Source organism: Rhizophagus irregularis, chromosome 10 (genome assembly GCF_026210795.1).
Source record: "Rhizophagus irregularis chromosome 10, complete sequence".
NCBI lineage: Eukaryota > Fungi > Glomeromycota > Glomeromycetes > Glomerales > Glomeraceae > Rhizophagus > Rhizophagus irregularis.
In genome coordinates this window covers 453,912-575,807 of record NC_089438.1, presented here as the reverse complement: position 1 = coordinate 575,807, position 121,896 = coordinate 453,912, and the positions used below count along the sequence as shown (strand labels likewise).

At 25.6% G+C, this 121,896-nt stretch overlaps 17 protein-coding genes across 17 annotated transcripts; 5 read left to right on the top strand and 12 right to left on the bottom strand.

Annotated features, from left to right (window-relative positions):
* Positions 1–268: 268 nt before the first annotated feature.
* On the top strand, positions 269–2,416 carry OCT59_001682 (uncharacterized protein; the record flags this gene model as incomplete). Its single annotated transcript, XM_066143997.1, has 1 exon — positions 269–2,416. The coding sequence occupies one exon, from the start codon at positions 269–271 to the stop codon at positions 2,414–2,416; it is 2,148 nt and encodes a 715-aa protein (XP_065995203.1).
* A 5,019-nt stretch (positions 2,417–7,435) lies between these two features.
* Positions 7,436–10,843, top strand: OCT59_001681 (uncharacterized protein; the record flags this gene model as incomplete). Its single annotated transcript, XM_025330246.2, has 7 exons — positions 7,436–7,770; positions 7,894–8,509; positions 8,592–9,077; positions 9,152–9,226; positions 9,312–9,731; positions 9,813–10,061; positions 10,158–10,843. 7 exons carry the CDS (start codon positions 7,436–7,438, stop codon positions 10,686–10,688), a joined length of 2,712 nt encoding a protein of 903 aa, XP_025181504.1. The 3' UTR covers positions 10,689–10,843.
* Positions 10,844–17,182: 6,339 nt separating this feature from the next.
* OCT59_001680 (uncharacterized protein) lies at positions 17,183–17,860 on the bottom strand (the record flags this gene model as incomplete). Its single annotated transcript, XM_066143996.1, has 4 exons — positions 17,183–17,226; positions 17,292–17,327; positions 17,394–17,414; positions 17,485–17,860. 4 exons carry the CDS (start codon positions 17,858–17,860, stop codon positions 17,183–17,185), a joined length of 477 nt encoding a protein of 158 aa, XP_065995202.1.
* A 767-nt stretch (positions 17,861–18,627) lies between these two features.
* OCT59_001679 (uncharacterized protein) lies at positions 18,628–18,978 on the bottom strand (the record flags this gene model as incomplete). The annotated part of the gene is made up of 3 exons (XM_066143995.1): positions 18,628–18,636; positions 18,696–18,839; positions 18,922–18,978. The coding sequence occupies 3 exons, from the start codon at positions 18,976–18,978 to the stop codon at positions 18,628–18,630; spliced, it is 210 nt and encodes a 69-aa protein (XP_065995201.1).
* Positions 18,979–22,344: 3,366 nt separating this feature from the next.
* OCT59_001678 (uncharacterized protein) lies at positions 22,345–23,275 on the bottom strand (the record flags this gene model as incomplete). The annotated part of the gene is made up of 2 exons (XM_066143994.1): positions 22,345–22,791; positions 22,874–23,275. 2 exons carry the CDS (start codon positions 23,273–23,275, stop codon positions 22,345–22,347), a joined length of 849 nt encoding a protein of 282 aa, XP_065995200.1.
* A 5,754-nt stretch (positions 23,276–29,029) lies between these two features.
* On the top strand, positions 29,030–31,156 carry OCT59_001677 (uncharacterized protein; the record flags this gene model as incomplete). Its single annotated transcript, XM_066143993.1, has 1 exon — positions 29,030–31,156. One exon carries the CDS (start codon positions 29,030–29,032, stop codon positions 31,154–31,156), a length of 2,127 nt encoding a protein of 708 aa, XP_065995199.1.
* A 10,878-nt stretch (positions 31,157–42,034) lies between these two features.
* On the bottom strand, positions 42,035–44,306 carry OCT59_001676 (uncharacterized protein; the record flags this gene model as incomplete). Its single annotated transcript, XM_066143992.1, has 11 exons — positions 42,035–42,059; positions 42,191–42,297; positions 42,386–42,394; positions 42,953–43,048; positions 43,144–43,346; positions 43,442–43,537; positions 43,620–43,661; positions 43,743–43,848; positions 43,911–43,988; positions 44,073–44,168; positions 44,271–44,306. The coding sequence occupies 11 exons, from the start codon at positions 44,304–44,306 to the stop codon at positions 42,035–42,037; spliced, it is 894 nt and encodes a 297-aa protein (XP_065995198.1).
* A 6,937-nt stretch (positions 44,307–51,243) lies between these two features.
* OCT59_001675 (Ubiquitin-conjugating enzyme E2 1) lies at positions 51,244–53,338 on the bottom strand (the record flags this gene model as incomplete). Its single annotated transcript, XM_066143991.1, has 6 exons — positions 51,244–51,545; positions 51,635–51,730; positions 52,793–52,892; positions 52,954–53,031; positions 53,104–53,199; positions 53,315–53,338. The coding sequence occupies 6 exons, from the start codon at positions 53,336–53,338 to the stop codon at positions 51,244–51,246; spliced, it is 696 nt and encodes a 231-aa protein (XP_065995197.1).
* Positions 53,339–56,940: 3,602 nt separating this feature from the next.
* Positions 56,941–57,399, bottom strand: OCT59_001674 (uncharacterized protein; the record flags this gene model as incomplete). Its single annotated transcript, XM_066143990.1, has 3 exons — positions 56,941–56,974; positions 57,145–57,227; positions 57,307–57,399. The coding sequence occupies 3 exons, from the start codon at positions 57,397–57,399 to the stop codon at positions 56,941–56,943; spliced, it is 210 nt and encodes a 69-aa protein (XP_065995196.1).
* A 621-nt stretch (positions 57,400–58,020) lies between these two features.
* OCT59_001673 (Ubiquitin-conjugating enzyme E2 1) lies at positions 58,021–59,198 on the bottom strand (the record flags this gene model as incomplete). The annotated part of the gene is made up of 8 exons (XM_025308568.2): positions 58,021–58,036; positions 58,273–58,282; positions 58,378–58,473; positions 58,549–58,590; positions 58,677–58,782; positions 58,847–58,924; positions 59,000–59,095; positions 59,175–59,198. 8 exons carry the CDS (start codon positions 59,196–59,198, stop codon positions 58,021–58,023), a joined length of 468 nt encoding a protein of 155 aa, XP_025181508.2.
* Positions 59,199–69,293: 10,095 nt separating this feature from the next.
* OCT59_001672 (uncharacterized protein) lies at positions 69,294–70,032 on the bottom strand (the record flags this gene model as incomplete). Its single annotated transcript, XM_025325369.2, has 2 exons — positions 69,294–69,755; positions 69,826–70,032. 2 exons carry the CDS (start codon positions 70,030–70,032, stop codon positions 69,294–69,296), a joined length of 669 nt encoding a protein of 222 aa, XP_025181510.2.
* Positions 70,033–80,919: 10,887 nt separating this feature from the next.
* Positions 80,920–83,311, bottom strand: OCT59_001671 (uncharacterized protein; the record flags this gene model as incomplete). The annotated part of the gene is made up of 11 exons (XM_066143989.1): positions 80,920–80,934; positions 81,036–81,347; positions 81,423–81,518; positions 81,906–82,085; positions 82,186–82,385; positions 82,465–82,560; positions 82,646–82,687; positions 82,756–82,861; positions 82,926–83,003; positions 83,090–83,185; positions 83,288–83,311. 11 exons carry the CDS (start codon positions 83,309–83,311, stop codon positions 80,920–80,922), a joined length of 1,245 nt encoding a protein of 414 aa, XP_065995195.1.
* A 4,802-nt stretch (positions 83,312–88,113) lies between these two features.
* On the bottom strand, positions 88,114–89,022 carry OCT59_001670 (Ubiquitin-conjugating enzyme E2 1; the record flags this gene model as incomplete). The annotated part of the gene is made up of 7 exons (XM_066143988.1): positions 88,114–88,118; positions 88,208–88,300; positions 88,386–88,427; positions 88,492–88,597; positions 88,667–88,744; positions 88,812–88,907; positions 88,999–89,022. The coding sequence occupies 7 exons, from the start codon at positions 89,020–89,022 to the stop codon at positions 88,114–88,116; spliced, it is 444 nt and encodes a 147-aa protein (XP_065995194.1).
* A 3,092-nt stretch (positions 89,023–92,114) lies between these two features.
* Positions 92,115–92,952, bottom strand: OCT59_001669 (Ubiquitin-conjugating enzyme E2 1; the record flags this gene model as incomplete). Its single annotated transcript, XM_025323265.1, has 6 exons — positions 92,115–92,212; positions 92,303–92,344; positions 92,408–92,513; positions 92,577–92,654; positions 92,733–92,828; positions 92,929–92,952. The coding sequence occupies 6 exons, from the start codon at positions 92,950–92,952 to the stop codon at positions 92,115–92,117; spliced, it is 444 nt and encodes a 147-aa protein (XP_025181513.1).
* A 2,263-nt stretch (positions 92,953–95,215) lies between these two features.
* OCT59_001668 (uncharacterized protein) lies at positions 95,216–95,887 on the top strand (the record flags this gene model as incomplete). Its single annotated transcript, XM_025330249.2, has 4 exons — positions 95,216–95,567; positions 95,638–95,658; positions 95,729–95,764; positions 95,844–95,887. The coding sequence occupies 4 exons, from the start codon at positions 95,216–95,218 to the stop codon at positions 95,885–95,887; spliced, it is 453 nt and encodes a 150-aa protein (XP_025181514.2).
* Positions 95,888–96,282: 395 nt separating this feature from the next.
* OCT59_001667 (uncharacterized protein) lies at positions 96,283–97,784 on the bottom strand (the record flags this gene model as incomplete). The annotated part of the gene is made up of 5 exons (XM_066143986.1): positions 96,283–96,857; positions 96,930–97,130; positions 97,200–97,251; positions 97,329–97,370; positions 97,635–97,784. 5 exons carry the CDS (start codon positions 97,782–97,784, stop codon positions 96,283–96,285), a joined length of 1,020 nt encoding a protein of 339 aa, XP_065995193.1.
* Positions 97,785–108,060: 10,276 nt separating this feature from the next.
* OCT59_001666 (uncharacterized protein) lies at positions 108,061–114,851 on the top strand (the record flags this gene model as incomplete). Its single annotated transcript, XM_066143985.1, has 6 exons — positions 108,061–113,340; positions 113,413–113,615; positions 114,007–114,320; positions 114,464–114,509; positions 114,582–114,724; positions 114,802–114,851. 6 exons carry the CDS (start codon positions 108,061–108,063, stop codon positions 114,849–114,851), a joined length of 6,036 nt encoding a protein of 2,011 aa, XP_065995192.1.
* Between the last annotated feature and the right edge of the window lie 7,045 nt (positions 114,852–121,896).

The window sequence follows — 121,896 nt, the reverse complement described above, 5'->3', positions numbered from 1 at the left end:
TTGTTTATATCAAATTATTAAGGGTCTTTATATTATTCATGAAAAAGATCTTATTCATTATAACATTCATAATGGTAATATTTTATGTAACGAATATGAAGGAAATATATATGGGATTTTTATTAGTGATTATTTAGGATTATATCAACTTGCAAAATCTTTTTTAAAAGAAAATGATATCTATGGAGTTCTACCATTCATAGCACCTGAAATTTTAAGAGGTCAACCTTACACTCAAGCTAGTGATATATATAGTTTTTCTATAATTATGTGGGAATTTACATCTAAAATATCACCATTTAATGATAAAGCACATGATCTTCAACTTGCTTTAAGTATTTGTAAAGGTGAACGTCCTAAAATTATTGAAAATACTCCACAATTTTATGTAGATTTAATGAAAAAATGCTGGGATGAAGATCCATTAAAAAGACCATCTTCTAAAGAAGTTTTAGATATTATTAAAAATTGGATTTTTTATCCTCGGGATAAGAAAATTGAAGATATTAATGAAGAATTAAAAAGCAATATTATGGAATTTATAAATGCACCAATTGAGAACAATAACCTTATTGTTGTAGAATCTCATCCAAAAGCATGCTATACAAGTCATTTACTTGATTTTACTAGTAAAGAATTAAATGAAACTCTAATTCTAGAAGGTTCTCAAGGATTTCTTGAACCAAAACAAAAATATCAAAGTTCTCAAAACGAATTACAAAATATTCAAATGGAATTAGTTAATTTACAACAAAACTCACCTTTACAAAATGAAGAATTGGCAAAAAAAGAAAGTACTTTACAAATCCAAATTACAAACCTGAAAAGTGAAAAACAAGCTTTAGATGGCAAGTTGACTGAACAGTTAAAACAAAACAGTCAGTTAAATCAAGAAAAAAATATTCTGCAAGATAAATTAGTCCAAACAGAAACCATTATTCAAGAATTAAAATCTCAGCAAAATCAATTTAAAAATCAATTAATTCAAATAGAAGAAGAAAATTTTAAATTAGAAAAAATTGCTGAAACTTATTATCAAAGTTCTCAAAATGAGTTAATTAATTTACAACAAAGAAATTCTCAATTTAAAAAACAATTAATTCAAACAGAAGAAGAAAATTTTAAGTTAAAGAATGAATTATTTGATTTACAACAAAGGAATTTTACATTTGAACAAAATAATAATCAAAATCTGAGACTTAATTTAGCTAAACAGATTAAAAAATTTGCAGAAAAAGAAAATATTTTACAAACCCAAATTATTGACATGCAAAATGAAAAGCAAAACTTAGCTGGCAATTTAATCAATTTAACTGAACAGTTAGAACAAAATGAACTCATTAACCAGCAAGTTCAAGGCCAAATCAGCCAGTTAAAGCAAGATGAAACTAAATTGCAAGAAAAATTAGCTCAAATAGAAGCTAATATTCAAGAATCAAAATCTCACAAAGAAAGTTTAATTGAACAAAAAAAGCAATTAGAAAATAGTTTAAATCAGTTTCAAGTTAATTATAAACAAACAAAACAAGAAAGAATCAAGTTGCAAAATATGGTGAGTGATCTTTTACAAGATCAAAAGCTTACTACTGAATTGAAAGCCAAGTTAGAAAAGGAAATTGCTCAATTGGAACAAAAATTAATCATTGAAGAACAAATCAAAATGCAATTAACTCAAGCTTTACAGATTAAAGAAGATAAAATAAATGAATTGGAACAAAGACTGATTAACCTTGATCAAGAGCGTATTAAAAAGTTACAAGATAAAAAAAAAGAAATTGAAAAAGAATCATTAAATAAATTAACTAGTGGAAAAAATACTGAGGAAGTTCATAAAGAAAAAGAAGCTAAACTTAAAGAGATGGATGAACTTCAACAAGAATTATCAAGAACTTCAGCTTCTTATAATGCCAATAGAAAAAAACAGGTTCTCAATCAAGTCAATAATTTTCTGAAAGTTAAAGGTGATTTCCTAACTTTACGAGAAGAAGCCATTAAAAAACTACAAAATTGCTGTAATCATTTAGAAAGTTCTATTAATAAGGAAAGAAATATTATTGGTTCTATCAGAGATATGAAAACCTCTAAATTGACTGACAAATATACTAAAGAATTTCAAAGTATTCTTGTAAAATATAATGATGGATTATTAGAGTTGAACAAAAATTATTATTCCTTAAAGAAAATTGTTCAAGAAAATAAAAAGTTGGAAGTTTGCCTTATGATTGAAAATATTCTTAAGCTGAATTCTTTTAATCTTGATAAATACAAAATTTTTAAATTTGCTACTAATTCTCAGGAAGGAACCAGAATTCAATTAAATTCTAATATGATGGCAGAAGATATAAATTCATTGAGAAAAAATTTGAATGAATTGAAATTAGAATTAGACCAAGAAAAAAAAGAACTAAAAATTTAGCAACAGTTTAGATTTAATCATATTGATGGATTATAGTAAAGTTTATAAATAGCTATTGATTCATCATTGAAATGAAATTAAGTATTGTATTTAGCAAAATATATGAATTTATATTCTAGAATTTATTGAACATTATAACATAGTTATAGGAATTTTGAGATTTTTTTATTAAATTATAACTGTATTTTTATATATTTTTTTTGTTTCGTTTATTCAATAAAGGATCATTAAACTTTTTTGAAAGTTCTTTATATAAGTCATTTAAATAACCATTTATATTGTAAATGTATTATACTTATATTTAAATTAATTTCTGAAAAGTCAATTTAAAAAAAATAATCAATATCAATCCACCAATGTAAAATTAGTTAATATGTTTATTTAAAAGTATTATTATAAAGATATACTTGATAAGAAAGTTTTACATATGGCTTTAATAATATTTTTAAATTAAAGTGCAATAGATTTTTTGATAAATAATTTTCTTGTTGAATCTTGTCAAAAACTATAATTGATTTTCCATAAAAGCCTTCCTTGCATTTGGCCTAAAATTTTCATACTTGTTTAATAATAATGTAAATAAAAAGTATAGTTTGTACTAGGGATGATAACGGTCAGTTATGGTCAGTTATGGTTGGTCATAATCGGTTATAGCAATTTAAACGCTAAGTTATGGTCGACTAAAAATTGGTTAAATGGTAGGTTATACCATTTTACTTAAATAATTGGTTAAATAGTCGGTTAAATGGTTAAAAATGGTTGGTCAAATGTTAAATGGTCAGTTAAATGGTTATGATCATAACCGTTGCCATCCCCATTTCGCCAAAGCTATTTCTCCGAATGGACATTTGCTGAAACATTATTGTTTTTATACTAAATACATGAAAAAATCTTTTCTAAAAAAATTTGTGAATTAGCTAATTTTTATTAAATTTATCTTGTTGTTTATAATATATTACAGCAAATTTCAAAATATACGGGACACTTGAGAAATTTGATTGTCGGGTTGTCAGGTAGCTGGGTTACTCGGCAGTAGGTTATTATATAATCTGATATAATACTATTCATTATACTCGTCACGTGTTATTTATACTTTTCTAATAAACAACCTACTGCCGAGTAACCCGGCTACCCGACAACCTGACAATCAAATTTCTCAAGTATCCCGTATATTTTGAAATTTGCTGTAATCATTTTTTACTGAATAAATGTTTTCAGAAAAATAAAGTTATTTATTTATTGCTTAACAATTAATATCAGCACTCGGCAGTTACTTAAATTTTAAAGTAATAATACCATAGAAGAAAAGATACTTAAAAATAAAAAGAATTTTTTGTTTGAACATTTATTTACTTTTTATTTTTATTGCAAAAATAGGATAATGGTGTAGTTAGCCAAAAAATTCAGCCGAAGGCGCAGTAAATTTTCGGCTAACAACATCCAGCCGAAAAAAATTCATGTTGATTTAGAATATTTTATTGGTTCAACATCTAACTATTTTCGGCTGAATATTTTCGGCTAAATACACTTTTTTTAAATAATAGTGTAGTTAGCCGAAATATCAAAATAGCAAACAATATGAAATAATGACAAAATTTTATTTATTATAGAAAACAAGAAGTACATAACATTTACTATACTTATTTTTGGACAGTGCATTATTATTTTTTATTAAATAAAACTACAAAATATTTATTATTTTAACTCATTTATTTCTGTCCAATCATACTTTAATATTAGATTTTTAGTAATTTAATTGTAAAAAAGAAATATTTTTAATATTTAATTGTTCTTTAAATTAATGAATAGTTTATTTAACCATTAAAACTATAACAATACAATTATACAAATAAAATAAAAAAGGGACATTTTTTTAAGGGATTTGAATTGTATTTGAAAATATACATACATTATTTTATTTTTTTAAAATATTTTTTGTTTTAATTTAAAGTCTTATATTATTCACTATCTTTGACAAATTATAAGTTTTTTGCATTATTTTTTATTTTTGATATACTAATTTTTAGCTAAGATCCAACTCAAAAAACAAAAGACATTTGAAAAAATATTTCAAAAAACACTTAGAGACTGACAAGAAGTTATATATTTCATATTTAGTTTGGAGATTATTTTGTATATATACGATGTTACATTTTACCTGAAATTTTCAATTTAACAAATTTTAGGCCAGAATTAAGAAAATTTCGGCCAGAATTATGGATTCGAAAATCATTAATTTAGCCAATTAAACAATTTTAAATTGATTTTAAACTTTGCAAATGTATTATATATTTGAAGAGGGTGCTATTGCCATAATAAAGTGAATTAGGAGGTTACATGAGCAATGACTGCTATTTGGATATTTCGGCTAACTACACTATTATTTAAAAAAAGTGTATTTAGCCGAAAATATTCAGCCGAAAATAGTAGATGTTGAATCAATCATAAAATATTCAAAATCAACATGAATTTTTTTCGGCTGGGTGTTGTTAGCCGAAAATTTACTGCGCCTTCGGCTGAATTTTTCGGCTAACTACACCATTATAAAAATTAGGTGTCGGGGCAAAAGAATGTAAAATAGAAACTATAAAATGAAAATATTAAAGTACACAAGTAAGAATCGAAGATATTATTCAACGTCTAAGTTTTATTTTACACATTTGTCATTTGCCGGGTCAGGATGATCTGCAATCAGGAATTCAGCTCCGTTTTTCAGCTAACTACACCATTATAGGTTTACAACTGGTTTACAGCTGATTTCATAATATACGGGACACCCATCATTTTTACTCCATGCCGAGAGAAACTCGGTAAGATTCGGTATAACTCAGAATAAAATAAAAACTACACCACTGTTCTCGGACCAGTGCTCCAAATCTAACGATATGGTTTTACCTTATTCTGAACTTTACCAAGTTTTACCGAATGTACCGAGTTGTCTCTCGGTAAACTATTAGGTGTCCCGTACAGCTGTAATAATCAGATGTAATTTAATAAATAAATAAAAAAAAAAAATTTTATTTTAATTGCGCGATTAATATTTTTATAAAAGTGATAATCGCTATCATTTCTATCATTTTCGGCGAAATGGCTTTGGCGAAACGCCCCTTTGGCGAAACGTCCCTTCGGTGAAATGGCTTCTACCGTAACCCTTTTAAACTACTTATTTGGTCATAATATTTACTATATATATATATATTTTTGATCGGCTTTCAGTTAACGAAAAAGGTTTAACGGCCAGTAAAAACAGAATTTTTTTTTTTTTGAAACAGATTATTTTATATTTTAATAAAATGCATAAATGATTGATGAGAGGATACACCGTTAAACCAATTTTCTTGTAACATTCTGCAATGATGATATGCTAACAGCCCTGTAAAAAATCTGATCCGTGTTTTACCTTTCCATGTTTTTTTCCGTGAATGTATCATTTTAATGGAATTTATAGCCTTAAATCATGGAAATTTTCATCTCGCTAACACGGATATCCGTGAATGTATCATTTTCACAGAATTTTACGGAAGACACGGAGAAATAATGGAAATATTTGGATAAAATTTTTTATAGGGCAGACCCGAGAAATAACGTTATTTCTATCGCCTTTCCGATATCATACCTATTGATACTTCAAGATTTTTAATCCTATCAGCCCAAATTTTATTTGAATAGATTATATAAAATTTGTTAAAAGTTATGAACTTATGGTTTTTTGATCATATCATTTTCATTAGTGAATGTTACACTGATAAACCCGGATTTTCGTTAATTCTGGCCAAATTGGCCAAATTGGGATTAAGATTTTGTCAGGATCTTGAGTATCGGAATTAGAATGTCGGAATATTGTACCATGAACTTCTGGATTTCCGCTGGAAAACGGAATACAACTAAATTAATATATTTCAGGGGCTTGTATTAAATAAGGAAATAGATAATGGGTAAATGATTGACAAAGATCATCAAATTGTTGCGTCAATTTTAATGACAATCTCACGGCATAAATATTATTATTTATGTGAATTTATGAATTTTTATTATTTTACTTTATACAGTATATTTTAAATGTTTACAAGGTTGATTTTTGACATATTTTACTAATGGAACGGATGGTTCCATTATATCGAATTTCACTGTGTATTTGCCGAAAATACAATATATTTTATATGATCTACATTATCACGTACTAATTATTTCTTCTATTCTTTATTAAAAAAAAATAAATAAATAAATAAAATAAAAATAACTGGTTTTAAAAACACTAAAAATAATGAAATAATAAATTTTTAAACAATATGACGTAAAAAATGAGAATTCCGATCCGGGCAGGGCCGGGACTTGGGCTCGGCATATATTCATAATTAGTTCCGGGCCGAGCCGGGTTTCAAGTAATTATGGCCAAATGCCCAATTTAGGAATGTGTTTCTATTTGGCTGAAAATCACAAACATTTTAACCTTAATAGTGTTAACCTTTTTTGTCAGTAATGACAATTATTATTATCAAGATAATTTTGGATTTTGAATGTTCTAAGAATTAGGTAGAAATGTTATAATGTATTTGTTTGTTTTCGTCATTTTAACGTTATTTGGGCATAATTGGTGTATTTATTTATTGTTTTATTTCCTATTCTGAAGATAAATTAATGACGTTATACAAGAGTCACGTGACTCAACGTGCCAAGTGTGCCAAATGCGCCATTTTTGATTTGTACGATTTTCTACGATTTGTACGAATTGTAGGGGCGTCAGACTTTCGTCACATGCAGATCATAAGCATTTTTTCTGAATATAGCAATTTTGCCAATTGTCGGCATTGAATATGATGTAATAATTTCTGTTACACATCCCTTTAATATTGTTCGAATCCATTAAATGCATAAGCTTGATTTTTCTTGAATACTATTACTCTCTCTCCCTAAATTTTCCCATTATTTTTTTTTTTTTTATTTTATTAATTTATTTTAATATAATTCAACTTTTCTCTTTAAAATTATTTTAATCATCCATTACATTGTGAAAAAAAAATGGCCACAGACTCTGGTTACGTCGGTAGCAGTACCGGTTTTAAAAATCGAAACTCTTATATTCAATGGACTCCACAACATTCATTATCGTTGAATGATTCTTTTATTTCCAAATCAATGTCGAAACATCTTCACTCTACAACACGTAGGATTTTCATAGGTCCGACTCCCACAAATTGGTCGTACAAAAAAAGTTCTTTTTGGTTTTCTAAAAGTGAACAAGCTACTCACCATAAAGGTCCTAATAGACAAAGAACGTTTAGAGCCGAACCTGAAGTTAAAGGTCCTACAAATATGTCTTCGTTGGATTTCTATGAAATTCCCGATAATCAAAAGTATTTATATTTTTTTTTTAATTAATTTGAATTTTTTAAGTGAGATAGCGTGAGAAAAAAAAAAATTATGTATATAATAATATTTTAATAATTAAAATTTTATTATTTTTTTTTTCTTCCAAGTTCTGAAGCTTTACCTCAAATTACGGATGCGCCTTTCTTAGTTTCCGAACCTGAAGAAATTCTGGCTGATCATGATAATGGGTGTAATGGTTCTTTGTTCAGTAATGAAATATTTTATACACCAAATGAAGAGTTACGTTCATATCCTAATACACCTTCACATCGTCACTTTATGAAAGATTCTGAATTTTTTGGTACAAATTATATGTTAGATGTTTTTAAGCAACAATCTCATGATACTCCAAGGTCAAATGAAAATGTTAACGAAGAAACAGATCCAAATCATGTTCATGATAGTAATATTGAAATCAATGATGTTCGTGAAAATGATGTAGAGAATGCTAAATCCCTTAACGATGATAATGCAATTTCTAGTAATATGGGTAATTTAGAAGCTAAATCTATATCACATCCTATATGTGAACCTGAAATGATTATTAAAGAAGATCGCATGTTAATTAGAGTAGAGCGCTTGAATAATCATGAAACAATACGGCGGTACGGTGGTCCTTTTTTAAGGAGACATCCTCCTAGAAAATATTTAACTCATTCATCAGGTTGGAGAGAATACATTGTTAAACTACGTTCAGGAATAATAGAACTATACGAAGATGATGTATGATGCTTTAATTTTTTTTTTTAATAAGAAATGATTTATTTTATTATTCTGTTAAATTTATTAAATTTTATTTATTTAGAAAACTCGAGTTGATAAAATGAGGTTCAACAAACCAATACGGTTGACGCTTTTTTCAGCAGTTGATTGTACCATTGCACTTAAGCAAAAATCTAAATCTAAAACAAAACTTTTTTTAATAAACCCAAAGACTGTAGAACAAAGTATTGAATGGTATCGTTCATTATATGTTACACTCGGCGAGCCATCAGTCAAACCAATGCCTTCATCGTGTGAAGTATATATACCAGATCTGGATGTTCACGTAAAAATTCCATTAGAGAATTTTCAAGCTTATCAAATCACGGCAGAGGAAGTTACTAAATTAGTTTTAGATGAATTGAGCGGCGAACCGGAATGGGAAGATATATTAAATGAATGGCTAAAATCTTGTGATTTGAGATTATGTTGGAAGAGATATGATCAATTAGAGTGGATTGTTTGGGAGAAAAACGAGGAAGGGAAGGTTAGAAATGATTTATTGGCTTGTCCACAATTTATTGAAGGGGTAAATATAGAAAGTGTAATTAAAAAAAAAAATTATTTTATTAAAAAAGAAAATTAACTATTATTAATTTTTAGACTCATCAGCTTCAATTACGTCCAACTGAACATTATCCGACTTTTGTTTATTTACGTGATGGAACGAAATTATTTGTTTGTATTAAGATTTTTTTTTTATTTTCTTCGTTTACGTGAATGAAAAAGTTATAACTGTTGAACATTATGTGTTAATCCATAGGAACCTCCACCAGTAGAAGGATACCTTATTCGAGTTACAAATAATAAGGGAAAATGGAAACCAAAAAGATTATATTTTACTTCTCATGATAATTATCTTTTTTTTCTAAAACCATTCGCAACAAGTCCTCCACCACAACCAACTTCTTCAATTTCAAATGATGAAGGAAGTCAAATTGTTCAACCATTGATATATGCTGTCGCACCACAATCTCAAGAACAATGTGCACAAACTGATGCTTTCATGAGAGCCGATACAAAAAGACGTATAAAGCAAATCATAAATGCTATTGCATTTATAAATCTGGTTGATGTGGCGGAGGTGAAGAGTGTTGAAGAAATTTATGGAGTTACGGAAATGGAGAATCACGGATGTCCTTTCCAATTAGTTTTAAATAATGGTAGAAGTGTTGTTTTACAGGTGAGGAAAGAGACTTTGAATAAAAATTTATGGCCTAAATATTTTATTTTTTGATTTAATATTATTTAATTTTATAAATAGGCTTATAATAGACAAACCATGCTTGAATGGATTAAACGATTGAAAGAACTCATAAAATATTGGAAAGCCCGAAAAGTATCAGATGTCCAATTACGAATTAATATGGCCAAAGTGAATGAGAATAATGATTATGAAGATGATGATAGTCACAGTCTAAATGAATTACATAGTCATTGGAATAATTTTCAAACTTATGTAAATCCAACAATATGGCATTGGTGTATTCTAAATGGATGTCGTGGAATTACTGTAAGACAAAATTTTATTTGTATTATAAAGTGGAGAAAGATATGTAATAACTCTTTAATTAACTATTTAACTTGAACGTATTTCTTTTTTTTATAGAAAGGAGGTTTATTATATCGAAAATCACATCTTCATGGCACATTCCGAAATTATCATTATATTCTCACAAGAGGACGTTTAATATGCTATAATTTATATACGCGTAATTTAATAAATGGTGTATCAAAACAACGATGCTATCATAAACGTTATGAAAATATTAATTTAGCGGATTGTTACGTATATTCTGGAAAGGTAACAGAAAATGATTTACTTTATTCGAGTACATCAAAATTTAATGCCAGAAGTAACGGAATACATAGACTACCGAGAATATATCCCGATGGTATGCATTGTTTTGATAATGATGAAGATTGCACTTTTGTTATATGGCAAGGAGAACAATCACTTTATATTGGGAAGGATAAAAAAGAAAAGGGAAATGTTATTTGTTTTAAAAAGAAGACAAGGTTAAATAATCCTGGAAAAATTCGGGTTTTTAGAACTAGAAGTAAAATTGAGAGAGAGGAATGGGTTTGGGCTATTAATGTGGAAATTGAAAGGGCTTGTAAAGAAAGGGAAATGAAATGATAAATTTATTAAATTTTTTTTTGGACATTAGTAACTTTTTAAAATTATGGGAAAAAAAATGTATTCGACTTTGTATTACGGTAAAGAATCGTTATTACGTAATTAAGCAAAATTATTTGTAATAAAGTAATATTTTTTTAAGCTATACGGGAAACATATATGAATTATGTGAAGTTAACTTTAAAATGATTGATCAATACAAAACTGTAAAAATGAATTTACCTCTGATTTTGATATATTGGATATATGTAAATTTTTTCGAGAGAATAAATATATCGTGTATAATTCTCGTAAATATTTTAGTAATAAAAATTTACGTATATTTATATATCTTAAACGTTAAAACAAAAAAAAAAATTCTGTAGTTTTATTTAAAAATCTAGTTTTGCTGGATATTTTTTTCATTTTTTTCTTTCTTCTAATTCGGTAAAAATATTGCTTCGTTCTTTCTTTTTTTTTAAAAAAAAAATAAAAATAAAAAATAAAAAATAAAAAAAATATATAATACAGTATTTAAAGATACGATCACTAGTCTAATTTTTCATCAATAATCAAATAATCAAATTAAAATAATTATTAAAGCCATACGTAACATGTAATTCATTTCTTCATCTTCGATTGCGTTAGATATAAAAAATTCGGTTCTTCATATAAAAAGAAAAAATCTGTACCCGATAAATCTAATTTAATAAATATTATTATAAATTTTCATCTTACTAATTTCTTAAATCAAAAATGCATTATTTGACATTCTAATCTTAGATATCAATAATAATTTAATCTCATAATATTGTGATTACGTTAAATAAAGAAAAAAAAGTTTTAGCGGGATCTAAAATTTTATGCCGTGAAACATTATATATCATAAATTTTAGATAAATTCGTCAATTATCAGTTCTCTGACACGTGAAATGTCATTAAGGCATGTTTATTTTTAAAAGTATCGAAGTCTAACATTTTATATTTGAAAAAAATAGAAATATACGCTAATAAGTTAAGTTCCTTCAAAAGTTTGAATTATCAATCACGTGATTCTTCTATCTAAAACCTGTCCAAATTATCCTCGAATATTCCAATTTAGTTTGATTTGAGTTTGGGTTACATTAATATCAATTCATAATTCAATTACTGCTAATTAATATCAATTAATTTCTGTATCATTAAGTAAAAAAGATAGTGAAAATATATTATATTTTGAATAATACTGTAATTATTCAAATTAAAATAAAACAAAAATAAAACGAAAAATAAAAATATTAATTCGGTTGTTCAACGAATGATTTTTTTTACGCCGAATATTATACATAACAACTAAACTAGGACAAGAACCTAATCGAAATCGTTCCTTATCAAAAAAAAACTAGTATAACTCTATTTCGACGCGATATTTTTGACCATTATAAAAACGAATTTATAAGCTTAAAAAAAAAATGTCAGAAATTCAAGCGAAGTTAAAAGTTAATTATGTATAATGATTATGAAGATGAAAAGAATATATGAATTGCGTATACAGTACCAATCTATAATTGAATTACCGGTTCTTTTTTCTTTATGTGTTCATAGTGAATAATATTAATATAAACTGATTGAATCGTTCGATTATCCAGATATATCGAAAAACTTAATAGCAGAATATGCAATTTTAATAATACCACTAGCAGCTTATTTGAGTGCGATCAGTCTTATACACATGTACAATTTCAACAAATGATAGTATGATATTATGACGATTGTGATGATTTTCGTTGTCACGCGTAATACCAGTCAAATGTTCTTAATTCAACTAGAATATGCGATTTGCTGGGGGACTTCGTCCCCCAAATATAACATTTATAATTAAAAAAATTCTTTGATATAAATAAATTGAATTGTTACTGAATAATAAAATTTTATTATAATTAGACCCTATAAAAAATCATGTTTTAATAAGATTTATACAATTTTTTCTTAAAAATAATGTATCTAAACTATATATAAGGATATAGGAAAATGCACAATTCCATATCACAAAAATGCACCATGTGTATGATTGACCATAATTTATACTGAATTTATATTGATTTGATCAAAGAAATTACATAATTTGAGCATAGAATTTACAAGAATTGGTCAATGAATTTACTGCTTAAATTATAATTATTAATATTAGTTGCATTTATATGAATTTAATTTTAAATAATAATATTTTATTAAATTATTAAATCAAATAGTATCATGTGATTATAATTAGCCAATAATATAAATTAATTTTTATAATTTAAAATAATGACATAAGCTGTAATAAGTGTTCTAAAGTTAATACAGCTACAAAAAAATGAAATCTTATGAAAACTAATATTCAAGTAGTTTCAACTTGCCTGAACAACTTTCAATTAATAAATAAAGTTGATTTCATTTGTCTAAAGTGGAAATATTACGTTCTAAATTAAAAAACAGAAAAGAGAGTTAATATCATCAAGAAATGCAATTTTCTCTAAGCACTATACCTATATTCATGAAAATTAATATTCAAGTGGTTTCAACATGCCTGAACAACTTTCAATTAATAAATAAAGTTGATTTCATTTGCCCAAAGTGGAAATATTACGCTCTAAATTAAAACACAAAAAAGAGAGTTAATATCATCAAGAAAAATGCAATTTTCTCTGAGCACTACACCTACATTCATGAAAATTAATATTCAAGTGGTTTCAACCTGCCTGAACAACTTTCAATTAATAAATAAAGTTGATTTCATTTGTCTAAAGTGGAAATATTACGCTCTAAATTAAAAAACAGAAAAGAGAGTTAATATCATCAAGAAAAATGCAATTTTCTCTAAGCACTACACCTACATTCATGAAAATTAATATTCAAGTTGTTTCAACCTGCCTGAACAACTTTCAATTAATAAATAAAGTTGATTTCATTTGTCTAGAGTGGAAATATTACGCTATAAATTAAAACACAAAAAAGAGAGTTAATATCATCAAGAAAAATGCAATTTTCTCTAAGCACTACATCTACATTCATGAAAATTAATATTCAAATGGTTTCAACCTGCCTGAACAACTTTCAATTAATAAATAAAGTTGATTTCATTTGTCTAAAGTGGAAATATTACGTTCTAAATTAAAAAACAGAAAAGAGAGTTAATATCATCAAGAAATGCAATTTTCTCTAAGCACTATACCTATATTCATGAAAATTAATATTCAAGTGGTTTCAACATGCCTGAACAACTTTTAATTAATAAATGAAGTTGATTTCATTTGGCCAAAGTGGAGATTATAGTATATTTGGAAAAAGAAGTTTAATTTAAAAAAATTTTATATAAAAAATAAATGTAATATAAAAATTAAGAACTGAGATGATAAAAATTTGAAAATGACCTGACATAAATTTTTAATTAATTTTTTCATTAATTATAAATTCAAGTAGTTTAAAAATAAAAATAGTAAGAAAAAATATTTTTTGTGAAATATCACATTATTTTCTAAAAGAAATACACTTAAATACACTTATAAATTTAATTAGTGATTATGTAATATCCAAATATTTAATCTTACAAATAGAAAAAAATGTAAAAAAATTTATAAAAAAAGAAAAATTTTTGAAAAAAAATTTCGTCTAACACTTTTTTATTTTGATTATCACAAGATCTACATGATCATCTACACGTTTCAATTTTTTTAACGAACAAGAAATATATTTGAATCTATTTTTGTTGAAAATCAATAAAGATCAACAAAATCAAATACAAATATAAAACTTATTGCTTGATGCCTCAAGTTAATATGTAGCGAAAGTGGCACAAAAATGAATATTTTGTGATTTTATTCTAATGATATCAAAGAAGCAATATTGCAATAACAACGTCTATAGCTATATAGCTATTGCAATTAGCAATATATATAGCTATATAAAATTGAATCAAAAAAGTTCACATTGAGCATTTCCGAAATTATGAAAAAATGCATGTAGATCGTATGACAAACTACAAATTAAGCGAAAAAGTGAATAAATTTGGAAGATGATCGTCAGAAATTTATCATCCAAAAGCATACTATCGCTAACAATATATACTGTACCTGGTCTGTATCATTCGTAAATAAACAAGTTTTTGCATAGAAAATTGTAACGAATTACATAACAAAATTATTTTTGAAATTTTACTTTTTGAAATGGTAAGCGCTAGTGTTCACATACGATTCCATTACTGTTGATATTTGGATGGTAGATTTTTGTTGTAAAGTCAATCTAGTATGGAGTATGGACATGTATACATAAGTATGTAATTAAAATATCACGAAATCGCATAAATAAAATATATCTTTGATGGTTTAAACGGTAAAATGGGTCTTTTAAGTATTTATATAAATCTAATATATAAGCTGGCTAAAAAGTATTTACGGAACCTAAAGTTTGCCGCTACCGTAGTACTTAAGTCCGTCAATTAATGACGTTGCCATTTTAAGCTACAAAATAATCCTTTATTAAATTCAATAAAATATTAATATATCCTGAGTTCCATAATAAAATAAATCAATACATATAACAAAAGTTTTAACGAAATATTTCTAATTTATTTTCCCCATAACTCAAATTCAAAAAAAAACTAAGATTCGATAGTCTCCCCTATTTAGTAATTCCATTAAAAACCATCAATCAAAATAATTAATATGGCACTTTTTCATCATAAGAAAAAGGTAAAAAGAATCGAATATTTTAAAAAGAAAGTAAATGTTGATTAATAACCATAATTAACGGGATAAACAGCCCCAAATAATTCATAAATAAAATTATAATTCTATTGATATTCAAATATAGTAATAATATTTTAAACGCCTCAAAAATTTCATATACCTAATTTAAATATTATACTGCGCCCACAATTAATAAATTCACTAGGTGATTTCGGCTCATCCGAGGTGGATCACGACCTAAATCACGTAATAAAACTGTGTAATATTCCATAATTCGTAATCGTCTCTTAAAACGTTTATGTTTAAAATTACGTAAAAAAAAATGCGACCGATATACAGAATGTTTATACTGTGTTTAAAAATAATAATATACTGTATGTGTATTATTTCCAGATAATTCGCTGTAATTAAAAAAGTCTGGTATATTTAAAGTTTGTTAAAATAATTTACACTCACATGAATGTTTAACCATTCAAATCCATAAAAATATTCAATTTTAATTAAACTTTGCAGCAAAAAAAGTAAAAATCATGATTATGAACGAGTGCAAACATTATTGTATAGACCAGTAACCATTTTTCGTAGGATATATAATATTTAGGTCTTACAAGCGAGACAGTACCATTTTTTAGTTTCATACAATAAATACTAGCAATAACTTTCTAATTATGGAACGTCATTAGTGAATTAATGAATAATGATGATTAAAAGACAGATTATAATGTATCCTTTATTTTATTATAACTCCAAGCTTTTATTATACTTTTTTCTGATTCATTTTTAATAAATATTAATCTATTTTTTTTTATTAAAATTAGGTGATGGCAATGGTTAACGGAGTATAACCAATGATCAATGTCGGCTGACTACTTGACCAACTGTTTGACCAATTAATATCTTGTATGTGTATATCTTATTGGATAGGAAGTAGCTACTACATCATTCACAGGACCGAGGGCCATGTAGTCTGGGTCATTTTTGACAATCAATGGAGGGCCAGTAACCGGTATAGCCTCGCTTCCAATAAAAGTGTTATCGTTCTGACGGTTTTTGATCATGCATTAATATAACATTATAAATAAGCTTATATTTAACTTTCTATAAATTCATTTTTATATTCATTTTTATGATATTGTTAATCTTTATAAGCTTTATTTAAACTTTTCCTATAAAAATTTTACACCATTTTTTTACTTCATCTTATTACATCAATCGTAATTATTGTTATGCTTAATAAAATATCTTTTTCAATTACATTTTCTTTATCTATCGATTCAACTTTATCATTTGAACCTTTTATTTTTGTTTCGCTTATGATTTCATTCATTTGATCCTTTATCTTTCTTTTTGTTTCGATTTGTTTCATTTGTTGGTCGTTTAATTTAATCATCCTTTCATTTATGTTTTTGTTTCAAGTTTTGAGATAATTTGCTATCAATATTTAATATAATTTCTCCATTTTAGAATTCAATAATTAAAATTCTTAAAAATTTTCGTAAAAACTTTAAAATTATTTTTTCGTTTATACATAGTAAAGTAAAAAAAATAAGTTATTAATAGATTAATTTGGCATTTCAATAGTACGTACTATATGCTAAATATTTTGCGTCAAAATAATGTTACTACTAATTTCCTGGGTAGTTTAGAGATAAAATTAATTTGCGTAAATGAAACAGCTAATAGCTAACCAATTTTTAATTTAATTTATTAAACCAAAATATTACATACAAAACCATAAATAATAACTAATATAAAAGACTAGTAATTTAATCAAATTAAATTCTTCATTCTTATAAAAAAGAAGAAAAATCATTCAATATTAATTTCTTCGTTTTGATTAATTTCATTAAAATCTAAAAATAAATAAATTAATAAGTATTAACAAAATAAAGAGAAAACTAAAGAGTAGATATCTTACCTGATTCGTCTAATTGACAATCAAAACATTCTGAATCTATAAATTAGCATAATATTAGGAATTTATTAATTATATTGGTTGCAAATAGAAATAATTACTTACGTAATGTTGTTTGAGTAGCGTCTATAAAAAAAGTCTATTAGTAATGTAAAACTTTTTTTTTTTGTTGTCAAAGTAAATTAAATTAAATTACCTGAATTTACTGGTTCCGGAAGATTTTTGAAATTTAAAAGTCTACTAGTATATATTGCTTGTGGATGTGTTTTAATGTTGTTAGATCTTTTTTCACTTGTTCGGTTTAATTTGATTTTATCATTATACTCATTTATTTGAGATTCATTATCACTATCATAACCATAATATTTAATTTTCTTAAGTTTTTGATACAATTCTTTAGCAGTCGGTCTATTTTCTGCTTTAGCATCCCAACACTTAGTAATCAAATCTGCAAGTAATTTTGGTGTATATTCAAAAATAATTGGTCTAAATCCTTTACATATGTTAATGGCTAAAGCATGATTATGTGGAATATTGTTATAAGGTGTTTCTTCAGATATATATTCATTCATCATTACTCCAAATGAATAAATATCAGATGCTTTTGTATATTGATATCCTCGTAAAACTTCTGGTGCCATATAAGGTAATACTCCATAAATTCCGTTCTTTTTTACTGATTGTTCATTATACGCTGGTTGACACATTCCTAAATCACTTATATATGGAGTATGAAAATTGTATAGTATATTACCTGAGTGAAAGTCTTTGTGAACCTTTCCAGAATTATGAATATCTAAAAGCCCACTTGCAATTCGCCTTAATACTTCAATTTTTGTAAAATAATTTGATTCATTATTCATATAGTAATTTCTCAAATTTCCATTTTCACAATATGCTAAAACCATTATATAATCCTTAGTATTTGGATCTTGGGTTATTCCATAACATTGAATAATGTCCCAAAGATAAATCTGAAGATGAGTTTTAATCTAAAAAAAAAATATTGAAAAGAAAGGAAATCTTAAAATAAATAAAAATTTTAGATAATTATATTACTATTTTTATAATTACCTCATTTAAAAATTCTGTGCTTATACAAGATGAATTATCCAAGCTTTTTAATGCAACTTTTATGTTATAGTATCTTTTCCATTTTTGATTTACAATATCCCAAGTAAAAATACATCCTTCAGGCCATTCAGCTGAATAAATTTTACCAAATCCACCTCTGGTAATATAAGTAATATCTTTAAACTTTTCAAAAGGTATCCATTCAATATAATTTCTATAATGTACAGCATTAAGTTGTAATTGTTGAATAAATTCATCAATATCTTTATTTCCACTAGTCCAATTTTTAAAGTTATTCTTAAATCTTTTAGCATTACAAGGTTGACACCATACTTCTCCTGTGCCAGGTTCATTACATTCTCCACATATTCCATATACTTGTTTTCTTTTTTCTAAATCTTTCATATAAATTATTTTATCATCTACCTCTTCTGCTGATTCAATATTTGAACCAATAGTAGAAATTGTTACATGTTTCTTTGAGATAAATGATTAAAAAAACAAATTATAAGATACAATAATTTAATCATATTACGATATGATAAAATGAATTGTTTACCTGATATTCATTATGATCAACATATTTCCATAAATTTCTTTTTTCTTTAAGGTTCATTTTTGATATTTCCATGCTAAATTAATTTGAATTATATATATGTAGGTTATAATTTAACTATCAAATTCAAAGATAATGTTACCCATATAATAAAATGAAAAACATAAAAAATTTTTAAAATTGCGAAGTTTATTCACAAATTAACCTTTGTGCAGCATGTGTAACATTCAAAAATTTGATATACCACAAAAATTCTATATATAGTGACGGATAATAAAACTTTGATCGGCAATAAAAGAAAAAGGAAGTTTTCAATAAACAAATCAAAATTGAGTGAAACCAAATAAAAATAATTTCAGCCTGGAATGTCGATCATCCAGGACTGGATGAAATTATTGGATAAAATTAGTAAAAATCATAAAAATTTTGCATAATTATTACAGGATCATTTCTAAAATAATTTAAGCCATTTTTCTCAGTTTTTTTTCTAATACTTTCAATAAAATTAATAAAATTAAATTAATCAAAATTGTTATGATGCAGTCTTTATTGATTTTATTGATATTACTTTCATAATTACTATGTAAGCACTTTGATTAGTCTGCCATACACATAGTGAAATTCGATATAATGAACCATCCGTTTCATTAGTAAAATTTGTCAAAAATCCGTTATATCAAGAATTCCGATATATCGAAGGTAAATAAATTATACGTTATGACCAGACCCTAATTCCGATATATCAAGAATTTACTTATGATCCGTTATATCGAGGTTCCAGTATATCGAATTTCACTGTGTATATAGCTTCAATAATAATTTTATTTTGCTTAATCTACTGTTGTTATATCAGTAAATACTTAAAAAAAAAGATCATTTGAAAATGTAAATTTTTATTAAATATAAAATGGGTATCTAATCAAAAACTTCTGATTTGACCAACCATCTGATTGATCGTTATTAAATAAAAAAATTTTAGATATTCAATTGCTATTATAATTTATAAGAAATAATGATTGTTATATTATTCTAATGAAATAGTACTAGTAAATTTTTAAAGTATAGATTTGAATACGTCTTTTTATATTTTTTAATGAAAAAACGTCAAATTTGACGTTTTTTTATGTTTTTTATTAATGGAAAACGTCAAATTTGACGTCTTTTTATCATTTTTTTAATTAAAAAACGTACAAGTTTATTTTATACTTTAAATGATAAAAATTTATTTTGTCTTTACTGCAGTTTTTTTGATATATTTATTTTTTGGCATTATTTTTAACAATATTTAAGTATTTTAATCCACCAATGTTTCATAAATGTAATTTAATTTTCTGTTATGCTTTTTGCTTGAAGTAAATAATTATTGCTAATTTTTTCAGAAGATAATGTAAGTGTTTATAATTTCAAAGATATCAAAAATGTAGCCTTGGGTCTCGGGTTTACTATACAATTTAAATAATATAAAGTTTGAGTTTATTTTGAGCTAACATGCACGTGAATAATTTTTCTAACACACTGCATATTATAGTATTATTTTCTTTCATTAGTAATTATCACTTTATAATAATTTGTAAGTATTAAAAGTATTTTTTTTTTTACATAAGTAAAAACTATTCCGGATTAATTTTGAGGCGATGTTGATATAGTAAACTATTTTTATCATGGGTGCTCCAAAAATTTCAATGACATGGACAAACAGATTTCGTCAGTCGCCATGTGATCCAATATGCTCATAAACATATATCTGATATAGTCTTTTCACTCCTTCGCTTTGCTTCAGACAATAAATCACATATAGTCTCCACTCTCCACTCTTCGCTCTGGCAAATTAAAATCTAATAACTATAATCTGTAAAAAATAAAAAAAAACACTGAAACTAAAATCTATAAATAATATAGCCCATCCTTGCAGAAAAGTCTCGTAGTTACAACTTACAACAAAAACTCTTTTCCTTTGATCTCTCAGGGTAGGTGTAGTGGAAAAATCTTACCATACTGCGGTGACTACCGCATGATGTCCGAGGTGTTGTGACAAATAGAGATCAGGCTAGTAAAAAAAAAACCGTCCCTCGGATAACTCGGATAAATATAAAAAAACGTGAACGCGGATATCACGTGACAATGTGATGCTAAATGTCACTGTGTAACTGAGGGTGGTGGTAAGATTTACCCATTGGGTATTACATGTGTCACCATAAACGTATATAGTGCGCCATTCCGCCACCCGCAGCCGTCTTCAAAGGTCGAAAATTACTCAGACTTTTTTATATGCCCACCTTCTTACTTCATAACAAAATTTGCAAAGAACACTATTGTACTGGCGCTTGATACTTTTAAAAGAAATGTGAAATTTTAAAAAAGTAACTAGAACTGTACCACTATGGCCGCCTGGCGGCGGCCTTCAAAATAGAATTAGGTGTAACATGAGCATAAATGCATAGTCAAATAAACACTTTTTTTAAAGAACCCCTAATTGCTTTATTACACTTATATGATAACAATCTAGGTTTGTTTATGAAATAGGAAGCGGTTGTGATGCTACTTGTTCCAAGCGAGAATATTCTTTAATCACATTTGGATCTACTTTAAATGCATCTCTATTTAAATTCATTGTTTGAATTTGATCCCATTTAGGACATCTGATTCAGTTTTATTATTAATTATGATTTAATGTTAGTAATATATTAAAAAAATTATTAGCAATCAAATTATTATGAAAGTTTTAATAGTTCGTATATATATATATGATCAGTGATCTATAACATATATTTGTAATATTATTATTAAGGATCAACAATTAAATTTTACAATAACTTCAATTTTTTTTTTAATAAAAAATAAATAAATATAATGTTTATTACATATAAGATATAAAAAATACAGATAATAAAAATGAATTTTAAAAACAGTTCGTATTTGTCAGGTGATCTATGACATGCATAATAGTACGATCAGCAATTAAATTTTACGTTGACTTCGTTGACTTCAAATTTTTTTTTTTTGAACTAATTATACTTTGATATAAAAATAAAATAAATGCAACTTCTTTTATTTCATTTATTTCATTGAAAAATAAATAAAGTACTTATTACATATAAAATATAAAAAACAATAGATAATAAAAAAAGAATTTTAAAAACAGTTCGTATTTGTCAGGTGATCTATGACATGTGTAACATGATCAGCAATTAAATTTTACGTAGACTTCAAATTTTCTTTTAAACCACTTTTCTTTGACATAAAAAATAAAATATGTTTTTTATTTCATTAAAAAAAATAAATATAGCACTTATTACATATAAAATATAAAGAACAGATAATAAAAAAAATTAAAGAAAAGATTATTACTGGGTTACGTTAGTTCATAAACATTATTTAGTTTTTTGTTTTTTTCTACCTCTTGTTGAATTTGAAATTTTTGGTGTATTATTTTTTTTTAATATTTTCGTTTCTCTCTTCATTTTCTTCAATATTTTCATTAATTCTTTCTTCATTTTCTTCATTTGTAATAGAAGTTTCACAATCATGAATTTCATCACTTTGTTGATTTTGTAATAGCAAAGATCTTGAAATATCTGCTATTTTAGTCATATTTGTTTTACATTTATTTTTAGTTGGTGTCATTGACAATGATGGTTGTGTTGTTGAATTTTGTTGTATGAGAGAAATTCTTTGTTCTATAACAGATTTTGAAGATCCTTCATTACGTGAATCAGATTTTGATTTCCATGGAACTACAATACTGTTATCTGATTCTATTTTTGCTGATACAAACTGAAATTCCAAAATTTCACAGTATAATTGATCTTTTGCAAAAAAAAATACTCCTGTTGTATGAACTGTTGAATTTTTTCTGGCTTTTGTTAACGCGTTCTTAAATCGCCCATTTGGTGGGTGAGTTAAATTTACAGTAAATGGAGTAAATTGATCCTTAGATATATAAATATGGCTTTACTTGTATTTGTAAAGTATATCCACTTTCTGTTAATTCTGCATACCCCAAAGTCTTTCCAAGAAGATGTACAGTTGGTTTTATTATAGGAATATCTTCCTTATCAATAAGGAGTTGTACATTAGTTGTAATAGAGACGTTTATTGAACCATCTTGAGTTGTTGAAAATTTTCCTGTAATTAAGTATACATTTTCTGCCTTAAGTGGCGAAGTTACTTTAGATCCATCATCTGAATCAAGGTCTGTGTTATTTATTAAGGTCATATAATTGTAAAATTTATATATTTGAAATGCATCTTCATTATCAATTCGGGAAATAGCCATGCCTTTCTGCAAGACACCATTATTAATAGTTTCATCAGTCACAGAGAGTATATACACGATGGTTGTAATGTTTGCAATCATATTTCGAAATTTTTTTTGAATCTGATTATTATTAAAATGAAAAATGAATAAAAGTAAAAAAAAGTAAATGAATTACTTATATTTATAAAAAAAATTATGACTTTAATATATTTATAATATATTTTATTTTTTAAAAAAAGTAATAATATTACAATTATTTATTATTATTTATGATTTATGATTATTAAAAAAATAAAAATGTGATTTTATTACAATTTATTACAAAATTATGATACATTTTATTTAAAACTTAAAAAAGTGGTTCATTGAAAAAATTACGATTTTATTATTTATTAATATATGAAAAATTTTGATTTTTATCAAATTTATTTAAAAAAATGCAATTTTATTGAAAAAATTACGATTTTATTACAATTTATTGCAAAATTATGATGATTTTATTATTTTATTACATTTATTTAAATTTAAAAAAAAGTAGTTTTCATTGAAAAATTGCGATTTTATTATTTATTTACATTGAAAAAAAATTGATTTTATCAAAAATTTATTACAATTTATATAATAAAATTAATTTATTAATTTATATAATAGTTTATGATTGAAATAACATAATCTCATTAACTGTTAAATATTACTTTATTAATTAAATAAATGATAAAAAAAAGGGTAATTTTATTAGAACTAATTTGTTTATAGTTACTATATGTGGCTTTAAATTTTCTAACCTGTGAATTCAATTTTAGTTTATTTTCATTGTAACGTAAATGATGATCATCTTTCAATTTTTCAATTTGTAAATTTATTTATTTTTTATTATTAAAAAAGTGTAATAATCTGTTGAAAAAAACCACACTTTTATAATTATAGCTATAAAAAAAGGGTGGTTTCATTGTAACTAATTTATTTATAGTTATTAATTGCGGCTTTAGTTCTTTTAACTAATATTAACATGTGAATTTAATTGTAGATTATTTTCATTGTGACGTAAATGATGATCATCTTTCAATTTTCAATTTGTAAATTTATTTTTTTTATTATTAATTAAAAAAACAAATAAAAAAATACAATTTTATTAATAAAAAAAGGTAGCTTCATTATAACTAATTTATTTATAGTCATTAATTGCGGGCTTTAGTTCTTTTAACTAATATTAACATGTGAATTTAATTGTAGATTATTTTCATTGTGACGTAAATGATGATCATCTTTCGATTTTCAATTTGTAAATTTATTTATTATTAATTAAAAAAAGATAATTTCTTAATATACACTAGTGTGCGAAACACGGATCACGTGACTATAATTTGTCACCCATGTCACACCCCTATAGTTTTCCATTTTTACTATTTATTCTAGGGACTTAGAATTTTTTCAGTAGGAAAAACCTTATTTGTCACATATTATATGTCACGTTTACTAATTTCAGCCAAATTTTATAATTCCAGCCAAAAATTACCATAATTTCCAATTTTGGAAATTAGAGTAACGTTACACAACCCAAAAAGGCAATTTTGTTTCTCCGTAAAAATGAAAATTCGTTACACAAATTTCCAAAATAGGAAATTATTTATGCAGATCACCGAAATGATAATAATCACGTGACCAGTGTTCACACACACGTAGTGTACAAATAGAAATAGTCTTAAAAAAATGTGTAATTTATGGGAAAAATCACAATTTTTAATTTAATTAACAAACAAATAAAAAAATACAATTTTATTAATAAAAAAAAGTACCTTCATTATAACTAATTTATTTATAGTTATTATATACAAGTTTCAATTTTTATAACATGTGAATCCAATTTTAGATTATTTTTACTTACTGTGACGTAAATGATGATCAACTTCAATTCACGAAATTTATTTAAACAACTGCTGTCCAAAAAACAATCAATTGATATATTGAAATTGAAATTGAAATTGAAATTCATTGCAATGAAACGAAATTTCAATTATGTTTATATATATTTTATATAAAAACGGACCCTGTTTTGCCATATTTGCTAACCAAATTAGGACCTACTTCCTTCCTTTTTTGGAATACAACTTATTATTACAGCGGCCAATCACAATAAACAACACTATGAAATTTAGATCATCTGATTGTTAACAACTTTGTATCGTGATCTGTATATATTGATAAATATTAACTCTTTTATAGCTAATGATCGACAAGAAAGATGTATTTTATTTAGTGATACCTGAAAATTGGTATCTGCATTTTGCATTAATATTACACAAACAACTATATATAATCGAATAAAGGAGTTTATTTACCTTATTTTTTAGGAAGAATTCCAATAAAATAATTTAGTAATGGCTCAAAGTAACGATAAAGGTAAAAGCATATAACATGAGTATAGATATCTAATACAAATTGAAATTGCTCTAAAATTTTTTTCAAACCAAATTTGCAACATAATGAAACTAGTTTCAAAAATTGAGAAAGATAAAGGTAAGAAAATTATTTAACAGCTTGTAAATTATAAACGTATAATTTGAATTTTTTAAACTATTTCTAAAAATTATTTTACTGTATTAGCTCGTAAGTAGTAGATTATCTTATAATCTGAATGATAATTACTTACTTCTATAATTTATATAACCAAATAATTTATTTTATTGTTTAATAATATTATAGTAGTTGGTAAGTTAATAGCTATTTTTTTTTTTATCGTATTTTACATGATATTTTAAATAACTAAATTTTCTATTAATTAATTGTTTAATAATTACGGTACTAATATTATAGAAAGTAAGTAATTAATTTTATATTAATGTAAAAGTATTTATATATAATTTAAACTAATAATAATATTTATTTAAATAATTAGATTGTAAGTTATTATATATACTTAATTTTTATATACAATTATAATATTTTATCTAATTGATTATAATTACTTTATTATTAATTAATAATGCTACAGGGTGTAAGTTATTTAATTAATCTATTATATTTATATAATATTTACATAAAATTTAAACTAACTAAATTCTTTATCTAAAAATTATTTTGTAATTTCTTTTAGTTAGTAAGTTATAAGTTATTAATTTAATTTTATTATATTTATATAATATTTACATATAATTTAAACTAACTAAATTCTTTATTTAAAAAATTATTCAAATATTTTAGATCGTAAGTAATACTTAATATTTATATAATACTTACATATAATTTAAACTAACTAAATTCTTTATTTAAAAAATTATTCATTTAATAATATAGGGAGTATGTTATTTATTTAATTCTATTATATTTTATAATATTTACATATAATTTAAACTAACTAAATTCCTTATCTAAAAAATTATTTTGTAATTTCTTTTAGTTGGTAACTGAAGTTATAAATTATTTATTTAATTCTATTATATTTATATAATATTTACATATAATTTAAACTAACTAAATTCTTTATTTAAAAAATTATTCAAATATTTTAGATCGTAAGTAATTTATTACATTTATATAATATTTACATATAATTTAAACTAATTAAATTCTTTATTTAAAAAATTATTCAAATATTTTAGAACGTAAGTAATTCTATTATATTTATATAATATTTACATATAATTTAAACTAACTAAATTCTTTATTTAAAAAATTATTCAAATATTTTAGAACGTAAATAATCCTATTATATTTATATAATATTTACATATAATTTAAACTGACTAAATTCTTTATTTAAAAAATTCTTTATTAATAATATAGGGAGTATGTATTCTATTGTATTTATATAATATTTACATATAATTTAAACTAACTAAATTCTTTATCTAAAAAATTATTTTGTAATTTCTTTAGTTGGTAAGTTATAAGTTATTTATTTAATTCTATTATATTTACATAATATTTACATATAATTTAAACTAACTAAATTCTTTATTTAAAAAATTATTCAAATATTTTAGGATGTAAGTAATTCTATTGTATTTATATAATCTTTACATATAATTTAAACTAACTAAATTCTTTATTTAAAAAAATTATTTTGTAATTTCTTTTAGTTGGTAAGTTATAAGTTATTTATTTAATTCTATTATATTTATATAATATTTACATATATAATTTAAACTAACTAAATTCTTTATTTAAAAAATTATTCAAATATTTTAGAGCGTAAGTCATTCTATTATATTTATATAATATATACATATAATCTAAACTAACTAAATTCTTTATTTAAAAAATTATTCAAATATTTTAGAGCGTAAGTCATTCTATTATATTTATATAATATTTACATATAATTTAAGCTAACTAAATTCTTTATTTAAAAAATTATTCAAATATTTTAGAACGTAAGTAATTTTATTATATTTATATAATATTTACATATAATTTAAACTAACTAAATTCTTTATTTAAAAAATTATTCAAATATTTTAGAACGTAAGCAATTTATTATATTTATATAATATTTACATATAATTTAAACTTAACTAAATTCTTTATCTAAAAAATTATTTTGTAATTTCTTTTAGTTAGTAAGTTATAAGTTATTTATTTAATTCTATTATATTTATATAATATTTACATATAATTTAAGCTAACTAAATTCTTTATTTAAAAAATTATTTTGTAATTTCTTTTAGTTGGTAAGTTATAAGTTATTGATTTAATTCTATTATATTGATATAATTACATATAATTTAAACTAACTGAATTCTTTATTTAAAAATTATTTATTTAATAATATAGGAAGTATGTTATTTATTTAATTCTGTTATACTTATATAATATTTACATATAATTTAGGCTAATTAAATTATTTGTTTAAAATATTTTAGCTTGTAAGTATTGCATTTTTTTTTTAACTATAATAATCCTATATTTTTTATAATTAATTTATTATAATTATATAATATTTACTAAATTTTTTTAGTTGGTAAGTTATAAGTTATTTTATACTATTTATTTAAAATTTAAATTAATTAATATTATATTAAATTTTTATAATTTTATTTAGAGTAAGTATAATTAATATTGTTTAATATTTAAATTTTTAATTGTAATTTTATTTTAAATTTTAATTTTTAATATCATTTCATTTTATATTTAAAGATTTGGTACTAGTGGAAATGAAATTGTGGATCAATTTATTTCCAAAAATAAATTAAAATGGATACCTTATGATAAATTTGAAAATATTGAATATCTTGATAAAGGAGGATTTGGTACTATATATAAAGCTAAATATAATAGTGTTGAAGTAATTTTTAAATATTTTGATTATCTTAATAATTCAGATGAAAGTTTAAATGAATTTTTAAATGAAGTATGATTAAATATTATCTTTTTTTTAATATTATAATTTATTTATACTAATTTACTAATAAATATTATTTTTTATAGTGGGAAATTATCGAATATTCAAATCAAATTATTGGAATATATGGATTTACAAAAGATCCAGATACTTTGAATTATGTATTAATAATGGAGTATACAAATAAGAATAGTTTAAAAAGATGTTTAACAGAAATAACAAAAAATTGGGAACAAAAATTATTTTGTTTATATCAAATTATTAGGGGTCTTGATAATATTCATGGAGAAGATCTTATCCATTATAACTTCCATGATGGTAATATTTTATGTAACAAATATAAAGAAAATATATATGGAATTTTTATTAGTGATTATTTAGGATTGTATCAACTTACAAAATCTTTTTTAAAAGAAAATGATATCTATGGAATTTTACCATTTATAGCACCTGAAATTTTAAGAGGTCAACCTTATACACAAGCTAGTGATATATATAGTTTTTCTATAATTATGTGGGAATTTACATCTGAAATATCACCATTTAATGATAAAGCACATGATCTTCAACTTGCTTTAAGTATTTGTAAAGGTAAACGTCCTGAAATCATTGAAAATACTCCACAATGTTATATAGATTTAATGAAAAAATGCTGGGATGAAGATCCATTAAAAAGGCCATCTTCTGAAGAAGTTTTAAATATTATTGGTGATTGGATTTTTCTTCCTTGGCATAAGGAAATTGAAGATATTAATGAAGAATTAAAAAATAATATTATGGAATTTATAAATGCACCAATTGAGCATAATAACCTTATTGTAGAATCTCATCCAAAAGCATGCTATACAAGTCATTTACTTGATTTTACTAGTAAAGAATTAAATGAAATTCTAGAAGGTTCTCAAGGATTTCTAGTCAATTTACAACAAAACTCAACTTTACAAAATGAAGAATTTGCAAAAAAAGAAAGTACTTTACAAATCCAAATTACAAACCTGCAAAGTGAAAAACAAGCTTTAGTTGACAAGCTGAGTGAACAATTAAAACAAAACAGTCAGTTAAATCAAGAAAAAAATAATCTGCAAAATGAATTAGTCCAAACAGAAACCATTATTCAAGAATTAAAATCAAAGCAAGATCAATTTAAAAATCAATTAAATCAATTTCAAATTGGTTATAAGCAAATAGAGGAAGAAAATCTTAAGTTAGAAAAGATTGCTGAAACTTATTATCAAAGTTCTCAAAATGAGTTAGTTAATTTACAACAAAGAAATTCTCAAACAGAAAAAGTCATTCTTAAGTTAGAAAATGAATTATTTGATTTACAACAAAGGAATCTTAAATTTGAGCAAAATAATCAAAACCTGAAGCAAAGGAATTTTGAATTTGAACAAAATAATCAAAATCTGAGGCTTAACTTAGCTAAACAGATTAACAAATTTGCAGAAAAAGAAAATATTTTACAAACCCAAATTATTGACCTGCAAAATGAAAAGCAAAACTTAGCTGGCATTTTAATCAATTTAACTGAACAGTTGAAACAAAATAAACTAACTAACCAGAAAGTTCAAGATCAAATCAGCCAGTTAAAACAAGATGAAATTAAATTGCAAGAAAAATTAGCTCAAACAGAAGCTAATATTCAAGAATTAAAATCTCACAAAGAAAGTTTAATTGAACAAAAAGAGCAATTAGAAGTTAATTATGAACAAATAAAACAAGAAAAAATCAGATTGCAAAATATGGTGAGTGATCTTTTACAAGATCAAAAGTTTACTACTGAATTGAAAGCCAAGTTAGCCAAGTTAGAAAAAGAAATTGCTCAATTGGAACAAAAATTAATTATTGAAGAACAAATCAAAATACAATTAACTCAAGCCTTACAGATTAAAGAAGATAGAATAAATGAATTAGAACAAGAGCTGATTAACCTTGATCAAGAGCGCATTAAAAAGTTACAAGATAAAAGAAAAGAATTGAGTGAAATTGAAAAGGAATTATTAAATAAATTAACTATTGGAAAAAATACTAAAGAAATTCATAAAGAAAAAGATGCTAAACAAAAAGAGATGAATGAACTTCAACAAGAATTATTAAGAACCTCAGCTTCTTATGATGCCAATAGAAAAAAACTGATTTTCAATCAAGTCAATAATTTTCTGAAAGTTAAGGGTGGATTCTTAACTTTACGAGAAGAAGCTATTAAAAAACTACAAAATTGCTGTAATAATCTAGAAAGTTCTATTAATAAGAAAAGAAATACTATTGGTTCTATTAGAGATATGAAAACCTCTAAATTGACTGATAAATATACTAAAGAATTTCAAAGTATTCTTGTAAAATATAATGATGGATTGTTAGAGTTGAACAAAAATTATTATTCCTTAAAGAAAATTGTTCAGGAAAATAAAGAGTTGGAAGTTAGCCTCATAACTGAAAATATTCTTAAGTTGAATTCTTTTGATCTTGATAAATACAAAATTTTTAAATTTGCTACTAATTCTCAGGAAGGAACTAGAATTCAATTAAATACTAATATGATGTCAGAAGATATAAATTCATTAAGAAAGAATTTGAATGAATTGAAATTAGAATTAAACCAAGAAAAAAAAGAATTAAAAAATTTAGCAACAGTTTAGATTTAACCATATTGATGGATTATAGTACAGTTCATAAAATAGCTATTGATTCATTGTAATAAAACTAAGTGTAATATTTACTAAAATATATGAATATATGAATATATATTCTAGAATTTATTGAACATTAATAGTTCTAGGAATTTCGAGATTTTTTTTTATTAAATTATAACTGTATTTTTATTTTATTTTTTTTTGTTTTTTTTATCAATAAAGGATAATTAAACTTTTGAAAGTTCTTTATATAAGTCATTTAAATAACTGTTTTATACTTATATTTAAATTAAAAATAAATAAAACGTATATAATATATAAGAACCATTTTATCTTCAATATTAATTCACCAATGTAAAAAGCCAATTTTGTTTACATAGATGTACTTGATAAAAAAAATTATACTGTATATATGTATGTCTATACTAATATTTTTGCATTAGATTCTTTCAGATTTTAACAATCGTTAACAACTAAAATTGATTTTCCATAAAAGCCTTCCTTGCATTTTGAACAAATTCTTATGCTTGTTTATATTTAAATTTTTTTACTTATTAGTATTAGTGTAGTGTTATTGTGAACTAAAAAAAAAATTTTAATCATCAATTACTTTTTTTAGTAACAATAAATTACGATTAATGAGATTTTTAATTAATAAAAAAAAATTTTTTGGAATAATAATAGATCGATATATTAAATTTTTTTTTGAATTTTTTTAATAACAATAGTTTTTTTATAGATAACTTAGGACCCAGAAATATATATATAGGGGTCAGGTGATGAAAAAAAATTTGCTGTACACATTTTTTCAGGGCTGGAATTGTGATAATGCCAGTCTGTTACTATAATAGGAAATAAAATTCTGACTGGCATTATCAAAAATTATCTAAAAAAGGAAAGATTTTCATGATTTTTTTTAGTTCAAAATACGCTGACCTTGTGACACGCTGCCCATAGGATAATAAATTATCGTATGTTGCCACTGACGTGTTGAGTTCAAATAATATCTATGCTTGGTTTAAAATAAAAATTAGTTACAAAAATTACAAAAACATTATTTCTTACCCAAATATTAATTTTGCGATAGTTTCCCCAAATTTAATATTTACAATATACATTAAATTAATAATGTCTTCTTTTCTCATAAGAAAAGGCTAAACAGTGTATTAGTTTTTATTAAGGGCGAACTAAAATTTTTATTTTCTAAAAATTGAACTAACGAAATCCACCCCTTTTTGTACATTTTAAGAAAATCATTTCTAATATCTACTATCTTTTTCTAATAAAAATTTAAGAAAATTTAAGAAAATAAAAGATCTATTATCATATGACTATCTTGTTACACTAAACTAAACTATAAATATAATTTTATCGGCTAATTATTTACCCATCGGTTAATTATTTATCCATCAGCTAATTATTTATCCTTATTCTATTTTATTATATTTTCAGTTATTACATTTATCCTCCCCTTGAAAATTTATGTCCCATAAATTAAGAATCAAACTTGGGTCTCAACCATATTATATTATTATATATGGTTCAAATATTTCCCTATCAAAATATTCTTTTAATAATTCTCCATTTACAGGTCTTCTTAAAATCCTCCCATTTAATTCTTTAATTTTGTATGATCCATTTATTATTACTTCATGTATATAATATGGTCCCTTCCATTTTTCTTCTAGCTTTCCTGTATGTGTTTTGTATTTTGCTGCGTCAAAGTATAATACTTTATCTCCTATTTGAAAATTTTGTTTTCATTTTCCAATTTTATCATGATATTTCTTTTGTTGTTCTTGTGCTTTTTCAATATTCTTCTTTGCTTCATATCTTTTTATTGGTAATTCTTCTATTATATGTTCTATCCTTTTAATCATTGTAATTCTTTTAACTTCTTCATTGTCTGGTAATATTACTTTTCTTCCATAAGTCAAATAAAATGGTGTCATTTTACTTGATTTTTGTATTTTACTCCTATATGCAAACAATATTGGTGCTATTCTTTGATCCCAATTTTTATCTTCATATTCTCTATTTCTGTATATCGTTAATTTTTCTTTTACTAATTTCGCCAATGATTCTATTAATGTTTTATTAAATCGTTCTACTAATCCATTTGTTTTAGGGTGATAAGGAGTTGAGAATTTATGTTGAACATTAAATTTTTCTGTAAGATTTTTAGTTAATTGATTATTAAATTCTGATCCATTATCTGTAAATATTTTCTTTGGACATCCATGTTGACAAATTATTTCTTCATAAATGAATTTTGATATTTCTTTTGCATTTGCTTCTTTTATTGCTTTTGCTTCTGGCCATTTTGTAAAGAAATCTATTGCTACTACTATGTATTTATTTCCTTCTTCTGTTCTTGTGATAATTGTCAAAGAAGAAATAATCCACAAGGACTACATGAATTACATCCAATAGAAGTAAAAGAACCTTTTTATATGATTGGGATAGATGTAATAGGACCATTACCAACTTTTTACATATTTTTTTACATCTTGTTTCATATTCTTCCACCAATATTTTTCTTTTACTTTTTCATATGTAGCTTGAATTCCAAAATGTGCTGATTCTGAAGTATAAGGAGGTTTAAATAAGCAATATCAGCAATATCTAAGGTAATTTCATGTAATTCGAACTTTTGATCCAAAACTGAGCAATTGATCATGACGATTTTTAGCCTTCCGGGTATCTACTGCAAGAGAAATAGATGTAGCTCATTTTGATAAATTGTTGAAGTTGTAAGAATGAGGAGTTATAGGATGCATGAATAATGGAATTTAAAGTTTCCTGGCATGGCATAATGAAAAAAGGATTAAAGTTTATGAATAAATTGACGGAATTTTTATCTTGTAATAACGTTTATAGATTGAGAATCTTCTATTACCAATTCAGTGAGCATTTTACATAATTCTTCCTGTTTTATTTCAGAATGTCTATTTGCTTGTTGTTCTTTGAAAATTTTGCGTTATGAAATTAAAAATTAAAATCAATATGCTATAATTATAATTTTTTTTAGATGAATAATTAATAAAAAAAAAGTAGATTTACTTTTCCGTATTCGTTAACGTAAATGTCATGACAGTTTATTAAATGAATTATTTCATGATTTGTATCATTACTTGGTTGGCTATGACCCATAACGTAAGATTTTCCACATGGTGTATTATCAGAATCTTTTAATAATTTACAGACCATTGCTTTGTAACGTATACCTTTTATTTCTTTGATTTCTTCGTTGAAATAATCCCAATACCATCGATTACCTTATTTGAAATGAGAATATTACAAAATAAATAATTCTTGAAAACAGTACTTATACATATAAATCTTTAATTAAAGATCGTATTAATTAATTATACTTACTATCAGCATATTTGCAAGACTTAATCATGAGCAATAGTTTCAAAATGATTACGGTCAGCTTGACACACATAAGCAGTATCAGGCATTAGTTCTTCTATTAATAATGATCGGTTTATTGGTAAGAATCAACTAAATCAGTCAATAAAATGACGAATGTAATGATAGCCAGTATAATAATATACCTGGGTTTGGATCGGCCAACATTGAACAAATTACCGATAGTACTTGAATTATAAAAAGTTGATTAAATTTTTTATATAAAAGAATTGCAACAGTCTTGTAGTAAATATACCTTTTGAAATAGTAAGCGCTGGTGACCAATACATTAGAATATCCGACATTATAAGTCTACTAAAGCTGATATTTGGATGGTAGATTTTTGTTATAAAACGAAACTGTAGAATACGTGAGTAAATACGTAATTAAAATAAATTTACAACTGTATAACTAGAGTAACTTGGTAATTATTAGTGAGTTATAATCATTATACTGTCAGATTGACTTGAAAATTTTGGGTCGGGTCATCAAACGTTTTTATAATTAAATATAAAAAAAATTGATTTTTTTATTAAAAACGTCAGACTTGACGTTTTTATGATTAAAAAATCATTTTTTACGTTAGATTTGATTAAAAATCAAAAAAATTGATTTCTTTGGTTAAAAACGTAAGACTTGGCGTTTTTGTAATTAAAAAATCAAAAAAAAAATGATTTTATTAATTAAAAACGTCAGACTCGACGTTTTTGTAATTAAAAAATCAAAAAAATGTTTTTTTCAGTTAAAAATGTCAGACATGACATTTTGGTGATTAAAAATAAAAAAAAATGACTTTTTTAGTTAAAAAACGTCAGGCTTGACGTTTTTGTAATTAAAAAATCAAAAAAAATGACTTTTTTAGTTAAAAAACGTCAGGCTTGACGTTTTTGTAATTAAAAAATCAAAAAAAATGACTTTTTTAGTTAAAAAACGTCAGGCTTGACGTTTTTGTAATTAAAAAATCAAAAAAATGACTTTTTTAGTTAAAAAACGTCAGGCTTGACGTTTTTGTAATTAAAAAATCAAAAAAAATGACTTTTTTAGTTAAAAAACGTCAGGCTTGACGTTTTTGTAATTAAAAAATCAAAAAAATGACTTTTTCAGTTAAAAAACGTCAGGCTTGACGTTTTTGTAATTAAAAATCAAAAAAAATGACTTTTTCAGTTAAAAAACGTCAGACATGACATTTTTGTGATTAAAAATAAAAAAATGATTTTTTTAATTAAAAACGTCAGATTTGACGTTTTTGTAATTAAAAAATCAAAAAAATGACTTTTTTAGTTAAAAAACGTCAGACTTGACGTTTTTTAATTAAAAAATCAAAAAAAAATGATTTTTTTAGTTAAAAACGTCAGACATGACATTTTTGTGATTAAAAATTAAAAAAAATGATTTTTTAATTAAAAACGTCAGATTTGACATTTTTATGATTCAAAAAATCATTTTTTACGTTAGATTTGACAATTTTGTAATTAAAAATCAAAAAAATTGATTTTTTTAGTTAAAAACGTCAGACTTGACGTTTTTGTGATTAAAAATCAAAAAAAATATTGGTTTTTTTTAATTAAAAATGTCAGACTTGATGTTTTTGTGATTAAAAATCAAAAAAAATATTGATTTTTTAATTAAAAACGTCAGACTTGGCATTTTGTAATTAAAAATCAAAAAAATATTGTTTTTTTAATTAAAAACGTCAGACTTTACGTTTTTGTAATTAAAAAATCAAAAAAATGATTTTTTTGATTAAAAATGTCAGACTTGATGTTTTTGTAATTAAAAAATCAAAAAAAAAATGATTTTTTTGATTAAAAACGTTAGACTTGACGTTATTGTAATTAAAAAATCAAAAAAATGATTTTTTTGATTAAAAACGTTAGACTTGACGTTATTGTAATTAAAAAATCAAAAAAATGATTTTTTTGATTAAAAACGTCAGACTTGACGTTTTTGTTATGATTAAAAAATCAAAAAAATGATTTTTTTAATTAAAAAACGTCAGACTTGACATTTTTGTGATTAAAAAATAAAAATCAAAAAAAATATTGGTTTTTTTTAATTAAAAACGTCAGACTTGACGTTTTTGTAATTAAAAAATCAAAAAAAAATGATTTTTTTAATTAAAAACGTCAGACTTGACATTTTTGTTATTAAAAATCAAAAAAATATTGGTTTTTTTTAATTAAAAACGTCAGTCTTGACATTTTTTGTTAAAAAAATAAAAAATGAAGAAAAAACATTTTTGCGTTATTTTTTTTATGAAAAATGCCAAAACGTTTTTTTCTTAATAGTAATGCAAAAAAAAAAGTTTTTGGCATTTTTTTTAATAATATTATATGAAAAAACACTGAAACGTTTTTTTTACAATTTTTTTATTTTTTTGTAATATTTTATGAAATTTTAATGATCAACAAAAAAATGAAATTATGCAAATATTGAATGATGCAACAATTTAACAGGAACTTTTAGTGGCACAGGAAGAGTTTTTGCGAAAAGTTGGCATTAGAAGTTTTTTTCATTGTCATTGTCATTGTCATTGACATTGACATTGACATTGACATTGACATTTACATTTTTTACATAAAGTTATATAAGATTAATCTGAGAGTTTTTTACTAAAAAGGAAATTTTTTTATAAAAAGGGAAATGATTTTCAATTTCGAGGCAATTCAGCAGGTGTTTTAATAACAAATTGAGAAATGATTTCCATAGAAAATCTCGTGACAAAATTTATAATAAATTTAAAATAAATGATCAACAAATGATCAACAAAATCGTTACTAGTTTTATAAAAAACGTCCAATAATATCTTTTTATTGTTTTAAATAAATTTACCTTTGGTGATTTAAACGGATAATCTGTAGGAAAATCAATAAAAAGAGAAAATGTACCACCTGAGTATGGTGAATCAGACTAATCAAAGTTATAGGAAAAGAATTGAATGATTCATCTATATATATGTAAAATTTAATATATAAGCCGAAAAGTACTTACAGAACTCGCTTTTCAATGAAAAAGATCATCTTCGATAGGACCAGCATTACAAGATGACGATGATTCACGTCCTAAGTCGTGCAATTCCTAGTTGAGAAAAATGGTTTGTCTAAGTCGGTAGTTGAAAAAATAAATTTATACTAATAAATATTTTTCTGATTTGTGATAGAGACTCACCTTTTTAATTCTTTTAAGTGCCATTTAGTTCGTTAGTAAAAAAAAAATCTAAATTATGTAAAAAAGTTACTCACTATCACGAGTATATATTTAATTAGTTTTTTTTCTGTATAATAAAAAAATTATTAATAAAGAAATGAAAATGCGGTTACCAAAAAAAAACAGGGTATTACACAATTTATACTATCCAACAGTGACAATTTTTTATTTTAATTATTCTTTAAATTAATTTACTTATTAGTTACATATAATTGTGCCATTCCGAGTATTTTTTTAGAAAAGAATGTCAAAAAGTCTGTGCTATATATCTAAATTATTTGTAGTATCGTCTTAATTAATTTGACGATTGTACTAACCATGAAACTCAATATATGTTTAGACTTTTCATGCTTAAGCTAAAGCTTACGTTTATTTTTAAATTTAGAATATGCTTCAAAGCTTCAAAGGTCAAGCTTTATGCACTGGGTCCGCAGTCAGAACGGTAGGTTAATATATATTGAAAAAAAACATGATGAAAATAATAGGCATGAACGTAATAAATGTACATAATTACTATGGCAAAAATACTTAATTAAGTTAAATACCAAATGTTGTGTTACAATTACCGTTTATAAATAATATGAAATTTTTTTTTTTCCCTAAATAATGAATCTGGAGATTTTACCATTATTACAGTATTACCGTTATGTAAAGCAATAAAAAGATGAAAAATCTTGGATATAGCGATCATCATTTGATCACAAAGTTTTCCCATTTAATTGTTTAAAAAAAAAAAAATTGGACGGGTAAATATATAAAAAGTTCGTAATTGTTTATTAATAATTTATTGATAATAAATAATTGATGCATCTATAAAATTGTCGTATAATAATAATTATATCAAAGATTTCACTTTTTTTTAATAACGCCTCATACAAATAAATCATAAAAAAAGTATAGATATTTATTTTAAAATATAGTATCATGCTGGCAAAACTTACCTTAATTTGTGTAATCCATTCTATTGTTGAATAAGATAAATAAAAGAGACCATTGCTATTATGATAATACAATAGTAGTGAACCTAAAAATAATTACTTTGTTCCCAAAAAATCCTTCAGTCCCAAAATAGATTCCAGATTTTATGTCTGGTGATGTGCTGGTAAATTATCTCTCAATGAAGAACCTCCTCATGATAATATTTTGGAGGCAATTAACAAACTTTTAATTAATTGTAATTCTCACACTATTCTCACAAAAAAATTTTGTCAATATCAATATTACGAAAAAAAATTAAAATCCAAAATTAACTTTAAACAACAAATTTATATATTATCGGTTTGACGAGATCGTTCATGCAATTTTTGTAATAAACTCCCGTTACTATCCAATAATGAGATAACCGATCTATAAAATAACAATTATGTAAAATATGCATGAACTTTTAATTCCCAACTTAATTTAATATATATTTATATATATATATATATAGCAATTTTCAAAAAAAAATTCATATATTTGTGTATAAAAAGAAAAAGTTCTTCAGTGAACTATTCACCGTTCATAGGTGATAGGTACACTGTTCGACGCCTTCCAAGAAAATGTAATCCCTCGAATTTTATGTTATAGGTAGTTTTATTCGTCCAAAAATTTCACACCAAATTAAAATTAAATTTAGATTAAAATTTTAAGATTTTTATTTATTATTTATTTATATTGTTGCAATAATTTATGTAAAGTTCGAAAACCCTAAACTGATTCTCATATTATGTAATATGTATTAATAATCGTTTCATAATTGTTAAGTTCATAAATTAATTACGTTTCGCATATACTGTGTTTTAATTAGGCCTTTCCGCTCATTCAATTAGAAATTCAGTTAAATAATCATTTTATTTCGATATGTTTTTTTATTCGGTTAGAAATATTCGATATTAACATTTAACATTATATAGATAAAAATTTATTATTTCTTACTGTTCGAAGTTATTATAACCTTTTATATAAAATTATTATTTATCCTTGAAGGAAGAATATAATGAGTAAAATATCTCGCTCTTTATAAAAAATCATAAGCGCACACAAAAGAATAAATATTGAGAAAAAACATTATGAAATAAACTCCGTATAAAAAACTTGCAATTTATGTACATTGGCACATTGAAAAACTTATTTAATCAACGATTCGAAATTATGATATAGAGAATTAATAAATGAAATAAAAAAAAAATTAACGAGTAACGACGTATGTAAATAATTTCTAAAATCTTTTCCATAGAATTGATTTATAAAATGTATTTAGTTTTAAAATATAAACTTGATTCGGAACTTGCTTGGGTTTATATTCAAAATCGTGTTTATTTATTGAAATATATCTATTTTCAACGCGATATGACATAATAAATTCTTAGTATATTAGGATTTATTTTGATATATCCGATATATCCGTACTAAATTAATTTGATTTGTACATAAGCAATCGTGACTGGTTGGTTCCAGAGAAAATAGCTGCTTTGTGCTGGTTACAATTGATCGGTAAATATGATATACTTACTATATAGATAGACCACATGACATTATAATTACTGCGTCACAAATGCTTAACGCAGTTGCGCTTTTAACCTAATTTTTAAAACTTGAAATTTGAATATAAAAAAAAATTCATAAATTCATTTCGTTACGGAAGTTGGGAACTATTAAAATATCTATCCGAAAAAATAAAATTTATGCTTTAATAAAAAAGCTTGGACTTTTGCATTTCGGAAAAATAAAAAAAAATTAAGAAAATTAATACGTCTACTCCTTTTGATTAGTGTGTCTCTTTAGGAAAATCATGTCTTCACTTTATTCTCTATTAATAGAAACTAATGAAAAAACATTGTAATCATGTATACAGTCATACCAAAATGATTATGCGCTATAAATTATTTCTATACCGACAATACTGACATTTCAATAATTCTTTTATTATAAATCTATTACACTAATGAGTATCTAGTATTTTTTTTTGCCGTTTAATAAACTATGTGATCAGTATGATAAGCTATAGAAATTATAGTTTAATTGAATAGTTACAATTTATTGATTTTTATTGGTTTGCTATTAATATTATAATACATCTTAATACATTCACGTTCAGTTTTTAACTAATATTTATAGTTACATTACAATTAGTGATATGAACTTTCATTCCCTCCAAATCAAGAGTCAGGAAAGAAGAAAAAAATAGTTTCATCATACACAAATACACAAAAGTCTGAATTATATAGTGAACTAGATGCCCGTGTCTAGGATGATAAAAAGTTATTTACTATATACTATACGTAGTAAACAAATGGGTTATCATCCGAAGAATAATAACCCACCCAATTTATTTACTACTACTCTACTAGAATAGTAAATAACTAATACTTAAATATTATTGTCATAATGTATGTGGGCCAAAAAATACTTAATTCTATTCCAAAGAAACAGAATATATTTCGCTTTCTAGTTTATACATTCCATTCATTCTTTAGAATAATAATGCTTGATAACTATTTAGTAATAACTTATTATCCGAGCAAAAATAAAATAAAAGAACTTTAACATGTTATAAAATAATGTTGTTTAAAGTAACTTTATTTATAAAAACGATTGTTAATAATTTTTTAGACCTATTTATAAGAAATATAATATAAATAATGTAAATACAAATGTTTCTTTTAGGAATTACTGTTAATTAATTCTAAAATCTTATTGTTTTGTTTTAAAAATATCAAATATTTAAATATATCAGAATTTCCTTTATCAGTTAAATTATTCGCCTCAGAAAACAATTTTTCACTTACAGTTGAAGTTGTATAGACAGCTAAATATTTCATAGCCAAAGGGAATAAAACAGGAAATTTTTCTTTTCTTTCTTTCCACCACGTGAATGGATTGCTTTCTAAATCAATTTCTTCTTGATCCCAATACTCAGTAATCTCGGCACACGTAGGTGGAACTGGTTTCTTTAAATTAGCCAATATTGAGCTTGTTCTTTTTTGACTTTGCTTATATTTGTGTATATGATTATCGGCTTCTATAATTGTTTCCATTTCTCTGTACTTTTCATATAATAAATCTTTAACAGCATTTACTTTTGGATCAGATACAAAGGATAATCTTTTTATTCTAGGATCAAAAAGGCTATAAAGAATTAATTTTGGATCTGAAATATCTCTCCAGTAATTGTCTATAGCAGCAGAGAAGGAGAGCTTTATTTTATCAATAAGACCATCACAGTTTACGGGTTCATCAATTTGAATTCTTTTATCGAAAGTTGATTCCTCATCTTCGAAATTAATTTCTACTGTGGTCACGCTTTCTGAACAAAATTTATTCTTAATTTCAAGTAATGCAGGATTTATTAAAGAATAAGTGCAATAGGCCCCTTCTCTTAAAATTTCAGTAATTTCCAAAAAAGGCCCTAAAAGCGATTTAAGATCCTGAATCAACTTCAGTTCATCTTGAGTCAGCCTAATTTTTTCATATTTTTCAGCAAGACTATAAGATTTCCAATATGTTGGAAATTTCATAATAGTGTATAAAAGATTTGCAGAATCCTATAATGAGTAGAGAATTATTACTAAATACAAATACAAGTTTCAAAAGTAATTTGATTATTAATATGAAAATACTTAATGCTCTTACAATATTTTCCTTAAATTCATTTTGATTCAAAAAATTTTCATAACGTTTTGCACGTTCTATTAATATTTCAGCTGGTTTCATTACCTTTTCGATTACTGAATGTAATGTATGTTTAGTGCAACCTAACCAATTTGTTTTTTCCATGTCAAGAATTGCCTTTTTTATATTACTTTTATTAGTAGTTGTAATAGTAAATATTAAATTACGAATTTTCCATCTAGATATCACATCTTCAAGAGCATCCAATATATGTTCTGAAGTATGAGGATATCTAACGAAAGCAACATCTAAGGTAACTTCACGTAATTCACATTTTTGATCCAAAAATGAGCATGTGATACCTAAATAACCTTGACGATTTTTAGCTGTCCAGATATCTACTGCCAGAGAAATAGATAAAGCTTCTTTTTTGATATATTGTTGAAGTTGTGAGAATGAGGAGTTATAGGATTCATGAATAATTGAATTTACAGATTCTGAACTTGGCATAATAAAAGCAGGATTAAGTTTATGAATAAATTGACGAAATTGTTCTCTTGCAATAACACTTATAAATTGAGAATCTACTATCATCAATTCAGTAAGTGATTTCCATGATTCTTCTTGTTCTTTTTCAGAATGTTTATTTGTACCAGATATCTGTTGTTTTTTGAAAATTTTATGCTATGAAACGGAAAGTTGAATCATACAATATCATATCAGATTTTTTTTTTTTTTGGGTAAACACTTTATCAAAAAAGGCAAACTTTAGTACTTACCTTCCCATACCCGTTAACAAAAATGTCATGATAGTTTATCAAATGAATTATTATTGCATCTTTAATTTGTTTATCACTCACGTAAGTTTTTTCACATGGAGAATTACCAGGATTGTCTAATAAATTACAAACCATTTCTTTGCAAAGTGTACCATTTATTTCTTTTGTTACTGTGTTGTAATACTTTTGATACCATGGAGTACCTTATTTGAAACGAGAATATTAAAAATAAACAAATCTTGAAAACAGTGCATCTAAATCTTTAATTAATAAAGGCCGTATAATTAGCTATACTTACTATCAGCATATTTGCAAGCCCATTCATGGGCAGTAGCTTCATAACGAGTACTGTCAGTCTTATACACATGAGCAATTTCAGGTACAAGTGGATTATCTTATATTATTATTAATAATTATGATTAATCAATCAATCAAGACGAATGATAAATATGAATTATGATGTAATATATTATTACCTGTGTCTGGATTAATTACAAATGAATGAATTGACAGGAGTACTTAAAGAATGATGTTGATTAAAATTTTTTAGCATAGAAAATTGTAGATAATTAGGTAACACATTTATTTTTAAATTTTACCTCTTGAAATAGTAAGCGCTGGTGACCAACAATCTTTTAGAATATTCAGGCCTATATTTCCATCACTATTGATATTCGGATGATATATTCTTGTTGTAAAGTTAATCTAACATGAACAATATCTAAGTATATAATTAAAATATACAATACTGCATTAACAAAATGTACCTTTGGTGGTTTAAACGGATAATCTGTAGGAAAATGAATAGCAAGGAAAAACACGCCTCCTGAGTATGGTGAGTCAGGCTAATCAAAGTTACAGTAAGAGAGTGAATATTCTATATATTAATATAAAATTTGGTAAATAAACTAGCCAAAAAAAGTGCTTACAGGGCCTATGATTGTTGCTTGCCAATGAAAAAGATCATCACCGATAGGACCAGCACTACAATACAACGGTGGATCACGTCCTAAGTCGTACAATTCCTAGTAGGAGTAAAGAAAAGAAAATTATTAATTATTTTGTCAAAAGTCTCAGCTGAAAAATTTGTAGTAAAAAAAAATTTACGAAAAATAAATGAAACGCACTTTATTAATTCTTTTTATTGTTTTTGGGTTTGCCATTTTGTTTGTCAGGAAAAAAATAAAAATGGGGTTATCGTTGACAAGCTTATTTACGCTAAACTACTTTATTTGTATCACGAGCATCATTTTTTAATGAATCTTAAAAAAAGAATTTTCCTGATTTCTTATATGTAAATGTATGAATTTTTAACCATTTAGGGAATCGGATAAATGATCGGCCGATAGGCCGATTCTAAAGTAAAATTTTACTATCTGCTATTCCAATATAATTTTAATTATACGCTAATTTTGGAGTTCATCTTATTTTGAGCTTTACCGAATATTTCCGATTTCTTTAAATCAGCTGTAAAATATGAATATACGTGCCGGCAGTTGTGCTGGCCCGGACCCGGACCAGGATTTTTTTGTTTACATTTTTACCGTTTAAAATTTCATTATTTTAGTATTTTAGTGCTTTGAAGTCCAACTTTTTATTATTTTTTTTTAATAAAAACTAGCAGTGAACCGTTGCTTCGCATCGGGTTTAAGGTTTTTTAAGCAATATATTTATATATGATAAATTATGTGCAGATAATATATTGTATAAATGAGCAGAGATATGAATAAAAACAATCTATAGATTATTATAATGAAAAAAATGAATAGTGACTATGTGCTGTAATAGTATTTTTTTTATTTTACAATTAAATTTATTTTATTTTATTCTTATACTGAACGCTTTTATTGTAGTGCATTTATAAAAACAGTAATAGGATAATCTATCGAATCACATAAAATTTTTTTTAATATTTTTATAATAAAATAAGATATAAAAAATTAAAATTATTTTCCAAATTAATTTCTCTCTTTTATGAAGCTGTTTTCTTTGACAACATTTTGAATATCATTCACTATTATTATCTTTTCTGCTTTTTTCTTTAATTTTATTATTTCAGATTCTACATAAATATTTAATGATTTCGAAAAATTTGAGTTCTCTAATTCTTTTTTTGTTATATTCTCTTCAACTTTTTCCATATTTCCAATTTCCTTTAAGATGGAATTTTTCATTCTTTGGTCGATCACTGACCTTTTTCATGAAATCGAAATTTTATTTTTCGTCTCTTCTTATTAAATGTTTTAATAAAAAGTTGTTTCTTAATGGCAATCTGTGTTTTTGTGTAAAAAGACTTCATTTTTAACTTTTATTTTCATACTTTTGTAAATTATACAAACTATATTTTTTCTCTTTAAAAAAAAATTCGGTCAAGTTATCAACTATATGATAAAAAGATTTTGTGCGAATTAAAAAAATCTCATTTGAGAATGAGGGATTTGCTTAAATATAAAAAGAATGAAAAAAAATAAATATTTTATTTAATGTTTGAACCAAATTTTTTTGTTTTTTTTATTAGTGTTAGTTATAAATAAATAAACACGAATAATAAAAAAAAAACAATAAAAAGTCTTTTATTAGTCCTAATTATCATATTAATAATTAATAAGTAAAAAAAAATTCAACTTAAAATAACTGAAAAATAAAAAAATAAAAATAAAGTCAAGTTAAAAAAAAAATAAAAATTTTTAAAAAAATGTTGGCTTATAAAAAAAGAACAAACCGAAAAAAAAATAAGCCGTATAAAAAAATCGGATTAAAAAAAAAAAAGAAAATTGAGAAAAATAAATCATATTATTAATAAAAAAAAAATGATCTAAAAAACTGAAAAAAAAAAGAAAAATTTTTTGAAGTTCGGATACCCACATGATAATCTGATTGCATCGTCTCGAGCGAGCCAGAGGACCGGAAATAAATTTCATAAAAAAACAAATTTTGTATTTTATGTAATACGAAATTCGTGAATTTCAGCAATTCAATTAATATAAAATTCAAAATTTTATTAATCAAAGCTTAAAAGCTTACATGATAAGGTTAGCAATTGAATACAAATTAACTAATTAAGCTAATATCAATATTTAATGAAAAAGTTAATAAAGTTTACATACACTTTTTAATTTGATCATTAGTTCTAGTTGTTATTATGTTCTAGTATATTTATTTTCTATTTATTTTTATTAATAACAAACGAAAATGTTGATTCCGGCCGATATTATAATTTGGCCAGTGTTAAAAACTGCCGACTTCGTCGGGTCAGGCCATACGTGTCACAGGTCATCAAAATTATTTTTTTTTAAACTTTATTAGTATTATGATACTCGTGTAACACGAATAACATAAGATTGACATAAAAATACGTAGTATCAATAAAGTATCTACACTAAATATACGGCTAAAAACTTTGCTAGTCTAAACTAATCTAAAAGATCATTAAAATTATTAATACTGCCCCGATCTAAAAATCAAGTCGAGTCAAATTAACCCGGGTCGACTCGTATCTTTCGGAGCCCTTGATTGGTGACTGATATGCTACCCTTCTATTCAATAATTGTATATTATGCATGCCAACCAAGATTATCCCTAATTTTAACAGATTTTATAAAGTTTAATTTTTTTAAATAATTAACGTGTTATTTTTATACATAACCAATATTTTATCCACCCTTTTTACTGGCAAAAATAATGGCACAAATTTTGTTGGTAGTGATTTCCAGTTAAAATAAATTTTTATGATTTAGTTAAACATTAAAATTTATTCATTCACTATTGAAAATATCAGTATTTACATATAAAATAAATAAAGATAGTTTAGCCCGATTAAAAAAATCCGTGCTTACATTCAAAATAGATTGCCCAACCCATTGCAGACTTGCGGGACTCAAATCCGGGAGGTAATTCGCAGGAAATGATATCAAAGAGAGAAACAGCCTAATTAAAAAAACATTATTTAGAACTCAAAGTAATTAAATACTAGTTAAATTACATCATCGCCTACGTTTAAAAATTATGTAAAAATTACTTATAAGACAAAATAACTGTCTTTTGCCAATGAAAAAAATCATCCTCAAATGCTATTGATAAGTTAAAAGAAGTTCTTTGGAGAACTTGTATGGTGTACCGTTGGGACTTGGCACCAAAATTTCAAAATTTCAATTTTTATAATTTGTGATTTTTGGTCACAATGGTACAGTATACCTTATAACTAGGGATTGGAATCGAAAATCGAATCTTTTCAAGATTTTTCTTATAGACGACCAACCTGACTTTGAATCAGTTTCTAATTTCAGCAAAAATAATCAGCCCTTGGCCGGCATGAAAAATTACTTCGGAGAGGTTAACTTACATGTAAAAAATTGCTGAGAATCGATTCTCGAGAATCGATTTTACTATGTTTTGTCGATTTTCGATTAATCGATTCCAATCCCTACTTATAACTCACGTTTGCAGGTGATAGGTCACTGTATACAAGCCTTTTCGAAAAATTGTAATCCTCGAATTTTTACGTTATTCATAGTTATCATAGTTATCAGAACAATTTTCCAAAATTCCTTGCCAAATTATTTTACTAAAAAAAAAATAAATAAATGGCCTAAAAAAATTTCTTTCCAAAATAAATATCGAGCTGATCACCATAATAGCGAACAAACAAATTTGATAATAGTTAGATTCAAGATTTTATTCAATAATTTCATGTAAAGTTCAAAAAAACCCTAGTCTGATTATTCTCATGTTTATAAATTTATAATCGTTTTATAATTATTAACATTTATATATATCATAAATTTAATTATGTTCATAGTCATGAGCAATTTCAAGTAAAAATGGATCATCTATTAACATTAATGTTTTATACAAGTCCTAATAATATATATGTAAAGAATAAAAAAGGAATAAATTAATTAGTTGCAATTAAAAAAAGCTTATATTGGTAAGAATCAGAGAAATCAGTCAAGGAAATGACCGAATATGATGATAGTATAATCAATTCATCAAAATATTCAAAAAAAAAATATATGGTAACAGTGAAAATTATCATATGAATTTTTTAAATTCGAATGATTTTAAATCTTCACATTATCCGATAGTTTTTGATACTGAGCCGCATTTTTAGTCAAAACATTAAAAAATTCACCCGATGTTTGAGAAAAAATATTACAAAGAAATAATAATAATTAAATTTATAGATGAACCCGATATTTAATTAATAAGCAATATTCCAAATATAAAGTGAGAAGTGAGAATAGCTACAAGAATAAACGAGTGAAATAAATAAGTTTATTAAGTCAATTAGCAATAAGTTAAGGTCGGTTGACAAGTAAAATTGTAAATCATAAATGCGAGAAAATTTGATGATATTATAAAGTCATATGATTAGATTGCTTGTTTTTGGGCAATTTGTGAAGTCACACGTTGAGTTCGCGTAGAGCTATTATAAAAATTCGACCTTTCTTGTTACCTATATTTGTATTGCTCAGGGTTCTAGTATATGTTATCAAAAGTATAATTAAAAAAAAAAGAAATTCTTATTATCTATATTATACATTAAACTTTCTCAATATATTTAAAAATAAACTTGAAATTCATAAAAATTTAAAATTTACCTATATATAAATATGGTTGTAATGTAAAGAGTAAGTTCAAAAAGAAATTATTTAATAGATTAAATGAATAATAATTAATAAGAGTTATCCCTTAAATGATAGCCATTGTTCTAAATTCCGCGGAATTTTCAGGATTTCCGCAGAGGATTCCATGGAATTTCATTGTATTACAGTTTAGATCGGCACATCAGTAGTGGTAAATCGCAGCCAAATTTAGCTGCAAAACACTAAGGGATAAGAAATTGAATGTATCATGTAAATCAAGATAATGTAAATCAAGATATGTAAAGGTAAAGAAAAAAGAGGAGCATAAAAAAAAAATTACAAAAAGCACTTCACTTTTCTCACAATAACTTCATTTGTTGAAAGTTACTTGCTGATCGTTAAGTACGCCTTTTTGATTACATTATGGCCAAAGCCATAATGCCGGTCAAAATAGCCACAAATGCAAAATCAAGAAATTCCTAACATTATTACAATATATATATATATATATCATTTTTAAAGACCAGGAAAAGTCTCATATAGGCAATGTGAAGCCAAAAAAAAAAAAAATTACTATTAGCTCTAATTTAGGCCGTAATTATAAAATGCCGGCCAGTATCTAAAATGGAAATAATTTCCTGTCTAGAATTATCAAAAATTATACATAAAAGGAAAGATCTACGGAATGCGCCTTTTTTACATTTTTTAGAGTAATGCTTAATGACTGCTTGATAATAAAAAAAATACATATGATTTTTCAGAACAAAAATAAAAAAAAAACACACAAAAAATTATAATGATTATCTAAAGATAATATTGTTGTTATAAAGTAACTTTATTTATTAAAAACAAGTGTTAATCAACAATTTTAACCTATCTATTTAAAAATATACAAGGTTCTTTTTAAGATCTACTATTAATTGATTCTAAATTCTTATTGTATTGTTTTAAAAACATCTTATATTTAAATAAATGAGAATTTTCTTTATCAATTAAATTATTTGCATCAGAAAACAATTTTTCATTAACAGTTGAAGTTGTATAAACAGATAAGTATTTCATAGCAAAAGAGTACAAAATAGGAAAATTTTCTTTTCTTTCTTTCCACCACATAAATGGATTGCTTTCCAAATCAATTTCTTCCAAAAGTAAATATTCAGTAACCTCATCAGAATATACTGGAGAAGATGGTTTCTTTAAATTAGCCAGGATTGAACTTGTTATCCTTTGACTTTGCCTATTTCTATCTATATCATTTTCGGTTTCCATAGTTGATTTCATTTCTCTATATTTTTTGCGCAATAAATCCTCAACGGCATATCTTTTTGAAGTGGATACAAATGATAATCTTTTAATTCTAGGATCTAAAAGGCTATAAAGAATTAATTCCGGATCTGAGAGAACTTTCCAGTAATGATCTATAGCAGCAGAGAGGGTGTGATTTATTTTATCAATAAGACCAGCACAATTTACAGGCTCATCAATTTGAATTCTCGTATTAAAATTTAATTCCTTATCTTCAAAATTAATTTCTACCGTATTAACATTTTCTAAGTAAAATTTATTCTTAATTTCAAGTAATGCGGGATTTATTAAAGAATAAGTATAATGGTTGCCTTTTCTTAAAAGTTTAGCAATTTCTAAAAATGGGCATAAAATTGATTTAAGATCCCGAATCAAATTCTGTTCATCTTGAGTTAGCCTGATTTTCTCATACTCTTCAGTGTCAGAGCTAGAATAATCCCAATATGTTGGAAAATCCATAATAGTGTATAGAAGTTTTGAGAAATTCTATAAGTATAAAATTATTAATGTAAGTTTTAAAAGTGGTTTATGTAAATAATTAATGTACTTACAATACTTTTTTTGCCTTTTTCAAAAAATTCTTTTTTTTTTCAAAAAATCATAATAATTTTCTGCACGTGCTATTAATATTTCAGCTGGTTTCAACACCTTTCTAATTATTAAATGTATTGTATGTTCGATACAACCTAACCAGTTTGTTTTTTCCATGTCAAGTATTGCCTTTTTTATATCACTCCTATTGATAGTTGTAATGGTGAATATTAAATCACGAATTTTCCATCTGGATAACACATCGTCAAGAGCATCTAATATATGTTCTGAAGTATAACGAGTTTCAAAATAAGTAATATCAGCAATATCTAAGGTAATTTCATGTAATTCAAACTTTTGATCCAAAAATGAGCAGTTGATGCCTAAATAATCATGACGATTTTTAGCTGTCCAGATATCTACTGCCAAAGAAATAGACGTAGCTTCATTTTTGATAAATTGTTGAAGTTGTAAGAATGAGGACATATAGGATGCATGGATAACTGATTCTTGACATGGCATAATAAAATCAGGATTAAGTTTATGAGTAAATTGACGAAATTTTTCTCTTGCAATAACGTTTATAAATTGAGAATCTTCTATTATCAATTCAGTAAGTATCTTCCATAATTCTTCCTGTTCTATTTCAGAATGTCTATTTGCATCTAATATTTGTTGTTTATCGAAAATTTTGCGCTATCAAATGGAATTTAAAGATTATTAATCGTACAATATGATACATTATAGGTTTGAGATGAATAATTAATAAAAAAGTAATTCTCACTTTTCCATATTTGTTAACATAAATGTCATGACAGTTCATTAAATGAATAATTGCTTGTCCATGGCTTATGGCGTAAGATTTTCCACATGGTGTATTACCAGAATCTTCTAATTTACAGATCATTACATTGCAACGTCTACCATTGATATCTTTTATTTCTTCTTTGTAATATTCCAAATGCCAAGGACCAGCACTTACTTTAGAAATAGAACATTAAAAATAAAATTTTAAAAAGCACGAGTTTCCAAAACCTTCAACTGGAGGTCATAAGATTAGCTATACTTACCCATAGCATATTCGCGAGTCCATGCTCTGCAATTAGCTTCATAACGAGTGCGATCAGTTTTATATACATGAGCAATTTCACATTCATGTGGATAATCTATTAATATTAATAGCTTATATTGGTAAGAATCAGAGAAATAAATCAAGGAAATGACGAATATGATGATAGTATAATAATATATATACCTGGGTTTGGATCAGTCAACAATGAACAAATTGACAGTAGTACTTAAATAATAAAAAGTTTATTAAACTCTTACATAGAAAGCATTACAACAGTCTTGTAACAGATCTACCTTTTGAAATTGTAAGCGCTGGTGACCAATTCTTTTTTAGAATATTTGGGCATACACTTTAAAGATGGTCATCGGTCCTAAAAGACTGCGGTCCTACGGTCCTACACCATAAAAAGACGGACCGGTCCGTCTTAGTGTAGGACCGCGGTCTTTCGGTCCTATATCACATATAATAAGACTGTTGGTCTTTTAAGGACTGAAGTCTTTTTAAGACCGATCAGTCTTTTTTCTTTTTTTTTTACAAATAAAAAAATTTTTTAAATATACAAATTTTTTTTTTACAAATGATCATCACATGCGTCATGCACTTACTATTATTGTATTGGTGATAATAATCGTGATATCTCGCCATCCAGTGATTATAAAAATATGAAACTACCACCATTCGAATCGTCTCAATGAGAAGCGTCGAATGGTATCAAAATCATTATTTTATAATCGATAGAAAAAAAAATTACATCGGCAAAACTATTTGATAACAAATTCAATAATTGCCGGCTATCTATCGATCCTGGAAATATGTTTTAGCCACGTCTCATTGAGACGATTCGAATGGTAGTGGTTTCATCGTTTTATGATCACTGGATGACGAGACATTCCGCTTAAACGCTTTTTTGAAGTTAGCGTTTTGACAGGCAACTCTACAAGTGGGGAGAAGTGATTGTCATTGTTTATTGGTTTATAATTGGTCGGTCTTTATATTATTTTATAAAGACCTTCATCAGATTAATAGATTTATTCAATATAAAAATCATTTATTATATGAAGACCGATATGAGGACTGGTCGGTCCTCGGGACTGGTCCTACTGCGCCACAAAATAATGCAAGACCGCGGTCCGGTCCTACAAGTCCCAGGACCGACCGGTCCAGGACCGAGTAGGACCGGTAGGACCGATGACCATCCTTAATACACTTCCATCACTGTGGGTATTCAGATGATAAATTCTTGTTGTAAAGTTAACCTAATATGAACATCACATAAGTAATAGTTTAAGTATACAAAATTGTATAAATAAAATGCACCTTTGGCGGTTTAAACGGATAATCTGTAGGAAAATCAATAGCGAGGAAAAACACGCCGCCTGAGTATGGCGAGTTAGACTAATCAAAGTTACAGAAAAAGAGTTGAGTAAATCATTTATATATTTGTATAAAGTTTATAAACTAACTTACAGGACCCATGATTGCCGCTTGCCAATGAAAAAGATCATCTCCAATAGGACCAGCATTACAATACGACGGTAAGTCACGTTCTAAGTTGTGCAATTCCTAGTAGGAGATATGTAAGGACAGTAAATTAGTAACTAATTTGTCAAAGTCTCAGCTTAAAAGTTTATAGTAAAAAAAAATTTTTGCGAAAAAATTAATGATGCTATAAACGCACTTTATTAATTCTTCTTAGTGCCATTTCATTCGTCAGAAAAAAAAAGAATAAAATAAAAAATAAAAAATAAGGTTATCCTATTTGCGCCAAAATACTTTATTTGGTGAATATTCCCGTTGTCACGAGTATCGTTTTTTTAAATAATCCTATGGTTTGGGGATCATTTCTTTTTGAGAGTTGGCGTAAGGACCGTAAGGTGATCAGTTTTTGGTCAGGTGAGATTACGTTGAGCACATACGGGTTTTTTACTGCGGTTCAGATTGGCACTATTTCGTTAAAGAAGTTGGCCCTAGCCGCGCAATTGATTTTTATATTTACCGGGATACTATTCTTGGAGCTATTTGGGTCCAGCGACGCTTATCTATTAATTTAGGTGAATTTGGTTCCTTGAGAGGAAGAAAGAAGTTTTCGGTTTTTTTTTACGTTAGTCTTAGGTAGTATATTAACTCTGGTAATATAGTCACTTGTTGAATTTTATTTTTATCGACAGTGTGGGGTATTTACTTTTCAGGGGCTGGCGATATTTGTTTTGTAGTCAACCTGCAAGGTACGGGTTTTGGTTTTCGGACTTTGCGTAGTGGACATATTATGGCTTTTGTGCCATGGTGTTATGTTTTGTTACATTAATTACCCACTTAGTGTCTTCTTCATGGTTTGTTCCACTGATTAGAATAGATTGTTATTTGCATTGGTAGTTTAGTAGTAAATTTTCAATTTTTAATTTTTACGTAATAATCTAATTGCAGTTAGGAGGTTACAAGCTGATACCCGTAAATAAAAATAAAAATAAAAATTAATCCTAAAAATGAATTTTCCTGTTTTTAAATGTGATTATCATATTACGGATTTTAACTCTTTATAATTAGTATCATTTTATTTTTAATTTAGTTATTTTTTTAGCATACAACTCTTTGATGCTGCGCGCATTTTCGATAAAATATTACATACTGATAATTTCACAGATACCATACCGCATTGCACAAGAGTCCAGGGTATTGTACAATATTTAAACCAGATATTTAGTATTATTCGAGGTATCTGCAGTACAGTAATTCGCAAGAAATGGTATCAAGGAAAATAAATCATTTGAGAATAGACAAACAGCATAATTAAAAAATAGTATTCAGGAAATAGAATAATTGTTGAATCATAACGTTTTACGCTAGTATTATGTAAAAAATTACAAGACAAATAAATGTCGCTTGCTAATATTGAAAAAGATCATCCTCAATACATTTAATTTTTTTGATGTTTAATTTTAATAAATCTAAAAGGAATTCTTATGCGCCGTTCGCTGTTGCAGATGAAAGTATAACAAAAAATATCGACGCTTTTTCAAAATATGAATCCCTCAAATTTTATGTTATTCATAATTTTCAAAAAAAATTTAGTTTAATACATCCAAAAATTCCTTGCCAAATTATTTTATTAAATATTCTAAAAAAAAAAATTCCTATATATAAATATTGAGTTGAAACACCAAAATAGCGAATTTTTATATCAAACTAATTTGATGTAAAATTTAGGATTTTTATTTAAATTTCTTGTAAAATTTAAAAGATCCGATTTTGTTTAATCTGTTTATTCTCACATTATAGTCGTTGAAGATTCATAAATTTGCGTTTCAATAATAATGAATTTGTTATTTTTAATCGCTCGAACTTCAAAGTTATTACAATCTTTGAGAGGAAGAATATGATGAGTAAACCATCTTGCTCTTTATCAAAAAAAATTAGAAGTGCGTATAAAAAAAGAATTTTGAGAAAAATAACACAAAATAAACTTCTTTGATAATTTATTTAACCAATGATTCAAATTTATCTCAAATTTAAGATATATCAACCTAACTCGGGACTTGCTTGGGTTTACTAAATTAGAAATTTATTCAAAGCCGTTTTATTTATTGAAATATTGATATTATATATCTGTTTTAAACGCAATATGATATAATAGATTCTTAATATATTATAAAACATCTAAATTTCATTTTAATATATCCGATATTCCGTATTAAATTAATCTGAATTATATACAAGCGATCGCGAAAAATTGGACAAGTATATTCCAGAGAAAATATCCGGTACATCAAGATATCCAAACTCTTCTTATACTGGATTTTAAATAAAATAAAATTTTTTGAAGAGTTCGATGAATTTTAATTTTATGTAACATTTGTAACGTTCATAATTAAAAAAGAAATATGATATAACTTTGTTACAATTGATTGGCAGAAATAAATGACATTATGCTGTAGTTACTGCGTTACAAGTGACAAACCTAAATAAACACGCTCTTAAATATTATCCTTATTCTAAAACTTGAAATTTAAATATAGAAAAAATTCATAAATTCATTTCGTTACAGATGTCTGAAAATATCCACCCGAAAAGATAAATTTAATTTTAATAAGGAAGCTTTGACTTTACATTTCGGAAAAATTAAAAAATTAAGAAAAATCAATATTTGCTCCTTGTCCATTTCTTTGATTAGAAATTCGGCTCTGTGTCCATGTCTTAATGTCTCATGTATCTCTTAGGACAATCATATCTCCATTTTATTCTCAAAGTCTAGTCCTTTATAACATTATACCGAATATCGAGTTTCTGATTATTTGGCCGATATGTCATGACCCGACACCTCATCATTCAACCAGTGTAATTATACGACCCCTATTCCTACTTCATGCTTACTATTATATAACTTCTTTTTAATTATTACTGCCATAGTGTATGTAAACCAGAAAATACTTAATGCTATTATTAAGTATTTCGCTTTCTAATTTATACATTCCATTCATACTTTAAAATAATGCTTGACAACTGCTTGGTAATAAAAAATTCATATTATCTAAGCAATAATAAAAGAAAAATAAAAGAAAAAGAACTATAACATGTTAGTTTAAAGTAATTTTATTTATAAAAGTAATTGTTAATCAATAATTTCTCAAGCTTATTTATTTTTAAGAATAATATAATAAAAAATAATATAAAATACAGAAGGTTCTTTTTTAAGATCTACTGTTAATCAATTCTACATTCTTATCATTTTGTTTTAAAAAAATTAGATATTTAAATATATCAGAATTTCCATTATCAATTAAATTATACGCCTCAGAAAACAGTTTTTCATTAACAGTTGAAGTTGTATAGACAGATAAATATTTCATAGCAAAAGGGTATAAAATAGGAAATTTTTCTTTTCTTTCTTTCCACCACGTAAATGGACTGTTTTCCAAACCAATTTCTTCTTGATCTAAATATTCAATAACCTCAGCACCCATAGAACGAACTGGTTTCTTTAAATTAGCCAATATTGAGCTTGTTCTCTTTTGACTTTGCTTATATTTGTGTATATGATTATCAGCTTCTATATTTGTTTCCATTTCTATGTACTTTTCATACAATAAATCTTTAACAACACTTCTTTCCGGACCAGATATAAAGGATAATCTTTTTATTCTAGGATCTAAAAGGCTAAAAAGAATTAATTTTGGATCTGAGAGATCTTTCCAATAATGGTCTATAGCAGCAGAGAGAAAGAACTTTATTTCGTCAATAAGTTCAGTACAGTTTGCAGACTCAACAATTTGAATTCTCTCATCGAAAGTAAATTCTTCGTCTTCAGAATCAATTTCCATTGTGTTCATTGTGTTCACGTTTTCTGAACAAAATTTTTTATTCTTAATATTAAGTAACGCAGGATTTATTAAAGAATAAGTGCAATGGATGCCTTCTCTTAAAAGTTCAGTAATTTCTAAAAAAGGTTTTAAAATTGATTGAAGATTCTGAATCGATCTCTGTTCATCATGAGACAACATAATTTGTTCACACTTCCTAAAATCTTTTCTGATAAGGATATGAGGATCCCAACATGTTGACAAATTCATAATAGTATGTAAGAGTTCAGAAGGATTCTATAACATATATTATAAAATTATTATACAATTTCATGATTTGATTATTATAATATTTAAATGTACTTAGTATACTTACAATTTTTTCCTTATTCTCCTCAAGAAATTCATTATGTTCCAAACAATCTGCATAATGCTTAGCACGTGCTATTAATATTTCAGCTGGTTTCATTGCCTTTTCGATTACTAATTGTAATGTATGTGCGGTACAACCTAACCAGTTTACTTTTTCCATGTTAAGAATTGCTTTTTTAATATTACTTTCATTATTTGTTGTAATAGTAAATATTAAATCACGAATTTTCCATCTAGATATCACATCTTCAAGAGCATCCAGTATATGTTTTGAAGTATGAGGATATCTGACATAAGCAACATCTAAGGTAACTTCACGTAATTCACATTTTTGATCCAAAAATGAGCAAGTGATACCTAAATAACCCTGATTATTTTTAGCTGTCCAGATATCTACTGCAAGAGAAATAGATGTAGCTTCTTTTTTGATATATTGTTGAAGTTGTGAGAATGATGAGTTATAGGATTCATGAATAATTGAATTTACAGTTTCTGAACTTGGCATAACAAAAGCAGGATTAAGTTTATGAATAAATTGACGAAATTTTCCTCTTGCAATAACACTTATAACTTGAGAATCTTCTATCATCAATTCATTAAGTAATTTCCATAATTCTTGTTCATTTTCAGGATGTCTATTTGTACCTAATATCTGTTGATTTTCGAAAATTTTACGCTATGAGACGGAAAAGTGAAGATTACTAATCATACAAATATGTTATAGTTTTGTTTGACTTGAGATGACAAATTATCATAAGAAAAGCAAGCATTACATACTTTTCCATATCCGTTAACGAAAATGTCATGATAGTTTTTTAAATGGATTATTGCATTTTCAAGTGACCCATCGTCCATAATGTAGGTTTTTCCACATGGAGAACTACCAGAATTTTCTAATAATCTACAGACTATTACTTTGCAAAGAGTACCTTTTATTTCTTTTGTTTCTTCGTTGTAATAATTCAGATACCTCGGATTACCTTATTTGAAATAAGGATATTAAAAAATAAACGGATCTTGAGAATAGTGTCTATCTAAATCTTTAATTAAAGATCGTATGGTTAGTTATACTTACTACCAGCATATTTGCAAGCCCATTCGTGAGCAGTAGCTTCATAACGATCACGGTCAGTCTTATATACATGCGCAATTTCAGGTACAAGTGGATCATCTTATATTATTAATAATTATTATTAATCGAATCAATCAAAACGAAGATAAATATGAATAATGATATAAAATATACCTGGATCTGGATTTGTTATGAATAAATAAATCATCAGGAGCACTTAAATAAAGAGTGATGCTTAGTTAAATTTTATTGCATAGAAAAATTGTAGCAAACTATGAACAAACTTTATTTTTAAATTTTACATTTTGAAGTAGTAAACGCTGGTGACCATTGATCTCTTAAAATATCCACGCTGATATTTCCATGATTGTCAATATTCGGATGGTAAATTCTTGTTATAAATTTAGCCTAGTATGTATAACATGTGAGTAAGTACGCAATTAAAGTATACGAAATATAGAAATAAATATACCTTTGGTGGACTAAATGGATAATCTGTAGAAAAATGTATATCAAGGGAAAATAAACCACCTGAATATGGTGAGTCAGGCTAATCAAAGTTATAAGGTAAGTCTTCTATGCATTTGATAAGATTTGATATATAAGCTAGCTAAAAAGTGCTTACGGGACCCATAATTATCGCTTGCCAATGAAAAAGATCATCCCCAACAAGGCCAACACTACAAATAGATGGTGGGTCACGATGAAGGTCGTGTAATTCCTAGTAGGAGATATGTAAAGAATTAAAAAGGAGAATATATGAAAAATGAAAATTGTAAATGAAGCAACAATCAATATACTTTATTAATTCTTTTGAGTGCCATTTTGTCGTTTGGAAAAAAAATGAATATTGTATTTGATTTTGAAACTTTTAAATATTATTTGTTATAATATTCCCAGCCATGGGAATTTTTTTTTTTCAATTTATTATCAATATAAGGAAATTATGAATAAACTCATAGTCATTATCATATGAATCTTTAAACTTTTATGGTTAATATCATTTCGTTTTACTGTGATCGTTCGTCTTTTAATGCGCCGCATTCCAATTATAAATTCTATTAACAGTTAGCGTCATCTTAAAAATAACTTGGTTACGTTATTCTATAAAGATTTTTACCTTGATATTACGAATTGGATCTAGGAGCGCAGACTTTTGAGTTATTTATACCACGTTCTTGGGCGTAAATAGCGTAAATACAGGATTTGTAGCTGGTTTTGTCGTATGACGTAATTAAATAATAATTACGATCGATATATCTGATATCTATAAAAAAAAGCATTGTGCGACTGAGACGTTGAGACTACCCTGCATAAAAAGGTTGGATTTAAATTAGATCGTCCGGCATCATGTGTCTGCGTCCTGACGTCCTGTGCTACAGATTTTTATATAGGATTCGAAGTGGCGCATCATTTGCCATTAATTAGCTTAATTGGGCAGCCCTAATCCCAATACAATTTTGAATTAGAACAAATTTATAGCAACTAATCCGATTAGTAATTGTGATGTAAAAACATAATATAAAAAATTTATTAAGCTTATTAAGCTACAAAAATAATTTAACTGTGACAATGAAATTCATTTTAGAAGTCGTCATTGTTTTTTTATAAAAAATTTCAGTTTTTTGGATTTTCTCATATGACGAATTTTCTTTTTTTTTTAAAAAAAATATTTTGGATTTTCCCACATGAAAAAAAAAATCCTTTTCTTTTAAAAAAATTTTACATTTAATTTTTAATTTCTAATGCCTCAAAGGTTTAGGAACTGGGATTTTATCAGGGGGAATCAAAAATTTCTAATAACAGAAATTACAGGTATTTAATAACTACGCAAAAAAAGCAAAAAAAAAACAAAAAAAAAATATTTCTTTTTTTAGATTTCAGTAGTTTTCTTGGTTTGTCTTCAGACGCATGGAAATTTGGTATTAAGGAAGGATTTAATACATTTCTTTTAATCAAACATTTCTAATGGTTTGATTTTTCATTTTTTTAGATACTAACTGAATAAGGAATAATTTACATGAACAGAGTTATGGTGAGTATTTTTTCTTTTGAAAAATTTTTTTAATAACATCACATTTCTTCATTTTTTTATACAGTTTATTCATGATTCTGGATGCATGAAATTTTAGTAGGTTCTTTTAAAATGCTTCTTTAACATAATGTTAGTTAACAAAATGTTACTAATGTTTATTTTTACATTCTGTAGGTGGCTCTTTTGGTCTTTCTGGACATGGAATTCATAAGTGTATTTCATTGATTTTTTTATTTATTAATGATACGAAATGTTAACTACCATTTCATGTTTTACATTTTGTAGGTTAGACAGTTTTGTGACACCTTGGATGGATTTAAATTTTGGTAAATGAAATTTTTCTAACATTATTTCTTTAATGAAACATTATTGATGTTTCATTCTTTTCTTTTTTTTAGTATATATGGTCAATTTTTGAGAGTTTGGGTAAGTTCTGAAAAATAAATTTTAAACTTTAAAAAAACATCACTAATTTGGCTTTTTTTTTTTGTAAGGAACAACCCTTTTCTCTTTTTTAGGTTTTAGAAGTACCTTTTAGGGTGAAGGTTAGTTTGAATTATATTTTTGATTTTTTTTAAAAAAATTCTTTTTCATAATTACTAATCATTTTTTCTTTTCTTCTTTTAAAGGTTTTTACTAGACACCGGAATTTTGGATTTATGATTTAGAGGATAGATAAATTTGTAACCATTTTGTTACAAACTTTTTTTTTATTTATTTCTTTACATTAGTGATAATAGAAGTGAAGAACAGTTAATGTAAAAATACATTCAATTAATAAAATAATACTGTGTTTGTATAAAATAATAATACATGATGTTTATTTTGATCAATTTGATGTGTTGTTAACGTTGATCAGCATACGATGCGCTGTTTTACATTTAACTTCCCAGTGAACTACTATAACTATCATTATAACTATTAATGTATTATACAATTTCAGTTATTAAGTGCAATTTTATTTATAATTTATTATTACTTTATTATTCCCTATTTACCACAAACTTCCAAATTAATACTAATAACCATTCTATACTTTATAACTAATTTTCATAATCTTAATTAGCCAGGCCCGCGTTTCACGCGGGCATCCAGCTAGTCAACTCATAAATAACAGATATTTAAGAATCAATAATTAAGATAATTAAGGTAATTAATTATAAAAATAAAAATATTGCCATTCAAAATGTATAAATTACATTTTCATGTGAATAATTTTATGATTGAAGTTAGTTTATTCGTTAGAGACTTACAGTAGCTTCATTACGAGTGCAGTTAGTAATGTCTAACAATCAGGGAAAGAATAAATAATTATTTTGTTGAAATATTTTGAATTATAAATGGATATACTTCTATACCGTCGAAAATTTACCTATATAATTAGAGCATGGTTATGAATAGAGATGCAGATATTTCTTAAAGTTTACATCACTGCATCAACATCGTACCTTTAAGTATTTTTTCCGTATATTCGTAGGGGTATATACGTATGAGGTAGTAAGGTAATAATTTAGCCTTTAACTTTTGGCCCAAATTAAATGTGATGATAATGTTACAACTATACAATGGCGGCGGTGTAATGGTGAAATTTATTACACCAAATTTTTGTTCGAAGATTCATATTAAAATAATATTACGCCGGTGTAATGTCAAATTGGTGTAATGTGCCGTAATATTTCGACATGGCTTGAACTAATTCTCCTCCATATATAGGTACACAGACATATTGACACCTTTCCAAAAATTATAATCTTTATATAGTTATCAAAAAATTTAGTTTTATTCCTTGCAAAATTATTTTATTAAGAGAAACAGATCTTTTTAATAAATATCAAGTTGAAAGACCAAGATAGCGAATTTCTATATTTAATAAATTTGATATAAGTTAAATTAAAATTTAGGGTTTTATTTATATTGTGTAATAATCTATGTAAAGTTTAAAAACCCCACAATCTAATTATAAATTATTCTCGTACTTAACAATTATTTAGATAAAAATTTATTATTTTTAACTGTTCGAAGTTATAATTTTTCATTTAAGATTATTATTTATCTTGGGAAGAATATGATGAGTAAATCAACTCGTCCTTTATAAAAAATAAGAATCGCATACAAAAGAAGAAATATTGAGAAAAAACAGTATAAAATAAACTTCGCATAAAAATCTACTTAAACTTGCAATTTATTCGACGATTCCAAATTTCGATATACGGAAAATTAAACGATTTATGTAAAATGTAATTGGTTTTAAAATGTAAACAATAATTAGTTACCAAATTATGTTTTAATATCTAGTATTAAATATCTATTTTCAATGCAACATGACATAATAAATTCTTAGTATATTAGATTCATTTTGATATATTCGATATATCAATACTAAATTAAATTAATGTAGGAATCCAGTATTCCAGTGTTTCAAGGTTTTATAAAAAAATAAGCTATTTCTAAATTTGATTGAATATAATACTTGTATGAAATTTGTATAAAAGAATTTTGTCTAAATGATTAATTATATGATCGGAATTAGGCTTTTTTTTTAAAAATTGTTAAAGGTATACTTAAAAAAGGATAAATTGACTTTGAATTTAGAAAATCTGATATATCAAAGATTTTTTTTCGATATAATTGACATGAAAACAAAATACGATTTATAAAATTAATATTATTTAATATGCAGTTATAATTACTGCGAACTTCCCAGCATCACCATAAATTATGGCATTAAAAGGAAAGCCATAAGTGAGACTCATGTGGTCACGTCGATAGTGAGACGCTCGTATTAGGTGGGCTTCAAAAGTCTGATCCAATTTCAGCTGGCTTTCGGTTGGCATTCTTCAATAATCCCAAACTATTTGCCGCTGATTATACTTAAAAAAAAATAGTGTAAATGTTGTGTCACAAATGATTTTATTTTACGGAAAAATAGACGTTCTTAACTCTAAACTTGAAATTTGAAATTTGAAATTTTCTTTTATAATGAATAATTTTTTTTAAACAAAGTTTTCGCAATTCGTCTCAGCCAGTTGTTGAAAATCGTCAAACTATTTTGCCAAAATGATAAATTAGATTTTTTTATTCTTTAAATTAAAAAAAAATATTTTTAAAAATTTTAAAAATTTTTAAATTTATATATTTCTTTCTAATACAAGCTTGTCGTTATATAAATAAATAAAAATTTTAAAATAAAAATTACTTGATTCAAGAAATCTGAAATTAATTGCATGTAAAAAATTTTAATTAGAAACATTTGGTTTATCCATATCCGCCGATCAGCACCTATTTAGGAATTATTGTGCGACAAATTTTCAAAATTTATTGGTTAATAGACGTGTTGATCCTCGTTTAAATCCTGTAAGGCTGTGCCCGTGTTTGCCACCACAACCTTGAACGTTAATTTGATAATTTATTTCTTGAGGCTAATTCCATAAACGTAAATGAAAAAGCTGGAGCTGGCATGATTCTAGTTAGCATGTGATAGAACTCTGGTTGGTATTAACATATCTGATATTCATATAAAATATACTCTTTTTTACGTAATGCAGTAGCAGTAATAATTTATTTATTTTGGAAATATCAAACATAACCTTTTCAATTAGTTTGCTTATTTCAGAATTATAATAATTATTTCTTTTCATTCGTGATAAATGATCTCAATAATCAAATTATGTTAGTACATCTAAAACTCTTTTAAATATTAATTTACTTTTTAATATTAGGAACAAAAAAAATCAACTAATTAAAAAAATAGTATCCTAAAAATGATTATAAAAGGAAATAGTAATACAAATAATTAAAAAACAAGAAATTATTGATGTTTATAACTGGTAAAATAAAACAATTTTTTATTATTAATAATATTTTTGATATTGATCTCATAATTATTTTATTATTTACTAAGAAAATAGAGCAATAACTGGATCTTCGTCTATAGTATGCAAAAAAATTCAAAAGACGAAAGTACCAGCACCAGTTTATAGTATTTTTTTTTAAAAAAAATTCTATAAGCATATAATGTAATAAATAAAACATTTCACTTTGTTTTCTTTAAAATTTAGCGAAAAAAAATTAACGTCAAAGTTTAAATCCAAATAATTCATTCATATCTAATATTTAATGCCAAAATGATGTTTCTACTTTTTAGCAAAGTAAAAAAAAAATTCATGGAAACTTTCTATAAAGAAAAATAAAAAATATTTATATTCGAAATTAATCATGATACTTGAGATGGATAAAAATATTTTCGCCCGATTTATTTAAAGGAAAAAATAAATACATTGATAAAAGTACAATATTTTATATTTACGGTGATATTTAAAAAAAAAATGCATCAATGTGAATTAAATCAAAAAATTTAGATAATTTGCCGATCTTTATTATTTCTATTCCCACAATATGTCTCAATTATTTAAAATAATCATGTCGGACAGAAAATTATACTATTTAATCACTAAGCCACTTAATATATAATAAAACCACAACTATTACTAATATACTATACAATCTATACATCGATAATATTGATGGGCGCAATATACAAGCTCCGCACATCAGCACATCATCAATTGCAGAATCACATGAGATATAATCATTTTTTACTCACAACGCGATTTTTTACTTTTACAAGTATATATACTCAATATATATATATACCATCAGTTTTCTCCAAAAAAAAAAAAAAAAAAATACTCCCCTTTTTCAGAACGTTCTTTCCAAAAATGCCCTAGAGTCTGAACATAACAAATAATAAATAATATGGTTATGTTTTACGTTTAACAACCTTTGTGTTTACCTACACCTTTCCTTTTGCAAGAAAATACTCATCGTAATGTCTTCTTTGAATAAAAAAACGTCTCGTGAAGTCTTATTACATTTATAGAATAACAGTATTCATAGTGTAAAAGAATTACATAGGTTAACAAACATCCCAAAGTCCACTATTTACGATACTATAAAAAATATTAAAAGAAAATGGGACTATAAAGCATGCTGGAGACCCAAAAAGATAACCGCAAATGTCTCCCATGCACTTGGTCATATGTAAGGCATGATACCTCTCTTTCCACAAGAACTTTGGCAAGAAAATTAGAAAATATAGGCGTAGAAGTATCGTATAGAACCATTGGAAGGCATCTTTCAAGTATTGGTTATGTAAAAAGACTGCCTAAAGCAACCCCTATACTGACCGAAACACACAAGGTAAAGCATGTGGAGTGGGCAAAAAACATATTAATAACTGATAGGATAAAACTATTTTTACTGATGAAACTGCTTTTCAACTATTTAGAAACACCGTTGAACGATGGTATAAAGGAGAAAGACTGGTTCGGCTTATACCTAAAGATTGTATGAAGATTTATGGCGTGGGGTGGTTTCTGCACGAAAGGGAAAACAAAATATTTTGTTTTGAACAAATTATGAACGCCAAATTTTATGTGAAAATCCTTTGTACACATATTCCTGAGATCTCCCAGATACTTGGTGATCATTGGCGCTTCTAACAAGACAACGATCCCAAGCATACCAGCCATCTTGCAAAAGCCTTTGTAGTGTTAGAGTGGTCCTGACTTAAATCTGATCAAAAATTTATGGGCAATTATTTACCAAGTTACAGCACTATTTTGTATTGAAACACTAGACAACAGACGAAAGCTCTCTGAATGGAGTATTGCCAGTTTTCTAGATGTGTGTAAAATGGCTAGAAGACTTTAAAAGAGGTGTGTATTTTTTTATTTGCAAAGTGGGTAACTTCCTAAGTCAAAATTAGAACGGATAACTCAATGAGTCGGGGAGTTCACAAATTTTACTTAGGAGGGTACTGGATTTATTTGTTTGGGTTGGGTAAGGGTGAGCAAAGTGGGTAATTCCTTTGAAATTACCTGCTTTTTCTTTTTTATTTTAGTTTTATTTTTATTTTTTTTTATTCCCTTTTTCTTTTTTTATTTTTTATTTTTTTATTTCTCTTGTTCACTTGATAACCAACTCAAGCAAATAACATCCTACTTTGTTATTGATAAAGTCTGCTAATTCTAAAGGAGGAATTTGCTATGTCTTCTTTACCATTAAATAAAAATTTAGCACACTATTAATAATTTTTTCTTTCTTATAATAGGTAAATGCAGAGATTTACAATCACTGGTGAAATGAAGAAATTTCCTAGAGGAATTCTTGAAAAAGAGTGCATATCAAGTATTAAAAATGTGAAAAATTTTTTTATGTTTATACTTTATATTTGTTATCTGATTTCTTATTTTTGAATTGTATTCAATTATTTATCAATTACAGTATTATTTTGTATTGAAATACTGGACAACAGATGAAAATTCTCTGAATGGAGCATTACTGATTTTCTAGATGAGTGTAAATGGCTTATTAAGAGAATTTAAAAGAGGTGTGTATTTTTTTATTTGCAAAGTGGGTAACTTCCTAAGTCAAAATTAGAACGGATAACTCAATGAGTCGGGGAGTTCACAAATTTTACTTAGGAGGGTACTGGATTTATTTGTTTGGGTTGGGTAAGGGTGAGCAAAGTGGGTAATTCCTTTGAAATTACCTGCTTTTTCTTTTTTATTTTAGTTTTATTTTTATTTTTTTTATTCCCTTTTTCTTTTTTTCTTTTTTATTTTTTTATTTCTCTTGTTCACTTGATAACCAACTCAAGCAAATAACATCCTACTTTGTTATTGATAAAGTCTGCTAATTCTAAAGGAGGAATTGGCTATGTCTTCTTTACCATTAAATAAAAATTTAGCACACTATTAATAATTTTTTCTTTCTTATAATAGGTAAATGCAGAGATTTACAATCACTGGTGAAATAAAGAAATTTCCTAGAGGAATTCTTGAAAAAGAGTGCATATCAAGTATTAAAAATGTGAAAAATTTTTTTATGTTTATACTTTATATTTGTTATCTGATTTCTTATTATTGAATTGAATTCAATTATTTATCAATTACAGTATTATTTTGTATTGAAATACTGGACAACAGATGAAAATTCTCTGAATGGAGCATTACTGATTTTCTAGATGAGTGTAAATGGCTTATTAAGAGAATTTAAAAGAGGTGTGTATTTTTTTATTTGCAAAGTGGGTAACTTCCTAAGTCAAAATTAGAACGGATAACTCATTGAGTCGGGGAGTTCACAAATTTTACTTAGGAGGGTACTGGATTTATTTGTTTGGGTTGGGTAAGGGTGAGCAAAGTGGGTAATTCCTTTGAAATTACCTGCTTTTTCTTTTTTATTTTATTTTTATTTTTATTTTTTTTATTCCCTTTTTTTTTCTTTTTTTTTTATTTCTCTTGTTCACTTGATAACCAACTCAAGCAGATAACATCCTACTTTGTTATTAGTAAAGTCTGCTAATTCTAAAGGAGGAATTGGCTATGTCTTCTTTATGATTAAATAAAAATTTAGCACACTATTAATAATTTTTCTTTTCATAATAGGTAAATGCAGAGATTTACAATCACTGGTATTTCAATTTTAAAAGGAATAATATTTGGTAAATAATTAATTTGAAAATTAAGAATATTATATATCATGCATTTATCTTTTTTCTTTTTTCTAGTTAATGGTTATACTAGAGATACTAATTATGAATAAACTGAATCATTTACCACTAAGATTAAAATATTATTGCTTTAGGTGGTGATTCCAGTATGTTGTGATTAATATACAATAATTATATTTATTATATTTGAAAATTTATTATTTTTTTTTTTGAAAATAAATTTTATGTTTATTTATATAATTTCAGATCAGTCATATGCATGATATTATTGACTGAAACTTTTATTGACTTATATTTTTACGAATACTATTAATACTATTGATAATTTATAACAAGTTCAGGTTATTTATATTATTTTATAATTGACATTCGGATATACACTATTGGAAACGTAATAAGACATTGTAATTTATGGATGTGTTGTTAATAGTAATGCTGATAATACTGATTTAATGATTTAACAGGCAAATATACTATAGTAAGCTACTGAAAATATATTACCATATACATCACTTATTATTACTGATGACCGAATTTGTCTCAGAACAGATATAGGAATTAATTACACAATTATTTTTTCATTGAAATTTTCGCAGTATAAATAATTCTGCAGGCTTTATTAAAGGAGATGCAAATTTCCTTAGGGAGCCAAAGGAGGTTTCAAATGACATTATTGACTTGGTAACATTTTTTTTCCACTTTTTTATTGGTGAATGTATCATATGTTAAAGGTGCAATTAATAAACATTATCTTTTATACAATAATGATAATTTCATTCTGTAAATTATCCTATCATGTAGCAAAGTAAATAATTTATTATTATTTTTTTTTTTCATCAAATATAAAAGTTATCCCGATGAAAAATAATATAACACTATTCTTACTAATGAAGGGTAAGTGATTAATCATTTCAAATTATTTTATTTTTACGTAACAAAAATGAGTTTTCAATATAAAAAAATTATTGATGCTTGAAACTTACAAAAAAAATATAATACAAATAGGGTATGCTCAGAACAGTGGTTTTAATCTCTAAAGTACAGTACTAAGAGAATACGCGTAATTGTATTAGTTTGTGTTACAAAAAAAAGTACATTTACATTGACCTTCCTTTGAGTTTTTAGATTTCATAAAAAACTAAGTTAGAAAAAAAAATATATTTCACTTTTAACAAGCTACTTTAACATAGATAATCGAATTTTCTCTATTATCATAGTTTTCATGTTTTTTTTATTTTATTTTCATTTTATATTTATATTTATTTTATTTTTTATTGTTTGTCTTTTTTTTTCATTTTTTTTATCATAATATACTAGAAGTTCGACCAACAACTCGCAGATCAATAATATCTAGGGCTGCACGTACTATTATTATTTCCGCAAAGAACATAAAAAATACTTATAAAATTTTTCACTAGTGTACACTGTGAGTATCGAAATTTGTGTGTTAACTATTCTAAGAAAAAATTTTTGAATAAAGGTGACAGTATTTAATTTATTATCACATAAAGTATGAAATTTTTTAGGTGTAAATCCATCTCGACTTCCTCTTAGTAACAATTCAAGTTTATATGGTAAATAAAATTCTCTTAAATGAGAAACTCTATGATTAATATCCACTTTATCGATCCATCTTGAAATAATTGAAACAATATTTGAATTAACAAATTTTGAATCGTTAACTTTAATATTTCTAGGAAGTAAAATGTTTTCGGTTGATACATTATTAGGTTCCAAATAAGAACTTAATAAATCTTCATAAAATTGACGTTTAAATAATTTTTGATATGGGCGAACTTTTTGTAAGAATTCAATAGATGATAAACAAAAAATCTGATAAATGGTAAGAAATGTTGTATAGTATTCTCCGTAGGATACCTCATTTTAATACATGTTCTCAAACTTCAATTTCTTTCATTTGTAAATCACTTTTAATAAGTTGAACTAAAGATTTTTTAGGAATTGGCGTGAAATCAAGTGAGTTAAATATTTTATCCGTAAATTTTGCAATCAAGTTCGTGCAGAATTGTTGAATTACTGTTAGAGAAGTAAATTTGAAAGCTTGTTCTGTGAACAAGTTCAAAATGTTGTTCCATCCATTGAGATTCATTTTCAATTAAATTATTTTGTAAATAATCGATTAGTTCTTGAAGAAGAAATTCAACTGCAGCTAGTAGGAATTTAAGAACATCCCCGAAATGTCTAGTTTATCCAATGAAAGGATACCGCCATAAATATACCTTTATTATAAACGATTATTTTTAAAAATTTAACAGTTTAAGATTATGGTAAATTCATTAAGATGTTATATAATTTTTTTTTACTTTAAAAATAATTTGAAAAATATCAGGTGATATATTCAATAATTTAAAATGAGCTAAAACATTATCTATTCTTTTTATTTGAAGCCAAAACCCTTCATAAATATGGAGAACGGCAATACAAAATATTCATATGTGCACGAAAAAATTTCACATTAGTATCTTCTCCAACTTCAATTTAATATCATAATATTCATTGTCTTCCAATAATTCATTATAATTTTGACTTAATTTTGAAAGAAATTGTGTTGATATGTTTTAATATTTTTTTTTTTTTAAAAAAAAAGTTTTAACGGAAGGAAAATGTATTAAACTCTTTTTAATCCAAAGTAATATGATTTTAATTATGATTAACGGCAAAAAAATTGTTTGAAAAAATAAACGTTTAGAAAAGTTTAAAACTTGTAATTTGAATACTATCTTCTTTGTAAGTTTATAATTATTTCAAAGTTTGTATAGCATTAAAATACCCGGGTCTAAATCAATATACCCGATTTAAGAACATTCCGATCATCGAGTCAAAATCAATGAAAATTGAAAAAAAAAACGATTACGTGAATTTCTCTGTCCGCCATGTGATCGTCACCCAATGAAATTGCAGATTTTAGTTTTTCGCTCCGGACTTACAAAGGTTAGTACTGTATTTATTTAAAATTTTTTTAATTTTTTTTATGAAGAAAATTTGTAAAAAAATTTTTCAAGAGTATTTTTGCTAAATCATATGAACTCGGCTAGGTGATTAATTACCGTCATATGAGTATTATTATCTGTATTAAAAATTATATGTTGTATCATGTTATGCTTTGAATTTTATGACCTGAGGATTTTTACCAATATGGAAAATCATATGAATATAATAATTAGTCAGAGATTTAGTGTTAGTGTTGTCAAAACCCCCTTACGTATAGTTATTATCATCCACCCCTACGTTAGAGACCGGCATTATTGAACAGAGTTTAATTATGATTGCGAACTTTATAATTGATAAGATATAAAAATATTTAAAAAATAAAAAAAATTTCCCTTCTTTTATTTCTTTATTTTCTTTAAAAAAAAATTGCAAAATAACTAGCTATCATAAGTTCCAATTTCTCTGTGTCAGCCATCAGGCCATAAATCAATTAAATCTTGATCTTGATCATAATTATAATTTAAAAAATAAAAAATATTTTAAAAGAAATTTATTTGAAAAATTTATAAAATTTATTTAAAAAACTTTTTAAGAATCTATTTAAATATTTTTAATGGAAAAATATTAAAAGGTTCTACTATGAGCCTCAATAAAAAATTCTTGTTCAAATAATTTTTTATAATGTCTTTTAATTGGAAACACTGCTTCCATCACAGATTTTGTTACATCGCGAAGTTTCTTTTATAAACTTTTGTAATAATATTCACAAGTTTACTTCAATTTCGGTCTTAATTCCAAATTGAATCATTAATCCTCGTGCGTAATCCAAAATCCATATAATCTTTGATCGAAATTTTATAAATTTGAATTAAAACTTTTTGAGATTCATGATTTTTCTTCCATAAAATCTGGGCCGTTTTAGGAAAATCCACGGCATTAGAATATATTTGTGCAATACGTCTATATTATCGTTACATTTGTTGTATTTCAACTATCTTGGTTTTCGAGCCCTGATATTCATAGGCTCATAAGCATTTTTAAAATTAATTTTTGATAGGTTATTAATAAAAAAAAAGAACCCAATTTTTGTAGTTTGTTCAAAAAACGGGTAAATGGACAAATAATTCGTTGGTATTCTTTAAATCTCCCTTTCTAGTTAATTAAAAGAAAGATTTTTTTTATAGAATTACAATTTACAAATACCCTGATTTCAGGTTCCTTTTATATTTGAACAAAAATATTTCATGATCCCATAAACAGGTAAACGACCAAACGATCAACAAAACACTTGTTTGTGATACGCAGATGATGTGGCTGAAATAAACAAAAATTTAGATCTTTTTTATTAAATATCAAATGAAAAAAAATTTTTTTTTATTAAAAATGACAGAAACTTCTTACATTAATTAAAATATTTTTTTTTCGTTAAAATAAATTACAGCCCCAAAAAAATTTTTTTCGGCCCATTGGTAACATTGTGTAATAGAATATACAGTATGTTTTTTTTTAAAAAAAAGAATAACGTTGGCTATGAGCCGCTGATCGGTTATGATTTTTTTAGTAACCGCGTTGTACCATCATATCCTGAAATGCATTGCATTTTTGACAATCATATGAATTGACAAGCCACGTCAGGAAGCCACATCAGGGACACAACTAAGCAACCATTTTTTTATTTATGTCTTTTTAAAAATATAAAACTTATTATAATTTTTTTAATAAAAATTTATTAAATCTACGCTTGAAAGAAACATTGCAATTTTGTAACTATAGCTTTATTTCTTGTTAAATGTGGCAAAATTTCCCAGTAACATAAAAAACAGTTACCGCATTTCACAACATAAAAATTTGTAAATTAATCATACGATAGATACATTTTTTTTTATATGGCTGTACATAAATTCGTCAAATATCTGATAATGACACAAAAAAAAAGGGTTATTTTATCCCTATCTTATTCCTTTTACAGAACTGAATTACTTAAAATGTTCCATTCTACTTGTTTATTGATCGGATATTACATTTTTTAATACGTATCCTGTATCTATGAGTAAAAGGGTCAGTGTCCCCGATTTGTATCCATAGTCAGAATTTTTATCAATCTATTTGCCATAAATGTAGAACAAGATGAGAAAATCATTTTTTGTAAATATTTTTTAAAATATTTTCAATCTTTAATTCTCTTTTTTTTTGTTTTTTTTTGTACCGAAAAATATATATAACATATTTGAACATATGCTTTCGTACTACAAATATATGCAATTACCAAAATTAGAAACAATCAATACTGAAATACTTGGATCGGGTACAAATGCTGTACAAACTTTATCCGTGAAAGAGGCTTATTTGTGTGAATAATTTCAATAGATGATTACTAATTAAGTTTCATTGATGTAACAATTATTATGAAAATATAATCCTAAACTGGTGGGAATATTCCACATCAATTATGGATTGATAAATCTGTCGGCATTACAAACCAAACCATATATGACACATCGATAGACGATCACCAAAGTGAATAAATTTTCATTGATTAAGGATAACCATTATTCTTCTACTACAATAGCCCGAATAGATCATCCTCAAACGTTAATATATTGAAATTTCGAACGTTTCAAACTTTGAACGTGTTCACATGAAAAATCATATTTCCAATTGGAATATAAGCCCCTAAAGCCCTAATAAAATAAATTATTGTTTTGATCACCAGATATTATAAACTAAATCAAACAGAATCAGCATCTTAACAGCCTTACCGTTGGCTGGTTTTTTACACAGAAAAAACAGCAAGCCGCCAAAGCCTCTAAAGTTATTAACTTAGCCACACATTATAAACTTGATCATATGCAAGTTGTTATCATCAGCCTTATCACTAACTGGTTTTTATTTTCAAATTGGAATATGCAAGCCGCCAAGCCCCTAAAGTCCAATTATCATTTTGATAACCAGATATTATAAAATAAATCCATTTTAAATAGGGTTGGATCAGTTGGTTGGATCGGTCCCAGCAAAGATCGGTCCTGTATCGGTCTTGGGACCGGTCTTCACGGTCTGAGATTTGAGGACCGGTCCAGACCGGGACTGATTATATAAAATTTATGATTAATATAAAAATGAGTTTTCAATTTCGAAATATCAAATTTTTCACATTGATGCTTTAAAATGTTAAAGTTACAATATGCAATTATTTTGTGTTACATGATCAGCATCAATTTGATAATTCCCGTTGCAATTTTGAATTTTTTTTTTCATATTTTTGATAGTCGTATAAGGTTTTAAAATTATATCCAGTATTTTTACTCTTAAACTTTGAGATTTTATATATTTGGGTCATACTTAGTTTACAATGACAACAAAGGTAACTGGTAATAAATAATAAATTAATATCATAATTTTTAGTGCGACCTGCATTTCATTATCTCGTTGATTAAATAGAAAATTTTAGTAATACTAAGTAAATTAAAGATGGTTACAGTAGTTTTTTGTTTATATTTAGGAATTTAATATGGTAATAATTAGTTAACAAAAAATAATAAAATAATATGTATTGAATTATGAATTATATAAATTATATTTTACAATAATGTAGCTATTTATATTAATGATTTGACGTTTGAATGTAGAATGAAATTAAGGAATTGTGAAAAAATAATTATCAATAATAATTGATTAATCTTTTTAGAAGTATTTTCGAAAAAAACTTTAATATTATGAAAATGTTACAAATATTTTATAAATTTTATAATTATTTCTTATTATTTATATTATGTCAATCTTAAACTTATAACCAACTTAGGAAAAATATTAAAATATTTGAACAATTAAATTGTATTAGAATCTGTTTCATTTCATTTATTATTATTCTTTTGATACTCATTTTACTCGATAAATTATTAATTTAACTAAATCATTTGAATTAAAATCTTTATTAAAAATCTGGTGATTATTTAGAGAATTTCGGATATGGATTTGGTTATAATAAATTTATTATTAAATCAACAATTTCTTCAATTTATTAATTATCAAATATTGTAAAAATAATAATTTTTTTTGATTTTTATGAATTTTGAAAATCAACTATTTATCCAGCGTTCAATTTAATTGATTTTTTTTTAAAAAAAAACAATTTTGTGATATAATATTTTATTTCTTTATTTAATAATAACAAAAAAATTGAAAGAAAAAGAAAAAAAATAAAAAAAAATAAAAATTTGGGGGAAAGAAATCGAATTAATAATCAAAAAAAAAATTCCGATTAAGGTAAATTTTCATTAACCGAAATTGGATTAGTTGATTGGAATGCACACGGTCGGATCAAATTGTTTTTGACCATAAATAGATCAGGCGGAGGCATGTCACGGGTTTTAATTATATGGCATGGGATTTCAAGTTACACAATTCAAATTAATCCCAAACGTCAAACAAATTTTTTTTAGTAATATAGATATATAATTTCTTAATAGATTTTATATTTACTGATCATGGAATTAATTATTAAAGCTTAAAATGGATTATCTTTTAAGGAACAAAAAATCGAATCTACAAAGATTCGTTAATCGATTCCAATCCCTATTCAAGAGGCTGTTCCTAATAAAATAAAGAAAAAGGAGATATTCGTGAATTTTTGGCTTGAGTCAAAATGTTAGTCGGAAGTCTCTAGTATGTATAATGCAATTATCAAGGATTATTTCTTACCAGAACCAGAAGATGATTCGGAAGAAGATCGAGGTTACATTTTGTTGATCAAAGTCAGATCTTTGGACAACTGCATGACGTTAAATCATATCATTTAGAAGAATTTCAATAGAAGTATTGATCAATGTGTAGACGAAATTCCACAAAAGTTATTATGATGTTGTTCCAGAGTTTTTTCGAACTTAATAAGTTTACTTGCGATATTATTGGACGATGCAAAAATTCCATTAGTCTCTGAAAAAGCGTTACCACGTGCTTTAATTTCCACAATGAAGTTAGAATAAATTTCGTTCTTAATTTTGCTGATCTCTGCAGTGAATATCGTTAACTTCAGATATATGTGCGGAAACTTTGTTGACAATTTTAGTATTGATTTCCGTATCATCTAAAATTGATGATGTTAAAAAAACTGAACTGTGATATTTTTTTCATATGGAATGATAAGAGCTACATGTAATTTTTTGTATATATGTAGATACTGGTTAGGTTTTACTGTATTATTAGGTTATTACATAAATAATGATTCTTATAAAATATTTTTCATGATTTGAAAGAACCAAAATAAAGTTTGCTATCAGTTATATGATAATTTTGACCAAAATATTTTATTGTAGCGTGAAAACAAAATTATTGGCTGATCTGTGTTATTCGTCACGTGGAAATCTGAGCATAACTATCAAATTAAAAATTTCGTTAATTTTGTTAATTTTAATTTAAGTGTTTGATTTTAAAATAAAAAAAATTTCAAAGTGTTGAATTAATAATCAAGTGGTTATTAAGTGTCATTGAATTGAAGCATTAAAGTTAAATTTAATAAAAAATAATTCGAAATGTTAAATTAAAAAAAAAATAATTTGTGTTAATAAAAAATATTTGAAGTATAAATTAATCTTTAAATTAAAAATAAAATTGTTCTTTTAAAATAAGAAAAAAATCTAAATTCGATCTTTTTAAATTTAACTAGAAAGTTTTTTATGAAGTTTCAGAATTTTATTTTCGCTCACATTGAAGCTGATTTCCTACAAAAAAAGGAAAAAAAATCTCCCTTTTTGAAACTTATCTGTGGCTCTAATCTCCAAGTTTGGGCCGATTTTCCTACAAAAAAAAAGAAGTTGAAATATATACATTAGTCGAAATAGGGAAATAGGACAATTCGACCTAAATTTGACTAGGTCGAACATAGGTCTAATGGTGCGGTCGATGTTTTCGGCGCAGCTTGACTGTAATATTCAAACTAGTATTATTTAGATATTATTTGTACTGTACTTTATCCAACCAATAGTAATAATATATTCGATCGACACAAAACTTCAAAGACGAATTGTGATCTAAGATATTTCTGAATTTAGTTTCAATTAATTTAGTTTTAATATTAATTTCAATTTTAAATTTATTAAATTTATTAAACACTTAAATATATACATATAAGCATATAATAATAATAATAAATAAAAAAAGTCAAAGTTTGGTCCACAATTTCGCAATCACGTAATTCGTATCCTGAAAAGAATGAACGTTAAAAATCATCTCTCATATTCATCCATTCCGAAAGATGCTGAAACTTAAAAGTAAAGAGAAAGAAACATTAATGAAATGTTTCTTATAAAAAAGATTATCTTCCCAAAATTATACTTCCAAAAGCAAAGTATCATCAAAACCTATAAATAAAAAATTTCAAATCCAATTTGCTATACCTAAAGAAAAAATCAATCAACACTCATCCAGTAAATATACGGTAAATATACTCGTTATTTATTATAAGAATAAGTGGACGTCCATAGCAAAGTTTATGTTTATAAGCAACTTCTTCCACAATATTCAAAGCTTTCTCAATATCAAGTAACACAAAACCTTTTAAATAAAAGATGTTAATAAATAACTATAATTTTTTTACAGTTCCTAAGAAAGAAAAAAATACAATACCTTAATTGACTTAAATACCTCTTTCAAGAGCTTGAAAACCATCAATGTAATCTTCTCTAAAGTATACTCTATTCAATTTTGTTTTAAAAATTTCAGTATCCGAACGAGCTTCACAAAATATTATGATTTATCGACATACATTGAGTTTTTCCTGTACCATTTTCGCCGACCAGTAAATAATATTTTCCTTCTGTATCACCTACTATTACACCACAAATTTTTGATATTCAAAATAAGCTTCTTTTATTTTTGATTTTAAAAGATAGGCGGGTTTTGAAAATGATTGTAATATCGTGCCGTTCATACCTTCAATAAGAAATAGTAATATTAGAAAGTGGATATTATAATTCAACTGTGATTTTGTATTCTCCAGGTATGGTACACTACACCACTAAATCCAACGGCAGCTATACCCATAATTGTAGTTAATACAGCTTCTTTTACACGAAGAGAAAACAAATCGGAAATACGAATTCTATATTTTTTTACGTCATGGCTGATTACATTTACTTAATGTGGTGATGGTGGTCTTGAGAGTGAGATTTTATACAACAAGTGCAGTTTTTGCGGATTTATCAATTAAAGGATTTGTTGGTACTAAATAAAATTTTTATTAAGAGAAATAATTTTTTAGTAAATTTAAAATTTTTCAAAATACTTTAATTCAAAATTAACCTGGATAAGATCCCAAACAATAGAAGCGTTCGTATCTTCATTATAAAATCTTTTTCTGATGTTGAATAAAATTAATTTTAAATGAATCATTAAACAAGAACGAATCATTTTTTTTTTAGGGTCAGCGTTAATATTCATTCTGAATAGCAAATTGTTTATCAGCTAATTTTTTACAAAATTGATTCTTAAATATTACCGATAAATTTTTATTGAAAAAAAAGATTTTTAGGAAATTTAAATATTTATGATACTGACATATTGTGTACTAAAAGTTTTTAACTAATAACGTTAAATAAAAGAAATTCCTAATAAGAAATAAGAAACAAAAACTTAAATTTCACTTTCACGAAAGAAAAAAAAATGTACATAGTTTTAGTGTTTTACGTCATTACGGACCATCATTGGTTCCCTAAATTACTAATTCTAATAGTTTAACATCTTTGCGGATGCAATAAACAAAATAAAAATAAAATTTCTAAGTAAAATATAATGTATTAAATCCCTTAGAATACGTCAAAACCACCTCAAAACACCTTACCCATTAGATTCGGCAAAAACCCATTAGATTCTGGAGGTGAAGAAAATGACAAAGCTGTGCGATTATAAGCCAAAACTTTTATTGAAAATAACTTACAAATAACTCTTTCACAGAGCAATAAAGAAAATCTGTATTTTTACAAGAGTTGAACGCGTTCTATTTGTAAAGATTTATATAGTCACGGTACTAGCATTTAAAAACTAGCTTTTTCTAATAGTTAATATGAAACTAAATAATTACATGGTCAATTTTATTAATTTTTTTATTCATTCAACAGCCGCTCACGCTTTTACCCATCAGCATGATAATGGTTCCCCATACTCCTCCCCATAATCCTCCACCAAATAACTTCTTTCTGCGCTCCACTTGTGGAAAATAATTCAAAAGTTCGCAAGGCTTAACACAACACATTAGGATAATTAAAAATATAATCAACGCCAAGGTCTTGATGATGTGCCAGCTAATACACTTTCCGAATTTAAAGAAATTTTGGTGATGGAGATACACAAAAAATTGGTTTTAAACTTTAGGTCTATGGGAAAGAAGTTGGTATCTATACGAATATTTTTTTTTCCATTTTTTTCTGGGCATATCATTATTATCCTAAAGCAAAGGGAAATTACAAGTGTATCTTTCGTGGTGATGGTGCATATCAAATTTTAAGTGAAATTTTGAATTCTGATCAATAGAGAATTCTGATTCACATGGTCAATCAGAAGAAATAGATCCTCTTGAGCAATTGATTCATCAACAACAATCTGAAAATCACAAGAAAACTAGGCGGCCAAAATATCTGCAATTAATTAGTAATTAATTATTACATAATAAAATTTGTACAGTATCGTACATACTCTCTCATAATTAAATGCTGCATCAGATGAAGATTTGGTTGAAGAAACAACATATTGAAAGTTGGAACCACATTTAATACGAAATTTTAATATATTCAATTTCACAACGAACAGTCTTCTTTATAGATGCACATCTCCAAGTTGTTTTACAATATAACCATACGGAATTTTATATTGTTGAACTGGTCTTTTTTTTCGTTTGTTATTGCTAGTGCTATTACAAATTACTGATCTTGTAGACTCTTTGGTCCAGTTTGAGTTCCATTAGGATAAACATCTTCTTTTATGATTACATAGTTGAAGCTACGTTTAGTGACTTTATTTACGCATTCATGATAGAAAATATTGTTGTTTAATGGGTAAGTGGAAACTTCTTCAATTTGAAATTTATCACCGTTTTTCTTGGTCAGTAATATTTTCTCTAACTGACATTATTTCCATTGTCAAAAAATAAGATTTTTTTTAAATATTGATAATCTTCACGTGTTTATTTATAACAGTTAATTGTTTAAATTACGTTTTTAATTTCACGAATTATAAACCTTCCATTCCGCCGATCGGCGATATGCTATCACAATATGAAAAAATAAATATTCATTGTCTTGGAGGCAAAGCGAACGAATTGACACAAGTTTCTTAATCTGCCACGTGATCACCAGCCAATAAAATTGTAAATTCGTTTCCTAGTAATAAAGACATTTGTAAGAATAACAAATTAAAAGTTCAATACTTCAATCTCATTTGTTAGTAAAAATCCAGTTTCCGATAATATTTTTTATAAATGAAAATCAATATAATTTCATTAAAAAATTTTAAAATTTTTAATAAATAAATTCTCAAAAACCATAAACCATTTTAATAAATATATATACCTATATAATATAAAATATAAAATAATCTTTTTAAGATTTAATGATGAATTGATTCTAAATTCTTATTATTTTGTCTTAAAAAAATCAGGTATTTAAATAAATCAGAATTCTCTTTATCTGTTAAATTATTTGCATCAGAAAATAATTTTTCATTAACAGTTGAAGTTGTATAGACAGATAAATACTTCATAGCAATACGGTATAAAATGGGAAATTTTTCTTTTCTTTCTTTCCACCATGTAAAGGGATTACTTTCCAAATCAATTTCTTCTAAATTTAAGTATTCGATAAACTCATTAACATGTGTGGGAAAAGTTAGTTTCTTTAAACTAGCGAAGATTGAACTTGTTCTCTGTTGGCTTTGCTCATTATCTCCATTTGTATCAGTTTCAGTTTCCATAGTTGATCTAATTTCTCTATATTTTATATACAAAAAATCTTCAGCTGCATGTCTTATTGAAGAGGATACAAAGGATAAATTTTTTATTCTAGGATCTAAAATGCTAAAATGAGTGAAATTTGGATCCAAAATATCTCTCCAATAATGATTTATAGCAGCAGAAAGATTAAGTTTTATCTTATCAATGAGGCCAGTGCAATCTACAGGTCCATTAAGTTGAATTCTTCTGCCAAAAGTTGATTGAATTTGAACTGTGCTATTGCCTTCTAAACAAAGATTATTTTTAATTTCAAGTAATGCAGGGTTTATTAAAGAATAGGTGCAATAGTTGCCTTCTCTTATAAGTTCAGTAATTTCTAAAAAAGGCTTTAAAATTGATTGAAGATCCCGAATCAATTCTTCTTCACTCTGATGTAGCATGATCCTACTAAACTTCCCATGATTTTTTAGAGGGAGACTGTGCGGATACCATACTGTTGGAAAATTCATAATGGTATGTAAAAGTTCTGCGGGTTTCTATAATATATAAAGTTATTGACGCAATTCATAAAAAAATGGGTTGATTATTATTATAATTGTAAATATACTTACAATTTCCACATTATCCTCTTCAAGAAATTCATTTAGCTTCGAGCAATCTACATAATGCTTAGCACGTGCTATTAATGCTTCAGCTGGTTTCAATGCCTTTCCAATTACTAGTTGTAACGTGTGATCAATACAACCTAGCCAGTTTGGTTTTTTCATGTTAAGAATTGCATATTTTAAATTACTTTTATTAGTGGTTGTAATAGTAAATATTAAATCACGAATTTTCCATCTGGATATCACATCTTCAAGAGCATCCAATATATGTTCTGAAGTATGGGGATATCTAACATAAGCAACATCTAAGGTAACATCGCGTAATTCACATTTTTGATCCAAAAATGAGCATGTGATACCCAAATAACCTTGATGATTTTTAGCTTTCCAGAGATCCACTGCCAAAGAAATAGATGTTGCTTCATTCTTGATAAGCTGCTGAAGTTGTGAAAATGACGAGTTATAGGATGCATGAATAATTGAATCTACTGTTTCTTGACATGGCATAATAAAAGCAGGATCGAGTTTATGAATAAATTGATGAAAATTTGTTCTTGAAATAGTATCCATATATTGAGAATTTTCTATTATCAAATCAGAAAATAATTCCCATAATTCTTTTTGATCTTCATTTGTATCTAATAATTCTTGTTCTTTGAAATTTTTCAACTATGAAAGGATTGAAAGATTAACAACCATTCAGTATATTATTTTATAATAGTTTTATTTTCTTCAGTTAACAATGAATAAAAAACTAAACCAAATTTACCTTTCCATCTTGGGTAACAATAATGTCATGACAGTTTTTCAAATGAATTATTGCATTTTCAATTGGCTTATCGTTCAAATTATAGATTTTTCCACATGGAGAATTGCCAGAATTTTCCATTAATTTACAGACCATATTTTTGCGAAGTCTACAACCGAGATGTTTTATTTCTTTATTGAAATATTCCAAATACCAAGTGCCTTATTTAGAAAGAGAGAATTTAAAAATAAGTGAATCATAAAAAAACAGAGTTTTCCTAATTAGATTAACTATATTTACTTTCAGCATCTTTGCGAATACAATTCCTAGCAATAAATTCATAAAGGTTACGATTATTTTTATACACATGAGCAATTTCAGGTACAGATGGATTATCTATTAATATTAATTGTTTATATTAGTAAGAATAAGAGAAATCAGTCAAGGAAATGACGAGTAAGATGATAGAATAATAATATACCATGGTTTGGATCGGTCAACAATGAATAAATTGACAATAGTACTTAAATAATAAAGAGTTGATTAAATTCTTACATAAAAAGAATTGCAACAATATTGTAGCAAATTTACCTTTTGAAATAGTAAACCCTGGCGACCATTCTTCATGTAGAATATCCATGCATATATGTCCATTACTGTCGATATTCGGATGGTAAATTCTTGTTATAAACTCAATCTAGTATGTATAACATGTGAATAAGTGCCCAATTAAAGTATGCTAAATATAAAAATAAAAATACCGCTGGTGGTTTAAACGGATAATCTAGAGGAAAATGAATATCAAGACTAAACTCACCACCCGAGTATGGTGAGTCAGACTAATTAAAGGTATAGAAACAGAATTGCGTGAGTCTTTTATACATTTGTATAAAGTTTGATACATAAGCTGCTAAAAAGTACTTACAGGGCCCATGATTGTCCCTTCCCAATGAAAAAGATCATCTTCGACAGGACCAACACTACAAAATGACGGTGGGTCATTTTCTAAATCTCTTAATTCCTAATATATAGATTAAAAATTAATAAGTGAAATTATCAAAACCATAGTTGAAAAATCACAATAAAACTAAAGCTGTAAAAAATGAAACAACAATAAATATACTTTATTAATTCTTCTAGTTGCCATCAGTTTCAAATAGAAAAAGTTATAATATTTGACTTTTTAAAGCTTTTAATATTCGAATACTTTGATTTTTTTAATTTTAATTTTAAAAATGTAAAAATTCCCAGTGTCGTGAGAATCTTTTTTATTTGGAAAATTTGTGTTACTGTCAGGCTGAATAAAATTGTGTAATACCCTGCATCAAAACGTCATCCCTAAAAAAAAATCTTGGTATCACGTGATCGTGCATCCTAGTATACTATACTTGTGGGAATTAACAAATACGATGATTAAGATGGTTGTGAAGATAAAAATATTACTAGCCAGAAAGTATGAATTATATATTACTTAATTGAGGTTACCTTAGTTTACACTCGATAACTTGTTCATAACGAGTACAATTTATATTCGAGTTGATAGGTAAGAAATAAACAAATTGATAATTACAATCGATATTCAGACGGTGGATTTTTAATATATCAGATGAAAAGTAATTGGAATATAAATCATTTAATGTAAAAACATAAACAATTAAATGAGTAGCATATACCCTGTTATAAATTGTTCAAGGAGAAAATCATCTAAGTATGAAGAGTCAGCCAAAAAATCAATTGAGAAATTAAATAGTTATATTAGATTAGCGTTTGCGTTTTATGTAGTATCGTGTAAAAATTATAAGACAAATAATTGTCGCTTACCAATGAAAAAACCTCTCATGTTCACTTGCGGTTGCGGGTGATAGGTAAGTGAGTTTACTCAGCTTTGTTTAAAATTTTTTATTATTTTTATTATTATTTATTTAATTTTATTTTTTTTAAAAAAAAAGAAAAAAATTTCTCTAACAAATATCGAGTTCAAAAAAAAAAGAAATATCAAAATAGACGAATTTTTTATATAAAGTACATTATATTATTTTCATTGCGGCGGATTAATGAAATTTGGCAAAAACCCTGGTGCGCCCTCGGGAATTAAAATTGACTTACAGAAACATTAAGCTTTTTTTTCTAAAAAATGTCAAATATGACGCACCTTTAACACTGGAAAAATTGGTTAGGTAACGGAAAAATTGGTTAGACGCAAGATTTGGGGTACAAAAAAATTTTTTAGGGTTAATTTTTGACTGTTTACTAATAAATTTGGGAAATTTGGTGACTAAAAGACTGTCAAATATTTATTTAATTTGACATGACGGACAAATTTAGGGTATTTCATAAATCTGCCGTGATGTAAGTTCATTTGATATCAAAATATTTGATACCAAGATTTTATTTATAATTTATGTAAAATTCAAAAAACTCTTGATGAAAAATTAAAAGCAGAAAATGTTGGATTTATTTAATCTATTATTCTCATATGTAATCGTTTAGATTCACTAAAAATTATTTTAAATCATTCAAAAGTTATTATAGTCTTTACTTTGTATATTTATAAATGTTAGGTTTTTTCAAGGTGGGTTTATAATTAAGTTCGCCAATAATACTTGGATTGTATTAATCATAAATCAATAAATGAATATTTTTAAGTAGCTCTTCAAGAATTTGGAAGAATATAATGAGAAAAACCGGCATCTCGTTCTTTATCAAAAATTAGAAACTCACAAGCAAATATTGAGAAAAGCAATATAAAATGAATTTCTCATAAATATCACTATTAATTTTGTTAATTTGCAATTCATGTACATTGACAATTTATTTAACCGATGATTCAATTTTATCTCGAAATTACGGATTTATGTAAATAATTTCTAAAAAAAATTAAAATATATTTAGTTTTTAAATGCAAATCTGACTACGGACTGACTTAGGTTTATGAATAATAATTAGATCATTTATTTGATGAAGTACTGATATTATAATATTTAGTTCAACACGATTTTGCATAATAAATTCTTGGAATATTGAAAAACATGGAAACTTATAAATAGTAGAACATGTAGTATAATACCTTCCGATCAGTCTTACTGTAATGGTTAATTAAATAATGATAATGATAAATGTGGATGATATTATTTGTATGTTATTGTACGGGCGTGCTTAATAATGATCTGATGTGGCACTCCGTGCCACATCATACCATTATCAAGCACGCCCGTACAATAACATACAATTAAGTCGTAAAATGTGGCCGGAGGTGCAGAAATTTGCATCTCAGCTGTGATCGTGCGGCTGAGTAATATTTACTGCATCTGCAAATTATACATAATTAAAAATTTTTAGAAATAATTTAATAATTTAAGTGGTAGGTCAAACTGGTCAGTAGGCGATCATAACTGACCTAACTGACTATTGTCATTCAAAAAGTGATTAAAAAAAGCGTCTTATAATCCATTTATAAAAAAATTAGTACTTTTAAATCAGAGAATTTTTTTTTATTCAAATAACTCCTATAAGGAAATGATTAAAGTGTAAATTACAAAAATTTAATAACACCTTAGTATATTTTTTAATAATTTTCATATTTTTGTCATGAGTTCATAAATGATTTCTGTCACTAACAATAATCAAGAAAGTTATATTGTGGTACACGATGTTTTCAACTTATAAAAAATGATTCTAACTCCTCTGGAAGTAATTTTGATCATGGATCACATGAATGATAAACTATTTAGGTGAATTTACTAACAATTTCAAACAAATTTTTTTCACTAAATATTAATAAATACTTTGAAAGATTCTAATTCATTATATTATAAAGATTCCTAATATTTGGACAGAACTTAATTAATATCATTACTTAGTGCTCCGAAAGATACGAACTGATTTGACTCGACTCGACTTTAGATCGGTTCGGTATTACAGCTGGTTTCATAATATACGGGACAATCGGGACATCTAGTCACATACCGACGGTACATTCGGTAAAACTCGGTAAAGTTCAGAATAAGGTAAAACTATCAGATCATCTCTCAGCATGGAGTAAAAGTAATGGGTGTCCCGACTGTGTCCCGTCGTATATTATCATTATTATAAAATCAGCTGTAATAATTTTAATGACCCGTGAGTCGTGACCCGCATGACCCGACCCGACGGGTCGGGTCAATAGGGTCATATATTTCCTTGTTACTCTGTATTACAGCTGTTTTCATAAGACCTGGGACAAACTAAATATTTGAACCCGATCCGCCGGATCCGCCGATCCGGTATTTTAGCTGGGCACGTGATCCTGATTTGATGTAAAATAAATAACTGAGTGGGTCGGCGGTCGGGTTCAAAAATTTATTTTGTCCCAGGTCTTATGAAAACAGCTGTAACACGAGCCAAATTATAATATCGGCCGAAATTAACATTGTAGTTGGCTATTAGTAAAAATACATAGTAAAGTAAAGATACTATAACATAACAACTAGAACAAACAATCAAATTAAACTGTGTATTTAAAACTTTATTAACTTCTTCATTAAATGTTGATATTAGCTCAACTAGTTAATTTGTATTCAATTGCTAACCTTATCATGTAAGCTTTTAGATTTGATTAATAAAATTTTGAATTTTATATTAATTGAATTGTTAAAACTCAACGAATTTCGTAAATCTACTCGATGATATTACTAAAAAATTTGAATAATCTGGGTTATTCGAGTTAACTATACTTGGGTCGAGTCAGGGGTCGAGTTATAAGAAATGTGACATACGGGTCTTGATTTTTTTGTTTAGGTCGGGTCGAATATTTTCTTCAAACCCGACCCGATTTGACCTGGTAAGAGCACTAAATTCATTAGCATAAAATTCTTTAAAATTTCTTCAATTATTTTCTAATAATTTTATTAATAATTCATTTCTTGGAATACTTCAAGAGAAAAGTAATTTTTCGAAATCTTCAAAACAATCATTATTAAAAAATCAAAACCTAACATAATTTCTTTTAATTTGTGAGTTTAGCAATAAATAATAGTGATGTATTCTTCCACAAATAAGTATAAAGCTGTCCTCTAGATATCAGGAAATTTTTCTAATAAAAATAAGTCTTTCAAATATTCATTATTAAAATGTAATATTTCCAATTTCTTTAATTTCTTTTAAATTTTTCTGTGCAGAAATTAAATCCATTAATCCATTTGAAATATTTTTTACAAAAGTTAAACTTAATTTTTGTATACTATGACACATTTCTGATAACTGCTATGAATTTAATAGAATGAAAATTCTAATTGTAATTTAAGTTATCATAATAAATCGAAATGTCATTCAAATTTAATCCAGTATATTATTAAATATTTAAAGTTTATTCCAAATATATTAAACTTATCGTACATGTAGTAAAAAAAAATCAGATAATCATATTCTAGTATTTTTTAACTTCAATTTGATGTTTCAAAAACTCGACTCAATCGTCTTTGAATAGTACAAGTCGATCCCTGTGAAGCAACATTAGCAGTTTAACACTAAAAACATTTATTTACTAGGAAACGGAAACCTTAGCGCGATTTGGATGACGTCACGACCGTCACGTGAGGGACAGAATTCACGTGATAGATGATCATTTTCATAAGTGCGTAGACATTCCAGACAATTAATCGAGTGTTTGTAAATTTTTAACTATGAATATAATTATTTTATTTTAAAAGAACGATTTCACGACGGTTCTTGTCAAGTAAAAATTATTATATAGAACATGTATAATATAAAATTTAATTAATTTATAAACCTAAAATACACATACTTAAGTGAGGGAAATACTACCGGGTAGCGAATAATGTCTAATATTCGTATACCCAACATCAATCTGATTTCATAAATTATAATTGAAGTAACCAAATAATCATTAGATTTACAAAATTTACTTATATACTTATATGAATTGTGAATCATAAGTGACCGAATAATTTATTACACTAGTGAAACATGTAATTTAGAATAGTAAAAATTAGACATTAAAATGCAAATAAAATAAATTTTTTTATAATGTAGTTACTATACTCACTAGCATATTTGCGAGTCCATTCTCTGCAAGTAGCTTCATAACGAGTGCGATTAGTTTTATATACATGAGCAATTTCAGGTACAAGTGGATCATCTATTAATATTAATTGATTATATTGGTAAGAATCAGAGAAGAACGTCAAGGAAATGACGAATAGGATGATAGTATAATAATATACCTGGGTTTGGATCGGTTAACAACGCACAAATTGACAATAGTACTTAAATAATAAAAGGTTGATTAAGTTATTACATAAAAAGAATTGCAACAGTTTTGTAGTTTACCTTTTGAAATTGTAAGTGCTGGACACCATTGGTCAGTTAGAATATCCAGGCTTATAATTCCATTACTGTTGATATTCGGATGATATACTCTTGTTGTAAAGGTAACCTAGTTTAAATAACATATGCATGAGTATGTAATTATTAAGATATACAAAACTATATAAATAAAACGTACCTTTGGTGGCTTAAACGGATATTCAATAGGAAAATGAATAACAACGAAAAAAACGCCTCCTGAGTATGGTGAGTCAGACTAATAAAGTAACAGTTAGTATGTATTTGTATAAAATTTAACATATAAACTAGCAAAAAGTACTTACAGGACCCATGATTGTCCCTTCCCAATGAAAAAGATCATTTCCGATAGGGCCAGCACTACAAGATGGCGGTGGGTCAAGTCTTAAGTCGTGAAATTCCTAGCAGGAGATATTAAATTAGTAACTAATTTGCCAAAAGTCTCAGTTTAAAAATTTGTAGTAAAAAAAAAAAATGAAACAATAAACACACTTTATTAATTCTTTTCAGTGCCATTTTGTTCGTTAGAAAAAAAATAAATAAATAAATAAAAAATAAAAATAAAAAATAAGGTTATCTTTAAAAGCCAATTTAAGCTTATTTATGCCATATTTGGTAAAATATTCCCATTATCACGGGTATCATTTTTTAATTAATCCTAAAAAAAATTTTTCTGTTTTTTGAATGTGATTAGTGTAATTATGTAACATGATCGTATGGATTTTTAACCTTTTATAATACTAATTAATTTTTGTTGCATACAACTAAATTATATATCGTCTTTGATACTGCGCCGCATTTTCGATAAAATGTTACGTACTTTAACAGATGGGTACTCCACTTAAACTTCAACATAATTAATAGTTACTATTAGCCAAATTTAAAATTTTTATATATTAATTCTTTATGGTACTTTCAGGATGGAAGTTTTACCCAGGGTATTGTATAATATTTATTTTGTATTACCCGAGTAGTACGGTAATTCGCAAGAAATGATATTAAGGAGAAATAAATCATTTGAGTATAGAGAAACAGCCTAATTAAAAAACAGTATTCAGGAAATAAAGTAATTAAATAGATAAGTTGAACTATCCGTCTACGTTTTACACTAGTATTATGTAAAAAATTACAGACAAATAAATGTCGCTTGCCAATGAAAAGGAGAAAAGGATCATCCTCAAATACATTTTAACTAAAAGAAAGCTCTTCGGCAAACTGTTCGCCGTTCGCTGTTGCAAATGAAGGTAAAACAAGAATATTGACGCCTTTTCAATTTACGTTATTCATAGTTTTCAAAAAATTCATCCAAATTCCAAAAATTCCTTCCCAAATTATTTTTTTTTAAAAAATAAGTGTTCTAAAAAAAATCCCTATCTTATAATAATATCAAATGCCAATTAGATGAATTAGGTAAAATATTTATTCTTTAGTTCTTTATTTGATATATATTTTATTTATTAATTTATCAATTTTATAGAACATTAATCAAGATGGTGATAATAATAGTGAAGGAGATATTTTCCTTTTGTAAGTTTAATTAATTTATTCTTGTTATTATTTATAATTTTTATATGTTATTTCGTATTACAATAATTTTAATAATTTTAAAATTATTATTTCAGTAAAAATAAAGATTTTTAAAATGTTATTAAGATATAATAAAAAGTTTGACAATGGTTACAGTATTAAAGATGTAACTAACAGTAAAAATATTGGTTAAGATTCCTTTTGATAATATATCTGAAGAACAACTTTGCCACATTTTGACTAATAAATCCTACGAAATTTAATTAATTGGTAAAATTTGTATAATTATATAAAATGTTAATTTATGATAGTTATAAACTGCTAATGATTGCATCAACTATATTTGATTAATTTAACCTAAAAAAGAAAAAATCAATAATCAAAACTGATCGAATTCTTTACAAAATTCCTGTTTGGGAATTGACATACGAAATTGCTAGAATAAGTATGTTAATTATATAACCCAACCCTTCAGGCCTTCACTGTTTGGTGATTAGTTACTAAGTTATATGAAAAAATATACCTATTACGTAAGCCTAACAGTTACTCGGCACAAAGTGACCGTAAGTGCCGAGTAACTATTAATTAATTGTATTTAACATTTTACAACTAATTGCTAAGATTTATATTATCATGTTTTCAATAGTTGTTTAAAAACAGCTAATTATTAAACTGAAACTATTCTCAAAATGGTAAATACTAATTCTATTAAAAACTATACTTATTTTAAGTAGACTATGATGCATTTTTGTAAATAGTTTATTTAATATGAATATACCAAAATTGGAAAATTTGAATATGGTTGAATGAACATATGAAGATTGTACACATACAGTATATCGAGAATAAGAATTTTATTAGCAGAACACGTATTTCAGATAAAATATATATATACACTGTATATATGTTTTTTTTTAATTTTATAAGAAAATGATCAAAAAAGTACAAATTATGAAAATTCAATAATACCCAATTTAGTATATTTTTCAATTATTTTCTTATTTTCATCATGAGCATATAACGGATTTTTATCACTAACAATAATAAAAGTAAGTTGTTTTTGTGGTACACGATTTTTTCAACTTATAAAAAATGATTCTGATTCTTCTGGAAGTAATTCTGATCTTGGATTATATGAATTATAAACTAATACTAATTTAAAAAAGTATTTAGGTGAATATTTACTACTAACAATTTCAAATAATTTTTTTTCACTAAAACATTCTTGCAAATCATTTATTGTCCTTGATGCTGCGGTCATATTTTCAATCCAAAAAATTCTTTTTTTACGCCTTTATTTCGTTTAGTAAGAAGTACTAATAATTATTAAAAAAAAAAAAATACTAATAATTGATAAAAAGAATATTAATCCGACGATTTTAGTTAAAAATATTTCACTGCTACGTAAAATGAATTATGCAATACTCTTGCGTCGTCTAAAACCTATCAGTGACATCTATTATATACTTACTTAATTAGTGTTCTGAATTTATAGAAAGGAAATTCAAAACGTAATTAAATTATAACAATAAACCGAAATATGTCATTTAAATTTTTATCCAATATGATATTATTAAAATCGTAAAATTTATTCCAAATACATTAAACTTATCGAAGTAAAAAAATTGGATGACTTAAAAACTTGATTCAAATTCGAATTACATAAATTTTAATTTGATGTTTCAAAGCTCGACCAATCGATTCTTTCGAATATTACTGTACAAGACGATCTTTGTGAAGCAACGTTACCATTTTATCATTAAAAATATATTTACTTTTAATAGAATGTTTGTATTTTTTTAACGAATATAATTAATTTTATTTTAAAAGAACAATTTCACAATGGTTCATGTCAAACAAAAATAGTTATATAGAACATATATAATATAAGATTTAATTAATTTATAAAACTTAAAACTTCAAAATACAGATATTTAAGTACTACCAGCAGGCAAAATATTTATTCGGTTTATAAGTGATCAAATAATTACACTAGTGGAACATGTAGTTTAGATAATAAAAATTAGATATTAAAAGGCAAATAAAATAAAATATTATATAATTGTAATTACTAGTGTATACTAACTAGCATATTTGCGAGTCCATTCTCTGGCAGTAGCCTCATAGCGAGTGCGATCAGTCTTATATACATGAGCAATTTCAGGTACAATTGGATCATCTATTAATATTAATTGTTTATATTGGTAAGAATCAGAGAAATAAATCAAGGAAATGACGAATAATAATGATAGTATAATAATATATATACCTGGGTTTGGATCGGTCAACCATGAAGTAATTGACACTAGTACTTAAATAATAAAAGATTGATTAAATTCTTACATAAAAGAATTGCAACAGTTTTGTAGTTTACCTTTTGAAATTGTAAATGATGGACTCCATTGATCTCTTAGAATATCCCAGCTTATAGCTCCATTACTGTTGATATTCGGATGATATATTCTTGTTGTAAAGTTAATCTAATATGAACATCATATAAGTATGTAGTTTAAAGTATACAAAACTATACAAATAAAATGTACCTTTGGTGGTTTAAACGGATAATCTGTAGGAAAATGAATAGCAAGGAAAAACACGCCGCCTGAGTATGGAGAGTCAGACTAATCAAAGTTTACATAAACAGAGTTGAGTGAATCATTTATATATTTGTATAAAATTTGATATATAAACTAACTTACAGGACCCATGATTGTCGCTTGCCAATGAAAAAGATCATCTCCGATAGGACCAGCACTACAAGACGACGGTGGGTCACGTCCTAAGTCGATCAATTCCTAGTAGGAGATATGTAAAGGATAAAAAAGGATAGTTAATTAGTTACTAGTTTGCTAAAAAAGAAAATTTACGAAAAAATAAATGATGCAATAAACAAACTTTATTAATTCTTTTTAGTGCCATTTCGTTCGTCAGAAAAAAAAAGAATAAAATAAAAAATAAAAAATAAAAAATAAGGTTATCTTTAAAAGCTTCATTTGGTATATATTCTCAATGTTACGAGTATCATTTTTAATTAATCCTAAAAAGGAATTTTCCTGCTTTTAAATGTGATGATCATATGAATTTTAACTTTTTATAATTAGTATCATTTCATTTTAATTTAGTTATTTTTTACATACAACTAAATTATATATCACTCGTCTTTGATGCTGCGCCCCATTTTCGAGATACCATACCACATTGTACAAGACATCACCCTTTTATGGGTACCCACTTAAAATACACCATAATTAATAGTTACTACAAATCAAATTTAAAATTTTTGAATAATTAATTTTTTTATGGTACTCTCAGGATGGAAGTTGTACCAAGGTATTTATTGTACAATATTTAAACCAGGTATTTTGTATTACTCGGGTTATCTGCACTCTGCAGTACAGTAATTCGCAAGGAATGGTATCAAAGGGAAATAAATCATTTGAGTATAGAGAAACAGCTTAATTAAAAAATAGTAATTAATTTTTTACATAATACTAGCATAAAATGTAGACGGACTGATTCAACAATTACATTTCCTAAAAAAATGTTGCTTACTAATATTGAAAGAGATCATCCTCAAATTACATTCGATTTTTGATGTTTAATTTTAATGAATCTAAAAGGAAGTTCTTTGGCAAATTATCCACCGTTCGCTGTTACAGATGAGTATAACTAAAAATATTGACACTTTTCCAAAAATAGGAATCCCTCAAATTTTTAAAATTCACAAAATTATTTTATTAAATGTTCTAAAAAAAAAATTTCTTTAATAAATATCGAGTTGAAACACCAAAATAGCGAATTTTTATATCAAATTAATTTGATATAAAATTTGGAATTTTATTTATATTTCTTGTAAAATTTAAAAAATCTGATTTTGTTTAATCTGATTATTCTCACATTATAGTCATAAATTTGCGTTTCAATAATAACTGAATTTGTTATTTTTAATCGCTCAAACTTCGAAGTTATTACAATCTTTGAGAAGAATATGATGAGCAAACCATCTTGCTCTTTTATCAAAAAAATCAGAAGTGCGTACAATAAAAGAATTTTGAGAAAAATAACACAAAATAGACTTCATTGACAATTTATTTAACCAACGATTCAAATTTACGAAAATTAAGATATACAGTGAAATAATAAAAAGACTAACTATTAAAATATTTTCCATAAAATTGAGTTATAAAATGTTTTTAATTTAACATCAAAATCAACTACTGAATTAATAGAAGAGGCAGATGAAAAAACAGTTTATATGAATGACTTAGAAAAAAGAAAACAAGTATATGGAATATGTGGAGAATGTAATGAACCTGGCACAGGATTTCTATGGTGTCAACCTTGTAATTCTAAAAGATCTGTGGATAACTTTAAAAATTGGACTAGTGGAAATAAAGATATTGATAAATTTATTCAACAATTACAACTTAATGCTGTGCACTGTAAAAATTATTTTGAATGGATGATACCTTTTGAAAATTTTAAGGATATTACTTATATTACCAGAGGTGGATTTGGTAAAATATATTCAGCTGTATGGCCTGAACGATATATTGAATATTGGGATATTGAAAATCAAAAATGGAAGAGGTTTGGTAATACAAAAGTTGCATTAAAATTTTGGATAATTCTTTTTGTATAAGTACAGAATTTTTGGATGAGGAAATAATTAAAATAAGAAATGCAATTTATTCAAAAATTTTTTATTTATGCATTATTTATGTATTTATTAAAAGCTTACCACTTTTCAATATTTTTGTTAGATTAAATCTTATCTTCAGATTTGTCTTTGGTTCATTATTAAATGCCATGGAATAACCCAAGAGCCAAATACTAAGGATTATATAATGGTTTTAGAATATTGTAATAGTGGAAATTTGAGAAACTACTATCTGAATAATGGTCTAAAATATTCTTTAAAAATTAGAGACCTTAAAGGCATTGCAAGCGGGCTTCTTGATATTCATAATTCTGGAAAGGTTCACAAAGACTTTCACTCAGGTAATATTTATACAGTCTGTGTACTCCATATATAAGTGATTTAGGAATATGTCAACCAGCAAATAATGAAAAGCAATCAGTTAAACAAAAAGGAATTTATGGAGTATTACCTTATATGGCACCAGAAGTTTTACGTGGATATCAATATACAAAAGCATGTGATATTTATTCATTTGGAATAATGATGAATGAATATATATCTGAAGAAACTCCTTATAATAAAATTCCTCATAATCATGCTTTAGCTATTAAAATATGTAAAGGACTTAGACCAAATACTTTTAAATATACACCAAAATTACTTGCAGATTTGATTACTAAATGTTGGGATGCTAAAGCAGAAAATAGACCAACTGCTAAAGAATTATATCAAAAACTTGGGCAATTGAGTGATTTTGATGATGAATATGATTATAAAATCAAATTAAACAGAACAAGTGAAAAAAGATCTAATAACATTCAAACACATCCACAAGCAATCTATACTAGTAGACTTTTAAATTTCAAAAATCTTCCAGAACCAGTAAATTTAGGTAATTTAATTTAATTACTTTTTAATGAAAAATTATTTATGTTGCTAATTATTTGTATATTTTCTAACAGGTGCTATTCAATCAACATTATGTAAGTAATTATATTTATTGGTAATTTATATAATTAATATTCTATTAATATTAATTTAATCGATTTATAGTTTCAGAAGGTTTTGATTGCCAATTAGATGAATCAGGTAAGATATTTATTCTTTAGTGGTTTATTTTATTGATGCTTTATTCATATATATATATATTTATTTATTTATTTTATAGATCTTAATGAAATGAATCAAGATGATCAAAATAATATTGAATGAAGTTTTCTTTCGAATCAGAGAATTATTTTAACTAAATAACATTATTTTCTTGTATGGTATATTAATTTGTTAAAAATTTAAATGGTTATATTTAATAAGAAATTATAATTATAAATTAGCCAGAATTAATATAATCTGGTTAATAATTCATTTTATTTATTTTCAAACATTTTAAATGGCTTCATAAGTAGTAGTAAAGATAAAATCTGAAGCTCAATTTCTTAAATTGTCTTAAAGAGCAAAGAAATAGCTAAATAAGAAAACAGTACATGATGACTAAAGAAATTGAAAGTGAAAATGAACAGAATAAATAATTATATTAGAACATACAATTATTAAAAAGTAATTAATTTCTTAATTTTTTAAATTATACTTATTATTAATATAAATAATACTTAATTTTTAGTGGATTGATTATTATTTTGTAAAATCATTTGTTTCAAATCTTGAAGCTCTTGTTCAAGTTTTTGTACATATTGTAATGATAACTTTTTATCATAAACAATTTGAGTTGATTCCTGTTCATGATTGTAATTATTATTGATTACTGGCTCTGGAGTATGCGGTTGTACTATTTCTTTACTATGATTAAAAATATGGTCATTATTGGTTAATTCTACTATTTCTTGTCCATGATTAAAAATATGGTCATTATTGGGTAGTTCTACTATTTCTTGTCCATGATTAAAAATCTTTTCATTTTTGAGTGGTTGCACTATTTCTTGTCCGTAATTATGAACATTATTTTCGGCTTGATCATTATCATCTTTACTTCTATTTTTATCTCGTCTGTATTTAATAAAACCTATTACAAAGGACAATAACAAACAACCAAGCAAAGATCCTATAATTGCACCAATAATGTTATTTGGTGGTAAGTTGTTAAATTCGTTCGTCCATATATACTCATTGACATTACTAATATCAAGCAATAAAATATCATTTTCAATTGAACGGTTATAACTTTCTCCTATTAAAATAATTAAATTTTGGTTAAAATTCATATCAGTTAATTTAAATAGTGGTTCGTAAATATATTTACCAAATGAAATAACCATATATTTGTCAATTACATTTGCTACATGACCATAACGGAATGCTAAAGTTTGCCCAGATGTTTTTGGAATACGCCATTCAAAATTTATTAATTTTAATTCATAGAGTGGTGAATCCACAGGTTTAGGAGTTTTAGTAACATCATCCCTATAACCTCCATAAATGATTACCCTTTGACCGTCTAATCCTGTTAAAATAAATTAATTTAGTTCTTAATGCTGAATAATATGATGATATTTTTGTTTGAAATACATACCAAGAACAGCGGTAAAACCGCTTTTGTAAGAAGGTATTGTTCCTGAAGTTGACTATATTTAAATAATATATACAGTAATAAGCAATAATTTCGTTTATATTTATTTAGTTGATGATTTTATTAATCTACCTTTATATTCCAATCATCATCTATTGTATCATATATATAGACCTGTACAAATAAATAGTTTAATTAGTTGAACCGAAATATTTCTGTATAAAAATTCTATGTTCTAAAGGTTTATAACAAAGAAATAAAAAATGCTGACGTTTTTTTGAAATAAAACGTAAATCTCAACGTTTTAACCTTAAATTATTGTAAAAATATTATATACCTGTAAACCTAGTAAATCTAAATAATAGAACAAGAATATAAATGACATACATCATAATAAGTAATATTTGAATCATAAAAATTGTAAAATGAATTGCTTACCAATATATTATCGGGCAATAAAACGGCAGCATATCTCATACTCATAATTGGTGCAAAACTTCCTTTACTCCAAACAAGATTTACTGTATCTAAAATAAGCATATCACTAATAGCATTCATACGAATATCCAATCCACCCCATAAATACATTTTGCCCTTGTTGTCTGTAATTCCAGTCAAAGGGTGCTCTCTATAGTGCTTCGACCCGGATGAAAACCGTCATCCGGATTACACAAAAAAAAAATCCGGATTATATCCGGATTGACCCGGATTTTGAATCCGGATCAGATAATCCGGATAGAAACCGGAAACCGGATTGGATTTACAAATGATCGGCAATAATTCTGGCCAGAATTCATAACGCCGGCCAGAATTACAAATTGTGTAACATTAAATTTTCATGCCAGCCGATAAAAAATTTTTTGCCCGGTGGCTAAACTATTTTCCCGGTGTCACGTGATGTTAATTTCGGCCAGAATTACAAATTTGGCCAAAATTATCCAAGACCACGAAATTTACATAATTCCAATTTCATTAAATACTTTTCTTTAAAACAATTTCATATTATTTCAGCATTGTCTCAGACTATTGTTTAACATTTCTTTGTAAATTAACTAATTATGAAATTTTAAACAAGATATTTTTATATACAGCTAAAGATTACTATAAATAGATGTGTTGGGTTAGTAAGGCAATTTTTTAAGGATTTGTTTCTTCTTTCAAAAATTAAAGAATCATTTGAATCAAATTACATAACACTAGTTTTAATTTTAAAAAAAGTTGTTATAATTATATAAATTTATAATATTGAACAATTTTTCATTTTAAAACAATAATTATTATTTTGTTGTAACAAAAATAATATAAAGTTTTTTTCTTTTGAACGTTTGAATGTGAAATCTAAAATTATTTGTTATTTGTTAATGTATAAATTTAAATAAACAAATCTGATACAAACTTCAATAAATAAATTATAATTGAAAAATCTTCTTAAACTTACTGTATTAAAAAGTTTAATAACAAATATAAATTTAATAAATTTTAATAAAAAAATTGGTATTAGGCGCAAAAATAATTAGCCATAATATCATTTAGATATAGATCTTTATGGATCAGCAAAATTATTATTAATAAAAAAAAAAATAATAAAAATTTCATCCGGATTCCGGGTCAAACCGGATATTTTTCATCCGGTTTATAATCCGGATGAAAACCGTGAAAATCCGGATATCCGAAAAAAAAAAATCCGGATCAATCCGGATTGATCCGGATACGGGTCGAGGCACTAGCTCTCTACGATAAGTATCACCAATTATCTTTGGAATATTCCATAAATTGGTTTGTGGATCAAAGGTATAAACCAAATCTATAAAAAAGGCTCCGTATAAGAATAGCGTATTATTATTTGCACCACCTTTCACAGATGTAGCAAACGTATGTTCTGGAACAGTATTAATGTTTGATAAATCTTTCGCTATTAAATTTTGAGACAGAAAAATCGATATAAAAAAAATCTTTTCCAGCGTCACCATTCTCGGAACCACCCAAAATATATAATTTATTATCAATAAACGTTGCGGTATGTCCCCGCCGTTTCGAATTATAAGGTGTCCTTTGGCAATTTATTTCAATTAATAATTGAAATAAAAACCATAATGTAATATACATTAAACTCCTTCGTAACATTATATATACTTATTAATTAAAAAAATAATTTTCAAGTGAATAAAGTGCTTTTCTAAATTAAAATCGAAAATATATATATATATATATATATATCGTTAGACTAACATATTTAGAAGTTATTGATAAAGTTTAATGAAAATTAATAAGATCGTATCAAATAAAAGATTACGGTTACACATCTTCTTTTGTTTGTTATTGTAGTCCTTTGTAATTTAGGCAAATAATTAATAAAGAAATGTGTAGTAAAGGCAAAATACCAAGGTGGTTCAAAGAATTAGAAGATAAACTAATGAAAAATGATCAAAGAGAAGTTTTTGCGTGTTATGAGTTAATTAGTGAAGTTTATGATTTGTATAATAATAATGTGATATTAAGGGACTCTTGGAAAAAATTTAATGAAATTTATATTGGTAGAGAGTATGATGATTTAATTGAGTTTGATAATAGATTTAAGCTTATAGAAAAGTGTTTTGTTGGAGGACAAGGTTTTAGGTTATTAGAAAAGGAATATTTAGATTTAGTTGACGTAAATCAAAGTGATTTAAAAATTTATACTGATGGTAGTAAAAAAGAGTATGTTAATGGTATAGGTTGGGTGATTTTTAATGGGGATAAGATTTTAAGTAAAGGTCGTTTAAAAATAAAAGGAAATTATGAGGTTTGGGAATTAGAATTGGTTGCGATAGTAGCAGCGTTAATGATTGTAAATAAGGGTAGTAGTGTTAAAATTATTACAGATAGTAAAATAGTAAAAGATTTATGGGATAAGCTAGTGGAGGTTAAAAATGGTATATGGTCAACGAGAAGAATTTGGAATGTTAAATTTAGTGGTATTTGGAAGTGGGTAAGATATGTGGTTAAATATCTAGATTTAAATATAAGTGTATATAAGATTAAAGGACATTCTGGTGATTTAGGCAATGAAATGGCTGATAGTTTGAGTAAATTAGCATTAAGAGAGACGGAGGGTAGTTTAATAACATATTTGAATATTCCGGAAGACATGTCATGGGAATATAATTTATATTGGAGAAGAGAGTTAATCAAAGAAGCACCAAGAGATTTTATGAAAGAATTTAATCAAAGATATTATAAAGCGGCTTGGCTGTCATTAGATGTTAGTAGGACTTTAAGAGTTAATATTTTGGACGCGCAGATTGATTGGAAAAATTCTTATATGATAATAATGGAAGAATATAAAGGTGACATCACAGATTCTAATAACAAGACGGTGGCATACAAATTAAAAAATTTTCTTGAAATTTTACCTACAATGACTCTGTTGAATAAAAGAAATCCTGAAGTTTACAGAAGTGGCAAATGTGTAAGATGTCAATTCATGATGGAGTCATGGACGCATTTATGGATTTGTAAAGAAAATGAAACATCGATTATACAAATTATTAATCAAGCTTTTGAAATTCTTAAAGAAAAATTGGATAATCAGAATTTTAGATTGGATTTCAATTATTATGCAAGACTTTTACAAATTTTAAATGATCGGTCATATTCAATATTTAATGGTAGAATTTTTCATGAAGCAATTAAAGGTATGATTAATTCACGTCTATATTTAAATATTAGTGATCCAATTTTTACAACAGCAATTAAAGGGTTTGTTCGAGACATACATATATTAGCGAGAGATGTTATTTGGGTAGAAAGGTGTAAGGAGGTTAATAAATGGGAACGAAGTGTCGGTATCTCTAGGATAGTGAAAAAGAATTGTAAATTAGAGACATCTTCTTTACCATCTATAGGGTCAAATAGTAAACATAGAAATCAATTTATATATGATGTGTCACAAAGATGGCTGGGTAGTTACCTGGCAAATATGGAGCATAGGAAAAATTTATGGTTTAGTTTAGATATTTCTGATTTATGGTCGTATCATAATTTAGTTAAATTTAGAAGTTCTAAGTATGCATTAAATTATAGTATTTTAGACTAGTTTGTAGATAGATACTTTATTATGAGATATATTATGTCTAAATTATAACAAATTGTGTTTCAATAATTGTTATAATATTAATAAAGTTTGGTTAAAAAAAAAAAAAAAAAATAAAGAAATGCGGTTCATACTATATTAGGAAATGTTTAATCATCTACTTGTGCCATACTGCCTAATATATCATTCATTCATTCAAAAGTATGATTTATTTGGTTACATTACATTTTTGTACTTTTATGTCTCGCTGCGATATTTTATACTTTAGTACATTTTAATATTTAGCCAATAAAAAATTTTTTATTAATTATGACAGCCAAACCTAATAAGTAAAAAAGCAAAAAGCAAAATATTCAGTCAGCTGAGTGCTCATATCAATTATAGTAGATTCCGCAAGATGATCTCGATATAACAAACAAACGATATAACGAACTTTCATGATTAACCGAACTTTTTTTTAAAACCGTCTTCATAATCATATTTAAAACATCTAGATATACTGAACATCATATAAACTTTATATAACGTATACCGAACTTTTATTGATTTACCATTTATTAAAAAATTTTCACTCAGTCACATGATTTTCTAATTTTGCCTGAAATTAGTTAATTTCGGCCAAAATTAGAACTACCTAATTTTTGCCTAAATTAATTGATGTTAAAACCATCTTAATTCTGACCGAAATTGGGCTATTAATTACGTGATTTTCTTGGTATACCGAACTTTCAAAAAACTTTGGGGTTCGGTATATAAAAAAATTCCGAATTTTTACTCCCAAACGGTTAAAACCATGATCGCGATTACAAGTTAAATAGTTGCATGGTAATTTTTTATGTGTATAACTTAAACAAATTATAGAAAATGTTTCAACACTTCAACACTTGATATTTATTTTTATTCGATGAATTTATGTATTTATTATTTTCAAAAAAAAAAAATTAATGTATAAAATTTTTTAAATAGAGGCGAGTCAATTTATATCAAATATTAAGGAATTCAGTATATTAAATAATAATGGCATAACAAAATTCATCTTGAACTTTTTTACATATTTGAAATAATGTCGTTAGTTAACATATCAAAGACAAGTATCTAAACAATTATAAACCCTGCATAATTTAAAGAACTACCGTTATTGTACAATATGCTGATCGTGATGAAGGAACAAAGTTATTCGCCATTAATGTTACTAATATCAAGTAATAAAATACCATTTTGTAATAATTATATCAACATTCTATTTGAGATATTTTTTTAAAATCATATTAAGTATTTGAAAATCATCCGAAAGTTACGCGTTATATTGATTTTTTAAAAAAGAAAAATAATAATTTTGTAAATAATTTTATTTCTTCATTTAATAATGTGAAGTCAACTAATTTTTAAATTTCATCCAAAAGTTACATGTTATGATCTTTTAAAAAAAAAAAATAATAAATTTGTAAATATTAATATAATTTAATTTTATTTCTTTATTTAATAATGAAGTCAAAAAATTTTAAAAATCTTAAAAGGTCTTGATGACAATGGTCTTGACGACAATAACTTGAAGGTAATTAAATAATTGATAATGATCTATAAATAGAAATAAAAGAGAGGTTATCCTATGATCACTCAGATAAATGAGTTATTGAATTACTGGGCTGATATCAGAACGCTCATCCACGCTTACTCAGGCACATATACCAGATTTCATCTAGACTCACAAAGAATCCCGACAAATAAATATATTTGGAAAACCTTAGACATATATATACGTGAACAGACCCATGAACTAAATCGTAAAAAAGCCTTCATTGCAATTAAAGCTCAATTGAACACAATAACTCACCTTTGTTAAAAATAAGGCAGTAATCAACCCAGGATTCTAATCACCTACAAGAATAATTAATAATGTAATTCTGAAAACATAAATAGGTCCAAAACTACTCCTATTTATAAGAAATTTTGCATTATATTTAATCTTGACATTTTATTACTTATAATGAGTCATAATCATAATAAAATGAATAATTATAAATACTAATTTCCATCAATTTCCATCATATTCCTTTAATAAAATAACTTATAATGAGTCATAATTATCAATATTTACAATAAGATTAATAATAACAAACCCTGATTACTAATCTATTATTATATCTTTACTTAATTATTAAATAATGCCTAGTAAATTTTTAACACATTGTATCGTTTGCGCGGCAAAAAATTTTATTTGATTTTGGTAAAATTACTTTTAAACTGGAATTCAATAAATATGTTTTGGTAAATATTAGTATAATATCTATCATAAGAGCTCTCTTATACAATAGAATTTGTTCATAATCAAAATTTTAAGGCAGAAACTCCTATATTGTATAATTAAATGAACGAAATTATTATAAATATTGATTATTAAGCCTATATATATACTGCAGGATCACCCGAAAACCCCGAGCTCTACTCATTCTTCAGGGCCGGCACTATGTAATGCTGGTCGGCATTATCCACAAATGGAGGCGATCTACATAATTTTGGCTCATAACCAGGACCTGACCTTTCTATGTATAGCTCGGGGTCCTATCATCCGTCAGATAAATTTTTTTTTGGTATTACAAATAGTTTTATCATTCGATTTAACGTTAACGCAAATGAGGCCGATATGTATAGATAATATTTATTTCATGGTGTAGTGTAAACGAATATTTTTTATGTTTATAATTTATTTTTTTGCTTTACTAAATTGTGATATATACAAGCTTATATTAACAGAAGTATACTGAATTTATTTGACAAACTATAAGGAAAAAATATAACAGATAATGGTTTGTTTGGGAACAAAAATTTAGTAATTCAAACAAAATTACATACCACATTGAGATGGGAATACCGCATTATTCTTTTGATTTATTTGATAATAACATATCCGAATTTATTCATGCTCAAAGGAACCTTATTGTTTGTTTCAGTCTTGGATCTCTCGTTCAAGTTCTTGTACATATCGTAATGTTAATAATGTCAATGATTGTAACTACTATTTATTACTGGATCTTGAGTTACCAGTTATACTATTTCTCGTCCATGATTAAATATACGTTCATTACTAGGTGGTTCTACTATTTCTTGTCTGTGATTGTAAATATTTTCATTATTGGATGATTCTACAAATTCTCGCCCATGATTATGAATATTTACATTATTGGATGATTCTAGTTTATAATTATGATTCTACTATTCCTTGTCCGTGATTAAAAATATTTTTTTCAGCTTGACTCCTTTTATTCCACATATATAAAGCGAAAATAAATAAAGCACAAACAATCAAAAATCCTACAATAGCTCCTGTAAATATTTACATTTACTTTTGATGATTCATTAAATGATTGTGCTGATATATTTGATGATGAAGGATCATATTCATTTGTCCAAATATATTCATCTTTATTACTAATATCAAGTAATAGAATATCATTTTCTTCTGATTCGTTATAACCCAATCTTATTAAAGTTATTTGTTATTTATATATTTGGTTAAATTCATATAAAATCAATTTAAATAATAGTTTAAAAATACAATTACCAAATGATATAACCATGTATTTTCCAATTACATTTGCTCGATATGAAGCTCATAATTTATTAAATTTAATTCATAAAGTGATGAATCTACAGGTTTAGCATCACTAGAACCTCCATAAATGATTACCCCTTGACCGTCTAATCCTATTAAAATAAAAATTGTATCTTAATTTAAATACGATATTGTTTAACAATATTGCTATTTAAATACATACCAAAGACAGCGGATGCCTCTAGTCTCTTAGGAGGCATTGTTCCCGAAGTTATCTATATTTAAATTAATGTTTAGTACTAAGTTATTTATAATTAATTGATAATTAACATTTATAATTACTTACTTTCGTATTCTAAGTATCATTTACTATATCATATATATAAACCTATATATAAATAATTTTACTAACTTAGAACAAAAAATTTTTGTCTAAAAAAGAATCTCAATAAAAATCATTATTAAATTTTTTTGATTTCAATACCTTTATTAAACTACTGGCACTCTACTATCTAAATAATAAAGTAATAAATAAAAATAAAAATGAAAAATAGGAAAATAATAAATAATGTCAGAATAACAAAGAATGACGAAATTACTTGCTTACCTATATAGATTATATTATTAGGTAATAAAGTGGTAGCACTTTTCAATCCAATATTTGGTGCACCAATTGAACTCCTCGTTTCCCAAATTAAATTTTTTGTATCTAAAATGGCGATAATATCACCAATTCCATCCCAGAAATACATTTTTCCATCATTGTCGATAGTTCCTATTGAAGCATCATAAAGAATAGGTGTTATACCGGTTGTTACTGGAGTATTCCATGAATTATTTTGCGGATTAAATGTGTGAACAGATGCCAATTTAATAGCTGCATTTTCGATTATGAACAACGTATCATTAATTGCACCACCCCATGCAGAGCGGACTCAGCACCGAAATGTGAAGGAATAGTATTAATGCTTGATAATCTTTTATTAATAAATTTTGAGTATTAAACGGGACAGAAAAATCGAAATAAAAAAAATCTTTCCCAACATTATTAGTTGAGAGACCACTCAAAATGTATAATTTTTTATCAATAAGCGTTGCAGTATGTTCGCTTCGTTCCTTATCTATAGAGGGAGATGTTTGACAATTTATTTCAATTAATAATTGAAATATAAACAATAATATAAAATACTTTTGTAACATTTGCGCGTTTTTTTATTAAAAAAAAAAAAAATAATAATAATAATTTTATTGAAAGACATCAGCGTTTTATATTATATGAAATTAGTGCTACATTCCATTTGAGTTTGTGCATTAAAAAGTCGGAAAAGTAATCTTATTACCGTTCTTTGTAGAAATCTTTTTCACTTCGTAAGAGAAAATACGTGAATTGTACGATCAATCGTTGAATTAAAAAGGTTAGGACAATGCAATGTTGCACAGATACTAGTTTGTAATAGTACTAGTATCATATCATAGAATAGGAACGGATCACATGATAAGATATACAATCGAGTGACTTTGACGTAGTGTTTGGATCCGGATAAAAACCGTTATCCGGATAAAATAATTACTCAATCCGGATAAAAACTTTAATTTTGTAAAAGGTGGAATTAAATCCAATTATCAACAAATTTGAGTACTATGATCGTATTTGTAACACTAAGAGCTTTCAAACAAGCCATAAATCATAAAGTTCTGATCATTAGTTCATGAAATACAACAGTTTATCCGAAATCTGCAATCCGGATAAAATCCGACGAAATCCGGATAAAACCGCGGTTTTTACCCGGATAATCGCACTTTATCCGGATTGACCCGGATTCGGATCCAAACACTACTTTGACGCAGCAGAAATTTTATGACTTCCCTAGCGTAACCTGAAAAAAATGTCAAGAAATGGCCGGCATTACGCAACTTGACTGAAATTAAGTGTGGCGCACTTGTGACGAATAATGTGTGATGAATAAGTTTTTACCTACTCGAAAAAAACTAAGTCCCTCAGATACTTATAGAAAATGGAAACGCAGTGGGGTGTGACGGTTGTGACAAAAAATGTCACGCGATTTTTCGTGACATTTTTTTCAGGTTACGCTGGGAAAGTCAAATTTTATTAATGTAATATAAAAAAAAATTTTTTTCAAATTGCTTTAAATGGTTTCATCGAAATTTTTAATTTAACTTTCTATATAAGTAAAAATTCTTTTTTAACATATAACAGATAATTCATCTTTATATAAAATTTAAGAAAAAAAAGATTTTTTTTTTATCCGCTCGAGTGATACAAATCAACCGACAACACTTTTTTGCACAGATAGATAAATAATAGAATATTTTCTAGAACTGATAGAAACTTAAATATTTAAATATACAATAGATAAATTCTGTACATTTTTTTTGGTGATTTCCGTTAAAGGCTATAATATCGGTTTTTCAACATACTATATACAATAATTTATGAATAAAGAGTTTATTAACCTAAATGCTTTTAATAAAAATATTTTAAATTAAAAGGTTTTATGAACGGATACTTATTTTTGTAGTCTAAAAAAAGAGACCAATAAACATTGTATGATCGTTTTTCTATAAATAAATAATTTAAAAATAGAAGTAATAACAGATAAAAAAAGATTTGATAATTTAAGTTTGATCTGCAAATTACATATCTAAAAATAAGTTTTTACGAGGTTCTGTCTTTTTTTTAAAAAAAATGATCAAACAAAATTAACTTTTGAAGCTTACTGATAATAAAAGTACACAGGAGACCTTAAATTGCATTCTACTCTTTTGTTGTCAAAAGAAGTTATGAGCTATAGGCTATAAGTTATATGGTTATATTATAAGAATCCGATTTGATTTTCACGTTGTGATAACTAAGCACGAAAATTAAGCGAAAATCGAATATTTATTTGGAATAGTATGATCACACTATTATGCTAATACTATACAGAAATACAATTCAAGCCTGAAGTGTTGCTTGGATGTATGTTACGTAAATCAGATTGTTGTACTACAGTACATCGGAGAACATTTTGCGCTAATCGGCAGAATGCATATGAATGATTATGATTTTACAAATATGGAATTTCCACTTTTATTTCGTTACACTTCCATAGAATTCTATCCAAGAAAATTCTATTAATAGAATATGACAAATATATAATAAATATTTTCATATATTTACAAACTTAAATTTTATTTTGTTTCCTTTTTATTTGAAACTTCTTAAAATATATTACATCATGAATAGTAAAAGTTCTTTTGATCCGACACCAAGATTAATATCTAGTCCTATTCAAATTTTATTTTTTCCTTTTAGTTTAGATGAGGAATTTTGTGATTGTGGAAATGTATACTCAAATACATGTTTATTTCAAAAATACTGCAAAAATTGTTCATCTGAGTACATTAAGAAAATAACTAATTTTAATGCATACTTAGATATTTATGATGGAAATGGAAAACATTTACATGCACAAAACATAACGCTTGAGAATTCACATTTTAAACAAATAGTCACTAAGGATACATTTGATATTAGAAATAAATATTTAAATTACTGTAAATTATGTTGTAATGAACGAAGTGCTATCAATTGTTCAGTTTGTTATTTAATCTTTTTCACCTGGATAGAATTTACTTCTACTTCCTCAGTTCTTCATTTACCATGGTGGGATACCCATAATCAATGTATAGTTTGTGATTCAGAACTAGAATTTAAATCAAATTGTCAAAAATGGTGCTCAAATTGCTTTATAATTTACACTGGATGTAGATATTGTTTAACAACAAATATTATTTTTGGAATTACAGAAAAATCTCAATGTATGAAATGTAAAAGATTGTCATTGATTGATATAAATATGTCATCTGATGTGAAAAAGATTAAAGAATATTTTCTCAAACTTAATACTCATAACTTTAATCAAATTGCTAATTATGTAAATAATATTGATGAAAATTCTAATTTGTTAGAAATATATAGTTTTATAAAGAAGCCTAATTATTTTCCTTTAAGTGTTTTATGTTCACACATTGCAAATCTAGCAGGAAATAATGAAAATTCTTTAAATTTAACTATACCAATTATGTTTATCCCTTTTAGAAGTGATGAATATCAATGTTATTGTTGTAAAAAAATCTATTCTGAAACACCCTTCTTTAAACAACAATATTGCAAGGATTGCTTACAATGGTATATTAAATATGCAATTAGTAATATAGATAGTATTAAGACAGCAATTGGTAACTTGGATGCATATGCATGTACGACTAATACTGTTTGTAATACAAAACATAAACAAAGAAATTCAGATTTTTGCATTCAAGAGTGGTGTGAAAATTGCTCGGAAATTTCATATTTCAAACGAATTATCATAAATCAACAACTTGATTTTGAAAATATAGGTCAGATTTTTGAAAAAAATTGTTCAGTTTATTCTATAGTTTCTTTCACATGGATGGAATTTACTTCTACTTCTCCAGTTCTTCATTTACCATGGTGGGATACCCATAATCAATGTATAGTTTGTGATTCAAGACTAGAATTTAAATCAGATTGTCAAAAATGGTGCTCAAATTGCTTTATAATTTACACTGGGTGTAGATATTGTTTAACAACAAATATTATTTTTGGAAATGCAGAAAAATCTCAATGCATGAAATGTAAAAGATTGTCATGGATTGATATCAACATGCCACTTGATATGAAAAATATTGAATACTTTCTAAAATTCAGCACTTATAACTTTAATCAAATTGCTAATTTTGTGAATAATATTGATAAAAATTCTAATCTATTAGAGATATATAGCTTTATAAAAAAGCTTAGGTACTTAAATTTTAAAATATATTCTCAAATAATTGTAAATTTAGAAAATAATGGAGATTATTTAACTATACCATTTATATTTATTCCTTTTAAAAATGATGAAGATCAATGTTATTGTTGTGAAAATATCTATTCTGAAACCCCAGTATTAAAACAAAAGTATTGCAAGCATTGCTTATATTGGTGCATTAATTATGCTACTAATAATTTGAATATTAAATTTGTAATTGATAATTTAGATGTATGTATAAGAACAACTAATACTAATTGTGAACCAATAAATTTGGACTTATGCATTCGAGGGTGGTGTGAATATTGCTCTGAAATTTTATATTTCAAACAAATGGTTATAAAACAGCCATTTGGTTTTGACATATTGAATTATTTTTATGAAGAAACCTGCAGATTATGCAAAAAATTAATGTACAAACAAAATGTACAAGAGACATTTAAATTATGTTCCAATTGTTATTCAATTTCTTTTGAATTTATAGAATCAACTTTGGCCAAAAATCATATCCCAATTCTTCATTTACAATGGTGGGATGCTGATAATAAATGCATAATGTGTAATTTAGAACTAAAATTAAAAACTGATTATCAAAAATGGTGCTCAAATTGCATAATAATTTACACTGGGTGTAGATATTGTTTAACAACAAATATTATTTTTGGAATTACAGAAAAATCTCAATGCATGAAATGTAAAAGATTGTCATGGATTGATATCAACATGCCACTTGATATGAAAAATATTGAATACTTTCTAAAATTCAACACTCATAACTTTAATCAAATTGCTAATTTTGTGAATAATATTGATACAACTTCTAATCTATTGGAGATATATAGTTTTATAAAGAAGCTTAGTTACTTAAATTTTAAAATATATTCCCAAATAATTGCAAATTTAGAAAATAATGGAGTTCATTCAACTATACCGAATATGTTTATTCCTTTTAAAAATGAAGAAGATCGATGTTATTGTTGTGAAAATACCTATTCTGAAACCCTATTTAAACAAAAATATTGCAAGTATTGCTTGTATTGGTACATTAATTATGCTACTTGTAGTTTGAGTATTAAATGTGCAATTGATAATTTGGATGTATGTATAAGAACAACTAATACTAATTGTGATAAACATGAACCAAAAAATTTGGATTTTTGCATTCAAGAGTGGTGCGAAAATTGCTCGGAAATTTTATATTTCAAACAAATAGTTACAAATCAGCAGTTTGATTTTAGTAATATGAATTATTTTTATAAAGAAAGCTGTAGATTATGCAAAAAATCGATTTATGAACAAAATGTACAAGAGACATTTAAATTATGTTTCAATTGCTATTCAATTTCTTTTGAATTTATAGAATCAACTTTGGTCAAAAATCATATCCCAATACTTCATTTACAATGGTGGGATGCTTATGATAGATGCATAATGTGTAATTTAAAACTAAAATTAAAAACTGATTATCAAAAATGGTGCTCAAATTGCATAATAATTTACACTGGGTGTAGATATTGTTTAACAACAAATATTATTTTTGGAATTATAGAAAAAACTCAATGTATGAAATGTAAAAGATTGTCATGGATTGATATCAACATGCCACTTGATATGAAAAATATTGAATACTTTCTAAAATTCAACACTCATAACTTTAATCAAATTGCTAATTTTGTGAATAATATTGATAAAACTTCTAATCTATTGGAGATATATAGTTTTATAAAGAAGCTTAGTTACTTAAATTTTAAAATATATTCCCAAATAATTGCAAATTTAGAAAATAATGGAGTTCATTCAACTATACCGAATATGTTTATTCCTTTTAAAAATGAAGAAGATCGATGTTATTGTTGTGAAAATACCTATTCTGAAACCCTATTTAAACAAAAATATTGCAAGTATTGCTTGTATTGGTACATTAACTATGCTACTTGTAGTTTGAGTATTAAATGTGCAATTGATAATTTGGATGTATGTATAAGAACAACTAGTACTAATTGTGATAAACATGAACCAAAAAATTTGGATTTTTGCATTCAAGAGTGGTGCGAAAATTGCTCTGAAATTTTATATTTCAAACAAATAGTTACAAATCAGCAGTTTGATTTTAGTAATGATTTAGATCATTTTTATGAAGAAACCTGTAGATTATGCAAAAAATTAATGTACAAACAAAATGTACAAGATGACTTTTTTGAGTTCAAACTATGTTTCAATTGCTATCCAATTTCTTTTGAATTTATAGAATCAACTTTGGTCAAAAATCATATCCCAATTCTTCATTTACAATGGTGGGATGCTTATGATAGATGCATAATGTGTAATTTAAAACTAAAATTAAAAACTGATTATCAAAAATGGTGCTCAAATTGCATAATAATTTACACTGGGTGTAGATATTGTTTAACAACAAATATTATTTTCGGAATTATAGAAAAAACTCAATGTATGAAATGTAAAAGATTGTCATGGATTGATATCAACATGCCACTTGATATGAAAAATATTGAATACTTTCTAAAATTCAACACTCATAACTTTAATCAAATTGCTAATTTTGTGAATAATATTGATAAAACTTCTAATCTATTGGAGATATATAGTTTTATAAAGAAGCTTAGTTACTTAAATTTTAAAATATATTCCCAAATAATTGCAAATTTAGAAAATAATGGAGTTCATTCAACTATACCGAATATGTTTATTCCTTTTAAAAATGAAGCAGATCGATGTTATTGTTGTGAAAATACCTATTCTGAAACCCTATTTAAACAAAAATATTGCAAGTATTGCTTGTATTGGTACATTAATTATGCTACTTGTAGTTTGAATATTAAATGTGTAATTGATAATTTGGATATATGTATAAGAACAACTAATACTAATTGTGATAAACATGAACCAAAAAATTTGGATTTTTGCATTCAAGAGTGGTGCGAAAATTGCTCTGAAATTTTATATTTCAAACAAATAGTTACAAATCAGCAGTTTGATTTTAGTAATATGAATTATTTTTATAAAGAAAACTGTAGATTATGCAAAAAATCAATTTATAAACAAAATGTACAAGAGACATTTAAATTATGTTTCAATTGTTATTCAATTTCTTTTGAATTTATTGAATCAACTTTGGTCAAAAATCGTATCCTAATTCTTTATTTACCATGGTGGGATGCTTATGATAAGTGCATAATTTGTCATCAGCCTCTAGAATCAAAATCTAATTGTCAAAAATATTGTTCAAATTGCCCTATGGTTTATACTGGATGTAGGTTTTGTTTAACAACAAATATTATTTTTGGATATATTAATCAGTCTCAATGTAAAAGATGCAAAAGAATTGAAAGAATTGCTTCCATTGATACCATTGATTTCAGTACTGTCAGTGATGTCAGTGGAAATTATAATATAGACGAATTTCTTAATTTTACAAAATTCAACGTTGTTTATGATTATGTTAATAATATTAACAAAAATTCTAATCCATTAAATATATATAAGAATAATTTTGCTTCAAAATTAAAAATAGAGTGGATTCCATATTATCGAATTACAAATTTAAAGGAAATAGCAGAAGGAGGATATGGCAAAATTTATAAAGCATCAATTAATGGAAGTATTGTTGCGATTAAAGAGTTTCTGAATTCTCAAGATCCTAGTAAATATTTTTTAAATGAGGTAATCATTTGATCCTATAAATTTTTTATGAAATAAATATTTATTTATTATTTACTAATTTTTACAATTTAGATAAAATCACTTTATAAATGTTATGATAATAAATTTGAATATATTATTAAATGTCATGGTATTACAAAAAATCTTATGACAAATAAATTTATGTTTATCATGAAGTATGCAAATGGAGGTGATTTACATAATTATTTACAAGAGAATTTTACAAAGATTACATGGAAGAAAAAAATGCATATCTTATGGAGGATTTCAGATGGGTATTTATAATTTAATTTATTTATAACGTATATTTCATGATATCAAATCAATTTATTTGTTTTATTTTAGGCTTCAAACTATCCATGAAAAAGATTTTATACATCGAGATTTTCATAGTGGTAATATATTAGTCGAAATAATAGAACATATAGATCAATATTTAATTGGAGATTTAGGATTATCACAACCTGCAAATAATACTTTATCAGCCAATGAAATATATGGAGTTATACCATACGTTGCTCCAGAAATATTTAAAGGAGCTGCATTTTCAAAAGCATCTGATATTTACAGTATGGGTATGATTATGTGGGAATTGACAACTGGTTGTAAGCCCTTTGCTAATATTGAGCATGATATTAATTTAATTTATAAAATTATCGATGGAAGAAGGCCTGAAATTACAGATGATACTCCTGAAGATTTTATTAATTTAATTAAGAAGTGTTGGAATCCTGATCCTAGAAAAAGACCTTCAGCAAAAAAAATTTGTGAAAGTTTTGACCTTTGGGCAAATATGGAAAAAGATGTTAATCAATTTAATCAAGCTGAAGAAATACGATTAGAGCTAATTCAATCTAAGTTGCTTGGACCAGAATCTATTGGAAAATCTCATTCGAAAGCGATCTATACAAGTAGACCATTAAGTTCTTTTATTTCTAAATCTTCATCTACTAATGCATCAATGATTTCATTTAAGCAAGGTATGTATAATAATGTATTTATTAGATTAATTGATGAGTAATAATATTGCCAATTTAGTTAAATTATAAATTTGAAATATTAATTGAATTATCAGATAATAGCTTAGATGATTATTTGTTAATTATTATTTAATTCATTTTAGAATATGTAACAAAAGAATATGAGTTTGATATAAATGATATTCAAAGGTATGAATGAAAAAATACGAAAATTTACTTTATAATATTACTAACATTAATATAATATTATATTAATTGTAGGCCAAGTAGAGATTTTATAATTGAAAATTCAAACTCCCAGCAAGTAATTTATACTAGCAAACCATTAAGTAAATTAATTTCAGAAATAAATCCTTCAGGAAAGCGGAATATTGAAGACGAAACTCAAGCTAATGGAGTTGATAGTAAGTAAAATTTTTATTTATATATGAATGTAATAATTATACATTGTAATATAATATATTTTTATTTATAAAAACAGGCAAGCACGTTAAAATTAGTGACGAAATTAACCCAGAATCTCAAGAGTAATAAATTCATTTAGTAAAATCAAATTTTATATATTTATTTATTTACTAGCAGAGAATCTTTGCTTCACACCAGGAATAATGTTTTAATCAATATATGATAAATTATGTGTATAAAGTAATTATATACTAAATAAGCAGAGATATATCTATAGATTATTTTTGAATAGAGACTATATGTTAAAATAGTAATTATTTTTTTTTATTTTACAATTAAATTTATTCTATTTTATTAATATTTAAAAATGATCTTTTTTTATCTTTCATATATTGATGCTTTTATTTTAGTATGACTCCTACATTTGTATTGTAGTAGGAAAAGGTTATATATCATGTGATTACTTCTGTGCGACTTATATATCATATTAATTTACGCGAATTTTTTAACATTTATTTAAATTTTCAAAATAAAATATATCTTTAATTCTTTTTTTGTTATATCTTCTTCAACTTTCTCCATATTTTCAATTTCCATTAAGATGGAATTTTCGAAATTTTCCATTAATAAAGATGTTTCTTAGTGGCAACTTATGTTTTTGTGTAAAAAGATTTCATTTTTAACTTTTTTTTCATGTTTTTTTACCAATTACTTCATCTTTTAACTATATTTTTTCTCTCTAAAAAAAAATTGGTAAAGTGATCAACTATGTAAAAAGATTTTGAACGAATTAAAAAAATCTCATTTGAGAATGAGTAATTTGCTTAAATATAAAAAGAATAAAAGAATAATTATTTATTTAATATCTGAAACAAAAAATTTTTTTGTCTTTTAATAAAAAACGAAAAAAGAAAAAAATAACAGATATATTTATTTTACTAACTAAAAAAATTGTACAAAACATATTTATTCAGATAAAAAATATGTATTGATTTTGATTATACAGAGAACGATCCTAAAAGGTAATAAGAATTGGAGCGTCAATCCGATCACCAATCTAAAAAAAATACATATAACAATAAATAAAAAAATATGTAAAGATACCCGATACGATCTGCTGCATAATCCCAAGCGAGCCAGAAAAACTGACCAAAATTTCATTAACCGGCATATAAATCTCACATAATTATGATCTCAATAGTATATCATTACAAAATTCAATTTTAATAATTTTAATATTTATTTGGAAGAGTAATCTAAATGTCAAAGGAAATTTTTTTATTATATAGATTTATTTATATTTACTGTATTTAAACTAAATTTTATTAATAAATTTTTAAATTTATTTATCTTATTAATTATTCAAGTATCAACCAATACAATGACCAATATAAATTTTTCGTATCCACTGCATAAAGTCGAACATTGGTATCCCATTACAAGTCTATGTACGTAGAGATTAGTTTTAAAATAGCGCAGGAGCAAAAATTACTATTTACTTCATATATTGTATTTCTCTAATAATCTATACAACTAAAAAAATTTGTAGAGCAGTCTCCAATAAATAATTAACATGAAAACTCATGCCGTAATATGATTTGATTGGTTGCTGCCTTGCTGGGCACTTTAAAATTTTCTTAGCTTTTTTTTCAAAATTCAAACCAATATTTATTTTTCTAATTTTTTAAACCGAAACTTTGTTTTAATTTTTCCTTTTTCGGCTTTTTTTTCAAACCGATTTTTTTCTTTCAAATTTTCAGTGGGTTTTTTTTCAAACAGAATTTTTTCTTTCAAATATTACCTAATAATATTTTTAATTTTGCCTTTTTCTGTTTATTTCAAACTGAAACTTTTTTCCCTTTTTTTCGTTTTGAAAAAAAAAATTTTTCATTTTATCACCATTCCGCCAGTGATCGGATTGGCGTTGCAAGGCCACGGATAAGCGCCTTTTTTTTCTCCATTTCTTTATTTTTTTTTTTACTGATTTTTCCCCTTGATTTTTTTTTTCGTTCCTAGATCGGATTTGGATCGGCCCTTTTGTTTTATTCTTATTTATTATTTTTACTAATTTTTTTCCCTTACAGCAAATTTCAAAATATACGGGACACTTGAGAAATTTGATTGTCTGGTTGTCGGGTAGCCGGGTTACTCGGCAGTAGGTTGTTTATTAGAAAAGTATAAATAACACGTGACGTGTATAATGAATAGTAGTATATCAGATTATATAATAACCTACTGCCGAGTAACCCGGCTACCCGACAACCCGACAATCAAATTTCTCAAGTGTCCCGTATATTTTGAAATTTGCTGTAATAATCTTTTTTTTTGTAGGTTTGGATCGGGATCATTTTCTTATTTGAATAAATTATAATCTTTTAATTTGAATAAATATAAATACAATTGATTAATATATAATCATTATACATAATTATGATAATCTTAAATATTATTTGTGCACAATTTATTATAGTTTATTGTATGGTTTAAGTCCATTGATTCCAACGAGTGACTGCTAGTATAAGTAATAAGTTTATAAAAAAGTCTAAAAATGTAATAAAACAAGTTGAAAATTTTTTCTATTTAAATAAATATTTAATGTATGAATGTAGGCAAATTTACGGAGTTTTTTTTTTGAGACATAAATTCGGGAAAAAATTCCTATTAAATTGTAAATATTATAAGTCTATAAAGAAATATCTTAACTTTTGGAAAATTTTATTAATTTATATATCGTCAATTAAATTTAATTACAAAATTGTCGATTTTTTTTTCCGTTAGCAAATCTAATGTGTAAATCAATATTACACGGTTGTTATCTTATAGATTATGATTTTATACTCGCTATAATTCATGTTTTGACGAATAACTAATATGTTTATTAAGTTATATTTTTGATGTCTGTGAAATAACTAGTGAGAAGCAAACCTTCAAATAATAGTTATTGCGTCATTTAGATAAGATCATAAGATCATGATGATAGTTTAGCAATAATATATAAATAAAAAGTACAGTTTAAACGTCTGTTGTAATGCTTAAACTTATTAAAATAATTATTTATTTAATATTAATAGAAATTAATATTTAGTCATTAACAAAAAATATCAGTACGTCAGAATCAGCACGATCCTAATAGATTGACCAATAATATATATCAATATCTTATAAATGTATTAAACAAATTCACTGTCAAACTTTCCCGCCATAATGATGATTTTTTTTTTCAAACGAAAAATTTTTCGTTTGATTCTTTAACTCAAAAAAATCGGAAATTTTGAAATAAAAATTACTTGTTTTTGAGAATTTCAAATTAACTACTATTAGGCCATATAAATAAAATTGTTGGTTTCTCATCAGCGGCCGGGCCATGAACGTCACGAAAAACACTTTTTTATTTTTTTTAGTCACGTGATACCGGCCGGGTCCAAAAAATTTTAAAAATAAATATATATTTTTTTCATTATTACTAATCGATCTTAAATTTTCATGCAGGTCACCAGATAGGAAAAAAATTATTAAAATAATAAATTTTTTTCCCGGGTCATAGGGTAGGAAAAAATTTACGTTTTTTTCAACCAATCATATTTCAGAAAGCGTCTAATTTTTTTTTTAAAATAAATTATTTTTCCGGACGGCCGGATTACTTTTTACTATTTATATTCATGAAAAACGAATTATTTTATTTATATGGCCTTAACTGTACAGTACATGTAAAAAATTTTTAATGAAAAAACAAACATAGTTTAAAATATTTTACATTAATGATAATTGATCAAAGATAGAAATGATATTGATAAGTTTTCATGTTTCTTCAATAGACATAAGAAATAAAAGAAAACTATTAGGTTCAAACAAAAGTTTTAACAATTAACTTTTCTATATATACTATCTTAATATACATAATGAGATGGCTAATTTGACTATGCATCATAATTTCTTTCATGCTCATAAGCTGTCACAATTTTATAAAGACTAAGAAAACGGAAACCATTTAACCCTTGAGACTTTTTTGGTATTTGGGTACAACTAAATCACACGACATTAATATATTTCGATAAAAGTGATGTTTGTGACGTGCCTTACTGAACGGAATTACAAGGGCATTTGGCCATTTTAACCCCTAAATGGCCGTCGAATTGCCTATGTAGTCATTCGGGTCATTTGTCATTTGAGTCATTTAGAAATAATTCATGATGCCGCCCAGAATTATAAATTTATATTATCACGTGATGTAATTTTTATGAATTTTATCCTGAAATTACAAATAATTTTGGCCAGAATTATGATGTAATTTTTTAAATGACTAGGTCATGACACGTGATCAGATTTTGAGTCTAAGAAATAACTACAAATTCTTTAAATATTTAATTTTAAAAATACTCTTAATAATATATTTATACTAAAAATTTTTAAAATGCAATCTTCACAACCTTTAATTATATTTTCTCAAATGTTACTTAAAAGAATTAAAAAAATGCGTTTATTGTTTCATTTTACTATTTTACGTAAATGAAATCTTTTTTATACTATTCAAGTTGCAGATTTTACATCAAATACTAATGGGAAATATCATTTGTTAATTTTTTATATTAAGTTTATGGAATTACACTTTCATCATTGTAAATTAACTACAATTTAAGCCATTTACTATAATATATTCAATTTTTTTTTTTTCGTTAACTCTCTTTATTAGTATTGTAAGAAATTTGATATACATCTAATTTAAACGTAAAACATCTAATCAATAAAGTAACCTATCTATTAAAATAACCTAATAAAGAAAAATGTCTAGAATAATTAGCTTTTCTAAATACCAAAAATTTATTATAATCCGATAACCTTACTGATGTCCAAACATCACTTACACGTTCATTCCGAGCTTTACTATATCCTGACCATCGCTGCATAATATCAAATACAAACCGGTCTTTACATGTTGATTAATTCGAGATGGCAGAATCAAAGTACGGTCTCATCGTTTCATTTGCTTTGTGATACCTTTGCCTATTTCCCAAATATTCATTTCTTCGCATCATAATACCAAATATATTTTTTACTAAGAGTTTTAACATTTGTCACAGAAGTCTCAATCCTTTTATCACTTCGTGAAATATACGACCATTAAAAATAACTTTTGAGCGTTCATTTAAAATAAAAAATAACCTCGCAGCCAATTAAATTCATATAAAGCTTTAATTCCTGCATTTTCTTTTTAGCATTTTCTAACGCTTGATTAATGATTTGACCAATCATATATAAGTCAGGCTTCCAAATTCTTTTACAGCGTATATATCTATGTTCGTAAATTTCTGGATTACGTTTATTTAATAATATCATGGTAAAATTCTTGATACTACCACTAACTCACTATTTTTAATGATACTTCTTGATTATATTCTTACATAATAATCTCATATAATGACCTATATCAACTTCATATAAACTCATTCTATAATGTCTGTTAATATCCAAAATCAACCATGATGCTTTATAATAACTTTGATTAAGTTCCTTATAAAATTCACGTGGAATCAACTTGTTGTTCCAATATAATCCAAATTCCCACGACACATTATTATTTAAACAAACTTTTGTCATATTATCCTCATTATTATCGTATATTGCTATTTATCAGCCATTTCATAACCTGAACATTAGAATGTTGTTTACTTTGTTTAGCATAATCTCCAACTTAGCTTGCAAAAATAACTTTACATCTCTCCCTATAAAAAAAAATACTGGCGACAAATGATCATTTTTCTAGTTTTCATACCGAAGAAACTCAGACACGGGATCATTTTTCTGAAATTTTTTATAGGGTCTAAATAAAAAAACTATTCTATACATTCCATATTCTCCTCGTATGCCATATACCTCGTTTATGAAATAAATTGTTACATATTTGCCATACTGTCATGTTGCTGTATATACATTTGTTCTACTTCCATCACTCATAGTCATAAGCATACAAATGGTCGCAACTAATTCTAATTCTATTATATTGAACATGTTTATTATACGTAAAAAACCTTTGCTTAAATGACGCCTTCTCTATTAAAAACCACTCATCCTATTTATTCTACCATCTTTACTAGTAGCATCTGTAAATATTTCACAAATATCTACTTTATCTCTCTCATTACTTTAATTAATATAGTTTTCTTTAACTTCCTATTACCTTGTAATCCTTTTTTAAACATATTTTTAATCCATCTAAATCTCCTATCTATTATTATTCTTCTGAAAGTTCTATTTCCAAATGGCCCCAATTACCCAATTATTTTCAATCATTCTTTTATTTCTATATTTATTATAAATCTCTTTATTAATATCGTAACTACTGAATACTTCACGTATATTTTTATCTTTAATCAATTTATTTTCAATTTCTGTAAATCATCTTGGCGTTCTTCCTTTACTTCTTCTCCCTAACTTGCGTTGTCAGCGTCTTCTAATAATATATTCAAATTTTGACGTAACGATGTATATAAATTGATACGTTGATTTTATTAGTATGCATAAAAATATTGTTTTAAGGCCACGCAAATTCAATTTTTCGGTTCACGTAACATTGAAATTTAAAATTGACCCGGGGACCCGGAGTTTATTGTTAAAACACTAAAAGATTTGTTGGTTGCCGATCGTACTAAAATAGAAAAGCTTGATTTGAAATGTATTTATATAATCAGCAAACAGCATCTTAAAATGGAAATCACTCAAAAACTAATCTTATGTTAACGTTAAGTTAACGTTAACCTATCATGACATGTCAATCATTTCAAGTCATAACAATAACGTGACGCGCCACGCACCCACCCATAGGGTGATATTGCACTTATATAGAATGATCTTTCTTGCTTAAAAATTATGGGATAAAATTTTTAGCAAATCATGTGAAAACTGAATAATTTTTTTGTTAGCCAAAAATGATCAACAACCGGATGACAAATTTTAATATTATGTAAATAAACAATTTGTTTGTATTACTTATTTAAATATAGATACATTTTTTTTTTATTTTGAACCAAAAAATAAACAATAATCAAATGGTAAATTTTCATTATCGTCGTCATTACATTATCGTTATAATTAAAGTTCCCTGCCGAAATTAGGGAGTTTCGGCATGTCAAAATTGTCAAAACTATTTTGACATGTCAAAATTGTCGAAACCTAA